Genomic DNA, 144,179 nt, shown 5'->3' with positions numbered 1-144,179 from the left:
GGGAGCAGTGTCTCAGAAAGGCAGTGTCCATTATTAAGGACCTCCAGCACCCAGGGCATGCCCTTTTTTCACTGTTACCATCAGGTAGGAGGTACAGAAGCCTGAAGGCACACACTCAGCAATTCAAGAACAGCTTTTTCTCCTCTGCCATCCGATTCCTAAATGGACATTGAATCTTTGGACACTACCTCACTTTTTCTTAACATACAATATTTCTATTTTTGCATGTTTTTAATCTATTCAATATACGTACAGAGTGCTTGATTTACTTGTTTTTTTATTATTTTTATTTCATTTTTTTCTCTCTGCTAGATTATGTATTGCATTGAACTGCTGCTGCTAAGTTAACGAATTTCACGTCAGATGCCAGAGATAATAAACCTGATTCTGATCCTTCTTGGAGCTTCACTTTAGATGTAACTATCAGCACCGTCTCGTCTGCATATCATAGGCTGATCAAATTATACCCACCATTCATCATGCCTGGAATACTGCTTATTTCTCTTAGAATCTTCTCACTATAAACATTGAATAGGCCAAATGCCTGACTAAAATCACGGCATCCACAACCCTATCTTCAGCAATCACCCTTGTCACCTCATCAAAAAATGCAAACAACTCGCCCCAGACAAAGTCATACTAGTTCATAAATCCTTTCTCTAAGAATTCTCTCCAGTAACTTTCCTACCATTGATGTGAGACTCAGTGGTCTATAGTTTCCAACATTATCCTAGATTCCTTCTTGAATAATTGAACAGCATTAGCTACTCACCAGTCCTATGGAACTTCACCCATTTCTAGAGAGGACATAAAGATATTGGTCAAGGCCCCAACAATCTCCTCCCTTGCTTTTCTCAACAGCCAGGGTTACATATATTCCATCAACCCCTGGAGACTTATCCACCTTAATGCTCTTTAAGAGATCAGATACTACCTCCTCCTTTACCTCAAAATGCCCTAGCGTATTAATACTCTTGGCACTGATCTCCCTACCCTCCTCACCTTTCTCCTTGGTTAGTACCAATGTAAAGTACTCATTAAGGACTTCACCCATATCCTCCGCATCTAAGCCAATGTTCCCCCCTTTGTCCTTGAGTGGTCCTACCCTCTCTCTAATTATGCTCTTGTTTTTAACGTATGTATAGAATGCCTTGGGATCCGCTTTAATCCTACCTGCCAAGGCCTTTTCATGTCTCCTCCTAGCTTCCCTAATTCTCTTCTTGGGTTCTTTTCTGGCTTCTTTATAATCCTCCAGGGCTCTACTTGATTCTAGCTTTACATACTTTTCTATTTTGTTCTTGACTAAGCTTGTCACCTCAGTCTTATTTCACAAATTTGATTCTGTTTTTTGAAGAGGTGACCAATAGGACCAATGGACGCAAGGCAGTAGCTGTTTAGAAAGTTTAGACTTGTTGTAAAAAAATTTTTAGCCTTCAGAAAGCCTTTGCCAAGGTCCCAATTGGTTACTGGTCCAGAAGTTTGGATCACATGGGTTCTAGGGATTCAGATTCTGAGCTAAACAGGGATACAGAATTGGCTTGGTGGTAGGAGTCAGAGGACGGTAGTGACAAGTGTTTGTCAGATGAAGCGGTGCGATTGTTTGTCATTTAGATTAATGACTTGGATGAAAATGCAGGTGGCATGATGACAGCAAATTTGGTGATTTGATAGACAATGAAGAGGGTTCTTTAAGTCAAAGTCAAAGTAAATTTATTGTCAAAGCGTGTATATGTTATCATATGCTACATTGAGATTCATTGTCTTGTAGGCATTTACAAGAAAATTAAGAAATTAATAGAATTTATGAAAAAACTATACATAAAGACTGACAAAAGTGTGCAAAAGAAGGCAAATAGTGTAAATAAAAATAATACTGAGAATATGAGTTGTAGACTCATGAGTTGCAACGTGAGGCTGTAGGTTGTAGGATCAGTTCAGCACTGAGGTTACTGAAGTTATCCATGATGGTTCAAGAGCCTGATCTTGTTGCGTAATAACTGTTCCTGAACCTGGTGGTGTGGGATCTAAGGCTCCTGTACCTCCTACCTGATGATTGTATCAAGAAGAGATTATGGCCTGGATGGTGGGGGTCCTTGATAATGGATGCTGCTTTCTTGAAACAATGTAAATGAAAATGTAAATGTAAATGTGCTCAATGGTGGGCGACGGTTTTTCTTATGATGGACTCGGCTGTATCTATCACTTTTCCACCCCTGGGCACTGGTGCTTCCATGCCAAGCTGTGATGCACCCAGTTAGGATACTTTCCATTGTGCATCTCTGGATGTTTGTCGAAGTTTTAGATTACATGCTGGATTTACACAAACTTCTAAGAGATTAGTCATAGTCATGGTCATACTTTATTGATCCCAAGGGAAATTGGTTTTCGTTACAGTTGCACCACAAATAATTAAATAGTAATAAAACCATAAATAATTAAATAGTAATATGTAAATTATGCCAGGAAATAGGTCCAGGACCAGCCTATTAACTCAGGGTGTCTGACCCTCCAAGAGAGGAGTTGTAAAGTTTGATGGCCACAGGCAGGAATGACTTCCTATGACGCTCAGTGTTGCATCTCGGTGCAATGAGTCTCTGGCTGAATGTACTCCTGTGCCCAACCAGTACATTATGTAGTGGATGGGAGACATTGTCCAAGATGGCATGCAACTTGGACAGCATCCTCTTTTCAGACACCACCATCAGAGAGTCTAGTTCCATCCCCACAACATCACTGGCCTTACGAATGAATTTGTTGATTCTGTTGGTATCTACTACCCTCAGCCTGCTGCCCCAGCACACAACAGCAAACATGATAGCACTGTTATGTGCTATCACATAGAGGTATCACATAATAGAGGTGCTGTTATGTCTTCTTTGTGATGGTCCCAGGACCAATTCTCTGATATGATAACGCCAAGTAATTTAAAGTTACCGATCTTCTTCACCTCCAAACCCTTAATGAGAACTGGCTCAAGGACCTCCGGCTCAAAGCACATCATCACAGTGGATATAAGTGCTACTGGATGGTACAGTTACAACTGGATCTAGAACAACTGGGAAAGTGGGCAAGAGAGTTTCAGATGGAACTTAAAATTGACAAATACAAAATGATGCATTTTAGGAAGTTAAACCAGGACAGAACATACACAGTGAGTGGGACAGCCCTGCGGGATGTTGTAGAACAGTAAAACATGAGGTATAACTTATTAGTTCCCTGAAAATGTACAGTTAAGGCAGGGCGGTAAGGAAGGCATACAGTATGAGGTGAGGTGAGGGCCTCCATTGCTCAGCGTTAACCATGGATATTGTGTCCTAGCTGTTAGATACGTAAGCCAGAGCAGTACGATATGGAGAGCAAGCTGTTACTCCATAGAGTAAGCTCCTCCTCTCCACACATCTGACAAACCCAAAAGAACAGCAGAGACCAACACAGTCTGGTACCAGAGCATTGCAGGAGTTGCCAGTCAGCATTGAACTCAACATAGGGCTACCTTAGGGACTCAGGCTCCAGGTTTTTCCCTTGGGGTTTATTCCCAAAGCCTTCCCCTTGAGTGCTTATAGCAGCAAGACAGCGGAGGTTGGAGATCAGAGTTCTCCTTCTCCTAGATGAGCTGCCAACCATGGCTGACGAGCCCCATCTGGCTGAAGTGACTGGTTTTAAGGCGCCAGTAACCTGCCTCTGCCCCTGCTGTCAGTAGAAATGGTGCTGCCGGGCATAGTAGCTAAGCCAAATGTGAAAGCCAGAAGCTGGATTTAGGTACAGTATGTGAGAAGTTGGTGAAACTGCACTTGGCGTATTGTGTGCCATTCTAGCTGTTGTGCCACAGGAAGAATTATTTAGATTAGTGACAGTACAAACAACGATTTACATGGATATTGCCTGGATTGGAAGTTTGGTCAATGAGGAGAGTTTGGATAGGTTGGAACTGTTTTCCCTGGAGTGAAAGAGGTTGAAGGGAGACCTAATAGAGCATTCTAAAACAATGGTGGGGTGGGGGGGAAGGAGGTTACAGAGGGTGGATAATCACAGTCTTTCCCAGGGTAGGATAATCTAAACCTGGAGGTCCTGGGTTTACGGTATCTGGGAAAAGATTAAAAGGGAGTGCGAAGGACATGTTTTTCACTCAGACACTGATGTGCATATGGTATAAGCTGCTAGAGGAAATTGGAAAGTGGGGTATCTTGAGAAAAATTTGGACAGATAGAAGGAAAGGCTAGCAGACGTGGTGAAAAACAGACAAATGGGACTAGCTCAGGTAGATCCTGTGGTCAGCACAAGTGAGTTGGACCAAAGGAACTGATTCCAGGCTGTGTAACCTGATGACTGTGTGAGACTAATCTCTGTAAAACACAGGTGGGATACACTCTGAGTTGCTCATTAAAAATGTATTTACTGTTTTGGGACACAAGCATCACTTCTCTTGTCAGCAGTCCCCCCTTTCCTTTGACTGATGCTGAGAGCTCTCCCTGAAACACCACAGCTCCTCCAGTGAGTGTAGTCTCACAGTGCAGCTGGGGAGGAAGTGTCAGGATTTAGGCTCAACATTAAGATACTTCCAAGCAAGTGATTTGGAGAGGAACCTGTAAGTAGTGACTTAATGTGAGTGGAGGAAGGTTTAGAGAAGACTTTAGAAGTCGGTATTTTTGTAAGTGTCTGGAATGCACTGCAGGGGCATGGTTGAGGCTAATACATTAGGGACAGTTAATGGATAGGCACATGGATGAAGGAAAACTGGAGAGTAGTGGGGTATGTAGGAGATTGTTATATTAGATTGATTGTGGAGTAGAGTATATGATCAGCACAACATCATGGGCCAAAATGCCTGAACTGTGCTGTACTGTGCTTTCTTCTATGTATTTCTATGCATCTGCTGCACATTTCCCTCATTATCATGGTGGCCGTGGGCTTGGGAGAATCTGTCAGAGCAGTTTAGGTAGTTATTTTGTATATTTTATTGATGGTACATATCTCATCCAGAGGCCACCTATGATCAAGGGAATACATGCTTAGCACGATGGATGGGGTGCTGGTAAAGGAGGTTGAGAATTTATTAATAGTGAGAAGCAATAAACAGTGGACAATGGACATTTAGACATTTTAGTCTGAAAGATTAGAAATAATTCTGTACATTTACACGATCACAGTTTAATATCTCATCTGGGAGGCACACCTTCCATAAAGCAACACACTCCCAGTACTACATCGAAGCATCAGCCTAGTCTCTCCAGAATGGAATTTGAATCTTGACTTACTGACAGGATTGAAAGTTCAACGACTGAGCTCTAGTAATTCCAGGATTCTACTTGATGTGTATTGGAAAAGTGTGCAAAATAGTACTGGAGATTTTTAACTTCAACATGCTACCCATAAGCTCTAAACCTCATGTAGACCTTGACACTAAAACTTGAGAAACTACCTCTCCATTGTCGCACTTGGATTTAAATCATACAATTTGCACAATGACATAAGACTGCAGCCTGAATATGAATGAAGAGTGCAAAAAGAAATTGTGCAACAAAAAACAACAGCTCTCTTGTTTCAGAGATTGGCACGGAGGTTTCTTCCTCGGGCGATCGACAGTCGGATCACTCATACCTCATTTAGAAGAGGGATGTGAGCCTGAATTGAATGGGTGGAAGGGATATCACAAAGTGGAAGGGACACCGAAATGAACTTTTCAAGAGGGAGGCAGATGCCAGATAGTGGGGAGGATTAGAAAGAAAGGAGGAGGAGGATCCTCTGCAAAATGTCCCCGACTCTGGATTATTTGCTTCACAGCAGTGGACATTTTACCTGCTTTCCCCTTCAAAGTGATGAGCAATTCCTTGCATTGACCTGATAGTTCAAGGTTAACATCTCGAATTGCTTCCCCAGGGTCTGAGCGGCGTTTGACATAACCCAGTGGACCACATCTGGGTGGCAAGTGCATCTTTTGCATGGACACTGGGTGAAACCTTCACTGTCACTGCGTAAGTTAAAATGCAAATGAACAAAAGCTTGTGGCTGGGGTTGGTGTAGCAGCCAGCTGCACCACTCAAGATGCCATGAGTCAGACTTTCCATTGTGCACGTCTGCCGTGATATTGCAGGATAATGAATAAGGAATGTCTTAGGGAGAGTGCTGTATGGAGAGACTAGCAGAGCCTCATAAACAAAAACAAGAACATATGGACTTGGCAGTGTCGGTTGGAAACAATGAGTAATGTAATGTTTGGATTGTGCTAAATCAGCTCTGTAATAACTTGCAGCCCCCAAAGTAAACCGGTGCAGAGTCCTACCTTTATTTAGTGAGGCAAGTACATTATACTGCGTAACAGTGACCATTAGATTAGATTAGATTAGATCGTCATATACACAAGGGTGCTAAGAAATTCCTTGTTTGCATGAAATGGTAATAATTCGTACAACAATAAATATAACATCAAGTGCAAAACCGCAGAATGGTGCGAAGATTGTAGTGAAAACTGCAGTATTGCAATTTGAAATGCTAAAGAGACAGTAATGAGCTCAGCAAGAGAGGTAAAGTTAACAGTACGAGAACGTGGCTGCAACACTGGGAAGTGCGGTGTGAAGAGGGTGATGTTCAGAATGCCGAAGGCAGTGGGGAAGACATTGTTCAGATGCCTGTATGCCTGGGCTTTCAGGGTCTTTGTCTTCTCCAAGAAGGTAGAAGAGAGGAAAAAAAGTGGTCAGTGACTGGAATCCATGCTGATGGTCATCCTCTCTTACCCCTCTCCCATGAGGCAAAAGTCAAAAGGCTCAAGGACAGCTTCTGACATGCTGTTATCATACTTTTGAACTGACCTCTTATACCACAAGATGGACTTTTGACCTCACAATCTACCTCATTATGATCTTGCACTTTATTGTTCATCCACACTGGACTTTCTCTGTAGCCATTACTCTGTCTTCCGTACTGATAATATTTTACATGGTTCTACCTGTGTAATGATTTATAAGTTCAAAGTTCAAATTAAATTTATTGTCAAAGTACATATTATGTCACAATATACAATCCTAAGATTCATTTTCTTATGGGTCCTCATGGTAAATAGAAAGAAAAAAACAAGCAGAATAATAATAATAAATAAATGAGCAATAAATATCGAGACATGAGAGGAAAAGACCTTGAAAGTAATTCTAGAGGTTATGTGAACTGTTCAGTGTTGGGGTGAGCGAAGTGGATTGAACCTCTCTGGTTCAAGAGCCTGATAGTTGAGTGTAATAACTGTCCCTGAACCTGGAGGTATGGGTTTTCAGGTTTCTGTACCTCTTTCCTGATGGCAGCGAAGAAAAGAGAGCATAGCCTAAATAGTGGAGGTCTCTGATGATGGATACTGCTTCCCTGCAATAGCACTCTATGTAAATATGCTCAATGGAGAGGAAGGCTTTACCCGTGATAGATGGGCTATATCCATTTCTTTTTGTAGGCTCTTCCATTCAAGGGTATTTGCATTTCCATATCACGCCATGAAGTAATCAGCTGATGTTCTCTCCAATGCTCATCTATAGAAGTTTGTCAAAGTTTCAAATGACATGCTGAATCTTTTCAAACTTCCAAGAAAGTTGAGGCACAACCATGCTTTCTTTGGAATGGCATTTATGTGCTGGACCAGGAGAGATCCTCTGAAATGTTAACACCGAGGAATTTAAAGTTGCTAACCCTCTCCACCTCTGAATCCCCAATGAGAATTGGCTCATGGACCTCCAGATTCCTCCTTCTGTAGTCTATAATTGGATCCTTGATCTTGCTGACATTGAGAGAGAGGTTACTGTGGCACCACTCAGCCTGATTTTCAATTTTCCTCCTTTATGCCAATTAGACACCACCTTTGATTCGACCAATGACAGTGGAGTCTTCGGCAAATTTAAATATATCATTAGAGTTGTGCTTAGCCTCACAGTCATAAATATAAAGCAAAGTAGACCGGGGACAAAGCACACAGCTTTGTGGTTCAACTGTGTTGATGGAGATTGTGGAGTAAATGTTATTGCCAATCCAGACTGGTATCTGCAAGTGAGGAATTCAAAGATCCAGTTGCACAAGGAGGTATTGAGGCCAAGGTCTTGGAGCTCATTAATTAGTTTTGAGGGGATGATAGCATTGAATGCCAAGCTATATTCAAGGAAGAATATCCTGATGTGTGCATTTTACAAAGCTGAGTGAATGGCGTCTGCTCTTGGCCTGTTGTGATGGGAGGCAAATTGGAGTGGATCCAAGCCGCTCCTCAGGCAGGAGTTGATATGTTTCATCACTAACTCCTCAAAGCACTTCATCACAGTGGATGTAAGTACTGTTGGACGATAGTCACTGAGACAGGTCACCACAGTCTTCTTAGGCACTGGTATAATTGAAGCCTGTTTGAAGCAGGAGGGTACCTCAGACTGCTGAAGCGAGAGGTTAAAGATATCAGTGAACACGCCAGCCAATTGATCAGTACAGGGCTTTAGAACTGAGCTAGGTACCTCATCTGGGTCAGATGCTTCCAGTGGGTTCACCTTCCTGAAGGATGCTCTCACACCAGCCTCGGAGACTGAAATTGCAGGGTCTTTGGGGCTGTAGGAGCTTGTGAAGATACCTCCATGTTTTGACAGTCAAAGCCTCTGCCTCCTGTGGCACCTCCTTGTTGTCTGTATGAACAGCATGCAAGTCAAACTTTTTGCTGTATCTTGATACAAGCGATAATAATAAACAAATACCAAATAATAATAAGGCAATACCAAATACTAGCCTTCCAGAAGCAACGCACGCTGAAGATGACCGAGTGAGAGGAAGTGATGAGCTTGTGAAGGACTGGGCAGTGTTTACTTCTCACTGCAGCTTATGTCCGTCAACAGCAAAGCAGTTGCCATAGCAGGCTGGTATGCAACCTATCAGAATACACTTTATATCACAACTGTCAAAGTTTGAAATAATCTTTGAAGAAATGCCAAGAAAGTACATACAGTAATGTTCTTTCTTGATCTTCAAATCAGTGTGTAGAGACAGAGTGTACTGGATTTATGGACTAATTCACACATTCATAGGGTAGATGTGTGTGCCTAATTGTGTATGTGCTAAAAGACATGCAGTATACTTGTATGAACATGGCAGACATTTTTGTGCATCCATATCATGCTTTTAGCAATTTAGTATGTTAGTGTATTTATGCATCAGCATTCCTGCTTGAGTGGCTACATATCTGTATGGAAACATGTATATATGTAGCTTAAATGTTTGTATAAGTTATGTATGAGTTAGTGTGAATCAATTTGCAATGAGATATATCTTTGAATCAAAAATAAAAAACTGCTAAAAATAGAAACTTGAAATAAAAACAGAAAATGTAGGAAATTGTCAGCTAGTCAGGCAACACCCGTGGACAAAGAAACAGAGTTAACGTTTGATGTCAATTGTCTTCCATCAGAATGAATGAAAGATTTAATCACAATTTGATTTCTGTTCAATACCTTCCCAACCTACTCCTAATTCAACTTTCTCAGCAGAAGATATGCAGGAGTTTCTAACTTCTTCTAGCTTACCATTTTGGTTGTCATATGATACAACTGCAACAGTGCAAGGAAAACCTCAGTACTCCAAAGATTTGTAAACATAGAAACATAGAAAACCTACATTACAATACTGATCCTTCGGCCCACAATGCTATGCTGAACGTGTACTTAATTTAGAAATTACCTAGGGTTGCCCATAGCTCTCTATTTTTCTAAGCTCCATGTACCTATCCAGGAGTCTCTTAAAAGACCCTATCGTACCTGCCTCCACCACCGTCGCCAGCAGCCCATTCCACGCACTCACCACTCTCTGCGTAAAAAACTTATCCCTAAAATTGTAACTGCAGGTTAAAAGTCACTCGTTCCTCCAAACACACGACAGCTACCATCTAGCTTCCTTCTTTTGGACATAATGACTTCTAGGTAACTGGATTGGTGAAAGGAATTTGAAAAAAATGAGTTATCCCATAGATTACGTACATATCAAGGATTAAAAGGGCAGGATCAATAAAAATGGGTGCATTATTGCTGAGAATGAAAGGATCAGAGAGTGTGTGTAAGAGAGAGAGAGAGAGAGAGAGAGAGCATGTGTGCAAGTCATAGAATGATAGAGTTATTGAGAAGTACAGCACAGAAACAGACTCCTCGGCCCATCTAGTACATACCAAAACCAGTTAAACTACCTACTCCCATCGACCTGCACCAGGACACTAGCTCTCCATATCCCTACTACCTATGTACCCATCCAAACTTCTCTTAAACATTGAAATCGAGCTCACATGCTCCATGTGCTGGCAGTTCATTCCACACTTTCCCGACCCTTTGAGTGAAGAATTTTTTCCTCATGTTCCCTTTAAATCTCTCACCTTTCACATTTAACCCATGACCTCTGGTTGTAGTCCCATCCCACCTCCGGAGAAAAAGGCTGCTTGTATTTACCCTATCTATACCTCTCACGCTTTTGTATACCTCCATCAAATCTCCTCTCATCTTCTGCATTCTGAAGAATACTGTCCATCCCACTCAATCTTTTCTTATAACTTAGGTCTTTCAGACCCAGCAATATCCTTGTAAGTTTTCTCTGAAATCCTTCAACCGTGTTTACATCTTTCCTGTATATCGGTAACTAAAACTGCATGCAACATTCCAGATTAGGTCTCATCATCGTCTTATGCAATTTCAAAATAACATCTCAGTTTGTAGTGTTTTCTATGTTGGGTCTCAGGAAAGGAGGCCTCAAACTAAAATTGTTGAGAAGTTGGCACTGCTGTTCCTAACCAACTTATTTAGAGCCATAAATGGGAGGAGGAACATTCTTTCAGTTTTAGGAAATTGAAAATGAAATAGGAAATCAAAAGCTTATTGGTATTTATGCAAAATATCCCCAAGGTATAGAAGCAAACAGCAGAAGGGAAATATCAGGAATTTGTAAATTTGATACAATTCCTTGCCTGTCCTGAGCACTTATAGACTCTGGGGTGTGTCTGTCTTGCCAGCAATTCATAAAAGTTGGAGTAGGTCAGGTGGACTCTTCAGCCTGTCTATCGTCCACTGAGATAGTGCTTGTTTGTGAACCAACTTCCTGTGCCTGACGTTTTTCCAGATTCTTGATAGTGTTGTTTTTTCAAAAGTTTGTCAATTTTAACCGTTCACCTGGCATCAATTGCTCTTTGCAGAAGATGGTTCCAAATGGGGCAGCACAGGAGCTTAGCGATTAACGTAAGGCTGTTACAACACTAGTGACCCAGATTCAATCCTGCTGCTATCTGTAAGGAGTTTATAGCTTCTCCTTGTGACCGTATTGGCTTCCTCCCACATTCCAAAGACGTACAAGCTGTGGATTAATTGGTCACATGGTTGCAATTGGACAGTAAGTACACATTGGGCCAGAAAGGCCTCATCCCATGCTGGATCTCTGTATAAGTAGATACAACTTTCACCCAATCCTGTGCAGAATCATAGAACAACACACCATGGAAACAGGCCCTTCGGCCCAGCAAGTCTGTGCCAAGTATCAAGCACTTATTTTTACACTGATCCTACATAGACCCATTGTTTGTATCTATTTTCCCATCAGCTCCCCAGACTCTACCACTCACCCACGTGTTATGGACAACCCAAACAAAACACACACATTGGCAATGTGTAACCTCGACACAGGCAATGCTGGAAGGCAGGATTCAACCTGAGTCACCTGAGTTGTAATTTGATGTAAAGGCAGCAGCTGCACTACCAACTGTGCATGGAGAAATGTTTCCTGAATTCACAACTACAAGGCCTGGCTCTATGTTTTTGACTAGACAAACAGCTCATGGGAGGAGAAGGCTCCAGTGGACGTATCCAGAATATGAGCACTACATAAAGGGCTGAAGAGCTCACAGTCATTTTTGGCCGAATTAATGACTGACACCAGTTTCCTCTGGGATGCACAGTTTCATGGAAGCCTGTCTCCTGCCAGTTTCATTGGTCTCTATTTTAATAAATATGAAGTAAGAAAGTGGGAAAGTTTTGGTGTACATTTTTAGGATATTGGTGAGACAGCTTCTAGAACAATGTATGTTATTTTGGTCTCATATTTAATGAAGGGTGCACTTGCATTGGAAGCAGGGCAGAGGAATTTCACTAGGTTTATGATTCACTACTTTATAGATTGATACGTCAAGAGAGATTGAATAGGTTGACCTCTACCTATTGGTGTTGAGGTGACCTCATTGCTATATGTAATATTCTAAAAGCCGGAAGCCTAAAAGATACTTCCCCTTGTAATGGTTTCTAGAAGGAGGCAAAATAGTTTCAGAATAAAGTATTGACTATTTCAGACAAAGATGAAGAGAAATTTCTTTTCTTGAAGAGTTGTCATTCTTTAGAATTTTCCACCTTAGAAAGTAGGAGACAGAAACATTGTCAGTGTGAGATTTTAATTACAGGAGAGTCAAGGAATATGGAAAAGAGAAAAAACGTCTTGAGGACAAAATTGAATCAGACATTATTTCATTATATTGTTGCAACAGTGAAGACACATGAGACAGAAAATGCTGGAATCTGAAGCAACACACAAGATGCTGGAGGAACTCAGTCAGCGAGGCAACATCTATGAAAGGAAATGGACAGACAACATTTTGGGTCGTGACCTTTCATCTCTATTGAAAGATAGAGGAGAGATAACCAGTGTAAACATAGAAACATAGAAAATAGGTGCAGGAGTAGGCCATTCGGCCCTTCGAGCCTGCACCGCCATTTATTATGATCATGGCTGATCATCCAACTCAGAACCCAGCCTTCCCTCCATACCCCCTGACCCCTGTAGCCACAAGGGCCATATCTAACTTCCTTTTAAACATAGCTAATGAACTGGCCTCAACAGTTTGCTGTGGCAGAGAATTCCACAGATTCACCACTCTCTGTGTGAAGAAGTTTTTCCTAACCTCGGTCCTAAAAGGCTTCCCCTCTATCCTCAAACTGTGACCCCTCGTTCTAGACCTCCCCAACATCGGGAACAATCTTCCCGCATCTAGCCTGTCCAATCCCTTTAGGATCTTATACGTTTCAATCAGATCCCCCCTCAATCTTCTAAATTCCAACGAGTACAAGCCCAGTTCATCCAGTCTTTCTTCATATGAAAGACCTGCCATCCCAGGAATCAATCTGGTGAACCTTCTTTGTACTCCCTCTATGGCAAAGATGTCTTTCCTCAGATTAGGGGACCAAAACTGCACACAATACTCCAGGTGTGGTCTCACCAAGGCCTTGTACAACTGCAGTAGTACCTCCCTGCTCCTGTACTCGAATCCTCTCGCTATAAATGCCAGCATACCGTTCGCCCTTTTCACCGCCTGCTGTACCTGCATGCCCACTTTCAATGACTGGTGTATAATGACACCCAGGTCTCGTTGCACCTCCCCTTTTCCTAATCGGCCACCATTCAGATAATAATCTGTTTTCCTATTTTTGCCACCAAAGTGGATAACTTCACATTTATCCACATTAAATTGCATCTGCCATGAGTTTGCCCACTCACCCAACCTATCCAAGTCACCCTGCATCCTCTTAGCATCCTCCTCACTGCTAACACTGCCACCCAGCTTCGTGTCATCCGCAAACTTGGAGATGCTGCATTTAATTCCCTCATCCAAGTCATTAATATATATTGTAAACAACTGGGGTCCCAGCACTGAGCCTTGCGGTACCCCACTAGTCACCGCCTGCCATTCTGAAAAGGTCCCGTTTATTCCCACTCTTTGCTTCCTGTCTGCTAACCAATTCTCCACCCACACCAATACCTTACCCCCAATACCGTGTGCTTTAAGTTTGCACACTAATCTCCTATGTGGGACCTTGTCAAAAGCCTTTTGAAAATCCAAATATACCACATCCACTGGTTCTCCCCTATCCACTCTACTAGTTACATCCTCAAAAAATTCTATGAGATTCGTCAGACATGATTTTCCTTTCACAAATCCATGCTGACTTTGTCCGATCATTTCACCGCTTTCCAAATGTGCTGTTATCACATCCTTGATAACTGACTCCAGCAGTTTCCCCACCACCAACGTTAGGCTAACCGGCCTATAATTCCCCGGTTTCTCTCTCCCTCCTTTTTTAAAAAGTGGGGTTACATTAGCCACCCTCCAATCCTCAGGAACTAGTCCAGAATCTAACGAGTTTTGAAAAATTATCACTAATGCATCCATTATTTCTTGGGCCACTTCCTTAAGCACTCTGGGATGCAGACCATCTGGCCCTGGGGATTTATCTGCCTTCAATCCCTTCAATTTACCTAACACCACTTCCCTACTAACATATATTTCGCTCAGTTCCTCCATCTCACTGGACCCTCTGTCCCTTACTATTTCTGGAAGATTATTTATGTCCTCCTTAGTGAAGACAGAACCAAAGTAATAATTCAATTGGTCTGCCATGTCCTTGCTCCCCATAATCAATTCACCTGTTTCTGTTTGCAGGGGACCTACATTTGTCTTTATCAGTCTTTTCCTTTTTACATATCTATAAAAGCTTTTACAGTCCGTTTTTATGTTCTCTGCCAGTTTTCTCTCATAATCTTTTTTCCCCTTCCTAATTAAGCCCTTTGTCCTCCTCTGCTGAACTCTGAATTTCTCCCAGTCCTCAGGTGAGCCACTTTCTCTGGCTAATTTGTATGCTACTTCTTTGGAATTGATACTATCCCTAATTTCTCTTGTCAGCCACGGGTGCACTACCTTCCTTGATTTATTCTTTTGCCAAACTGGGATGAACAATTGTTGTAGTTCATCCATGCAACCTTTAAATGCCTGCCATTGCATATCCACCGTCAATCCTTGAAGTGTCATTTGCCAGTCTATCTTAGCTAATTCATGTCTCATACCTTCAAAGTTACCCCTCTTTAAGTTCAGAACCTTTGTTTCTGAATTAACTACGTCACTCTCCATGTTAATGAAGAATTCCACCATATTATGGTCACTCTTACCCAAGGGGCCTCTCACGACAAGATCGCTAATTAACCCTTCCTCATTGCTCAAAACCCAGTCCAGAATAGCCTGCTCTCTAGTCGGTTCCTCGACATGTTGGTTCAAAAAACCATCCCGCATACATTCCAAGAAATCCTCTTCCTCAGCACCTTTACCAATTTGGTTCACCCAGTCTACATGTAGATTGAAGTCACCCATTATAACTGCTGTTCCTTTATTGCACACATTTCTAATTTCCTGTTTAATACCATCTCCGACCTCACTACTACTGTTAGGTGGCCTGTACACAACTCCCACCAGCGTCTTCTGCCCCTTAGTGTTACGCAGCTCTACCCATATCGATTCCACATCTTCCCGGCTTATGTCCTTCCTTTCTATTGCGTTAATCTCTTTTTTAACCAGCAACGCCACCCCACCTCCCCTTCCTTCGTGTCTATCCCTCCTGAATATTGAATATCCCTGAACGTTGAGCTCCCATCCCTGGTCACCCTGGAGCCATGTCTCTGTGATCCCAACTATATCATAATCATTAATAACAATCTGCACTTTCAATTCATCCACCTTATTACGAATGCTCCTTGCATTGACACATAAAGCCTTCAGGCGCTCTTTTACAACTCTCTTAGCCCTTTTTAATGCTTGCCCTGGATTTGTTGGCCTGCCACTTTTACTTTTCCCCTTTGTACTTTTTGCTTCTACGCTCACTTTACACCCCTCTGTCTCTCTGCACTGGTTCCCATCCCTCTGTTGTGAACTAACCTCCTCACACCTAGCTGCTTTAATTTGATTCCCACAGTGTAGAGAAAGCAGTGTAGAGAAAGGGTGGAGCAATAGCTATGAAGCAATAGGTAGATCAAGGTGAGGAGTGCAATAGGCAGGAAGATGAGAGGAGTGTGGAAATAATGAAGATGGTGTGTGGAGGGATTAAAGGGCAGATGGAATCTAACAGGAGATGAAAATGGATCCTAGAATCTCGTGAGGAAGATGAACAGGGCAATGGAATCATGGAGAGGGCGTACAAACTCCTTAGAGATGACGTCAGAATTGAACTTCAAACTCCAATGCCATGAGCTGTAATAGCATCACTCTAACCACTACACTACCCTGGCAACATTTTGGGATGTTTCAAGAAACCAGAACATTCAGAGAACAGCCAGTGGTCTCCTGGAAAATATGCAAACTACACTCAGGCAGCATCAAAGATCAGGACTGGATCAAGGTCTCCAGAGCTACAAGGCAGCAGCTTTTCTAGATACACCACTATGCCACCTAAGGCTGCTTGGGGAAGAGCACAGATATCAGTAGGTTGAGGATTCTTCAAACATCTTCTGAAGGGAACTGCAACGGAAGCATTCTCAGTGCATGGTTCTATCCATAATGAAATGTTACTGTGAAGTTTTTCATTATTTCATCTAATCCATGCATTTATATGGCAAAAGAGGGAGAAAGCCCATTTTCTGGGTACCAGTCTCAAAAACCCACCAACCACAATTCTGATGGTGACAGCCGAAGGCTGTTCTATGGGTTGGTGAATCCAAATAATTTTCTTAAAAGATGAAGAAATGAGCATTATCAAATGAGAGGAGATACTGTCCACTTCGTGTTAGGGGTGTCCATGTCCTTCCTGACCACCATAACACGGGTGCAGAACACTTGAGACACTATTCCTGCATATCCATATTTCCAGGTCAAGAAACAATGTCATGTCTCTTGCTAACTCACAGTTCCTTCTTTTCTCAGCTCAGGTCCAGATCCTGCCCAATCTAACACAAGGGAATGTCTTGAATGTTTTCTGACAAGTTGAAGGACTCCCTGTAGTTCTGCTGACTGCTTTATGTTGCTGCTCGTAACAGATGATATGATTTCATAGCAGTGCATGAGCACATAGGCTTGAATTGTCAGTACCTCCAGTCGAACTCTGTCTTTTTGTGTGTTTCCCCCAGTCATAATTCTGTGGTTTTGTATTGCCATGTGCACTTGTTTGTTTTCATGCCCCATGTGCTCCTGTCCCCGCTCCTGCTCTACTCCAGCCCCTGTATTACTGAGTACTCTCCCTCTCACCTGTTTCTCATTATTACCTGTATTGCTGCCACTTCTGTCTCATTGTGCTCCACCTGTCATCTGCCTCCCTGTTTATTGCTCAGTGTATTTCAGTCCTGTGTTTTCACCTGTTTGTTGCTGGATTGTGCCAGTGAGTTTTCCTGAGCCTTTTCAACATTTATGTCTAAACTCTGTCTATCTGAATATTGACTCTGCCTGTTCCCTGATTCTGGTTTTTGGATTTCTCTGGAACTTTTGATCTCTGATCTTTAACACTGACTTTGTTGCCTCTCTGGATTTGCTACTCAAGAAATATCACAGTGCGCACAGTACTTGGGCTGCATTTGGGTCCCTGCTTCAGTGTTCTGACATGAATTCACATCGGCAACAGACTGTGACAGACTGCAATGGCATTCACCTGCTCACAAAAGAGCTAAGTGTGGGGTAATTTTATCTGATAGTTTTATAGAGAGATCAGGAGAAATTTGAACTTCTCTATCCTTCTATATCTCTTTATATACTCAAGGACATATTGAAAGTGACAGGGGGAAAGTTTGAAGGAGATTTGTGAGGTAAGTGCTTTTTTAACACTGAGAATGGTAGGTGCATGGAACTCTGTTCTACACCTATATTAAAGAGGCACTTCAAACAGAAGTATGAATAGGCAGAAATGGGACCATATGCAGGCAGGTGAGATTAGCTTGGATTGGTGTCACGGTGGGCCAGTGTGCCTCTTCCTGTGCTGTACTGCTCTGAGTTCTGTGTTTTAGCCTGCTGAGAATAAGGGTGACTGCTATCAAAGTAATAGTCAGGTTTTCTTACTGTTCTCATCCGATATAATTTTAAGAGCAGGGTTTTTTCTTTCACTTTGATCTATTTGCCACAGATGAAAGAATGCATTGTACAAATCACACGTTGGTAATAAAGTTATTTTTTGGACTCGGCAAGGTTATACAACATATGGACAAAAAGTGGTCTAGTCTCTTATGATTCAATTAGATCCCCACTCCTCTCTAGTTCAACCACATTTACCCATCTTTGCTCAATTCTATCTGACACCTTCACTGCAAGAACATGTTTTACATGAAAATCAGCTCCTTTGCTACAGGTCAGTACAAGAACATCTCTTGCATCATTTCTGTCTGCTGCATAGAGCTGTGTTAAACAGATTATTAGTACCTTGTTCAGCTACAAAATTCCCTAAAAGTGTCGTCACAGGTAGATACGGTCGTAAAGAGAGCTTTTGGTACATTGGCCTTTATTAATTGAATTATTGAGTATAAGAGCTGGATTGTTATGGTGAGGTTGTATAAGGCATTGGTGAGGCCGAATCTGGAGTATTGTGTTCAGTTTTGGTCACCAAATTACAGGAAGAATATAAATAAGGTTGAAAGGGTGCAGAGAAGGTTTACAAGGATGTTGCCGGGACTTGAGAAACTCAGTTACAGAGAAAGGTTGAATAGGTTAGGACTTTATTCCCTGGAGCGTAGAAGAATGAGGGGAGATTTGATAGAGGTATATAAAATTATGATGGGTATAGATAGAGTGAATGCAAGCAGGCTTTTTCCACTGAGGCAAGGGGAGGAAAAAAAAACAGAGGACATGGGTTAAGGGTGAGGGGGGAATAGTTTAAAGGGAACATTAGGGGGGGCTTCTTCACACAGAGTGGTGGGAGTATGGAATGAGCTGCCAGACGAGGTGGTAAATGCGGATTCTTTTTAAACATTTAAGAATAAATTGGACAGATACATGGATGGGAGGTGTATGGAGGGATATGATCCATGTGCAGGTCAGTGGGACTAGGCAGAAAATGGTTCGGCACAGCCAAGAAGGGCCAAAGGGCCTGTTTCTGTGCTGTAGTTTCTATGGTTCAGAGGGACATCACATTTCAAGCATATCAAAAGCAGACTGGAGTCACCAATAAGTCAGTCTGGGTAAATAAACAACTTTTCCCAAGTTGTATTTTATAATTGCCCTTTGGCTTTATGATCACTTTCATTGATAACCGTTCTTTCTTTTGAGTATTTTTAGTAATTGAATTAAAATCACAAAATGACTTATTTTCAATCACATTGCCTAGATTGTTAGTCATAACCTCTGCAGTACTGAAACAGTAAAGCACAACCACTACAAGGCCGTACAAAGGCTGTATGAATCATCTGGTTGGCCTTAGAAATTAATAGCTCTTCAATGGCCAATCTCGCAAACCTCAAGTGTGTGCGTGTATGTGTGTGTGTGTCTCTATTGTCTTTCAGTCTGTTAGTGTGGTATACAATAACACAACAGAGACCCTTGCTCCTTCCACATCCCTTAAATCAGAAACCCTTCCAAAAGAAGGAACTTGATTTAACCCTGGTCCTGTATGAGAAGTAATCACCAATGACATTTTGACACTCAGCTCTCTCAGTCTAATACAGCTGGACATTTTGTCAAGCATATTGTTGGAAACATTAATAAGTCTTGCTGTGGCTCTCCTGCCCTGGCCTCTCTAAAACTCAAAGCACCTCACAGCACACAGTAAAGCCATCCAGCACCTCATAACTCAGAGCTCTTTAGTGAAAAAAATAACCCCTTCACACATTGCTGCGTGTTTAGCACATCATTGGTGCAGCGAATGGACGCAGATTCTGGGCGTATGTGATACTTAACAAAGCGAATGACGTACTGCAGGGCCTAAGTGAGTAGAGGACAACTGCAGCATGTTAACCCATTCATCAACACTTACGCTAGCTCCAGACAGATAGTCCCCACCATTTACTATCTCATTTTATCTTTACCATGAGATTGAGCCACTAGTAAAATGAGGAAACAATGCAAAAAAGTAGAGCTTTACAATTAAAACTACTGTTCCCTGATCTGGGGACACACCCAGCCTGCCTTCTTGTACCCCAGGCATGAAAGAGCTCTGTATGATCAAAAGGAAAACCTGGATTTGAGCTCCATTCACTCTCAGTAGTGGATTATTTTGTCATAGTTCCCCCTCACTACCTGATCTGTTACCCCATTTTACCAAATGATGAAGCAGAATTATTAAATGTAGCATGTATGCTAAACAAACAAAAATTGAGGTAGTTGGTCATTTTATGCTGCTGCCCTATTTTTTTTTGTCCATCACTTCCTTTGTTCCTTTCTGGACTGAAGTAAAGGAAATCATTAGCTTCTCAATAATCCTCTGTAGCACGACTGAATATTCAGTTGACCACCATCATCAACAACTTTCAAGCCCAAACTCAACATCCATTTGCTAACTTTAATCACCTATCCTCTCCATGCTTCCTTGCATTTCATCACTTTTGTTCCTTCCACTTATAGTCTTATTCTGTATTGTTACATTTTGGACATCACAGAAACTTCCCCAAACCTTGCTTCTATTTAACTTTCTATTTCTTTCCCTCTCCTTTCTAGTGACTGAGTTGGAATGTTTCTAACTAAATAAGAAACTGGAAAAGCTGATCCAAGTCAGCTGCTCACTCTGGTGGAGGTTCTAAATACCTTAGTACATATGTGAAAAATTAAGAAGCAAAGAGGTTGTAGAAGGTCAATGAAAGGAAAAGTTTTATTGTTAGACACATGGAGAACAAGAGCCTAAAGGTAAACACCCTAAAGAGTGCTACCAAGCAATTAAAGAAAAAAATCTTGCATTTATACAATAACTTCTACAAACTTCAAAATATTGCAATGTGATTTTCACCCAATGAATTAATTTTGAAATGCGGACACTGTTGTAACGTTGCAGTCTAAATGAACACAGTAAGGTTCCACGTATGGTAATATGATTATGGACAGACTATTCATTTTGTTGATGTTAGTTGAGGACTCAACATTAGCCATTGGAAAACTCGCTAGCTCCTCTTCAAATTGGGATTTTATGATAAATTGTAAGTATTTATCTTTACAATTTCACCAATAATACAGAACTTCTGAAAGTATAGCACACCTTCAATGCCACATGAAAGTGCCAGGCTGGATGGTGAGCAGAATTTTGTGGAGTGGGTTTGAATTGGTGACTCATGAGTTCATTGTGAAATTGCCATGTCTTTTCCAAGGCTGACATCTAGGGTAACTCACCCATGTCTTCCAGTGAGTGGCAACAGGCTGTAAGAGCGTATGGGAATACTATAGCTGAGCCCATTCCTGTTCCACCCAACATCTGCACAGAGCAGTCAGGAGCACAGATAGCTGATGATTTTTCTTTTTCCCTTTCCTCTCTCAGCAACACTAAAAATAACTGTGAACCCAGAGCCATCACCTTCTCCACAAGCGAGTCAAATGAATTCAAATTCTAACCAATAGATCAGGTGGATAGCCTAGGACTTTTCTCCAGGGTGGAAATGGCTAATATAGGGGTGCATGATTTTATGGTGACTGGAGAAATATATAGGGGTGACGTCAGAGGCACATCGTTTATACAGAGTGTAGTGGGTATATGGAACACTCTGCTAGGGGTGGTGGTAGGGGCCAGTGCATTAGCGATATTTAAGAAACTCTTAGGTAAATACATGTGTGGTAGAAAAATTGAGGGCTGTGTTGCAGGGAAGGGTTAGATTGGTCTTAATCTATATTAAAATGTTGGCAGTGGGCTTGCACTGTGCTGAAGTGTTCTATGTTTTATGAAGGATGGTACAAAAGACCTTATTCTTCTTGTCAGGCAGTCACTTAGGTTAACCTCAAAGTTTAAGTCGAGTGTGTTGTCATGTTCACAAGTACAGGTATGCCCAGGTGCAATGAAACCTTACTTGCAGTAGCATCACAGGTACATAGAAGCATAGACACAACAATTACATCAAAAAAGCACAAATTATACAAATTTTTTTGTAGGTTATGAGGTGGTTGACGGATGTGAGATGGGCCAAGGGGTGACTGATGGCAAGTGTTTATAGATAGTTTGTTAGGCAGTATGCTCTTTTTGTTGCTTATGGATGGACTCGAGGTTATCAATGCCTTTCCAAATATTCCTTCTCCGCTTTGAGTGCTCATGAGAAGGGGATTCCCAATAATCATTTCGAATATTGGATTTTCTGATGTGGTTTTGGTCACAGCTTTGAATGTTTTCCAGTCTCTTCGGTCTTCCAGTAACAAAGTATGGAATAGAGTGTGTGTTTCAGAGTCTAGTATCAAGTATGTGACTGATGTGGCCTGCCCAGTGGAACTGTCTGAATGTATTTAGTGCTTCAATACTAAGGATTTTCTCCTGGGATTGGAGGCTAACATCGATTTGCTTATCCTTCCTGTCAATTTGGTGAATGTATAGAAATGCTGTTTGTGCAGATTTCCCAGAAGTGTCTACTGCAGGAGATACATGTCTCTGAAACACATGGGAGGAGCCATTGTTCCATAGCCTTATGCCAGGTACGAGGTCCTAATCTTCAGACATCTTTGTCCTCAATTGACAAGATGCTAGGCAGGGGCATAGAAGGTGGTGGTGAGATTCTTCTTCACCAGGAGTTGGCTACTGAGATAAAAGAAATGATTTACATTCTCTAGGACTTCACCATGAGCCGTGCCATATTACCCAGCAGGAGCACGTTGCAGATGTTGAGTGTAAAGTCCATCATCTCGCAAGTTTCAGTGAATAAGTCAACAAACTCTTGGAGCTCTGCCTCTTGCATCAACTGCTCATGGCATTTGGACTACTGAGGGTGAGGTGACCTTGGTTCTGCAGTGAAGTCGGCACAGGTTGAATAATTTTCCATTAGTGCTAAAGATTAATCCCACTTTCATGGCAATATTACAGCTGGAAGTATAGTACTCATGAACCTCACTGTGTGACAATTCAGGATCTGTCAACAATCATTATGCTATTTTGGTGACCCCGCTGAAGACTATTATTCCAATTACATTCCGCTTTGCTACAATGGTGCACCTCACTGCTAACAGAAGAGTCTCCTTCATTCAATGCAAACTTAGGTCCTGTTTGGGCTGTAAATTTTACAGCATTATTACTGTAACATTAAGATTACACCTCTTGGATTAAAGAGTGCTGATTGGCTATTTGGTGTAGCGCGTGGCGAAGTGGTTAGGGCTTTGGACTAGCGATCTGAAGGCCGTGGGTTCGAGCCTCGGCCGGGGCAGCATCTGTGTCCTTGAGCAAGGCATTTAACCACACAATGCTCCAGTCTATCCAGCTGAGAATGGGTACCGGCAAAAAATGCTGGGAGTTAACCTCATGATAAACTGGCGCCCTATCCGGGGGGATGTCTCGTACTCTCAGTCACTTCACGCCATGGAAACCGGCATAAGCACCGGCCTGATGGACCACAAGTCTCAGGATAGACTTTAGTTAATTGGCTATTTGGTCAAGAAGGAAATGTGAGTATGACTGAATGGAGCGGGCATGGAAATTCAGATGGTGGCACTGGAGGAGTTTTAGCCCTTACACTTAACCAAAAGGTATGAGGCTCTTGCAGCTTGTGAGAATGGGAGAAATTATTGCAAGGATGAGCAAAGAGACAATGTAACATGTTTCAGGGATCCTGTCAAGCTGGGGAAGCAAAAGGAACACAGCAATGACAGGAGACAATGTATCTGGGGAAAGATATTGTTCTCTGTAGACATGCCAAGTGCTTGAGTATCTCCTCAGAGAAATATAGAATGGAAAGGGAAAAAATCCTATTATTATGGACCATCTGGGAACAGAGAACTAAATAGGATAAACAAGGAGTTTCTACTGAAGAATGTGAATATCTAAGATTGAAATTAACAAAGAGAACCACAAGGTCATTACCTGTACCACTTGCAAGTTAGCATTGTCAATAACATCAGAGAGCTGGTGTGGGAAAATTGGGTTTCAATTCTTGGGGCACTGACACTATACATGGGAAAAAGGTATGAGCTTCACTTGAGTTGGGCTAGGAGTAGTGTCCTGGTCATTCAGATAACTTAAGCTACAGAGAAGGCTTAAAGGTAAGTAGTAGGGAAAAGACTAAGAAAGTGCTCATTGAAATATTTAATGCTTTCATAGTTTTGGGAATGGCGGTTCTCGTTGCTGGGATGTCTCAGGAAGGGGTTAGTGGGATTACAGTCTCAAAATAAGAAGTCAGACATTCATGACTGAGATGAAAGGGAATCTTTTTGCCTAGACAGTGGTGAATTCACTACTCAGTAGGGTATGGAGACTAAGTCATCAACTGTATAATTGCTTTGGGAATATCAAGGGAATCATCAATTTGGCATTAGATCAGAAAAGTAAAACTGAGGTAAAAGAACAAACATAATCTTATTGAATGACAGAGCAGGCACAAATGTTTGACTAGCTTTATCAATGCTCTGTTACTTATTCACAATTTAATATACAGTATACCAGTAGCACAAGGTTTCTGTACAAGAGCTGCATTGAGTGGAGGAGGTACTTGAGAAAGGATTCCCCTCTGGAAATCATCATCATCATCAGGTGCCGTGCCCAGTTTGAGCTTTGACTACCATGGCCCACACACTCCTGTTTCGGGTCAAGTGGATCAGTTCATTGGTATTCATTTCCAGTTCTCTGGCTGCTGTCTCCATCATCATTTGTCTTTGTCTTCCTCTTGCTTTCTTCCCTTCAATCTTTCCCAAAATTACCGTGCATTCAAACTCCTCTTTCCTAATTACATGTCCAATGATGTTACATTGCCTTTTCATGATCTCATACGTTATTTCTCTTTTTGTGTTTGCTCTGTTCATGACATCCTCATTAGATATTCGTTTCGTCCATGATATTCTTGGCATCCTCCTCAAAAACCACATCTCTGCTGCTTCAATTCATTTCCTCATGTTACTAGATATTGTCCAACATTCTGAGCCATATAACATAACTGGATAAACGTAACATTTCAGTACTGTGAGGCGGGTTGTCATGACTAGTTTCGTATTGGTCAGTATACTCTTCATTCTCGTAAAGGTGCCTTTTGCCATCCCTATTCTTCTTTTGATGTCCATGTCGCACCTGCCATCTGATGTCACCCAGCTCCCTAAGTAGCAAAAATTCTGTACTTGTTTTATATCTTCCCCATTTATTCTCAGCCTGCAGATAGGATTCTGCTTTTTTTGGATATCACCATACATTCTGTCATTTTGCAATTAATAGATGGACCTATTTTTGCACTTTCTGGAAATACCTGTCTTTTTTCTGCCACATTTGGAATTCTCCAGATCATCAGATTTTCCTTTCCCTTCATGTTATGCAGTTCCACTGTAAGCAGAAACTCTACACAGATACATTTAGTTTTCCTACTATATGTCACTATAATTAAATCTTCATTTAATTATCGCTTGGTCTCTCCTTTTTTTGTGTGCTTGCAGGCCTAGGCTCGGTTCCTGGCAGTAAGCTGAAGTAAAAACAAAAATGCTGCAATACCTCAGTGTGCCAGGTGGCTCCTGCAGAGATCAAACAGTTTTTTCACACAGTGACAGTGGTAGCAGAATGACACCAACAGCAGGGACCCATATTCAATCCTCACCACTGGGGCCGTGGTGCTCTCCCTGTGAATGCTTCAGCTTCCTCTCAGTGCGCCAATGTCTTCCCACATCCTAAAGACGTGCTGATTGGTAAACTAAATGGCTCAGGTAAATTACCCATAATGTGCTTGGCTGGTAGAAGAATTAGGGCACATGTGGTGGGCAAGTAAGAGAAAACAGGCCACAAGGAAATAAACATAATATATAGTGGAATGGGGATTGATGGGATTGCTCTGACAGCTGGCATTGTCTCAATGGGCTGAATAGTCTCCTATGTGGTAAAGAATTATGAGAGTTAATATATCATGCTTACTTTAAAAATGTGCATCTTATTACTGTTTTTATAATTTAATAAACAAAACCTGGGAGAACAAATTTTGCTGAGAACTGAAGAGCAGTTTCCAAATGAACACTCCAGAATCTGATTTCTAAAGCAGGTCAGCTTCCCTGTGCCTTTGAATGTTTGTGTTTCCCGGGGCTGGAGGGAAGATGATGTGGTTTTAATGCATTTTTCAAAATCTGTAAGTAACAGAATATGAGGCCTATACTGCCCTGACACATTCTTGCTTAAAAACGTTACATTTAGTCAATAACAACATTCTTCATAAGAATTAATGATAACTCAAATAAAGCCTGCAACTTTAGGCATTTATATTGACAGAAAAAATTTCCTTTTAAGTGCTTTAATCAAGACTGATTCAAAGTGAAATCTTCCATGTCGGACAATCATATTATCAGAGCATATATTCTCCTATGAATATTCATACTGCCAGAGAGAGCCATCCCCTTCAAATATTCATACAGTTGAAGTGAATTTTCCTCTTTAAATATTCATAACGTAATAGAAAACAGCATGAGTGTCTTATCATTTCCATCAGCACTTACCTGCTGTTTCCTTTTAAACTAGGCACTCAACATTTTAAGCCTTTAATCATTATAATTTTACTGATGGATCAGTTACTTCAGAGGATTAAGAAAATTGCCTGTAAGCAATTTAGATGCAGTGCATTGGAGAGAAGGGTGGGAATCCTGAAATTTTCAATGGCCTAGAACATGTTGGGAAAGGAAGTATTAGAATTCCACTCTTTTATGTGAAGTGTTGCTTCCTGATTTTTCTCTTGTATGCCCTAACACAGCAATATGAATAACTTCCATTGATATAGCATCTTTTACATAGTGAAAATAGCCTCGCTTGCCAAAAAAAAGATTTTGATCAAACCACATAATGCATTAGGATGGATGATCAAAAGCTTTGCCAAACAGATTTGTAAAGAGCCTCTTAAAGGGAAAATGAGAGGTAGAGAGACAGAGGGTGCGAATTCAAGAGATTCAGACCTGGTGAGCTGAAGAACCACTGGTGGATCAATTTAATTCAGGGATTACTCAAGGGGTCAGAAATGGAGGGCCAGGGTATCTTGGCAGGTTGTAAGGTTAAAAGAGGTTGTTAAAATAGAGAGCTACAAGCCTATCAGAGACACAAAGTAGGAGGCTGATAAATCTCAGATTACACTATTCCACTTAACCATCCTGAAACTACCCTATCATTTATGCACGGGCCAAGGGAACCTCATGTTAGATATTCTCCAGGAAACAATGCTGGGTCTGATATAAGATGACATATGTATAGATTGATAAAAAATAAGCTCTTGATCTTTATAAGTCTACAGAATTGGAAAACATTTAAATTTCTTATTAAACCGCAGGTAATTCTGTACACCGGTATTAACAAGTGAGGTCATTTATGTGGCTTTTGTTACACTGGTGTACCTACATTTTCATCTGTAGCAATGAAATCCACATTATAGCTCTTTCGATTCCTTAGTTTTACTACCCTGCAAGGTATATTGCTCCGGAGGCAAGTGAAAATTTATTGTAATATTGTACATTGACAGAAGAGTCTTGTTGCATGTAGCTAGTTCTGAAGAAAAGTCTTGACCTGAGACAATAGCTCTGACCCTCTCCCCACAGGTGCTGTCCAACCTACCAGGCTTTACCAATACTTTCTGTTTTTTTCTTCACCTTTATTTCTGTTGATTAAACTTCTACAGACCAAAGATGACACAGCAAGTAGCTTCTCCTCAGACAGAGCATTTTCATTTCTTATATATCATACCTTATATCTGAATATTTTTCAGGGTCCTGCCTGCATATGCTATTGCCCTAGAAACTGATATTCATACATTGTAGTTTGTCAATCCCTTTCAGAAGCTCTGTCATACCTTTGAGGGCCATAAATAGCTGCATTGCAATGCAACTTCAAAACCTTTGTGGTTTCACTAACTGGAGAATGTCTCTGATGGCTCCTATCTAGCCGACATAAACTATTTATGATTAAATTTACTAATTATTCCTTTTATTCTGGTATGTTATCTGCCATTAGTGACTGGCAATGCTGACAAGAGTAAGAAGGAACAGAATAACTCGGGGTTAGAGCATTTTGTAAATTTGGGGAGAAAAGAACACTGGCTGAGCTAAGGAGTTCCTCATGGTTGAGGTGCTAGTAAAGAGTGAGTCAAATAGAAGACACCGCAAGTTTTTTTAGGTAGAATATTGCAAATTGTAAATTGGAAGCCTGGGGAAATTAAATAAATGAAAAGTTAATTTCTCTCCCCTTTCGGATGAAGAAAGGAAAACAATAGCAGAGCCATGATATACCTTTATCCCAGCATTCAAAGAAATAGTGAATTGCTTCTAGTAATTTCCTGTGCCCTGAGGTTTCAATGCAGGGTGTTCACTGCTGCGGAGATTGCTGGCAGGGCTCTATTTTCCGTCTCTCTCCATAGCTCCCTCATTTCTCAGGAGAAAAATATTAAAAAGTTCACAGTTAAGAGTTGGGACATTGGGAAGGGTGTAATGGAAATGAAAAGTATATGAAGATACACATAGAGAGTAGAAAACAACTGTAGCACACAGCCATTTCTGATAATTCAATGTAACCTTAGTCTTCAGGTTGTTGGAAATTGTCATGTCCGTTGTTTTGAAGGGACCAGGGTTTTAACCAAATTCCATAAAAGAGATTGACAGGTAAGTGAGAATAATCAGAGTCTTAGATCAGACAGAGTAGATCAACTGTATTATTTTTCTAGCTGTCAGAATCCATTTGAGGAGGAGAACTAAAAGGAAACAGACTGGGCAGTGACAGGTGGAACCCTACCTACTTCACCTCTACCCAGAAACACCAAACTGTGGTTTTAATCAGAAACAAGAGATTGAACATAGAGCAAAGCTCAAACTGCTGGAGGAACTCCATGGGTCAGACAAAATTGAACAGTCAACATTTTGGGTTGAGACTTTGCATCTGGACTTCATTCAACAGTCCTAATGAAGACTCTTGACCAAAAACATTGATTGCTATCTCCCTCTTGGGATTTTAATTAGGCAGGGCTGGAATGGGAGATTTTTAGGAGAGTTTTTCAATGAAGAGAGGTGGTGGTCTTTGAAATTCCATGTTCACAGCTTCCTGCTGACAATTTATCAAAGTAACTTTTCCCTTGGTCCCCAGAAGCAGGCCTGGATTGACTGATTTGGACATCCAGGCTGTCAATTCTTACATCACTGCTTTGGCTTGGTTGTCATTCCATAATGAGTTATAAAGACCTAGCACTCAGAATTGGCAAAGCCGCCCCAGAGGCACAACTCCAGATGAGACAGCTGCTCACTTCACTTCATTATCTCTGCGGCTCAGTGATAATAAACTGTGTAAAGCCTCAAAAAGCTGTTCAGCTAAAAGAACCAGTCTGTTCAATCAGGTACATGTTAAATCTCCTAATCAAAGGGGTTCACCTTTGTACGCTGGACCCTATTATCACTCAAGTAAAGCCCAAAATATATGATATTGTTTTTATGTTGCAACAGTGGTTGTGCCTCATCAGCAATAAAGCACTCCAGGACATTTTGAGATGACAAAAGGCAGTGGAAGAAAGTCCCCATTTTTTTTAATTTCAGCAGCCAGCAGGTGAAAAACAAGATGAGCACTGCGGGGGTTAAATGATGCTGACTGTTAGTGATTACAGTCAGAGGAAGGGGGAGTAACTGGAGTAGAGAGTGGGTCTGAGGTCATTCTTGCAACATTTATACAGCTGTTCTTCCAGGAGGAAGTGAGGGAAAAGAGTCTTACCACATATTGTAAAATAAAATGTGGCCTTTTCTGTGGAATTGGCTGTTTTTCTTTTTCAGGAGAGAAAAAAAGCCCTGAATGTACAATTCCCTCGCAAACTGTGGTATGGATTACTACAGCTGAACGCATTCACCACCTAAACCCAGTCACATCTCAATAGTGTTCCTGTAAAGCTTGTTCAGCCACTGTCACGTCCAGTGTCCTTCCTCAAACACGTCAGTGCCCTCACTTCAGCTGGAAACACTCTCACAGCAAACGTCACTGCAGTCATTTCCCTATTACACTGCAGGGTTTGACTAACGGCCAGAGTGAAGAATGGCACAGCAGGGGTGTGCCTTTGTCTGCCTGCTGCTGGAACCTCACTCCGGTTGCAGTCCTTTCCAAGTAGGGCTGATAAGTTGCCAGGCTGTGGAGTGGTAGATGCTGGAGAACAGCTTGGTTATGATGTGGTCGGGGCCCATGGAGATCTGTGTTAGTCACCTGTCTCATAGCCTAACATTTTATCAGCCAACAGGCAGAAAGAGAGTTTCAGACGGGAGGAGGTAGACATCCAGGGAGCTAATGGAACAGTTCTCGGCATGAAGGTAAGTGGGTGGGAGGATGTGGAGGTGGTCAGCAGGAAAGGGAGAGGATAGCCAAGGGCAGGAGGGTCAATGTTTCCTTGTGTCGTTCACAGGATTATGCTTGCTTTTTCTACCCCATGAGGAAACCGAAAACCAAATTAAAATAAAGTTGCTTTTGTGGTCCTGTGTTTTCTTCCCAACAAGATGGGCAGGCAGGGAAGCCACAATAACCTTTCCACAGAGACCACAGGTTTTATAGTGAATTGGAGTCCAATCTACGCACTTAAACAACTTAGAGACTGCTTACCCTTAGAGTGTACATGCAGGCAGTGAGAACAGGGTGTGTATGTTGTACAAGACACTTTAACTGCCTGACTCAGACCAGGTGTCGATTAAACCCCCTACAGGGAAAACTACTGCTCTGAGGCTAACAACATTTAATTCTTTCTTTCAATTTTCTCGACTCCTTCACTACCTCGATGTGGTCAGATTATTTGAACAAAATCCAGTCTCGGGTGAACTGTAACTTCCTTCTGTTAGATATTTGGAACAACCAAGCTGTTAAGTTCAAACCCTTGTCACCAATTCCTTCTCTGGGGCAGCTACCAAAAAGCTACAGCCTCAGCATCTTATAAAAAATGCTGGTGAACGCAGCGGGCCAGGCAGCATCTCTCGGAAGAGGTATAGTTGACGTTTCGGGCCGAGACCCTTCGTCAGGACTAACTGAAAGAAGAGGTAGTCCTGACGAAGGGTCCCAGCCCGAAACGTCGACTGTACCTCTTCCTATAGATGCTGTCTGGCCTGCTGCGTTCACCAGCACTTCTTATGTGTGTTGCTTGAAATTCCACCATCTGCAGATTTCCTCGTGTTTGAGCCTCAGCATCTCATTTGACGCCAGGACAATCTTCTGATCTCATTGACTTTTCATTCATAAAGGTCATCATTTCCAAATCTATTACACCTCTAACTCTAATAACCTATCCACTGCTGAAATCTTCTTTCATGCTTCTGTTGCTCACAGACCTTTGAGCAACACCAATCAGTGACCAATCAGTAATAAGGGGTAGCTCATTCAGGTTCTTCCATTGAGTACATAAGACATCAATTCACAACAACACACACAAAATGCTGGAGGAACTCAGCAGGCCAGGCAGTATCTATAGCAAAGAGTACAGTTGACATTTTGGGCCAAGACCTTTCATCACGACTGGGAAAGAAATGAGAAGTCATAGTGAGAAGGTGGGGGCAGGAGAGGAAGAAGTACAAGGCAGTAGGTGATAGGTGAAACCAGCAGAGGGGGAGGGGTTAAGTAAAGAGCTGGGAAGTCGATTAGTGAAGGAGATAAAAGGGTGGAGAAAGGGGAATTTGATAGGAGAGGACAGAAGGCCATGGAAGAAGGAGACAGGGAAGGAGCACCAGAGGGTAGTAATGGGCAGGCAAGGAGATAAGATGAAAGAGGGAAACGGGAATGGGGAATGGTGAAGTGGGGTTAGGCAATTACCGGAAGTTTGAGAAATCATTGTTCATGCCATCAGGTTGGAATATAAAGTGCTGGTCCTCCAACCTGAGTGTGACCTCATCGCGGCAGCAGTGGAGGCCAAGGACTGACATGTTGGAATGGGAATGGGAAGTAGATTGAAACAGGTGGCCACCGGCTGATCCTGCTTTTTTCTGGCAGACAGAGCGTAGGTGCTCGGTGAAGCAGTCTCCCAGTCTACGTCAAGCCTCACCGATATACAGGAAGCCACTCCAGAGTAACCGAATACAGTAGGTGACCCCAACAGACTCACAAGTGACTCCCAATCCATGTTGGGTCTCACTAATTTGCGGCAGTCTGGTGCTTTGAGTAGCACCAGTCTGCAATCCAAAACATAACTCGGGGTCACCGACTGAGTACATAAAGCTTCAACCTGCAGCAGCTTGGTGTTTTGCCAATCAACAATCAGGATCGATTAGCAAGAACAAATTAAAATAAGGCAGGGCCATTGCTGGCGTGCTCAGTGTTAGCCTGGGGATTTTGAGGCTTTAGCTCTTTGAGGCTTCAGTGAAGGAAGGAGAAAAAGCTGCAGGTAGATACGTATTGTTCTCCTTCTTTATATTTGCACAGTTAGAGCAATAGGGATGCCAAGCAGGATAGTTAAATGCCCTCTTCTGAGATTTTGCAAGTCAGGGAGACCCTGACAATTTCACCTGGGAGAAGTTAATCTGGATACAGCTTCTAACACTCCATGTTAGGGAGGTGGAGCTGGAACTGGATGAACTCCAGATCGGGAGGCTGAAGGGACATATAGAGAGGTAGTTACACACGAGGTGCAGGATACTGGAAACTGGATGACAGTCAGGAAGGAGAAAGGGGGTTAAACAACTAGTGCAGAGTACTCTGATGGCCATCCCTCTCAACAACAGATGAACTATTTTGGGTACTGTTGTGGGGATGACCCAGCAGAGGACAGTCACAGCTGTCAGGACTCCTCATTGAGTCTGGCATAATGACTCAAGGGAATGAGGAGAAGAGGCAAGGTATGGTGGCAGGGGATTCGTTAGGGGGTTCTGTAGATGACAGCAAGATTCCCAGATGGTTTATAATAGACAATAGGTGCAGGAGTAGGCCATTCAGCCCTTCGAGCCAGTACCGCCATTCACTGTGATCATGGCTGATCATCCACAATCAGTATCCAGTTCCTGCCTTATCCCCATAACCTTCGATTCCACTATCTTTAAGAGCTCTATCCATCTCTTTCTTGAAAGCATCCAGAGACTTGGCCTCCACAGCCTTCTGGGGCAGAGCATTCCATGTATCCACCACTCTCTGGGTGAAAAAGCTTTTCCTCAACTCCGTTCTAAATGGCCTACCCCTTATTCTTAAACTGTGGCCTCTGGTTCTGGACTCACCCTTCAGCGGGAACATGCTTCCTGCCTCCAGCGTGTCCAATCCCTTAATAATCTTATATGTTTCAATAAGATCCCCTCTCAGCCTTCTAAATTCCAGAGTATACAAGCCCAGTCACTCCAATCTTTCAACATATGACAGTCCCGCCATCCTGGGAATTAACCTTGTGAACCTACGCTGCATTCCCTCAATAGCAAGAATGTCCTTCCTTAAATTTGGAGACCAAAACTGCACACAGTACTCCAGGTGTGGTCTCACCAGGACCCTGTACAGCTGCAGAAGGACCTCTTTGCTTTTATACTCAATTCCCCTTGTTATAAAGGCCAGCATGCCATTAGCCTTCTTCACTGCCTGATCTCGTTGTACTTCCCCTTTTCCTAACTTGACTCCATTTAGATAATAATCTGCCTTCCTGTTCTTACCACCAAAGTGGATAACCTTACATTTATCCACATTAAACTGCATCAGCCATGCATTTTCCCACTCACCCAGCCTGTCCAAGTCACCCTGCATTCTCATAATATCCTCCTCACATTTCACACTGCCACCCAGCTTTGTGTCCTCGGCAAATTTGATAATGTTACTTTTAATTCCCTCATCTAAATCATTAATATATATTGTAAATAGCTGCGGTCCCAGCACTGAACCCTATGGTACCACACTGGTCACCGCCTGCCATTCCGAAAGGCAACCATTAATCGCTACTCTTTGTTTTCTGTCAGCCAGCCAATTTTCAATCCATGTCAGTACTCTGCCCCCAATTCCATGTGCCCTAATTTTGCCCACTAATCTCCTATGTGGGACTTTATCAAAGGCTTTCTGAAAGTCCAGGTACGCTACATCCACTGGCTCTCCCTTGCCCATTTTCATAGTTACATCCTCAAAAATTTCCAGAAGATTAGTCAAGCACGATTTCCCCTTCGTAAAGCCATGCTGACTCGGACCGATCCTGTTACTGCTATCCATATGTGCCGTAATTTCATCTTTTATAATTGACTCCAGCATCTTTCCCACCACCGATGTCAGGCTAACCGGTCTATAATTCCCTGTTTTCTCTCTTCCTCCCTTCTTGAAGAGAGGGACAACATTAGCCACCCTCCAATCCACAGAAACTGACCCTGAATCTATAGAACATTGGAAAATGATTACCAATGCGTCCACAATTTCTAAAGCCACCTCCTTAAGTACCCTGGGATGCAGACCATCAGGTCCTGGGGACTTACCAGCCTTCAGACCCAACAGTTGCCTTCCAGGTGCCAGGGTCCAGGACATCTTGGATTGAGTCCTCAACATTCTTAAATGGGAGGGTGAGCAGCCAGAGGTCATGGTTCATGTAGGTACCAATGACATAGGTAGGAAGAGTAACGAGGTTCTGTAAAGTGATTGCAGGGAGTTAGGTGTTAAGATAAAAGGCAGGACCTCTAGGGTTGTGATCTGAGGATTGATTCTTGTGTCATAATATGACAAAATAAGACAAAGTCAGGAATCAAAAGGTTGAGCAAAATGCAACTAATGTTCTGAGCTGCATATATTTAAATGCAAGAAGTGTTGTTGGAGAGGCAGATGAGCATGGATCAAAGCCTGGAATTATGATATTGTAGTCGTTAGTGAGACTTGACTGCAGGAAAGGCAGGACTGGCAGCTCAATATTCTGAGGTTCTGTTGTTTTAGATGCAACAGAAAGGGAGGGATGAAAGCAAGTGGGGGTGGTGTTATTAGTCAGGGGAAATGTCACAGCAGTGCTCAGATTGGAGGACTTGTTTAGTAAGGCTTTATAGGTGGAACTGAGGAATAAAAAAAGTATGACCACGTTAGTGGTGCAATATTATAGACCACAGGATTTAGAGGAACAAATTTGTAGAGAAATTGCAGATTGTTGTAAGAAACATAAGGTTGTGATAGTAGGTGATTTTAACTTTTTACATATTGGCTGGGACTCCCATACTGTAAAATGACCAGGTGGGATAGTTTATCACATGTGTTCAGGGATGTTTCCTTAATCAGTAGGTAGAAGTCCCAATGAGAGAGTCTGTGATACTCGATCTAGTATGAGGGAATGAGACAGGGCAGGTGATAGAAGTTTGTGTAGGGGAACACTTTGCATCTAATGATCGTAATACCATTACTTTCAGGGTAAATGTGGGTTGAGATTCTAAATTGGAGAAGAGCCAATTTTGATTGTATCTGAAGATCTGGCAAGTGTACATTGAGACAGGCTGTTTTCTAGCGAAGGTATAGTTGGTAAATGGGAGGCCTTCAAAAGTTAAGTTTTGAGAGTACAATGCTTGTATGTGCCTGTTAGAATAAAAGGTAAAGATAATAGGTTTATGGAACCTGTTACAAGGGGAATTTGGGAGCAGACCCAAGTGCAGGACACAGGCACGGAGAGCAGGTTAGGATTCTTACACGGACTTGTACGTTGACTTGGACTCAGAGCCTGGGCTTGGACTTGACTGAGACTTGGAGCCTGGGCTTGGACTTGACTTGGACACCGAGCCTAGACTTGGATTTAACTTAGACACCGAGTGACAAAACCAAACAACAACAGACAATTTGTATCGTGGCTTGGAGCAGCGGCAAACGGCCTGCAATACTCAACCAGACACAAGATGACAAAACCAAACAACGACAGACAATTTGTATCGTGGCTCGGAGCAGCGGCAAATGGCCTGCAATGCTCAGCTGGACACAAGACGACAAAAACAAACAATGACAGTTCATTCGTATCTCGACTCTGAGTAGCACACGAAGCGGCAAACAGCCAGCAAAACTCAGCTGGATGACAGGCTCTCGACCCGACCCAGGAAGAGCGAACGACAGGCTCTCGACTCAACTCATTCTTGATGGTCTGGAACGAGTATAGCCGCACTGCTGAGGTGACAAACCAGCAGCGAGTAGATGTAAGCTGGAGTTTTTATGCTGCCGGTTCGAATGAGGATCAGGTGCCCTCATCAAGGAGCCCGGTGGAACACGGGGAAAAGGAAATTAACTAAAATGAGGAGTCAATGGACCGGATTGTGACAGAACCTTTATTTTCAAGATCTTTCAAAATAGGAGATGTTTAGCAGGTATATGCAGGTAGGAACAAATGAGTTACTTATGGAGTATAAGAAATGCAAGAGAACACTTAAGAAGGAAAACAAGAGAGCTAAAAGAAGGCAAGAGGTTGCTCTAGCGTACAGAGTAAAGGGATTCTACAGTATGTTAAGAGCAAAATGTTTGTAAGGGACAAAATTGGTCCTCTGGAGATCAAAATGGTAATCTATTCATAGAGCCAATTGAATTAAGGGAGATCTTAAATTGATTATTTATTTCTGCATTTACTTGGGAGACAGACACAGAGACTATAGAAGTGAGGCAAAGCAGGAGCAAGGTTATGGACCCTATACAGATTACAGCAGAGGAGGTGTTTGCTATCTTGAGGCAAATTAGGGTGGATTAATCTCCAGGGCCTGACAGGGTGTTCCCTCAGACCATGTGGGAGGTAAGTGCAGAAATTGCCAAGGCCCTGGCAGAGATATTTAAATCACCCTTAATTTCAGATGAGGTATCGGAGGATTAGAGGATAGCTAATGTTGTTCTGATGTTTAAGAAAAGGTCTAAAAATAAACCAGGAAATTATAGCCAGTGAGCCTGACATCAGAGGTGGGAAAGTTATTGGTAAGTATTCTAAGGGACTGGATATATGAGTATTTGGATAGATATGGACTGATTAGAGATAGTCAGAATGGCTTTGTGGGTGGTGAATCATGTCTAACCAATCTTATAGTCTTTCGAAGAAGTTACCAGGAAAGTTGATGAAGGCAAGGCAATAGTGGATGTTGTCCACATTGACTTCAGCAAGGCATTTGATAAGGTCCCACAAGGGAGGATGGGTCAAGAAAGTTCAATCGCTCGGCATTCAGGATGAGGTAGTAAATTGTATTAGACATTGGCTTTGTGGGAGAATCCAGAGAGTGGCAGTGCACGGTTGCCTCTCCGACTGGAGACCTGTGACTTGCAGAGTACCACAGGGATCAGTGCTGAGCCCATTGTTGTTTGTCATCAATATCAATGATCTGGATGATAATGTGGTTAACTGGATCAGCATATTTGCAGATGACCCCAAGACTGGCGGTGTAGTGAGCAGTCAAAGCTTGCAGTGGGATCTGGACCAGCTGGAAATATAGGCTGAAAAATGGCAGATGGATTTTAATGAAGACAAGTACAAGGTTTTGCATTTTGGTAGGACCAACCAGGATAGGTCTTACAAAGTGAACAGCAGGGCACAGAGGAGTACAGTAGAACAAAGAGATCTAGGAATATAGATCCATAATTCATTGAAAGTGGCGGCACAGGTAGATAGGGTTGTAAGGAAAGCTTTTGGTACATTGGCCTTCATAAATTAAAGTATTGAGTACAGGAGATGAGATTTTTATGTTGAGGTTGTATAAGACATTGATGAAGCCTAATTTGGAGCATTGTGTGCACTTTTGGTCACCTGCCTACAGGAAAGATGTAACTAAGGTTAAAAGAGTACAGAGAAAATTTACCAGCATGTTGCTGGGACCGGGGGACCTCAGTTATTAAAAGGATTGAATAGGTTGTACCTTATCCCTCGGAACCTGGAAGACTAGAGAGATGTGATAAGAGGTATACAAAATTATGAGGGGTATAGATAGGGTAAATGCAAGCAGGCTTTTTCCACCGAGGTCAGGCAGGACTGCAACTAGAGGTCGTGATTAAGGGTGAAAGGTAAAATGTTTAAAGAGAACACGAGAGGAAACATCTTCGCTCAGGGGGTCATGAGAACCTGGAATGAGCTACAGTGCAAGTGGTGCATGCGAGCTCAATTTCAATGTTTTAGAGAAGTCTGGATAGGTACATGGATGTTAGGTGTATAGAGGGCTATGGTCCTGGTATACAGGTTGATGGGAATAATCACAGACTAGGTAAACCATAGGTCCTGTTACTGTGCTAATTTTCTATGACTATGACACAATGACTACAATGCTCTCCAACCTACATCCCATTCAACATCCCAGTTTTATCTCATAAACTAGGTGCAGTTGCCCATATATTCTTCCACATCATAAACACAAGAGATTCTGCAGGTACTGGAAATTCAGAGCAACACACAAAATGCTGGAGGAACTTAGCAGGTCAGGCAGCATCTATGGAGGGAAATAAACAGTTGACATTATGGGTTGGGACCTTTCATCAGGACTAGAAAATGAGTCCTAATGATAGGTCTCAGCTCATTTTATTCCCCTCCATACATGTTGCCTGAGCTGCTGAGTTCCTCCAGCATTTTGTGTGTTATTCTTCCACACCAACCCCCTATAAGCCTGTCTTCAGTGTCTTTCCTGATGTACATTGCTTTCAGTTCAAAAATCAAGTTCCAATCCCTGCATTTGTTTCTTTCTGATCGAGCCCACCTTACCTCTTCAAACCATGCCCACGGTAAACTACAAATTTCCTAATGATTTACACTGTCCTTTCTAATCGCCCTGATCTGTGCTCTCCAATCTCAGAATCCTTTCATCTATTCTTCAAAATTTCTTCTCTTGCTCTTGAGATCTTCTCCTCCATAATGGCCGTGTGAAATCCACCTCTCTTTCTATCCTGCCTGACTCCAAGATTGAGTGAACTTCCAATCCTTTTGCCTACTGTCTCCTTCTTTAATTTGGTTTCCATTATTTTGATTGTACAGTACATTTCTGAGATGCCATGAAATACTTATTAATGATATAAATTGGTGTTAAAATGCAGCATTTTGTTGCATAGGAAGTAAAATATCAATCTTGCTCCTGTAAAAATTAACATTGACTTTTTCAAGTTTATCAGAGGTTTGCTGTACTCCTTTGATCATAATGGACTCAAAATGATAACTTGTTTAAAGTGGATCAACATTAAAAGAAGAATAAGATTATTCCTTTGATTTCCAATTTTCTATACATTTTCTCTTCTTGGTCACCTCGTTGTCTGCAACTTTAAGTACCAAAATTCTAATTCCTCTAACCACCTCTCCTTTCTCTCCTACCTCCATGGTGTGAGTAAAAAGTACTTTTAACTTCTTCAGTGAACAAAGCATCCCTGAGGTACGGTATCTATTTCCTGCAAAGTTCAAGCAATTTAACACTTGCCTCTCTGATTTTCCTTCTGAAACAAAACCTAGTTCCACTTTTTTTGAAATGCCCCATTTTGAAAATTATTTGATATAAAAAATATTGAGAATAAGTATTAAAGGCTAAGGAAAACTATTTCAACAATCTGAATTTTACTCTTTCTTCTTGCAAATAGAACATACTGTACCCATTCAAGTTACATTATCCAATCTTAGATGCTAGCATTCGAGTTGTAGGCAAGCTATTCAAATCAAGTGACTTTGGCTGTGTAAAATTTTTAATGAAGTAATTTAAAAACAAAAAGGATAATTCAGTGGATAAATACAATTGAGTCTGTGCTTATTTATAAAAGTCAAATCCTCATTTTGGACATCAAAAATTTCAATTATTGAGGATAAGTGATGAATATGGAACAATATTGAAGATATTCTGAGTCATTTGTCAGAGCTCATTGACTGGTCTTTGCAGTTATATCGTGAAGTCTAATTACAATAAAAATAATGTAATTGGTGTGTTTTACTCAATGTTACAAGGTGTGTGTGACACTTTCAACACTGAAACCACATATCGTAGCACCACCTGCAGGAATAACAGGTAATGCATGAAAGGCATGTCCCAACCCAAGGGTTAAACATATATGATACGAGTGCTTGGGATGGACCAGAACTTCTAGATTTACTAATGGCTAAGTCATACAGGATCTATCTACTCTGTCTTAGCTGACCTCCCCATGGAAAATGTTGGAGTGTTAGGGAAGAAATCATACACCTAATGTTTGCATTTAAAATGAGATATATGGACTTCATTGTGGAGCATATGGTGGACAACAAAGCCGATTATGATCAAGCCCATATCCAGTAGAAATTAATGAACAAAAATTGGACCTATATCTGATAAACCCCTGTGGAGATTTGTTAAAGTGATGAATCTGACATTGTTTTCTGGAAAGAATCAAAGTTCCACATTCAAAGTAAATTTATTATCAAAGTACATATACCGTATGTCACAATATACAACCCCGAGATTCATTTTCTTGTGGGCATACTCAATAAATCCATAACAGAGAAATAGTCATAATAGAATCAATATAAGACCACACCAACTTGGGCATTCAACCAATGTATAAAAGGCAACAAATTGTATAAATACAAAAAGAAAGAAATGATAATAATAAGTGAACAAGCAATAAATATTGAGAACATGAGATGAAGAGTCCTTGACAGAGTGGCCATAGGTTGTGGGATCATGGGACTGTGAAGTTGAGTGACATTATCCCCTTTGGGGTACTAACTGTTCCTGAATCTGGTGATGCGAGATGAGGCTCCTCTACCTTCTTCCTGATGGAAGCAGTGATAATAGAGCATGTTCTGGGTGATAGAAGTCCCTGATAATGGATGCTGCTTTCCCGCACCACGTTTCATGTATATGCGCTCAATAGTGGAGAGGGCTTTACTCCTGATGGACTCCTATATCCACTACTTTTTATAGGATTTTCTGTTCAAGACCATTGGTGTTTCCATACGAGCCTGTGATGCAGCCAGTCAATATACTCTTCGCCACACATTTTTGTCAGCTATAGATGTCATGCTGAATCTTCCTTCACAAACTCCAAAGGAAGTAGAGGCATTGTCACGCTTTCTTTTTAATTGCACTTATGTGCACTGATGAATTTGAAGCTGCTGGCCCTCTCCACCTCTGATCCTCCAATGAGGACTGGTTCATGGACCTCTGACTTCCTCCTCCTGAAGTCAATAATCAGCTCCTCGATCTTGCTGATATTGAGTAAGAGGTTGCTCAGCCAGATTTTCAATCTCCCTCCTATATGCTGATTCATCATCACTTTTGATTTGGCTTACGACAGTGGTGTCATCAACAAACTTAAACATAAGCATTGGAGCTGTACTTAGCCACACAGACTTAAGTGGAGAGCGAGCAGGGCAGGGGGCTAAGCACACAGCTTTGTGGTACACCTGTGCTGATGGAGATTGGGGAGGAGGTATTGTTGTCAATCCAAAGTGACTGTGGTCTACGTGTGAGGAAATCCAAGATCCAATTGTAGAGGAGGTATTGAGGCCAAGGTCTTGGAGCTCACTGATTAGCTTTGAGTAGACAATGGTATTGAATGCTGAGCTGTAGTCAATAAGGAGCATCCTGATATATGCACATTTGCTGTCCAAATGTTCCAGGGTCGAGAGAGAAGCCAATGAGATGGCATCTGCTGTGGATCTGTCGCTCCCGTAGGCAAATTGGAACAGATCCAAGTCACCTCTCAGTCAGGAGTTGATTTTATTCATCACGAACTTCTCAGAACACTTCAGCACTGTGGATGTTAAGTACTAGTGGAAAAAGATTACAGATTCTTTTCATTTTAAATCAAGGAAGTCTAGAGGAAGATTGAAAACATGGATTATTATCTAGAATTTTCTGCCAAAAATATGGTTGGAATAGATTGGCAAGTTTCAAAAATGATCTCAATATAAATATGTGGAAAGAGGAGGCTGGATGAATACTTTGATTATGGTGTTGCACAAGAACAATAGGCTGAATGCTCCATTTTAGCTTGAGTGTTTCATTTTTGAGAAGAAAGATAACTTCATAAAATAAACACAAGAGACTCTGCAGGTGCCGGATATCCAGAGCAATACAAACAAAATGCTGGAGGATCTCAGCATATCAGGCAGCATCTATGAAAATGAATAAACAGTCGACCTTGTGGGTTGAGGCTCTTCATCAGAATTGGAAAGGAAGGGAAAAGATGCCAGAATAAAATGGTGGGGCGAGGGAAGGAGGACAAGTAACATGGTGATAGGTGAAGCCAGGTGGGTGGGAATGTTAAAGGGATAGAAAAGAAGGAATCCGATAGGACAGGAGAGTGAACAAAAGGAGAAAGGGAAGGAGGGGCATCAGAGGCAAGTAATAGGAAGGTGAGGAGATGAGCTAAGAGGCCAGAGTGGGAAATAGAAGAAGAGGGAAGAGGAAGAGAAAAGTAAAAGCGAGGAAAACATACTGGAAGTTGGAGAAATTGATCTTTATGTCATCAAGTTGGAGGCTACCTCGACAGAATATGAGATATTGCTCCTCCACCCTGAGAGTGGCCTCATCATGGCAGAAGAGGAGGTCATGGACCAGCATGTCAGAACAGGAATGGGTATAAGAATTAAAATTGTTGTCCACCAGGAAATTCCACTTTAACAGATGGAACGGAAATGCTGGACAACGCGGTCTCCCAGTTTATGTCAGGTTTCACTGATATAAAGGAGCCATATTGGGAGCATCAGATACAACAGACAACCCCAACAGATTTGCAGGTGAATTGTTACCTCAGTTGAAAGGAATTTTAGGGATCCTGAATGGAAGTGAGGGAGTGAATGGGCAGACGTAGCATTTCTCTCGTTTGCCGAGATATGTACCAGGAGGAAGGTTAGTGGGGAGGAGCGAATGGACAAGGGGATCACAGAGGGAGTGATCTCTGCAGAAAGCAGGGGATTGGAGGGGATGTAAAGGTATGGTTGGTAGTAGAATCTCATCGAAGATGGTGAAAATTGCAGTGAATGGTATATTGTTTGTGAAGGTTCATGGGATGATAGTTGAAGACTAGAGGAACTCTATCCCAGTTAAGGCGAAGGGAAGGCAGGGTGAGCGCAGATGTCCAGAAAATGGAGGAGATGCGGGTGAGGGCAGTATCAATGGTGGAGGAAGGGAAATCCTGTTCTTTAAAGAAGGACATCTCTGATGTCCTGGAAAGGAAAAGCTCATTCTAGGAACTGATGCAGTGGAGATGAAGGAACTGAGAAAAGGGAATAGCATTTTTCCAGGAGACAGTGTGGAAAGGTATATAGTCAGCATAGCCATGGGGATGGATAGGTTTTAACACATAAACTTCATAAAGTGGCTTTTGATAATGTCCTAAAACAGCTTTATGAACAATAGGCATGTCATTTAATTTGCCTTTATAGACATCTTGGTGGTCACATGATAAAATGATAATGGTTATTTATTAATCATTTTAATCAGCCTCTGTCAATTGGAAATCACAAATCTATAGTCATCTGCTTCATCTCATCATGTGTCTATTTATTTGTCAAATTCTCTTATGAATTATAGGAGACCATTTGGCTTTTTATTGGAGCAATTCAATCAATCCCATTTCCCCTATAATATACTTGTAGCTTATTTTCTTTTCCATGGCTGCCAATTCCCTCTGTTTCTGGTGCGAGGAGGAATAATAGATTCATAGTATCAGAGTGATAAACAGTATGGAAAAAAATGTCCTTTAATACAACTTATAACGATGACTGAGTTGTCTTCTTGTGCTAGTCTCACTTACCTGCATTTGGTCCATATCCCTCTAGTTCTTGCATCCCTTCTCAACTGAAGGCACATCAGCCACCCTCTAGTACCTCACCTATGACCAAGGATGATACCTGATATCGATGCCACGACCCGAGCAAGTGATTCCCTTACTTTCCATCATGTCCTAGTTTACACTTGGGTCCCAGGGATTTATATAATTTTATGCACCTTAAGACTGTAACTCTCTTTTCATAATATTGATTTGTTCCAAGACATTGCTGTTCTATTCCCTGAATTCCCTAGCTTCTATGATCTTGTCTATAGGGAGTACAGATGAGAAGTATTCAACTTACTGACAGTTCGGCCACATGTCTGACATCATCGCCAAAGAGGAAGTTGAATGTTGCCCTTCTCCGATAGGACTACCCACATATTGCCTGAGAAAACCTTCCTCAACAATCTTAACAAATTCTGCCCCATTTAATGCTGTAAGATAAAATCACCTACTATTACAAACCTATTATTCCTACAATCGCCATACATGTTTGCATTTCTAATTCCCATCTACTTATTGGAAGCTCCTCAGTACAATCCCATCAAAATGACTACCTCTGTACTTAGAGCATAAGACAGAAGCAGAATTAGGCCATTCAGCCCATCAAGTCTGCTCCACCATTCAATCATAGCCAATTTATTTTTCTCCTCAACACCATTCTCCTCCCTTCTTCCCTTAACCTTTGACATACTTACTAATCAAGACCTATCAAAATTCATTTTGAACTTTGAACTTTGATACCATGATCTCTCATCTTGTTCAGCAGCCTCATGTGCGGCACCTTCTCAAAGGCTGTCTGAATGTCCAAGAAGACTTCTGGATGGAACTCTCAATGTACCTGATCTGATGTTCCTTCCTTTATTTCTACAGATTAGTCTTGAAGTCACCCCTTTGAGTAGTTATTATTTTGTCCCCTTGGGGTACTAAACTTACCAAATCCAAACAGATATTTGGAAAAGAGAATAAACGAAAAAGACCAGTTAATACACATAAAATGCTGGAGGAACTCAGCAGGTTAGGCTGTATCTTTGGCTTGGAATAAACAGTCAATGTTGTGGGCCGAGATGCTTCATCAGGACTCAGCCAGTAACGCTGAATGTTTATTCCTCTCCATAGACCTGCCTGACTTATTGAATTCCTCCTGCGTTTTGTGTGTGTTACTCTGAATTTCCAGCATCTGCCGAATCTCCTGGGTTTATGAAAATCCAGTTAATCTCAGTTTTCTGATGTGGTAAATTGGTTTCAATTCATAAAATAACTCTGTACAGGATAATGGCATTACTTTTTTGTTCTTCATCATACTTTATTTACTTTCCAAGTGGATTGTTCAGTCAGACAAATGATATGTTTGGTCTTCATTTTGATCAAAGAAAGTGACTCCAGACTTCCACAGCCATGGTAACAGGTGCTGTAGAACTGTGGGAATATCATGGGTTTTGGATAACAGGCTTCAGAGTTTGAGTCAATGCTTCAGAGTGTTCATAACACCAGCTTTCTGGAGGCCGGAAAGGTTGGTGGTCGAATAGCCTTCTCTAAATTGCAGTTTGAATCCATATTGTTGAACTCACTGTGCCGGATCCCTGGATTTTTGACAATTTTTTCTCAGAATTCGTAAATTGGCTACACTCAGTGGTAGATCAGCCCATAAAATATAATGGGTTTGACAAGTCAAATACTCTTTGTTCTATGTGTAATGTTCAGTAAACCCTTTCCTGTCTCCTCTATCTCTATCCTTTCCCCATACGGTCTCTTTTAAGATACATAATCCTACACATCACAGAGGTTTTAAAGGTCATAGATCAGAGATCAACCCTTTGATTTTACTGATTTGTGTGACCCAATGCCATGTGGAACAATGTCCCACGTAGCCACAATGGGAGTGTTCTATTTAGAAAGCTGCACACTCAGACTATTTTTTTTCATGTTTTATAGGTCTTCAGAATGAAATCTGAAAGATCTCAATAAATTTTCAGACAGCTTATTATAAATCTCGCCAACTAATCTCTGTCTGCCCCAGAACCTATCCTCTGTACAGTGGAAGACTTTCTCTTATTTCCTTTCTTCATGCCAGCTAATTCATAAGTAATGTTAATGGGATGTTTTCAACCTCAGCTAGAGAGGCTGCACTTGATTATTGATGCATTCTTTGGACTGCTGTTGGTCTGTTTCAGAAATGAAGCTAGTCTGTTTGACAGCAGAAAATAAATTTCACAGACCATTCTTAACATTTTCTTTCTGATCTATCTCATGTACCCTTTTGGTTCTCTGTCGCAATTAAAACACTCACTGTTGCCGGAGCATGGTTTCATCAGAGTTAACCACCTTTTGACACTTCGCCAAAGTGGTCACACTCCACGGGAATGTTGTCAAGCTATTCTACCACAGAGGGACCCACAACCACACCCTTTACCCCATACTCCCCCAACAACCACAGAGGCATACACAGCAGCAGAGGGTCATTTAATTCCAGTAAGAAGCCTTGGCAGTTTCCCCATTCTTTTCATCTCAAGATTGCTGAAACCATCTGCTACATCATGCCTTTCACTCTGCTTCATACTGGTTGCACAAGGGTTGTATGTTTATCCTTTGTCCTCTCTCGGCCAAAAGACTCAGGACAGGACCACTGATTATCTTACTATCGGTGATGACGTGGCCACAAACATCATGAGGAAATGCTGGAGATGGATTGGGCATGTGAGGAGAAGAGAGACCAACTCTGTCATCAGGACAGTACTTCATCAGACCCCTGAAGGGCAGAGGAAGCGCGGGAGACCAAAAACCAAAAACAACTTGGTGCCGTACCGTAGAGGGAGAGATGAGGACTCTGAATCACACCTGGGGCACAGTAGAGAAGGTGGCCAAGGACAGGAAGAGATGGAGGACCTTCATTGCTGCCTTAAGTGCCGATGGTGTTACGGGCAGAAAGTAAGAAAGCAACTTGTTTTAATCTCATTTCTTTTTTAGAGTGCTCCTTGGTTGTGCACACATTGCAGCTATTGTCCAAGCTATTTTACCTGAGAGGGTTAAAGGGTAATGGCATGGAACCTGAGTCATATAATTTTTTTAAAATGCAGATGTTAGAAATCCAAAACAAAAACCAAAAATGTTGGAATCACACAGTGTGTCAGGGAATATCGGCAGAAATACATACAAAATTAATGTTTTCTTTCTTTATGATTGGAGTCACTTTTGGTCAAGCAACATTAGGCTAAATTCTATAATTCCAACACAGTCTTTTTCTGCCTCACATAGTTCCCTGGTATAGGCTTTAAATCTGTTTGGTGTCAGCAGTAAACAAATCCATAGGCATCCAAAACTATTTATATGTGGTTCTGTATCCAAGACCTGGGATTGCAGTTTGGCTACAGCATTGAAATGCATTTCAAAATTCCTTCTTCTGAATAACAGAAAATGAAAAAAAAAGAATATTAAAGTTAAAGATTGGGTTAAATAAAGAATGATTAGAAATGAAAATCACTAATCTTCTTAATCTCACTGAAGGGAACTGGTACAACCTAACCTTCACTGAAAACACATGTTCTAAAGAATGTTGTTCAGTCTAACAATATCACTCTGACCCACTAGAATTTTCCTGATCTATTCTTTACTTACTTTTATCTTTTGTTCAGCCTTACTTTGGAAAGGGGAAATATCAAAACACAAGAATGAGGAGGTTGCCATTCTGCCATTTAATGAGTCTATGGTTGATCTGTCGATGGTAATATTATTAATATACCTTTAATCCAAATGGAAAGGAAATAATGGGAATCTTGAAGCATGGTCAGAAAACAGGAATCTCAAAAAGTTATGCCAAGTAGAGAAGGAAGGAGTTCCAGAGATCAAGAAGAAATGGAGAGTGCAACCAGGAAGGAGACATTGGTATTAAAGGAAAGCGAGCATATGAGAACAGTATCACAGTAACAGCATCAGTGAAAGAAAAAAATGAGGGTCAAATTCAATTCATCAGTTCACTTACGTGGTTGTTGCTGGTTTTAAATAGCTAGTAAGTAGATCATCCATAAAACAAACAGAGCATAACCAAATGTGTATATGTGTTGGAGCAATGTACTTATATTTGCATTATGAGTACAATTCTAAAATGATCATAGGCTAAAACGCCAATGGAGTTAATGTTGTAGTGTGGCACACTGACCTCTAACGTGCTGAGGCCAGCTGGCAATGCTCAGACACCTCCTCATACCTACCCTTTCAAGAAGACCCCACTCCAGACCATCAGAAAACTGTCTCCCACACCATCATCAACTCTGGAGAGCTCCTATCCACTGCCACCAAACTTATAGTTCCCTTACTCTACACTGCCCACTTCTACCTCCTACCTAAGATCCTCAAAATGGACTCTTTGGGTAGGCTGGTTGTCTTTGCCTTCTCCTGCCCCACTGAACTTGTGTCCTCATACCTCAATTCCATTCTGTCCATTTGGTTCAATCCCTTCCCACCTACATCTGTGTCATTTCTCATTCTCTCGATCGCCTCAGGAACATTCAATTCCTTGTCACTGACCATGGATGATCAGCCCGTGTACACTTCTAGGCCTCATCACAAAGGCATCAAAGCTCTCTACTTCTTTCTTCACAAAAGAACCAAACATTTCCCCTCGACCACCACCATCCTTTATCTAGCAGAACTGGACCTCACCCTCAACTATTTTTTTTTTGGCTCCTCCCACTTTCTCCAGATTCGAGGGGTAGCCAAGTGCACCAGAATGGGTCCTAGCTATCCAGCTATTCCTGACTTTTTGTTGGCTATGTAGAACAGTCAATGTTCAAAGCCTTCCCTGGTAATACTCCCCAAATCTTCCTCCGCTACATTGACAACTGCATTGGTGTTGTTTCATGCATGAATGCTGAGATCATCAATTTTATCAACTTTGCCTCTAACCTCCACACTGTCCTTAAATTCACTTGGTCCATTTCTGACACCTCCTTCCACTTTCTTGATCTCTGTCTTCATCTCTGGAGGCAAACTGTCAATCAACATCTTTTATAACCCTACCGATTCCCACAGTTATCTCGACTTTACCTCTGCCCACCCTATCTTCTGTAAAAATGCTACTCTTTTTTCTCAGTCCCTTCGCCTCTGCCACATCTGTTCCCAGAAAGCGGCCTTCCTTTCCTGGACATCAGAGATGTTTTCCTTCTTCAAAGAATAGGGTTTCCCTTCCTCCACTATTGATGCTACCCTCACCCTCAACTCCTCTTATTTCCTAAACACCTGCACTCTCTCCATCTTCCCACTTCCTAACAGTGATAGCGCTCCTCTTGTTTTTACCTACCACCCATGAGCCTCTGCATCCAACACCCCATTCTCCACAACTTCCTCCATCTCCAAAGGGATGCTACAACTAACCATATCTGGAGAAACTTCTGAAATGCTTGCTTCGCTGCCACTGCTACTGTGCGATCGAGAATCTTCGGAGGGGAAGGCTCCAAATCCTCGGCTTTGCCTATTGCCTGTTGCCGGAGCCGGGGTCGAAGCACTGGGCAGAGATGGTGCTCGGTGCTCAGTGTCGGAGGGCTGGTCGGAGGCTCGAAGTTTTCAGATGGACTCAAGAGTCGGGTGTGGTTGGGTGCTTCCAGCGTGCTGCATTGGCAAGTTTGTGGTGCTGGAGGTTCATGGCAGGGAGAGTTTTTTTCTTCCTTCTACCATCTGCGTCTACCGTCAAGGACACGACCCACCTAGCCAATACACTTTTCGTCCCTCTTCCCTCTGGGAGAAGGTTCAGGAGCTTGAAGACTCGTACGGCCAGACTTGGGAACAGCTTCTTTCCAACTGTGATAAGACTGCTGAACAGATCCTGACCCAGATCTGGGCCGTACCCTCCAAATATCCAGACATGCCTCTCAGTTTTTTTGAACTACCTTACTTCCCATTTTTCTATTTTCTATCTATGATTTATAATTTAAATTTTTAATATTTACTAATTTTAACCATTTTTAATATCTTTATTATTTAATATTTGTAATCCAGGGAGTGTAAAGCGCAGAATCAAATATCGCTGTGATGATTGTACGTTCTAGTACCAATTGTTTGGCGACAATAAAGTTTAAAGTATAAAGTGAGATGATGGGACTTTTGAGAGACTTTGAGACTTTTTTTTTTACCATGCCCATGGTCTGTTCTTTATCAAATTATGGTATTGGTTTGTACTGTTGTAACTATATGTTATAATTATGTGGTTTTTCTCAGTTTTTTCAGTCTTGGTTTGTCTTGTGTTTCTATGATATCTTACTGGAGAATCATTGTATCATTTCTAAATGCATGCATTAGTAAATGACAATAAAAGAGGACTGCGTGTCCTCATAATCTAAATCTAGTCTATATCTTTACCCACTCCCTTCCCTTTCTGCAGTGATCACACCCTCCCCGATTCCCTTGTCCATTCATCCGTCTCCTCTTATCTCCCTCCTTGCACATATCCCTGCAAGCAGCCCAAGTGCTACACCTGCCCATTCACCTCCCCCCTCACCTCCATTCAGGACCCCAAACAGTCCTTCCAGGTGAGGCAACACTTTACCTGCCAATCTGCCGGGGTCATTGATTGTGCTTGGTGCTCCCAATGTAGCCTCCTCTACACTGGTGAGACCCAGCATAAATTGGGGGACCACTTGGTTGAACACCTCTGTTCCGTCTGTTTCACCTCTGCTCCCAGTAGCCAAACATTTTAATTTTGATTCTTATTCCTGTTCTGGAGGAGCAACACCTTATATTCCATCTGAGTAGCCTCTAACTTGATGGCATTAATGTCAATTTCTCCTTCCTTCCCCTCACCCTTCCCTATTCCCCATTCTGTCCTTTTACCTCTCCTCACCTGCTTAACGCATCCCTCCAGGGTCCCTTTCTCCTGTGGTCCAGCCTCCTTTCCTGTCATATTCCTTCTTCTCTGGCCCTTTACCTTTCCCACTCACTTGGCTTCACCTATCACCTTCTCACTAGTCCTCCTTCTGCTCCTCCCACCTTTTTATTCTGGCATCTTTCCCCTTCCATTTCAGTCCTGAAGAATGGTCTTGGCCTGAAACATTGACTGGTTATTCACTGCCATAGATACTGCCTGACTTGCCGAGACACTCCAGCATTTTGTGTGTGTTGCAATGGAGTTAGTGGCTGGGCAACACAAAACAATTAGAAATCACTTCCATTCAAGGCATGATTAAGCTAGAGAGGGCAGGAGATATTATGAAAGACTGATAGGCTGGATTTCATTTTCCTGAAGCAAAGGAGACTAACAACTGGCATAACAAGAGCATTGAAATTATGAGCGCTGTAAATAGGAAAGCTAGCTAATGTCAATTTCCCAAGATGGTAGTGTCCAGAACTAAAAGGACCTTTATTTCAAAGTTCAAAGTTCAAACTAAATTTATTATCAAAGTACAGATATATCACCATTTGCAACCCTGTGAATCATTGTCATGTGGGCATAATCAATAAATATATAGAATAGTAAATAACCATAACAGAATCAATGAAAGACCACCCAACCTGGGTATTCAACCAGAATGCAGAGAACAACAAACTGCAAATACAAAAAGAAAGCAATAGTAATAATGATAAATAAGTAAGCAATAAATATTGAGAGCATGAGATGAAGAGTCCTTGACAGGTTGTGGGAACATTTCAATGATGGAGCAGTGAAGTTGAGTGACATTATCTCATTTGGTTCAAGAACCTGACGGTTGAGGGGTAGTGACTGTTTCTGAATCTGTTGGTGTGAGTCCTGAGGCTCTCATACCTTCTTTCTTATAGCAGCATCGAGAAGAGAATATTTCCTGAGTGATGGGTGCCCCTGCTGATGGATGCTGCTTTCCTGTGACAGTGTTTCATGTAGATGTGCTCATTGGTGGCGAGGGCTTTACCCGTGATGGAATGTTTTTGTAGGATTGTCTGTTCAAGGGCATTGGTGTTTTCATACTAGGCTGTGATGCAACCAGTCAATATACTCTGCACTGCACATCTATAGAAGATTGTCAAAGTTTTCGATGTCATGCCAAATCTCTTCAATCTCCTGAGGAAGTAGATGCGCTGTTATGCTTTCTTCATAATTGCACTTACACGCCGGGCCCAGGACAGGTCCTCTGAAATAATAACACAGAGGAATTTAAAGTTGAACCACTGATGAGGACTGGCTCATGGACCTCTGGTTTCTTTCTCTTGAGGTTGTGATGGGGTCCTGAATTACCCCTATGAACTGTGCTTTTGAAAAGAGAGCGAGAGAAAGAGAGAGGGAGAGAGAGAGAGAGAGAGAGAGAGAGAGAGAGAGAGAGAGAGAGAAAGGCTGCTCACAGGTTGTTTATACTTTCTTCAAGGACGCCGCCTGTTTGTATTCTTACACAGACGTAGAAGGGCAGAGTTATTTGAGAGACAGCTGGTGCTCAGATCGGGAAGATAAAATAGGTCAGATGATAGACTGGAGGCACATGTTTTGGACACCGAATGAGCTTTGTTGCACCCACAGAAAAACTGGGTTTTTTGGAGGATCGATCAGGCGGATCGATCAGTCACTCTTGCAGTGAGAAAAGGGGTTGACCGGTGGGGAGTTGTCCATGTGTCCACCCTTGCCTGGGGTATAGCTCCACCACAGAAAACTGGTCCCCTTTGTTGTGGTCACAGTCGGTGACTTTTAAAGGATTTCGGAGGACAACGAGAAGAACGATGGGGTCAGCTCAACTGAAGACTCAAATCTCTCCCTCTTTCTCCCTCCATCACTACTCAACTCAATACCACGAACTGAACTGAACTGAACTTTACTCATCATCTTAAGACTGTATCTTTTTACCCCTAGACTTAAAGAAGCTTATTTTTTAATATATATATTTCCACACTTACTGATTTACTTACTTATATATGTAATCATTGCTAACCTCTTTGATTTATCTACATTTATATTACTGTATTGCATAGTTACTAATAAATATTATTAATTAATAGCAACACTGGACTCCAAAGTATTTTCCATCTCTGCTGGTTCTTTATTCCCGTCACGTGGTACGTGATAAAGTCAATAATCAGCTTCTTGATCTTGCTGACATTGAGTGAGAGGTTGTTGCTGTGACACCACTCAGCCAGATTTTCAAGCTACCTCCTATACGCTGATTCGTCACCACCTTTGGTCAGCCTACAACAGTGGTTTAGTCAGAGAAGTTGAATATGCATTGTATCTGTGCTTAGCCACACAGTCATAAGCTTAAAGCAAGTAGAGCAGGGGGCTAAGCACACAGCCTCGTGGTTCACCTGGTATGATGGTAATCATGGAGGGGATGTTGTTACCAATCGGACCTGACTGCAGTCCGCAAATGTGAAAAATAAAATTTAAGGCAAGGGTGAGGAGGTTTAGCGGGAATCTGGTGGGGTAGTTTTTTCACACAAACAGTAGTTGGAATCTGGAAGGAATTGCCAGAAGAGGTGGTGGAGGCAGGGCTTGAATGAGCTGGGTACAAGGGAATTAATGCAAATGAACATTAGTATGGATAGACATGAGGGTTGGCATTGATGTAGTGGGCTAAGGGGCCTGTTTCTATGCTTTACAACGGTATGACTTTATGATAAATCAACAAGGGCAAGCAGAACCAAAGCATCCAGTCCGATGTTCACCAAGGTGGCTTAGTTGTGCAATTGCATCAAAGTGAATCAGTTGAGCCATTTAATCAATTTTGTCACAGCTGCCATTTTACTTGATCCAAGGCAAAATTAATGATAAACAAAAAAGAAAAGCAGGATTCTACAAAAACTAACCACCCATTTACCAATAAAAGTGGTTAAGGGATAGTTTTCTGATGCCGATATACTGTGCTTCCAATGCAAATTGAAAAATTCTGGGAAAAGTTGCAATAAACGTTCCCTGTGTAAGGCGTGCCCATCTGTCTACAGCCTGAGGCTTGAGATTTTTTTTCAGTCTCAAGAGGTGGAAATTTCACACACGGCCTGCAGGCGAATTCTGGGTGTGTGCAGCAGAGAAAATCATGCGAGTAATAATCTTTTACTTTTGTTCTTGTGAACTGCAATACCCAGAAATGTTCTTTGACAGCCAAGCAGAAAATTTACAAATGGCAACTGGCAGTTCTTTTCCAGTGCGCCAATTTAAACTGGGTCATAACTTTTACTTATTGAGTTGGGGGTACAGCAGTTTAACAGGCCCCTCAAACACAATGAGTCCGCTCTGCCCATTTACACACATGTGACTAATTAGCCCTCTAAACTCTACGTCTTTGGAATATGGGAGAAAATCAGACCACCCATAGGAAACCCATATATTTTGGGGAGAACATACAGACTCCTTATAGAGCGCAGTAGAAATAAATCCACGGCACTGGCATTGTAAGAGCATTATACTAACTGCCATGCTGCGTTGCAAAGATATATTCATGCAATATAGTTCAAAACAAATAAGCAAAAAAATCAGCATGGTACACATAGAGGTCGGATACAGTGTGGTACGGTAGTGTAGCAGTTACTGTGGTGCTTCACAGCACCAGCAATCAGCGATTGGTGTTCAGTTTCCATTGTCTGTAAGGAGTTTGTACACTCTTCCTGGGATCACGTGGGTTTCCTCCGGGTGTCCTGGTTTCATCCCACTTTCAGAAGACGTGTGAGTTAGGATTAGTAAGTTGTGGGCATGCTGTGTTGGTGCCATAAACATGGTAACATTTGTGGCTGCTCCCAGCACATATTCCAACTGAGCTGCTGATATAAAATGACATATTTCACTGCATGTTTTGGTGTTTCAATGTACATGTGACAAATAAAGCTAATCCTTAAAAAAATACACACAGTAGACCAGGCAGGATTGAAGGAGAATGAAGCAAAGTTTACAAAGCTCACTAATTAGAATAAGAAATATAGCAATAATATGATTTACGTAATGAAGAGAAAAGGATGAGAAGAAAGAGTAAAGAGGACTGGTATAGCTCGGGGAGATTAAATAGCAAAGATCACAGTAGAGGAAGGTGAGGGGCAATGAGATACACATGGAAACAAACAGTTGGTGCAGGGTTAATATAACTGGCAATTGTTGAACTCAGTATTGAATACAGAAGGTTGTAATTTGAAGAAGTAAGAGATGAGTTGCTACTCCTCGAATTTATGTTATGATTTTTTTGTAATAGAGGATGAAGCCAAGATCAAAGAGTGCAAGTGAGAAATAAAGAGAGCAGGGATCAGAATCCCAGAGTCATGCCAATGCAGTGAAAATAGAAAATGCAAAATCATTCAGTATTTTGGCAGCATCTGGCAGAAAGAGGAACAGAGTTAAGTTTTCAAAATATGAAACCCTTTATCAGAACTGGTTCTGCATATGCCCTACCTAGTATAGGAGGGATTAAACTAAAATAATCAAATACACTATTATAAATCGAAGGAAGTACCAACAAAGTAGTGCAGAGTAAGAAGTTGTTGAAGGAAGGGGTGAGTGAAGAGCAGGTGATGCATCTGCTGCATTTGATGAGAAGATCCTTTGGAAGGGGGTAATCTGCTTGGGGTGGCAGAGGATAGGACTAAAGCATTGTGGAGGGAGTGAATTGTTTGAAATGCTGAAAGGCGAGTGGGGATGAAGATGCACAGAGTATAAATGCTAGAGTTGCCAGATCAATCTCCCTTCAGTGAGAGTACTCGTGGCTTTCTATATCTAATATCAAGGTCTTCATTTGAACTTAGAACTTGGCAGTCAGCAAACCCAATACCATCATAGTTGGTGCCCAAAGTGACCCCATTATACCTGCAGTATTACTTTAAAATGTATTATTATTTAGTAACTCAGAGTGCACTCGACAACTGCTACGACACCTCTCCAAGTACAATAAAATGGCTGTCATCCTAGTTCCGGTCATTGTATGAGCAAATGCTAGCTAATATTATGAATGTGTTAATAATATATCCGCAGCTCCCCCATGAGCTAAACTATTCACCCATCTAGTTCCAATTTCCAGCTTTTTCCCCATATCCCTTGATACCCTGACTAATTAGATACCTGTCAATCTCCTCCTTAAACACCCTCAATGATCGGGCCTCCACAGCCATATGTGGCAACGAATTCCACAAATCCACAACCCTCTGGCTAAAAAAATTTCTCCTCATCTCTGTTTTAACTGGGTACCCTCTAATTCTAAGACTATGGCCTCTTGTCCTGGACTTACCCACCAAGGGAAACAACCTTTCCACATCTGTTCTGTCCAACCCTTTCAACATTCGAAACGTTTCTATGAGATCCCCTCTCATTCTTCTATACTCTAATGAATACAATCCAAGAGCCGACAGACGCTCCTCATATGATAACCCCTGCATTCCAGGAATCATCCTCGTAAATCTTCTCTGAACTCTCTCCAACGTCAGTATCTCCTTTCTAAGATAGGAGGCCCAAAACTGCACACAGTATTCCAAATGAGGTCTCACTAATGCCCCATAGAGCCTCATTAACACCTCCTTACTCTTATACACTATTCCTCTTGAAATGAATGCCAACATAGCATTCGCTTTCCTTACCGCCAATCCAACTTGGTGGTTAACCTTTAGGGTATCCTGCATGAGGACCCCCAAGTCCCTTTGCACTTCCGATTTTTGAATTTTCTCCCCATCTAAATAATAATCTACCAGATTATTTCTTCTTCCGAAATGTACAACTGTACATTTGTCAACGTTGTATCTCATCTGCCATTTCTTTGCCCACTCTCCTACACTGACTAAGTCTCTCTGCAACCTTTTCGTTTCCTCAACATTTCCTGTTCCTCCACCTATCTTGGTGTCATCCGCAAACTTGGCCACAAAACCATTTAATCCATAATCCAAATCATCAATGTTCATCGTAAAAAGAAGCGGCCCCAACACCGACCCCTGCAGAACACCACTAGTAACCGGCAACCAATCAGAATAAGATCCCTTTATTCCCACCCTTTGCTTTTTGCCTATCAGCCAATGCTCCACCCATTTCAATAACTTTCCTATAATTCCATGGGCTCTCATCTTATTAACCAACCTCATATGCGGCACCTTATTGAAGGCCTTTTGAAAATCCAAATACACAACATCCACAGCCTCTCCCTTGTCAATCTTATTCAGATTACCTCAAAAAATTCCAATAAGTTGGTAAGGCAGGATCTTCCCTTCATGAAACCATGCTGGCTTCGGCCTATCTTGTCATGCACCTCGAGGTATTTCATAACCTCGTCCTTGAGGATTGACTCCAATATCTTTCCAACCACCGATGTCAGACTAATAGGTCTGTAATTTTCTTTTTGCTGCCTCCTTCCTTTCTTAAATAGCGGAACTACATTTGCGACCTTCCAGTCCTCCGGAACCATGCCAGAGTCTATTGATTCCTGAAAGATCATTTCCAATGCTTCCACAATCTCCAAAGCCACCTCCTTCAGAACCCGTGGGTGCACCTCATCCGGGCTGGGAGACTTATCTATTCTTAGTCCACTTAGCTTCTCAAGCACTTTCTCTCTAGTTACCTTGACTGTACCTAATTCTATTCCCTGATCCTCTGGCTATCAGGTATATTGCTCATGTCTTCCACTGTGAAGACTGATGCAAAATACTCATTCAGTTCCTCCGCCATCTCTTTGTTATCCATTATAGTTACTCCAGCATCATTTTCAATCGGTCCCATATCTACTCTTGTCACTCTTTTACTCTTCATATATTTAAAAAAAGCTCTTAGTATCCTTTTTTATGTTAATCACCAACTTCCTTTCATAATTCATCTTTTCTTTCCTAATGACTTCCTTAGTTTCTTTCTGTAAGTTTTTAAAGGTCTTCCAGTCCTCATTTTTCCCACTAATTTTTGCTTCCTTGTACGCCGTTTCTTTTGTTTTTATTTTTGCCTTAACCTCTCTCGTTAGCCATATTTGTGGCATTTTTCCATTCATGATTTTCTTTTTTCTTGGAATATATTTTTCCTGCATTTTCCTTATTTCTTGTAGGAATTTCATCCAACTCTGCTCTGCCGTCCCTCCATTTAGTTTACTTTTCCAATTGACTCGGGCCAGTTCCTCTCTCATACCACTGTAATTTCCCCTGTTCCACTGAAATATCGATACACCTGATACCAGCTTCTCCTTTTCAAATTTGAAACTGAACTCAATCATATTATACTTACAAGAGGTTCCTTTACCTCCAGCTCCCTAATCGCCCCAGGTTCGTTACACAGCACCCAATCCAAAACAGCCGGTCCCCTGGTGGGCTTCTGGACAAGCTGCTCCAAAAAGCCATCCTGTAGGCATTCTACAAACTCCCTCTCCTGAGATCCATTACCTTCCCTGACTTTCCCAATCCACTTTCATATTAAAATCCCCCATAATTATCTTGATATTTTTCTTCTGACACGCTTTTTCTATTTCCAGCTGCAACTTGTAGTCCACATCCCGGCTGCTGTTTGGAGGCCTGTATATAACTGCTATTAGTGTCTTTTTACCCTTGCCATTTCTTAATTCTACCTATAAGGATTCTACCTCTTATGATCCTATGTCCCTTGTTTCTATTGATTTGATATCGTTACTTACCATCAGGGCCACGCCACCCCCTTTACCTACCTTCCTATTTTTCCTATACGCTGTGTATCCTTGGATATTCAGCTAATATTAGGTGGAGATGTATGTTGAGGAGTTAGTATTGTACTGAGTAAAATAATTGAAAGCCAGGGCTTAATAGCAGTTTATAAGATCGGAGAACAAATAGGAAGGGCAGACTGGGACCTACTGTAGTTCATTCTGTAATGTTACCCCTTTATCCCAGTGAAAGCCCCGCATCATGCGTGGAACAGCCCTTAATCAACACCTAACACATGAATGAGTTCAGGCTGTTGAAGTGATCTTGTGATCCCACTCGGTGGTAGTAGGATTACCACTCGTTCCCACACAAGGGTAATCAGGTGCTGGCACAGGGTTCTCATCTTTTCCATACAGGGAAGTAGGGACAGTAGCAAAGTCATCACAACATCTTCATTCCTTGGGTCGATCACATTCACAGCATCCTCCTACATTAGACCTTCAGCAGAGAAGACATAATGAACAAACCAAACAAGTTCCCTGAAGATCGCCTGCCTTCGGAAGAGATATTCCCCCATAAACTGGATGGGTAGTCGCTAGGTATAGGCTACAACCTATAGATCCATCCCCCTCTCTTTGTGGAAGGAAGTCTTAGAATGAGATACTCCTTCCGGGACAGAGGGAACATTCTGAGGCCCCACTGATATTATGGAGAAGAGTATGAAACACTCCTGATAGACACGTCATGGCCCACCTTATCCTTCACCCTCTAATATACCGTACAAGGGGACAGGGCCCATCCTAAATGTCCACTCCCTCCCCTGCAGCTCAGAGAAATCAAAATGTAAAGCAGGGGAAGGCCAACATTAATGTAATAAAAATGGCAGAGGAGAATTTCAACAACAACTCTACTCAAAATGCTCCATCTGACAAATAGGGCATAGGCACATCTAGTCTCGCCTTTTCATATGCCAAAGCTCATATATTTGGCAAAATTCGACCTTACCATTTTGATACAGGTGTAGATGTTTCAATGCTAAATTCCGATATTGGTCAAGGCGATAGACTAGGGGAGCCAACAGGGAAAATTTAAATTGTAGGCATACATGGAAACAAGGTAGAGTGCCCAAATGATAAAGTTCCCCTATAGATATACGGGATGAAATGAACAATAGAAGTAGCCGTAAAGTCTTTACATCAGTTCACCCAGATGGAAGTAAACTATCACATGAAATAGGAACATTGGATGTTTCTTTTTGGATTTGTACTACAATTAAACCAACAACTGATGCAACTGCACCAAATGAAAGAAACATACATATTCAGAGACAGCTCAACTGTCATCAGGTTAAAACGAACAGAGCAAAATGGAAACGTTGTATACAAATATTATGACCACCTACAACAACATCCTAACTACTGTGGGATGGTTGACATTGAGCCAACTGAAGTGGAATACCATCCTTTCCCATGCCAGAAACAGTGGCACGTTCCCAAACACAAAGGAAAGCAATTCCAACAGATTCCCCCTGTAAACAAAGTGTTTTGATAAAAGAACCTTTTTGATTTAACTCACCCATTTTTGCCAAGGCAAAGCCTGATGGATGATGGAGATTGGTCATTGACAACCTTGTTTTAAATAAACACTCAGTTCCTAATCTGGCCCAGCAACAGGCGTTACAACAATGCAACACTTAATGTTTTTACCCCAGAAGATTATGAAACACTAGAGAAATAGATGAATGCAGTTCAGCAAGCTATAGACCTCAGGACAAGAGACCTAACCAAATCTCCTGTTCTGCTAATTCATGTTTCTCCAAAACCCACTGTAGCTATCTGCTATAATGAGGAAGAAGAAACACAAACCCCAATACACAATGCTACATATACATTGCCTTGAAAAAGTATTTCACCCCCACAACTATTTTCACATTTTAATGTCTCATTTTCTAAACTTAAAGTATATTGAGGTGGATTTTTGAGCTAATCTAAACCTGTTACCATCATGTAGGAGGTACAGAAGCCTGAAGGCACACACTCAGTGATTCAGGAACAACTTCTTCCTCTCTGCCATCTAATACCTAAACGGACGTTGAATCTTTAGACACTACCTCACTTTTTTAAATATTGCTGTTTCTGCATATTTCTGTTTTTGCACATTTTTAAAATCTATTCAATATACGTAATTGATTTACTTGTTTATTTATTATTTTGTTTTATTTTATTTGTTATTTTTTCTCTCTCTCTGCTAGATTATGTATTGCATTGAACTGCTGCTGCTAAGTTAACAAATTTCACATCACATGGTGATAATAAACCTGATTCTGATTCTGAACATTGTGCATCATGTCAAATCAAAAGGCAAATTCCAAAATCAGTCAACAATTTATTAAAAATTAAAGAACAAAATTGTGAGGCTGAAAAAGTATTCACCCCCTTTGTAATTACTACTCTAGTTTTCCTCAGCTACAATACTGTATATTACCTTACCAACTCACCCAATTTGTTGAAGTAGAAAATTTGAAGATCGCCTGAATAAGTACCCCTCTCTCTGTAAGGCCCAACAATATGGTAGATTTTCAACAGACCAAACCAAAATGAATGCAAAAGAGCATTCAAGCCAAGTTAAGGAATTGATATTAGAGAAGGGCAAAGCTGGGGAAGGGTACAAGACCATCTCAAAGGCACTGAACACACCTTGGAGCTCAGAGCAGCTGATCATGAAGAAGTGGAAAAAATATGAAACCACAACCATACTGCTTAGGTCAGGCCGCCTCTCTAAACCTAGTCGCCAAAGAAGAATGGCACTTGTAAGAGAGGCTACTGTGATGCCAACAGTCACACCGAGTGAGCTGCAGAAGCCAGAGGCTGCAACAGGAGATGAAGTTCATGGCTCCACAATCTCCAAGGCCTTGAATAAAGTTGTGTTTATGGAAGAGTGGCAAGGGAGAAGAGCTGGCTAAAAAGAAAAGCAAAGGCTTTGCAAAGTGTCACTTAGACGATGCTGTAATGATGTGGAAGAAGGTCTTGTGTTCAGTTGAGACAAAAGGGGAAATTTTTGGCTTCAACACCAAGCGGTACGTGGGCATAAATCTAATACTGCTCATCTGCCGGTTAACACCATCACCACTGTAAAGTATGGTGGAGGCAACATCATGTTATGGGGATACTTTTCAGCAGCAGGAACTGGAAATCTGGTCAGGATTGAACGGAAGATAAATTCTGCTATATACAGAGAGATCCTGGATAAAAACCTGCTAGCCTCTGTCAGAAAGCTTAAGCTGGGGAGGAAGTTCATCTTTCAGCAGGACAATGACCCAAGGTACATCGCCAGAGCAAACATGGAGTGACTTCAAATAATGAAAATTGATGTCCTTCTATGGCCCGGTCAGAGTCCTGACTTTAACCCGATCAAAAATCTCTGGCGGGACCTCAGGATTGCTGTCCACTGCCATTCCCCTACAAATGTGGCACAGTTTTACAAGGAGGAATGTGGAAATCTTGCTCCACCATGTTGTGCAAAGCTAGAAGAGACTTATCCGAAAAGACTATTGTCTGTGATAGCTGTAGAAGATGGTTCAATTAAGTACTGAGCAAAGGGAGATGAATACTTTTGATCTGCTAGCATTTCAATTTTTATATTTTTAGTTTTTCATGCTTTACAATTTCCTCAGTTTTTAAGATTCTATTGTGAAAAAACAAGCGTGTGATTCACAAATAAAAATTGTCAGCTAAATTGATCAAAATCCCTGGTTGCAATACCCAGTCATGTGAACTAAGGGTTGGGGGCTGAGTACTTTTACAAGGCACTGCAATTTCTCATCAGTGGAACAGAAATACACTGCTCTAGAACAATGCCTGAACACAGTGCAGTGAGACACTGCAAGGGGCAAACCAATCATTATACAAACAGAGCTTGCAGCTTTGAAAAATGAAAGCAAATTATCAACAAATGAACAGTGAGCTACTATAACTAGACATGGTAAATGGCAAACACTTTTAGAAGACAACATCTTAATGTAAGAAAACATTCTTGGAAGCTCTAACTTAGAATCCTTACCTTTCATGGAAAATGCAAAGCCACTTTCTCTATGACCCAATGTAGCACAACATCCTTTAGAGCACTATTCTCAAATATATTACTGAAATGAATCAACAATGAAAATCCAGAAAGTTGGATCCACTCAATTATAATCACTGCTTCTGATTATAAAAGGAATTATCTTTATATCGGAAACTGACTTTGAACCACATAAGTTGTAAGCACATCCTTTAGGGAATCATACAACTCAAATTGCAGAGGCTAAATCCCTAAAATTATGTCCAAAACAAGTAAATACAACACAGCCGATCTTGATTGATATGTACTGACTCTAACTATGTTAGGAATATTTATGAATTATTATGTAAAGGATCTTGGTGATTGTAGTGATGACTTGCAGCAGACTGAAAAGCTTAAGCATGTAGATATTAAGAAAGAGGATGTGTTGGAGCTTTTGGAAAGCATCAATTTGGACAAGTCACTGGGACTGGATGAGATGTACCCCAGGCTACTGTGGGAGGTGAGGGAGGAGATTGCTGAGCATCTGGCAATGATCTTTGCATCATCAATGGGGACGGGAGAGGATCCGGAGGATTGGAGGGTTGTGGATGTTGTTCCTTTATTCAAGAAAGGGAGTAGAGCTAGCCCACTTACCTCAGTGGTTGGTAAGTTGATGGAGAAGATACTGAGAGGCAGGATTTATGAACATTTGGAGAGGTATGATTAGGATTAGTCAGCATGGCTTTGTCACGGGCAGGTCATGCCTTACAAGCCTGATTGAATTTTTTGAGGATGTGACAAAACACAGTGATGAAAGAAGAGCAGTAGATGTAGTGTATATGGATTTCAGCAAGACATTTGATAAGGTACCCCATGCAAGGCTTATTGAGAAAGTAAGGAGGCATGGGATCCAAGGGGACATTGCTTTGTGGATCAAGAATTGGCTTGCCAACAGAAGACAAAGAGTGGTTGTAGACGGGTCATATTCTGCATGGAGGTCAGTCACCAGTGGAGTGCCTCAGAGATCTGTTCCGGGACCTCTTCTCTTTGTGATTTTTATGTGACCTGGATGAGGAAGTGGAGAGATACGTTAGTAAGTTTGCTGATGACACAAAGGTTGGTGGTGTTGTAGATAGTGTGGAGGGCAGTCAGAGATTACAGCGGGACATTGATAGGATGCAAAACTGGGTTGAGAAGTGGCAGATGGAGTTCAACCTAGATAAGTGTGAAATGGTTCATTTTGGTAGGTCAATTATGGTAGCAGAATATAGTATTAATGGTAAGACTCTTGGAAGTGTGGAGGATCAGAGGGATCTTGGGGTCCGAGTCCATAGGATGCTCAAGGCAGCTGTGCAGGTTGACTCTGTGGTTAAGAAGGCATACGGTGTATTGGCCTTCATCAATCGTGGAATTGAATTTAGGAGCTGAGAGGTAATGTTGCAGCTATACAGAACCCTGGTCAGACCCCACCTGGAGTACTGTGCTTAGTCCTGGTCGCCTCACTACTGGAAGGATGTGGAAGCCATAGAAAGGGTGCAGAAGAGATTTACAAGGATGTTGTCTGGATTGGGGGGCATGCCTTATGAGAACAGGTTGAGCGAACTCGGCCTTTTCTCCTTTGAGCAATGGAGGATGAGAGGTGACCTGATAGAGGTGTATAAGATGATGAGAGACATTGATCGTGTGGATAGTCAGAGGCTTTTTCCCAGGGCTGAAATGGTTGCCGCAGAGGACACAGGTTTAAGGTGCTGGGGAGTAAGTACAGAGAAGATGTCAGGGGTAAGTATTTTACTCAGAGAGTGGTGAGAGCGTGGAATGGGTTGCCGGCAATGGTGGTGGAGGCGGATACGATAGGGTCTTTTAAGAGACTTTTGTATAGGTATATGGAGCTTAGAAAAATAGAGGGCTATAGGTAAGCCTAGTACTTTCTAAGGTAGGGACATGTTCGGCACAACCTTGTGAGCCAAAGGGCCTGTATCGTGCTGTAGGTTTTCTATGTTCTATGTTCTATGTTCTATTTTTGTTTAAACCATTAGTACAGGTGTTACACTTCCTGGGACATACTGTAGGCCTCTTTTGGGATGGATATTACTACGGTAAGGGAGACCGTTTTGGTAGTAACTAAGCAATAAGTAAAAAATAACCAGGTTGATGTTTTAAGAATTCTTCTCAATACTTTTGAACTCAATCCAAAAGAATTTCCAACATGGTACAAATATGAAGCTAAAGGTGAGGGCAACGTTTGGGTATGTTGGCCTAGATTATAAAAAAAGAAGCAAATACATCCTGCCCACAAGCGGGAAGCACCAATTCAAGAAGACCACCGAGGATTCAAACACAATTATAGTGGCGAACAAGCCACTCATGCAAAATTAGCTATGTTATACTGGTGGCCTTACACGTTGAGTGATTGTAAACAATGAATTGCAAATTGTGAAGAATGTCTGGCCTATGATAAAGGAGCAGTCACAAGATCACTTCCTACTAGACAAACAAAGCCAACTGCACCAATGCAGATGTAGCAAATTAATTCAATAGGCCTATATCCAGCATCTCCAACTAACCCACTTCATCAGAAAACTGATAGGTATATTTTTATGATAGTTGAACTTTGTATGGGATATATGCAGTTAGTCCTCACAGTTTCTTGTGATGAGGCCGCAACAACCACAGCACTCCAAAACTCCATATTCTCATATGCTGCCACTCCCACACCTTGCACCCCCCCCCCACCCACCACCTGAATACATGCTGATACAGGATCTCCATGTATGAATAAACAGTCATACAAGTGGAGTACAGCACTCCATTCCATCCACTATCGAGTGGTAGGGTGGAGCAAAGAAATCAGAAGATTAAGCAAAGTCTGGCAAAACTGGTCTAGAGTCCAAAAGTGGGCTTTACTTGTCCCTGGAGTTCATTGGCCATAAACATCTTGTCAATTATGAAAATAGGAGGACACAAGAATGTTACACTTTATTTCTTGATGTACAATGTTTACCTAAATACATCCTGATCACTAACTCACATCGATCATTGCCTATACCTGAAACAACTCTCTTCAAGTAATTGAGAGATTTTATGGAAATTCAAGAGAAAGCAAAAGAACCTGAAAAGAAAGTCTGGATACAACAAAAAGGAGACTGGCTCCAAGAAAAGAAATTCCATAAAAATAATTCTGACCCTAGTTTCCATCCTGGATGGAAACATCCTTGTCTCATTACCTAAGTTATCAACAATAGGACTGTGGTAATCAAGACCAGGAGAGGAAACAAGACTGTAAGTAAAACTGTCTCCACAAATAACATCAAACCTACCCTAGCAGGATTTATGCCCCTAGAATGAGTAGAACCCTTATGTTAGACCGTGGAACCTCTACACACCAATGGGAAGGACAGGGTGAGTTGTATTGAAAAGATAAAATACATGTTAAGATCCAAAAAGAAATGTAAAAATTCCTGTTTACTTCAGGATGATCTCATAGATCCATTGCCCGGGCATAATACATCCAGAAGGTGTTTTTGTCTTCAGAATAACACAGACACAAACTCCAGGAAGAAATGGTGCTTATGATAATATTTTTAGGAGGACTTGATATTCATCAACAATGGCTGGAAGAAACTCAGTCAAATTAAAATAATATTTCTCTATACATTCCAAGTCACTGAACTGACACAATCAGATGAGTGAGACACCCTCCTTTTACAACACCTTATATTCCATTTGGGTAGCCTCCAACCTGATGGCATGAAAATCAATTTCTCAAACTTCCAGTAATGCCTCCACTACGCCTCCCACCTTTCTTCTTTCTTCCATGGCCTTCTGTTTCTTTCACCAATCATCTTCCTAGCTCATTCCTTCATCCCTCATCTCCAAGTTTTACCTATCACCTCCCGTTTCTCTCTCCCTTCTCCCCACATTTCAAATCTACTCCTCAGCTTTTTTCCTCCAGTCCTGCTGAAGGGTTTCGGCCAGAAACGTCAACTGTACTTTTTTCCATAGATGCTGCTTGACCTGCTGAGTTCCTCCAGCATTTTGTGTGTGTGTGTTGTTCGGACTTCCAGCATCTGCAGATTTTCTCTTTTATAAGCTTCTTTTTCAGACTGATACTAAGCCCCTGACTGGCTGTATGTTCTAGTTGAAACAATACCTAAAACCTTTCCAGATGTTGCAAATTTCGGTTCTGCATCAGCAAGAACAGTTTCTGGGTGGATTGGCACTACTTTGAATTTGTTTGAAGATTTCCTCTTTGCATTTTTCCAATGGACAATTCCCCTAGTCATTGGATTAGCTGTTTTTGTAGTGCTCATTTTCTAAAATGTTCAAGCCTGCAAGAATGCAAGTTTGGTGACCTATCCTTTTTTTGTACAATGGCTCCACTCCTAAGACTCTTTAACTCCCATGCCTGACCTGCACTGTAATATAATATAATGTATCTCTAGTATGACTGCTTTGCTATCTGCTGTCCTGAATAATTGGTCTAATAACACAATCCCACAGAGAGATGAGTCAACAAAGATTATTTTTACTTACCTATTTGGATGTTGCATATTTACTTTCTAACATGGGTAACTTTTTATATATATGGTTCTTAAGATTTTAATAGATTAAACTTTGTAAATCTGTTGTTCACTGCTAGGGACAGTATTAAATTATCATAATTTATATCTTTACTTTTATATGCAAACCATCTATTTTACTATATTTTGTGTGTTATCTTATACAATGGTAAAAGACTTATGAGTAGGAGAAAAATAGCTGCCCCTGAGGAATGCTATACTCCTGCCAACCTTTTTACCTATTTGATTGTGATTTATTTGGAAACAGAGATGTAATCCTAGGGCCTCCAAGATCTACAAAGTTTTATATTGTCTTAAGGTAGAACTATATGAATGTGTTTTACTTACTATTTGGGTATAAGCATATATTGCATATCTGGTACTCCTACAATGCAACAAGTAGAACCACTAACCCTACCAAAATTGCTCTTTATGCTATAAGAATAGTTTGTATATTTGGTTGATAAAATCCCATGATCTGACAGAACTGCCTTGCTCAGTTAGAGTTTTCAGGGAAATCACAAAAGTTGGAAAGATGTATCAAATTCTTCTCAGTCAGGCCCAGTCCTTAACAAAGTAAAGGGGGGAGACCTGAACAATTATAGAGTCCAGAATCATGACGATGGGAAGAAACATGCGGATGGTCTGGTTGGTAGCAGAATGTTCAGTTATATCATACGAGTTGGTGTTCACTCCCACAAGAGGGACATAGCCAACTCTAATGTACGTTGTGACACTTTTTTTTCTGTGAGTTTAGGCAGAATCCTCAACAGAACTGTACTCTTCATAACTTTTGTAAATGTTTCCTTTTTTATGCATATTGTTATATTGTGAAATCATGTAACTGATGGATATAATTTTCTAAAATTAAAATGTGTGTTTATTAACCCTTGGGCATAAGAAGACAGTAATACACAATCAGTAAATTGTTTATGAGTCTTGCTTTCATGAAACCTCAGTAAAGTTGTGCACCACATCAAACACAATGCAAACACTCCTATGAGAAAAGATGACCTGATGAACTAATGGCCACAGAGACAGTGATTTGAACTTGCATCAAAGAAATGGCAAGAACTGTTTGTGGGGAAGAAGATCTTAAAGATGGGCTAATATGGATGTTGATGCATCATTGTTGCATGCTTGTGGACAATTATAATGTTGTAATTCCTTTGGGGTTTGGGAAATGTGTCCAGCTGAGATTGAGGAAGTCAATATTCTGAAGAGAAATCACACAGAAACCTCTAAATTTGGAAGTACTCAATAGTTCTTTGGTATCAGATCAAAGATAGCCTTTCTAGCATTGGTAACCTACTGGAATAGATGGAACAATGATAGTCTGTTCCAGAGAGGTGTCTTGATCTTGAAGCTGATGTGTGTTGGAAGAAGCTGGGCTAAAAATCTTGCTTAACAAAAGGGGGATGTGATGAATATTCACTCCTGGCCAGTAGGCCTTTTGGTCGTTTGTTAATCTTGCTTTCTAAACACAGTGGCAGCCACTTGTAAAATCACAAACAATTGTAATTAAACTTTCAACTAACAATTGACTTCTAGTCATAAATGGAAGTCAGTCTTCAGTCCTTAAAATGTAAATGGCAAGCAGTAATCAGCTTGATGTTAGAACAAGTACTGTGTATAGAACAGCTTTGCATACACACTGCATTGAGGATAGATACACTGTCTGTGAGAAATAAGATTTAGCTCACGACACCTGGTTTATTGCTGCTTGAGATGCAGAACAAGATATTGAGTTGTTTAATTTGGCTTGTTTCAAACAGACAAGCTGACTCTAAGTTGCTTGGTTCATGAAAAATTGCAGAACCAGGTGGATAATATTATTTAGCATATCAAATAACTGATGTATTTTTAGTTGGAAGATTTATATACTCATGGAAGTTAGCTTCATAGCATTAATTGTGAACTGTGAGCTTTAAGCTGAGATCTATGTCTCCAAAATGTATTTAGACAATTTGTGTTAAAGGGGTAACTGAGGAAATATCATATATGTGTGAAATCATGCAAGTGATAGAAAAAGGGTATGAATGTAGAGAGCAGTTCAAGCTTATCAGCTGTGGCTAAAGAACATCAAGAAGAACGATAGGAAGATGGGGTGACTAGAATTCCTTCCTCTGGCTTCAGTTTGTTCAGTGGACAATTCGTTTTGCATTATTAGTGTCTCTATTTAGATTAAAGGAATTATACCTGTGTTTTGGAAATCCTTTATGTTTTAGAACTGGTTTGTAATTTGGAAATATTTTATAAGCTAGAAATCCTCTATGAATTTTAAATGTTTTAAGAACATTGTTTGGATTTAAACACATATCACTGAAAATAATTGAACTGTGTTTAAAGTACTTTGTTTAGTTGGAAGTATCTTTTCCTTGGTAGTGAGGGGGACCCATTGCTCACTTAGTAGGTGTTGGCAACTAAAACTCGACATGCAGAATAAACAGCGAGGTAAACTAGTTTTTGAAGATTGGGTAATTACAGTATAATCTCGCTTTAGTGAGAGTACACGTGGCTATTTATATTTGATAGAGTTTAAGCCCTCCGTTTGAGTTTAGAACTCACCGTCAGTAAACCCAATACATCACAAGGGAAGTTTGCCACAAGTATTGTAGAGATGATGGCCTTCTCTAAAATTATAGATGACTTTTACAGTTGTTGTTCTTCCATAAATCCAACAAATCTTGGACATCATTTTATTAAAACGCAGACTAAGGAAATTTTGAGATCTGTGGCTGTGGCATTAAATCATCTGCACAAATTGAGAGGTAAGTACATCAACAAGTATTGGGAATATTGTTGCCCACACTTTCCACTGTTATCTGAATATATAATATTTGACTGCAAAATTCAAATTGAGTGTGCTGACCTTGAACCCAATTCTTTAATTAGATATTCCCCTAAATGAGATCACACCTCAACTGGCAGTGAAGAAGATCATGTCTGATCACATGAAGTCACCACTTCTGATCCCTCTAATATGAATTCTCTGGATAAGAACTAATCAACACCAAACATGAGACTGGGTCAAAGTAATTTCTTATTACTCTGGATTGGACTGTAGTCAGCATATTTAGTTGTTAATCATTTTATCAATTATCTGGAAGATTTAATTGATACATTGATTAGATGTAAATTGCATTTGAATTTTTGTTCCTAGAAACTGCTTGACTGGTGACTGCTCAGGGAGTTATCCCAAAGTTAGAAAATCCATTAAAAATATTGTTTTACTCTCCCTCTTAGTCTATTTTGAAGAATATTTTGTTACAATTTTTGGTTGCAAAGTGGAGTGTGGCTGCTATGTGGTGTGAGTATGATGTGTGGTACATTTGACATGATGTGGTGTGCTACCTGATGTGTGGTGTGCCATTTGGCACACGATAGGAATGCAATGGGTCATGTGTAATATACAAAATCTAATATGCAGCTTGGGGCCGGTGAGATGTTGACAGTTCACAATCATGTAAAATTGAGATGGTACAGTAGAATACGTGCAAAGGTGTTGGGCTACATTATTATCATGAAACCTCAAACTCTAAAGCAAGCCAAAGAGTCACTTGCAAACTTTTGGAACCAAACTGATTTAAATGTTGCAGCACAATGTGAAATGCTCAGAGCTGTATAGACCTATGCCTCAGTTAGAGGAAAACAATTTTACTACTTCCCTGGATTGCTGTGCACTCCCAGTCCCTCCCTCCTAAAAACTGCTGCGGCATCATTAGATCTCTCACACGTGTGTTGCAATATCCTTTATCCCCAACTGTAGAACTATTTCACCAAAATGAAAGTTCAAAGCCTCAGACTCAATATCATTGAAGAGAAAAGTGACTGTAGATACTGGAATCTGGAATGAAAAGAAAATGCTAGAAGAACTCAATGAGTCAATTAGGCAAAAGCTATATTTCAAGGTTAAAACTCTCTATAAGGACTGAGAGAGGACAGGATGGATGCCACAATATTGCAGGTTAAGGGAAATGCTCATAATGTCACCACCCTCCCCTCATTTGCTTCTATCTATCACCCTCAAGTCTCTTGGCCCATTCCTCTTCAATTATGTTTTCTTTTGTAGGCTATCCTTAAAATCTTTCTTGGTGAACTTGGTTTTGCTGAGCCCTCTGTCATGAGTATGATTTTAGCTCTGATGAAGATTATTGACGACCATAAAAAGAGCTAGAAGATGAAGATCCATCTCATGTACTCTCTGAAAAGTTGAAACTGTGGAGTCCCCCAAAGACCCCTATTCAGCTTCAGATCATTCAAAATTCAGCCATCTCTCTCCCACCCAAACTATCTATGAAGCCTTCTCCTGATCTTTAACTGCCATGAGTTTCCTTGCCATGTTGAATGCAAAACTTTCTCCCATTTTTACACCTTACAGATTTGAAATGAGAAGGATGAAGACAAAACACATTTGAAAAATAATTCACACTTCATTTATTTCCAAAATTCTCTTATTTTTGTTATACCAAGGTGTTAAATAATTTAAATACATCCTCCACAGTCACTCTGAAGAATCAGTACATTACCTACAAGCTATGCACATGAGGTAGAAACAAATAATTTAGGCTCCATTAGACTCTGTGAGAGAAAATAAAACACACACACACATAACCTGGGCATGTTAGTATCAGGAATGCAATGGCTACATTTTAATTTTCTTTTTCCACTTTTCAGTTAGATTAATTTGGGAAAGGGCTCCTACTCTCCTACTCAGATGTTATAAGCACTCCATCTTGTCTGATTAAGTTATATATCACAACTAACGCTGTAGTACCAAAGAAGTACTGCATTGTCAGGGATCATCATCTGGATATCAGAAAGATTTCATTGCACTATTTTAAGCAGACTACAGAGCTCTCCAAAAAGCAGTAGATTTGTTCAAAATGGCTGCTGTGCCTGACTCATAGTAACAGTAACTAATTCAAAGCAATTCATTACAACTATAACTAATTCATCAAAGCTTCAACTGCATCACTCTAAACCAATGAGCTCCACAGTCCAGAACTGGGTCAGTAGTTGCATTGGCACATCATTAACCATTCGATCACCTGCTGAAAACATAAAGGGAGTCCTTTCACTTCATGAGTTGGAGTGCTTCAAGCCAACTCATCATCAGCTTCTCCAAGCTGGCCAGGGACTACTATTTATGCTCACATCTCAGGAACTTTTAAGTATTGTAATCCTTTTGCAATTAGAGATGTTCTGTTGGAGACATTAATTTATCACTAGTCAGTAGCATTTAACACTAGTCATTGCAAAATATTGCCTTCTGCCTCCAAAACCCCAAATTGAATTTTGAAAGCAGAGTACAATGCACTCTTACTTACTCATGGTATGCTTAGTGCTATCAAATGAAGATGATTTTCTCGGCAACAGTGATTTCAAGAAGTCTTCTACTTGTCAGTGTAGTGAGATGAGGAACACTCCATACTAGAATGGTATCCAGATGAAATTGGCTTTCTGATGCACATTGGCATGACCCGTTAGAACGAAGTGTTCCCAAAGTAACTTGCTCACTTCACAAACATTGGGGTGGGGATTTGCAATTTCACAGGCCTAAGATACCCCATTTTATGTGTTCTTCATACTTCATTGGATTGGGTGATTTCATTAAACTGCATTGAATAGTTCTCCTTCACTAACAATTTTACAATGATTGCAACATCAGCACTCAAAATAATGATAATATTTTATTTCACTTTGTCAAATATTATGGAATAAACTCCTGAGAAGTATGGTGGCCTTCCTGTTTGTCGTTTCTATCAAATCATATAGTTTGAGTTAGAAGAAACATGGGACTATTGAGTGTAATGGAATTAAAAGTCTGCTCATTCCCACGGCCTTCCTCTATCAACAGAAATCTAAATATTCTGGTTACACAGGAGACTCCAGGTGCTGGAATCATTAGCAATAATATCAGGAGCTCTTTGACTCAGTTAAAGCATTGATGGCAATCTAATCCAAAACGAGTTGAGCCACTATCTGAATGTTAAGCTCTTTCACTTTTACTGAACTAGTCCCTAATAACTAACATTTTCTTCAGCCACTGGTCTTTTTGTTTTGCCTCAAATTCTTGACCAAAGCAATTTAGGGGTGTCATCTAATGGCCTCCCCAAGTTAAGGTGCTTGAGGTGGTGGAGGTTCAGTGGGTGGGTGGTGGGATACTTGGATCAAGCAATTAGTGGCTTGTTGGCAAAGGAACATGAAACTGGCCTGGAAAGAGAAAGACTGCCACCATTGCATTCCTAATTAGTGTCAATATAAAGTATATGTGCCGCACTAACTGAGACGTATTAATACCACAGGAGAACAGAGGAAAAATCAGTATTTACAATTTACAAGAGCAAAATATATCCACATTAAATAGTATATACTTAAATAATTACAGAAAGCATCCAGGTTCAGTGCGAGAAACTGCTTTTAAGTCAGGCAGCAACACTCATTCTTCCTCACGGGCATCACAGTCATATCTCCATTCAGACACACACAGCTTCACTCATACATGTACATCCTCATCAATACATCACACAGAGACAATAAAACTGGGTTTCCGTCTGCTCCCTCCTGAAACCACATAATGTCATGTAAGCATATCAATGCCTTATCCTTAAGAAATTCCTTTTACAGTGAAGGAATTGAGCTGAGCTGTTTTGCAGGTAAGTGGCACAATAATTAATCTAGCAGCCCACAAATACATCCTTGCAGCGTAGAAATATCTCAACACACTCAACATTCGGAAGTCAAAAAGCAATGGGCATTGAAGATGAGGGGGAAAGTGAAAAGACCTTGGAGAGTTGTGGTATAATCAGAAAATCATAGGGAGTTTTATTATAAAACAGTGATTTGAGTGGCAGGGCTAATGGAGTTTGGCTGATGGAGGAGAATGTATACGTAGAGAAGGAGATAAAGCCCAATTGAATGCAGAAGAATATCACTAGGATAAGTGGGAGCGAGACTCAGGACAGTTTTGAAAGCAAGTCAAATATTTATATGCTGCTTACTTAGGCATGAGAGTCTGTTAAGCATGGGGAGAATAAGTGTGTTGGAAATGCAGAACAAAGCCATTTTATACAAACACTTTAACCCTCACACGTTGAGGTTTCCCTTCAGCAATACTAAAGGAAAGGATCTGAACTGTAATGCATATTTGAGAATTAATATTTACATGAACATTCTATCCAACTGTGATTCAAATCTGATTAAAATAATCTTGTGTAAAAAGTTTTATGCTATACACTTTAACTATTTTATCCTTTTCTTATAACATCTTTTAAAAACACTTTTTGCCTGTCGTTCTTCATAATTTTCCCTAATATACAAACAAAATCATAACTGGCTCAGTGGGTAAATGCATTGCCCTGCTTCTATGCTATTGTTAACTCCAGTTTTGATTGTTCCAAACCTTTCCTGGCTTGCCTTCCAACTTCCATAAATTTAAGCTTAACCTAACCTCGATTCCAATTACAACACATCCTGTTCAACCTCCAATAGCCTCAACCGTCCTAGCTGTAACCATCTCCAGCTCGCTTAAAAATTCTGGGCCCTAAATGCTGAATCTCCTTTCAAGACCCCTTTTGCTCCACAAGTTCCCATTGCTAAAACTGTTCATATAACAAAGTTTTGATCATCTTCTCTAATACCTTTTAACCTAATTTTATTTTAGTACACTCCAGTGAAGTGATTCAGGGCATTTTCTGACAAAATACGGAGCAATATGTGCACTTTGTATTTACTATGCCATACAGATCAGGAAAATCCTAGGTTCAATTGCATAATGCTACATTCGAGTGACAGAAGAGGCAACATCAATCTCTGACTTTGTATATTGATATTCTCATTTGGTAAAGAGATAGTGTTCAGTTGTTTGGCATGATTGGCAAAAGTGATACCAAAAGGACAGAAGGATAGGGCCATGCCAGGATAAGATGGACTGCAGGAAAATCTACTCCACTGAGCTGGGTTTAACTGCAGACTACTCCAATGAAAACAAAATAGAAAGAAGAGTTCCATAAGGAGCTTGCCAAAACTTTAAACAACACTCTTCAATGATAACTGACTGAATGGTCCCACCATCACAGGTGATATGGTTCTGGCAATCTGATAACCTCCACAAAGTGAACACTGTGTCTCATTTAAAATATGCAAAACCACTCCAGAGGATTTTAAATGCAGCAATGTACTGTTAGATATAGAAACTGAACAGTACTGCAGGCTCTTTCTCCCTTTATGGACTGAATGAACTGATCCAGATTGAAAGTAACTCTTCCAAAACTGGATCGATAATGACATCAACACAATTGTCTCCTGTCTCTTAGATGTTCTACCATGAACAACAGCCAGGTAGTTATTTGATCTTTAAATAATAAGATACGACTTGTTCCTTAAATTTTAAATGTAAATGATCCCACTGTACTAATCTGTATTCTAGTTCATACGTCAACTAGTTAGTCATAAACTCATTTTATAATGATACTTCTTTTGGTGCACACAAGTATATAATGTCTGCCAGAAGTGGCAGTCTCATCACATCAGGAAAGCATAAAAAAAGCTGTTTCAAAGCTTTTAACAAAATAGATCTATGGATCTTTAAAATCCTTGCTTTTGCGTCTGTTTAATCTTTATCGTTATTTGTTCAGTTGAGTTGGAAAGAGATTTCCTTCGTTCTTTGAGAGTTAGAGATATTTTAAAGCTACTGGGGAGATTTTCTGTGATATCAATGTCTGTGGCTTTGCCAGAAATGGCAGGTGTCTGCAAATCTTCCTACCAGATTTACAATTTTATTAACATACAGTAAGTGACCTGAAATAACCATTGCCTTGTGTTTTTATGAGGATTCTCAAACCCAATTTTACACTCATGCAATTGAGCACATTTACACATATAGTCATTGCACCCCATCCCACCCACTAACAATAATATATATATATAAATATAATATATATATTTATATATATTTATGATTAGAACTGACTCGTTCTGTGACCGTTATAATATAGGTTACAGCAATGGCCACTATTTTACCAGCCAGTGGTGCACTGTGGTAGAAAGTTAAACTAAAACTCTTCAGATACTGCTACCAGGGTCAATATACTCTGTACTGCACTAATCATTTATAACACACCCTGTAATCGTAGAGGTTTGTTTTCACCTTTATTTTTGTTTCATCTCAGAATATTGCGCTGGATTGTATAATCCACACCAACATACGTTGCAATACTTATTGATAGAATTTGGTATCTTACTGGCTAATTTTTCCCAGATCCAAATCTCTACCCCTCTCTCATAAGGGTGGATGCACATACGCACACCCATACAGGCACATGCATCTGCCAGTTGGATTCACTAGAGAGCAATCAGGAGCAGACATAACTTCTGATCTCCCCCACCCTTGTACCACTCCATCCTTGAGCTAAAGTGTAGTTAGACGATACCAGCTTCCTCTTGGTGGTGATCAGTTTACTCAGCCTGAGAACTCTCTGGTATGGATTTCGCAGTGCATGTATTGTGAAACCCACTGAAGGAAGCTTTAGTTCTCTGTCATACTGTGATCAACAGTGAATAATACGAGGGTGTGTTATAAGTGGGGCATATAGCACATTAATACATCATGTAACCAAGACAAAAAAGACATTTTTGATAATTCTATACAATATGAGGTTATTCACCACAGTTGCATGCATATTAAACACTCCACCCTCATTTCCACCCTCAATATAAGTAGCCCTTTGACTGGTTCTTGCATTACATTCTTAGTTACACCAGTCTTGGAGTTTTCCAGCCTTATCTCGCTGAATGAATGTGACCCAAGTGCTTTCTATGAAGTCATTTAAAGTATATCTTGACATAAGGACCCAAATGGTGCAATAAATCTTATTGCAGTCCACAAGTAATAATCCATGTTCTTGTCAACATGAGTTGAGTTGATGTTCCTTGCGATTCTGCGGGATAGTGTCTCAATGACACCACTCTGATTGCGGTATACTGTATACTATAAGTATATAATGGAGCTTTCTGCTGATTGGGTCAATCTTCTAGCCAAGTCATCTTCAATATTTCATCATTGTACAGTATTTCTTATAGGTTTGTTGAATAAAAGCTGGCCACTCTTAATTGGAAACAGCACACATCATCATTCACCATTGAAGCTACATTCCAAGCTGCCTAAAATGGATCACATAACCATTTAATTCTACCACTAGGTGTAACCAGCATATTTAATCAATACTATTTACAAGGCATACCAGTGACACCTAGGAGCAGGAAGCAAATTGCTGCGTCTATTTTGCAGTAAAACGATCTTAGTTTCAGAAGCTGAAGAGTGGTGGTCTCTGAACATCCTGCTGGTCTTCAGCATACTCCCGTTTTGGCAGTCTTCTTACTTCTTTTAAGAGTATTACCCGAAAGAGGGTAGAATTGTTTCAATTCAGCCTGTAGAAATGAGGGGTGTCAGGATTAAGTAGTAGTTTGTGAGCATGCTCGGTGATTCGTCAAATTGTTATAACAGAGTGAGGGATATGCAACTACTGCTAATCCTTACTGATCTCCAGGCAGTTAAATCCACTTAAGTACAATATGTTCACGTCAGACTCCAGTCTTTACATCAACAGGTTCTGCCATGTTTCTTTAAGTATCTGCTAGACTTTGGCCTAAAAAACCAGAGTCTTGGAAACAAATTTGCATCCTTACTGCATTCAGTGAAAGTAGGCAGTGCTCCACAGTTGGCCCTGCACAGATTCTCATAAGAGCTCCACAGACTTATTGTCCATTGCTTTCATCATCACATATAATTAGCCTGCAACTGCCATATTGAGGATTGCAGATACTGATCTGCAATTGGTATTTGAAGCATTCTGAGACTTCAGTTGCAAGTACATCTTCACTGTGCTGTTGCTGAAGGTCTCAATGGGATGAATTAGTCTCTTTTCTGGCAGACTGCAAGTAAATGATTGAAGGAAGACAATGTGCCACATCTCTTGTCTACAAGATATTTCTCTGTATGATTACTGCTTGTCAAAATTTTCAATTTGCAGAGAACCACAATCTAGTGGTGAACATTCAAATGGCCTATAGGCCTTGTTTTGTCAGGAATACCACAAGGTAATGAAATCATTAAATGCTTAAATATAGGAACTCAAAAACATGCTCTGGGGACACATAACGATCCAAGGTTCACATTTTGTAACCACTTAAATGAGCTGTTCCATAACATTTGGGGCTAAGTTGACAACAGTTCCAGCCCCATAATAAGTAGAATGTTAACATCAATTGGCCTGGACCCTGCTGCTCATCTTCCAGGAACCCAGCACTTCCTGGAAGCTATCAAACTGAAGAATCTATCTGATACCACTTCTAAATTCAAATGTAGATCCCAGGAATGAAATTACCGCAAGAAATTATCACGCTTCCTGGAACGTTTTACTTGTACAAACATTTTTTTTGGTTCCTCACTCCAAATGGGCTGTGGGGAGCCAACCCGAGCCCTAAAGAATACGAAAACCAAGTAACCCCACAGAAAAGGCACATTGGGGTTAAGGAACCCTGTTCCAAGATCTTGGCAAGATCTGTAAATAAACCATGAAATTTCTCGTGGATCTTGATTCTCATCAACTTCTACTCCTCCTCTGCCCCTACCCCCTCACCACGGCCAACACTATCACCCCCACCCCCATTCACTCCTTGAAAGGCACATTCCTCACTGGAGGGCAATATCCTGGGAACCAGTCATCCACTGCCAGATTACTAAACAGGACTCATGAGAACAGCTGGGTGTGAGGGTATTTAATCATTGTGACCAGATTAGGATAGGGTTAGGGTGACGAAGGTTGGCTTTGGAAATATAAACAGCATTGCAACTTAAATCCAACTTGACTTTTTTACACTCATGCACTTCTAAAAAGTGTAATAACTAGAAGAGAAAGGTACTGCTAGATTCCTCTCTGTCATCCCAAACCCTGCTATCAATTGTTCTGCTCAGATGGGTTAACACTAGCAATCAAGCCTGTGGCCTACCTGGACAGTCTGTCTGAAGTACACAAATAATAAATCTATTCAGCCACTCAATTTAATCAGTGATCCCACAAAGCTTTTTGCCTCGGATCACCTACGGGAGAATCAGGCTTAAGGAGTCAGGCCACTACAGACATAAGGGTCCCATTCCATAACCAACCGAAGCATCCCTAGCACCATGTCAAGGGAGATCAATGAGGGAACCAAATCCTGTCCATGAGGCTCACTTCTAAAGTACACAGTACATTTTCTATGAAAAAAATTAAGGAACATCTTTAATATAATTTCCTGCTCTTAATGAAGCCTATTCGTTTGAGCCCTCACTGAATGTTAAATATTAGGGTTGTGGGCACTTTGGCAGTCTAATTTCAACGAGCTTTGGTTATTAATTGTAAAATAGTTTTTCTTCATTCTTCTTCTCTTGAGCCCAAATGGAACTGCCATGCCTTGCTGCCTCTTCTCATCCTGTTTCTATATTTGGAAGACATCTTTAAAACTCATTTATTAACTAAATGAGCAGCAAATAGTATGTTTTAGACCTTATAACTGTTGGCCTGAACAAACCCAGTGTTAATTAATTAAAACTGAAGTTCTCAAATTCTTAACCATCTCAACTGTGAAGCTGTCGTTGTAATGTTCAATTCTGTTCGAGATGCATTAACTTTAAAGTAATTCATTATATGACACAAATAAAGTAGTTTACTTAGAACCCAACCTTTCATCATTCAATATCTGTTTAGCTCTGTGTTATCTGACTTCAGACTTTAGCTGGTTGAATGCAAAAGATCTGCAGGTTATACATCAGTTCTACTTAGAAACCAATAGTTTCTCTGTACTACTTTTAGGAACATTTGGATTTGTTGCATTATTTCTTTGGGTAGATCCATCATGCTCTTCACCCTGGTTTTCCATAGTTTTGTTTTCCTCTAGAAACTGTTAGTCTTTGCAGGTGTATATCTCTTCTCTTTGAGTACATTGTTTACACTCCACATAACAGCACCAGCGCACTTGGCACTGGCATGGTCGTGTCACTACTCGACTCTGGGTATTGTGTCCCCGGCCACAGCAGATGCTTTCACAATTCTTGTCCTTATAGCATTTCCGTGTTGCAGTACCTGGTGAGTACTTGCTTGGCCGGCAGAAGCTTGGTGAGTCATCGATATAGACTAAGTCAGTAGTCCTTGGGATCTGATTTTGCTGGTGGTAGGTAGCTGGAATGGCTTTCTTCGGTGGCGTAATTTCCCCTTCGCCAGTCGCTTCATTAGTTGTGCTGCCCACCTTGAGCGAAGTCTCATACTTCAGCTTGAGTAACTTGCCAATCTCATGGAAAGGTGCCAGTTGCCTCCAGCAAGTCCGAACTGTGCAGGAACCAGAAACCCCATGACATTTGCAGGTGGTCTCCACCCCAGATTTGATAACCTGCAGATAAAACAGGAAGACAGGTCTAGGTCAACATAAAGAGTTATTTAGGGTAAATCAATAGTGAAGTCCAGATATGAAAGAGGTGAGTAACCATACATTTTCTTGTCCTATTGTATCAAAGTTGACTATTTACTATTCTTATTCTTTTGATTCCAGCACCTCTTCAACATAAGTTCCTTGCAGATGTTTATCTACAAGGACCTTTTCATGTATTCCTGGGCTTCTGGAAGTTTGTTGAGATTCTGTCTTCTCATTTTGAACTTCAAGGTGAAAGACTTTGGCACCAGTAATGAAATTGTCAGCTTCAAAATGTAGAACAACTAAACAAAGACAAAACTTTCTCTACTGGAGGTACTCAGAAGATCAGGCAGCATCTATGGAGGGGAATGCATTGTAGATGTTTTGTTCCAAAACATTTCATCAGAACTGGAAAAGAAGGTGAAGGAAGCCAGAACAAAAGGATATAGGGAGAAGGGGAAAGAGTAAAGCTCTGCCCCTATGATATGTCCATCACCTTCATCCTCCTTCTTCCCTCTGGTTCCCCACCTACTTCCCTACTGTCTTCTCTTTTCAGATTCCTTCTTCTTCAACCCTTTTCCTCATCCACCTAACACCTCCCAGCTGCTCATATCTTTCCCTTTTCTTTACACCCTCCCTACCCTCTTCTTACCGCAATTCACCTATCAACTGGTAGCTGGTGCTCCTTCCCCTCCCCTTTTATCCTTGCTTCTGTCCAGTTCCTTTCCAGTGCTGATGAAGGGTCTTAGCCTGAAATGTCATCTATTCATCTCCCTCCATAGGTGCCACCTGATCTGCCAAGTTCCTCCAGCATTTTGAGTATGTTGCTCCAGATTTCCAGCATCTGCAGTCTCTCTTGTGTTTATTTGTTGATATAGCGTCAGAGGGTCATTGAGCTCTACAGCACAGAAACAGGCCCTTTGGCTTCCAGTCCATGCGAACTGTTATTCTGCCTAGTCCCATCGACCTGCACCTGGACCTTAGCCCTGCATCCATGTACTTATCTAAACTTCTCTTCAATCAAATCCACAATCTCCACCTCTGCCGGCTTCTCATTCCATGCTTAAACCTGTGAATTAAAACATTTCCTCCTTGGGTCTCGCTTAAATAGTTCACCTTTCACCCTTAACCTTACAGCTCTAGTTCTAGTCGCACCCAACGTCAAGGGAAAAAGCCTGCTTGCATTTACCCTATCCCAACCTCTCATAACTTGTATACCTCTACTAAATCTTCCTATTGTTCAGAGAATAAAGTCCTAGCCTTTTCAACCTTTCCATATAACTCAAGTCCTCAAATTCTGGCAACATGCTTGTAAATATTCTCTGCATTCTTTCAATCTGATTGATACCTTCCCTGTAGGTAGGTGACCAAAACTGCATACAGTATTCCATATTAGGCCTCTCCAATGTCTTAAACATTGGCATGTACATTGATTTCTCCAATTTCCGGTAATTGTTCCCCTCTCTCCTTTCCCTCTTCTTCCATTCCCCACTCTGACTCCCTTATTACCTTTTCTCTTCTCCCTATATGCCTATCACTTCCCTTTGTGCCCCTCCTCTTTCCCTTTCTCCCAATGCCCACTCTCCTCTCCTATCCTTCTTCTTCAGTGCTTTATTTTTTCCACCTATCACATCCCAGCTTCCCACTTTATTCCCCCTCCCCTCCCCTCCCCCGCAACCATCTGGCTTCATCTATCATCTTCTAGCTTATACTCCTTCCCCTCCTGACAGCCTCTTATACTGACTTCTTCTCTTTTCCTTTCCAGTCCTGGTGCAGGGTCTCGCCCCAAAACAATGATTGTTTCTTTTCCTTTCCATATATATTGCCTGTCCTGCTGAGTTCCTCCAGCATCGTGTGTGTTGTTCTTCCTGCAATTATTGGGAGAAGTTCTGCCAGGTTTATAACACTGCTTGAAAAGTCTGTTACTTATTTGTGTCCCTCAATATTTAAACCTAATAGAGTAATACAGCATGGATACAGGCCTTTTGGCCCATCTGATACATGCTGAATAAGATACCCATCCAAGCTGGTCTCATTTGCCTGCACTTGGCCCATAGCCTTCAAAACCTTTCCAATCTATGTACATGTCCAACTGTCTTTTAAATGTTATTATTGCATCTGCTTCAACCACTTCCTCTGGTAGCTGATTCCATCACCTTCCGAGTAGAACAACTGACCCTCAAGTTCATATTAAACCTTACCATGAATATTTCAGTGTAGAAATAAAATGAAAAGAGTTACTCTACATTCCATATCACCCTACTGATCAGTCGAGATAATGGTGAGCTTTCACTTTGAACCGCTGTACTTCATGTATCCAGAGAGCAGTCGGAGTAACATTGAAGAGATGGTGATACACAGTATATTCAGATCCCTTCCCTTGTTGCACCAACTCAGATAATGGATTGCTCATGTTCAAGATGATAGCTCTTAGAGGTCTGGAATGTATTACTCAAGAAGCCTTGGCCATATATTTGATTGTTGATACTGCAGCTATTAGATACTTAAGCCTGAAATGCATCTCTCATCCCTCAGTTGCAATGAGTCAGCCCCTTAGCACCTTGCTCAGGAAAAGTGGAGAGACAGAGACAACATAAGTGATAAAAATGTAGCTTTGCAATATTGCTCAGGTTGCAAAGGCAAAGCAAAAATGTACAACTGGTTGATGTGGGATCCATGGATCTGGTAGGCATGTCACTAGCAAGCAAAGAGTTCAATGGAGAGATTTCTTTATGATAATTATGATCTTTTCACAGCCAATGGGAGATATGAAATATAAACTATAAAACTATAAAAGTCAGCTACAAACGTTTGTATGTGCGTCAAAGTGAAAGCTGGTATTTCTGGCATAAACCCAGTATTAATTCTACCTGTAATTCCTTTATAATTTGTATTAGTTTGTGACCTTGAAAGAGTTAATACTATGTTTGAACAGTCACAGTTTATTTGCTGTAAAATTTACATTATTTCCCCCCTACCCCTTTGCTACCAATGGACTGCTCCACTGGTGATGTCATGAGTTGAATCTCTGCCATGCTCTGTGCATTATCTGTTAACCCCATGACATCATCTATGGAAAAGTCTGCCTGAAAAACAGGGGACTAGCATTTGGCATCACTATTTAAGGTGTGATATTTAGAATGCTTAATTAACTGAGGAATATTCTCTTTCTAATGTTGTCTATCGTGTTTTCCTCAGGCGATCAGAAACATGGGTGTAGGATACTCAGCTCTAAAGCTGCATGATCCTGTCCTGGATTCCTCAATGGAAGAGTTTTCCGGTATTGATATTGTGGAATCCCATTACCATTCAACTTCACTGATTGGGTATCCCTTCAGTAATGAGCTGAGATTAAAATGACTGGGTTTGCTTCCCCCTGAGAAATGGAGGCTGAGCAGGACCTTGATAGAGATATGTGGAATTATAGGTAGCATAAATATGGTAGATGGTCAGAATCCTTTTCACATAGTAAAGGAATATTTAAAAAAAACAAGAGGGCACAGGTTTAAGGTTAAAGGAAAGTGTTTTCTCTTCCTGCTGAGTGTTCCAGGCATTTACTCTTTTAATTTTAAATTTCCAGCATCTGCAGTCTTCTTGCTTTTTAATTCGAGATTTGAGAGATGTTCTTAATAGCATAGAAAGTGATTGAAATGTGAGACTCACTGCCAGAGGAAGTGGTGGAGTCACATACAATCACTATAAGTGGCATTTGGAGAGGCATTTAATAGGCAAAGTATTGAAGGATACAGACCTGATGTGGGCAAATAAAGTTGGTGTAGATGAGCAGAAAAGTCTACTAGAAGAGAAGGTCAGAAAAGCCCATTTCTGTGCTTTACAATTTTATGGCTCTATTACACAACTTCTAGTCTACCACAGTTAGGAAAATATTTTGATTTATTTTGCTCGCATCCAAAGTTCATGACCTCATACTTCCCATGTTGAACTCCATCGGCCTGAGTGTTGCTTGCACATGCCCCATTATACCTCCCTGCTTCCAAATACAGAAAGCGTTAGGACTCACAATCACAATCTCTACTCCAAGACCACGACCACAAAAGATTTCTTGCACTGTGCAATCAAGAGCTCTCTGATCAAGGAGGTAGGATTGTCTTCGCTGTTAAAGTCAGGACATAAGAGGTCAAAAATAACTTCCTGCTCCTGTCTGCGTAATTACCCCTACCATCAATAAGTTCTTACCAGATCTCTGTACACATCAGCTATTAAATAGGCCAAGCAAAAGCTTTCAGCAAAACACTACAAGTAAAAAGTGATGAATAGGCAGTTACGCTGCTTTTGCTAGTCTAGGAAAGATGGAAGGCCAAGTTACTCCAAGATCAACTGTAGAAAAGTCAATCACAAGAGATTATGCAGATGCTGGAAATCCAGAATAACAAAATGCTGGGGGAGCTCAGCAGGTCAGACTGCACCTATGGAGAGGGAAAAACAGTCCATGCTCCAGGCCCAGGGCCTTCATAAGGACTCAAATTGAAACTGTCTGACTTGCTGAGTTCCTCCAGCATTTTGTGTGTATCAGTAGCATTCACTACATCCACTGGAATAGGCCATAGTTTAATTTCTCAAATGAAAGGCTAAGTTTCCGATTATTGTATTCTTTTAATATTGCACTGTTAGCTATTAGCACTGGGAAGATATCCATAGTAGTCAACTGAGAGGAACAGAAATCTCTTTTTGTGGAACATACCCCTCTTTCTCTCAGTCTCTGGAAACACCGGTACTTCGTTTGGCATTGCATCACCGAGAAGTCAGATGGGAATCTGTTTGTGTGGGTGTCTGCCTGCTGCCAGCATACCATGCACTGCTGCTCCAATAAGTAGTACTGTGTTACCGAGACACTGAGCATTTTGCAGAGGAAATGATCACTCATCAGCCAGGGGCTGACTTTGACAAGAGCATAAAAGGAAATTAGCAGGAAGGAATCCATTTTTAAAAAAATTATTCTGGGTATGTGGGCATGGCTGGCAAGGTCAGCATTTTTTGATCATTCCCAATTCTTTGACAGACTGGCTTGCTCCGATATTTCAAAGGAAAGATTAGAGTCAATCACACTAATTTTAAAAACCTAGGGCTATTCATGGCCTGATGGCATAAAAACAGCAGACTTCCCTCCCAAATTAATATTGGCACAATTTCACAAGTGAATTTCAAAAGTCATTTTTATTTATTTATGCTTACTCCCAGACTTTTTCCCAAATTCTCCAACAATTCATAAACTGCCTTGGTGTTACCATAATAAATATCATTTTGTGTTCTTACTCCAGGACTCTAGGTCATTATTTCTACTAAATTACCATTCATATTTCTATTTTATCTGGAAGGGAAAAGTACTTTTTTCTTCCTTTATTGGACAACCTATGCTCTCCTGAAGCGGTATTGAGTTGACAATTGAACAATTATACCCAACAGGTAACAATCTATAGTACATCATTCTAAAAACATGTGTGTTTATCTACACTGGAAACTTTTTTCCAAATCCCTTCTGTTTTTTTTCTATTCTATGCTTTTAATCCACAGCGTTCAACATTAATCAAAGGAAATTGAAGGTGAGGGTGCAGTAGTCTACAATCACAGTCTAAAGCCTGATTTATACTTCTATGTACGGGCTACACCGTATGCCTGATTTATATCTCTGTGTAGCCCTACGCCGTAGCGAGCATGCATTGTTGTGTCTGCGTCGCTCTGCAATTCACCGCCAAAACGCTAGTTGGCCGTGGGGTTTCTATGCCACTGTGTTGAGTTTCTTCGTGAGAGACATGGACAAGGAAATGCATTTCAAATATTTTTGGATGTCGGCAGATAGATTTGACGATTTGGTTCATCGTCTCCAACCATTTATTTCACATCTGTGTACAGACATGGCAGAGAAAAGCAACCGGAAATGCGTAGGAGGAAATGTGATGCTACCAAGCGGACCAATCGCAGTTGTTGCGGTCTGTGTCGCCGCAACGTGTGAGTTACCTATTTTTGGGGAGGTTCACGTCACCCTATGGTGTAGGGTACGGCGTAGGTATGGCATAGATTTGACGCAGAAGTATAAATCAGGCTTTAGTTCAACCCAGCCTGTTGAGATAAAAGAGTGATTCCATTATTCACTGTGAGGTGAGCTGAGCAATATTAATCAACTGCCCTGAAGGCATATATCCACAACACAAAACCAATTTGGGAGTGCTCCACCAGACAGGCCATATTGTCTAAGTGTGCCACAGCAAATCCCATAGAAGATCCATTGAAGATAGAAGTCCTCCACAGGTTACAGGAAGTATAAGACCATAAAACCATAAGATGGCGAAGCAGAATTAGGACATCTGGTCCATCAACCCTGCTCTGCTATTTCATCATGGTTGATCGATTCCTGTGAACTGTTTGTAACCCACACCATTCACATGTCGAAAATGTGGCCATGAACTGAGTTCCTACATGGCAGAAGATACTGCAGCCCCACAACAAGCAGCAGACCAACCATCCTGCAGGTTTCCCAAATGCTCATTCATATCCACAGGTTGGACATAGTCAAGCATTTATAAGATGGAGAGGACCAGCACAGTGTTCCAAGCTCTAGTGCAGGAAGATATTGCCAGACAAAGAGGTAAAGAATCAATAATGTACTCAAAGCCCCCTTGAGAAACTGAAGAAGTTCCAGTTACTCCTAAGAATGAAACCCTGGCCCTTGACCACTCTGGGTGCAGGAGAACATTTGGATCAACACTGAAAATCTTAAGTCCGTGCATTCAAAGCATACGGGAGAAGACGTGCACCATTTCACAAACCATCCATCCACATTGCGGTTCCATATTCAGAGCAACCAAATTAGTGGGAGTTTTGTCTTCTAGATGTGTAGCATCAGAAAACTGGATTCACTCTGCTGAATGCTGTAGCCACAAAACCAGAGTGGAAGTAAACGATACCCAGTCCTGAAGGACTGGTAAGGAAAGTTTCCACTATTTGCATCTTGGAACTGTTCTGATCTGACGATTGTAGTAGTAAGGCCAGCTCTACAATGTTAGCCATGTGGCCACGAGAAGTTCCTACGACTATCAGACTAAAACATGGGGTAGCTGAGGATTCAGTGTAATCCAGCCCTACAGTTCAGATCCTGATGGGCTCAGCAAGTAATCGTAAACAAAGAAGCCAAGTGTGGATATAGATTTCGGCTGATTTTGGGAACAACTATCAGAGACATATAGACCAACAGTCCCAGATTGGTTCAGAGTCTGTCCAGAGCTTGGATTCTCCACTGAGTGGTGTACATACTGCAATTAACCCCAGTGACCCTCCGTTAAATAGGTACAGGTATGTCCTTAATCCATCTCCAGAAGCCTCTGCACAGAAATATGGATGTGTGTTTGGTTCATAGTGAAACAGCCATGAATAAACAGACTGCTCTCTGGGATCATGTCTGAAGCAGCAGCAAATTAACACAGCTTGGGGGCAATAGTCTAAAAACAAAATATATTTAAATAGGAACAAAATCATGGATTACTGGGTAAGTTATTACTGGGCATCCCACTTAGGAGAACTTACAGCCTAAACTTGAGGAAGCAATTGCAATGCAGACTGCCAAAAACTTCAATCCCAAATTAAGACTGACTTTCATTTGTATTGAGATAAATATTTTTCAGCAGTTGTCTTTTATTTCCTTGGGACAGTGTACTCAGGAAGAGAAAATAAATCTGTTTTATGAACAACTCATTGAGGGGAAGACTTCAACCTCAATGCACAACAAGAAAAAAGACTGAAGAGGTTATCCTTAATTACCTCATCGTCTCTCCAGACAAGCCCTGTGTCACAGTGAGCTGGAAAATACTTCTGGGCCTTCAAGCCAGAGCATCTGTGCTACACACTACTGGTTTTTGCCAGTCTTTGTACACGTAAAGATTTAATGAGTGTGAGGAGAGAAAACAGAAATGACAGACAAAATAAATTCAGATTGATGAGAAGCAGACTGGAAAAAAAAGGCTGAGATGAAGAAGAATAAAGAAAGCAAAAATGAAAAGCATGCACTCGGATGGACAGATGGAGGGAAGCAGGTGAAGAAATGTGGTAGTGAAGAGAAACAGATGAAGAACTGACAGAAGAGGGAAAGCTGAAGCTTTTGTGAGGTGAAGTGGATACAAGTGGGCTTACATGTGGAACAAGTGAGAAATAAAACAACTTAAGTTGGAATGAGGAAGAGAAAAGCAAAACAAGGGAATGAATAAAATAAAAATTAAAGTGAAAGAACAGATAGAGAAGAGAGATGGAAAAAAAGGAAATTGAACAAGGGACAGAAGAGAAAAGGAAGCAGAAAAATCCAGCTGGCAGTTCCAACATTAAAGTTCACTTCCTGATTATATACAGTACACCTGCCCAGCTTCTTTGAAAAATGATCATTTAAGCAGTGAGCATTGGAGACTGGAGGAAGACAGCTCTGCCATTCTGCAAGGATAGATTACCCTGGAGACTGGCTGATCATTTTCTGAGATGATGGAAAATTGAAATACTTGAGGTGGGATTCAAAAAATAATGAAATTGCTCTACATTTTCATCACTTCTGACTGGTTCAGACACCTGCCTTTAAATCAGACGGTCATGGGTTCAAGCCCTACTCCAGAGATTTAAACAAATAATCCAGGCTGACTCCTTCGTACTGTACTTGTGCAATAAAACAGAAAATGCTGGAAATACTCAACAAGGCAGACAACATTGGCAGAGAAAGAAAGAAAGTTAATGTTTCGTGTCCGTGGCCTTTCTTCAGTGCTAATGAGTGATTATCAACCTGAAATGTTGGTATAAAAATAGCTTTACTACATTGTAATGCCATTAAAATAGTGCTGACTTTCCCCCAAAGCCACTACAAAAGGTCATATAAACAGTACGATCTTTAATTGTGACATAGCACGGCAAGGCTGTTTAATGCTATGTTGTGTTAGCTTCAGCCCTTACTGGTGTTTTGATCAACAGTAAGTTGATTGATCAACAGTTATTGCAGATGCTAGCATTTAATCTAGCAGCTCTGACACAAATAGACAGCCCTTAGATGGGACATAAACAAGTAGCATTCTTCCAGCTGATTGCAAAGTGAGGGGAATAGAGGGGAAGAGAGAGCGAGAGAGGGGAAGGATTTTTCTGCAGAGAGCTTAGACACCATGGTTAGTGACATTTGTGCCAATAGGAAGTGTTGTCCACCAGTAGGAATGGGACCTGGAAGTAGAAAGCCTATGTTTTTTTTCCTCTCAGAAGCTATCATTGCAAGAAATGTTGTGATCTGACAAGAAAAGGCAAGTTTAGCTGCAGAACAATGAAGAGACTAGTTTTGACCAATTCCATCTTCATGTCACTGATGATGTTATTTATACACTTTCCATCTCTCATACAGAGGTCAGGCTTTTAAATGTGGGATATTAAAAAGGACATCCAATGTCCTACATTTTCTCCATTTAGATCAAGTCAGTGAAGTCCACACAGGAAGGGAGGGTTGTGCAAGTACGGAGCCTGAGTACGCTGCAGAACACAATCATTCTCAATATGGGCGGAGGGGCCACAGAGGACCAAATTACCTTGGGAGGCAAGGTTATACAAAATCTGTAAAGTATGCTAACAATATTCAATTGTGACCACTGCATCCACTTTGATTTGGCCTCTATTGCTGCTTTTGTCCTTGTATGGCATTAGGGGAGGGCCCCTATTCCCCTCCCAGAATTATAAGGGGCATAGGTAAGGTAGACAGCAGGATACTTTTCCCCATTTCAGAGGTGTCTAAAACCTCTGTAAAACCTCCGTAAAGCAGCCAGAGTAATCAAAAATCCCACCCAACCCAGACATCCTTTGGTCTCCCATCAGGTGCAAGATTTAAATGTCCAAAAGCAAGTGCCATCAGGCTTAAGGACAGTTTCTATCCTGCTGATATCAGATTCTCTGATCCAGTAAGATGGACTCCTGACCTCATTATCATCTTGCACTTTATTGTTTAACTGCACTGTACATTCTCTGCAGCTTTTACACGTTATTCTGCATTGTTATTGCTTTACCTTGGACTGTGTAATGATTTGATCCGTAGGAACAGTATACAGGTCAGGCTTTTCACTGTACTTGGTACATGTGAAGATACTAAACTAATGTCAAGACCAGTTGACAGAGCCTTAATGCGAGGAGTAAGGGACTTAAAAAAATAACTTTTTTCCCCACTTAAAGGATGGCTCTGATCTGGAAAAGATGGTAAAATCACAATGTTTAAGAAGCATCTGGATGAGCATTTGAATCATCAAGGCATATTGACAATGGACGTAGTGCTGGTAAATGGGATTAATATAGATAAGTGCATGATGATTGGCATAGACATTGTGGATTGTTGGACTGTATGAGAGGGGTGCAGGAGTCATTAAAGAGAAAGAAGGATGAAGGAGGTTATGACAATGATAGCCATTAAAACCAACACCAGTTTACATAGAATGTTAGATGCAAGGGACGTACACTGCTGGGAAATACACTGGACACTAAAAAGGGTGCATTTTGGCTCTAGACGTAGAGCGCTTCTATGGGGAAAATGCTGGGGAAGGGTCAATGTATCTGTACTGCACCAGAGAACTAGATTGAAAAGCACATTTGGGATGCTTTTATGCAGACCAGTACAAATGGACAACAAGATGGTTTGTGAGTCTGCCTGGGTGAAGGCAGAAAAGAATCTTGGAGAGTGGAGGAGTTCACCTTTAACCTCTCATAGTCGTGAGCTGGTTGACTGTGGAGTTGGCAGTACGCATGGAGGCTACACAGAGTTTCTGCTTCTATCTCATCGTTTCCTGATCCAGTTGGAGATCTCCCTCTGCCACAGAAGAAGACTGAAGCCATTCAGGAGCCTCCAGGCAGCAATTTAATTTAAACACAGTGAAGAGAGACACCACCCGTGAGTACATTCCTGCTCACGTTGAACAGCAAGATGCTATTTGTGAGCAGGTGTTTCTCCAGCAGCAAAGGGATGCTGTATATGAGTAACTGGCTTCTCAGCACATCAGCAGATAATATCCTTGATCAGAGGAATACCATGAACAAGCAAATGACAGCAGCCGCCAGACAGTATGTGGGTGCACACACCACGTCCGTTACAGCAGGTCATCTATCTCGTCCTTATGTGCAGAATTCTAACAGACTCCAAAGAGATGAATGAAAGAAGATCTCATAGCCAGAAATCTGACAGATAGTTCAGCTTCACTCAGAAGGCAGAATCTGAGTGTCAGCGGATAATTATGCTGTCTTCTATTGACTTCCCTGAGGGATCAGCTGATGCATAGGCTCACTACCGTCAATTGGATTACTCTGGTGCTAAGTAATCCAATTACTTGGCCATTTCATGTCATTTCAAGTTCCCCCTGTCTGCAGTATCTTGCTTTAGAAAGGCTCTCCAAAATACTTTCACTTAGATGGAAAAAACAAATTCCCGGTCTCAGATGTATATATGATATTTTTCTAAAAGAAGCAGGTGAGCTTTCCCTGTTGTTCTAGCCAGTGTATTTTTTCCCAGACAAACGTCATAAAAAAGAAATCTATGTGATGTGAGCTGTACCTTGCTATACTCAGTGGAAGCTTCTTCATGTCCTAATTACTCTGATGTCAGCATGACTTCATTGGCTGTAATATCATATGAGGCAATAGAGTGGAGGGGTTAGGTGTGTGGTGATAAAATGTACAATTTAAATAGCCATTTCTTCTCAGGGATATACATATATCATTTGTGAATACAAATCTATTTACAGTATATAGTACTATGCATGCCTTGTACATTTGTAGTATAGTATTGTACTGCAGAAAGTAAGCCAACACACAAAAGGACCTTCAAAATGGCAATGAGATAATGGTCAAATATTTGTCTTAGTGATGATAACTTAAGAGTGAATACTGGTTAGAACTCTGGAACAATTGTCTTCTCCTTTTGAAATGGTTCTATGTGGACTTGTTAAGTCCATTGTAAAGCCCTTTAGCTATCAAATGGTGAAAATCAGAAGACATCTAACAGGTGATTGAATTGATTTGGTCCACATAGTATTCATCATTTCTCAGCAGTAGGAGAAACAAATTACAAATCAAAATCTTAAAAATAAATAATTAAACATATATTAAATTCCACTATTCTAGCATACTTTTACTGCACTTTGAAAAAAGTTACTTGTTATTATGAGACACCAAGTGTCCTTTATATAATAACCTCTTGTGTTTCCTTCCTATAAGAACATCAGTGAACCATCTTCATGAACATGCTATAGGTATGGAGGTCCATGGTCCAGGTGCAGGTCAAAGGGACTAGGCAGAATAATCATTTGGTGTGGATTGGACGTGCCAAAGCGGCTGTGTCTTGCTGTACTGCTCTATGTCCACATTTCTCAATTTATGATCTTTCAAAATTAATTTTGTTGTAATTCAAAATCCTAAATTTTCATGGTAAGATTCAAATTTTATTTTCTGAATTTTTATTCTTGATCATTGGTTTACGAGCCGGGTAACAAAACCTCTACACTGCAGCAATCTTTGGGCATTTCTCCAAAACAAGAATATCAACTCTCCTGTTTTCCAACACATTCACATTTCTATATGCAACCAACAATAAAGCATTTATTTACAGATATTCTGTAGAATTGTTACCAACACAACAGCAAGAATAAAATAAGTGAACATAAGCAAGCTGTGACTTAATGTTTTCTTCTAATACTAAGCTGTGTATTTCATTTGCTTCTATTTACCCCAGCATCAAATCACGTACCTGTCATGCAATTCTACCTCATTAGGAATACAAATGTGAGGTTACTAAGACTAAGAATTTTCCATCAATGACTTCTAATGGAAAAGCTTTACATTGTGTAAAGTTGTGTAACAGTTTTATTGTTTACAGTTCTGGTCACCGAATTATAGGAAGGATGTCAATAAAATTGAGAGAGTACAGAGGAGGTTTACTAAAATGCTGCCTGGGTTTCATCTCCTAAGTTACAGAGAAAGGTTGAACAAGTTAGGTCTTTATTCTTTGCAGCACAGAAGGTTGAGGGGAGACTTGATAGAGGTGTTTAAAATTATGAGGGGGATTGATAGAGTTGACGTGGTTAGACTTTTTCCATTGAGAGTGGGGAAGATTCAAACAAGAGGGCAAGGGTTGAGAATTAGAGGACAAAAGTTTAGGGGTAACATGAGGGGGAACTTCTTTACTCAGAGAGTGGTAGCTGTGTGGAACGAGCTTCCAGCAGAAGTGGTTGAGGCAGGTTTGATGTTGTTGTTTAAAGTTAAATTGGATAGATATATGGACAGGAAAGGAATGGAGGGTTATGGACTGAGTGCAGGTCAGTGGGAATAGGATAGGGTAAGAGTTCGACACGGACTAGAAGGGCCGAGATGGCCTGTTTCCATGCAGTAATTGTTATATGGTTATATTGAAAAAATGACTACGTGACAATAAAGACCATGAGTTCAGGGAAAATTTATATTATGAATTTAAGCATTTGTAATAATAGAGTTCAAACATTAATGATATCCCAACAGCTACATAACAGAGTTGGAGAGAATGACTTTCATTCCCTTCCTCCTGGACTGGGCTTCAGCCCAGCCTGGGCCGGTGATAGGCCACTATTCTAAACTGCTTCTCTGCTAACAACAGCAGAATAAGTAGCATGTAAGGACTGCCAGCTATATGAAGGTAATAGCAATTACAGTCTGAGGTTCAAGAATGGTGAGTAGTACCTTCAGTACTAGAAAAGCTAGTCCATTTCCTGAGGTTGCACTAGGTTTAAATGGGCACATTGCAAAGCAAAAATGATTATTTAAATAAATGAATACTTCCCGCCCCCGCCCCCCCCCCCATTTATCGTGAACACCTGAAGATCCCAAGTCACACTGGAGGCTTTTTCATCATTTTTCCTGTAAGTATGGATAGCAATATATAACAAATTCTTCCAATGTGGAGGTGATTATAGGTAAGCTAAATCATGTCTTCACCTGCATTCAACTTCCAAGATCAAGATCATCAGCCCAAAGATTTTTCCAAGTAGCATTGATCAGCTAACTTGCCAGAGGCTGACATCCAACCTGGGATCTTCATAGAATGGTTGTACCATTGACGAAGATCATTTGTCCCATACAGTCCATACTAGCTCTGGATAAGACCAATCCAGCTGGTCCCATTTCCCCCACCCTTTCTCTGTTGCCCTACAAATTCCTTCCTTTCAGATACTTATCCAACAACACAAATGAATCTGCTTCATCATTACCCCTGGCAATGACTCCATATCAAAATCTATCTTTTTCTTTTGGCTCTTTTGCCAATTATCTTCGTCACTTAGTTCCTGACCAATGGGAGCTCTGTTTACCATTCATGATTTTAAACATTTCTATCTAACAATGCCTCATAATTATCTGTATCTTGGATAACAGATTCACCATTCTATCCACATAAGTACTTCTTCACTAGAATCCGTTTGGTAATTTTCTTCTGTACCTGGAGCCTTTACTTTTTCCTGAAGTGTGACACACAGATCTGAACATAATATTCCAGTTGTAGCTAACCAATGTCTTATAAAAGCTCTAAAGAATTTTGGTTAATATGACTCAATACCAAATGAGCTAGAGGAACTATGAAATAATGAGGATCAAATCGGATATGGGGACGGAAATAAAACCAGAAAATGTAGTTATGTAACTTCCATCTCAATTAGCTAACTGTTCCATTAATCCAGGCAGCACAGAGTCAATAATAGAGATACACTTGCCTACTTTCCCCCTTTTACTTGAATTCACCTGTCACCTACCAGCGCTTGCTCCACCCCCTCCCCACACCCTTTTATATTGGCTATCTCCCCCATTTCTTTCCAGTCCTGAAGAAGGTCTTGACACACACACACAAAAAGCAACTGTCTATCTCCCTCCATAGAAGCTGCTGGACCTGCTGAGTTTCCAGCATTTTGTGGGTTGCTACAGTCAATAATGTTAGTACAATACACAAAATCTATGTCGACCTCTCAACGAACATTGCTAAACAGATAAACAGATATATTTTATCTCAGTTTGCTCTGAATCCTGGCACCTACTTTCCCTACATTAGGAGAGCAAAGACATTACAGAAAATGACTTTTCTGGCTATGAAGTTATACTTTGGGTGGCCTATATAAATTAAAGGTTTTTTTAATGTGTAATAAAGGAAATAAAGTGAGCACATAAAGGGCTATTTGCATTGGGTGGAGTATAGGGTCTAGGCAGCTAACAGATGACTCCACAGTTTATTAATCTGTGAATGAGGAGTAATGTCTTGAGCAAGATTGCATTGGTCTGGATGAAGGGTGTATACAATGGACAATTTGCATGTTGGCATGTTTAGATCGTGACTTTACTACAAGTAACATAGGTCTGGAATGTTTTCCCCTTAACAGATGGTGAGTGTCTGAATAATTAATTGTCTCAAACAAAAATTCAACATGTGGAATTCTCTTTTAAACCGCTTGGTGTGGGCTTTCTTTCCCTGCCTTCTATGATGAAATTAACTCCCTGAGTGAATTCTATACTGCAGTTGGTTAAGTCTAGCATTAAATAAAACAAATGGTTTCCACTTCATCTTTTTTCTTAATAAATAAAAATGCATTTCTAAGGCAACTCTTAGAAGCTTGGGTTGTGGCAAAATGCTTCAAGGCCACTAAAACATCTCGGAAGAGTGTGCACTTTGTAAAGCAAAGAGTTAGCAAAGCAGTAAAATCCCACGGATGCCAATGAGATAAATAAATAAAGTGAAAGAAAAAGAGCTTGCTTTCCCAACTTAAGAACATTACAGAACACTTTGACATAAGGACCTTATACAACAGAACTGGTAACATTGAAACAAGTCGCTGTGTTTCAAAGAATTGAACAAGCAGGCAAACCAACTGTTTATTCCTATCCATAGATGCTGCCTGATCTGTTGAGTTTCCTCCAGTGTTATGGGTACTAACCTTTTCATTTTAACATCTGAACTCTGAAGCACTTCTGGCAGTGCAGCACTCCCACCGTCGCCAGTTGAAGTCTCAGCTAAGATTGTAGTTTCAAGGAATTGCAGTAGGACTGGAACCTCTGACCTTCTGACTGCAACTTCTAACCTTCCGATTATCACACTAACACGAACAGGAAAGGCATTGACTGAAGCCAGGGAATGGGTTGAATGAAGTGAATTTAATCTCCCAGTGAGATTAGACAGAATAATTAGATTCAAGAGAAGATATTCAAGTGTCCAGAATTAATAATAGGGATAACCTTGTATATTCACTACCCATCATTCTTGAAGAGATTATTTAAAATAGAGAGTCTGATGAATTCATTTACGTAGTGGACAAAGGAAGCTAATGGAGAATCAAGCAAAGTGTTTATGAATAATATCATCACTCACTGTTCTGACCATAGGATTCACCAATGCACTAATTATATATGTAATGATGAAGTAAAAGGACGATATGGTCTGAGTTCTTCTTTTATTGAATGATACAATGAACATTGAACAGCTGTTGGCATTTATAAGGTGCTTTTAAAAGCACAGAAAAAAATTCTGAAGGATTCACACCAGGATAAGAGACAACACACAAGCCAAGGAAGGAAGTGCTTAGTCAAGGAGATGACTTTTACAAAGCTGGAGAGGTTTGAGAAAGAACTTAGGAGTTTGTGGTTTAGATACTGAAGGCATGGCCACCAATAAAAGTACAAAAGGGGAGAATAGAAGCATCTCTGATTGTTGAGAGGAATCAGAGGTGGCACAGTAAATGGTAGAAAGGATGTCAATGTGATTTGAATGGGTTCTTAGTGTTTTAGAATTGAAGCGTTGATTGGCCAGGAGGTAATTAGGCTCATCAAGATAGGTGGATGAACAGGATTTGATAACGGGTTAGGAATTCATAGAATGTGGATTTGGGTTACAGAGTTCTGCACCATTTCAAGTTTATTAGCAACAAGAGATGATATGCCTGCCATGAGAACATCAGAACAGTTGCATTTGAAGGTAACCAAAGCAAGAGAGAAGGGTATGAACCAAGAGGATGACAGGTTCAATTTTCAGCTTGTGCTAAATTGGCTGAGAAGCAGCAGACAGAATTTTATAAATGGCTCCAGTCTTCCAGTCTGTAGAGGGAAAAAAAAACAGCATGCTTCCTTTCTCTGATTAATATCCAGTATCCCCTGCTAGTAGGTGTGGACATGTAATGGGAAGGGTTGGGTTGGCTCTGATGTCTTCCATTAGAAAATAGCCTGTTGACCCTCACTGTCTGGGTTCCCATGTGAAGGAAGCATACTGATTGAGCTAATGGTGTTAGAATGAGCTAGTGCCTTGGAAGAGGAAGGAAGTCAACTGGCTTGGCGGACATATAGAAAGGTGGGACATGGGCTGATCTCCAAAATTGCCAGAACCCAGGTCCATGAAATGCCCCACTCCAAGTTGCTGAATGTAAGCACGTAACTGATGGAAAGGGGAGGGGTGTAGAATACTATTTTAATGAAAAACAGGAAAACGCCTGATTGTTAACAATCTCCTTTAAAAGGACTGCAACCAGTTAGTAGGTCCTCATTGAAGAAAAATGAACATTCTTGCATTGAAAGATGAATTTTATACACTGGCTGTTTTCCTCTTGGCATGCATCTGCATCCAGGTTTACTTATTACAACTCTTTTCATGCTAGCCCTGCATCTAAACCTCTAGCTTCCATAAACGTCCAGGTTATCAGGATCTTCCAGGACCCCTTTAGGACTCAGGGTTGATTTGCCTGACAGTCAGTCAGTTGAAATCCATGAAAAGTCTGATCCTGCACTCTAGCTGAAGCCCCGACTTTCCCGTCAAGACCTGTTCGAAGCTCTGGGTCGTGGAATCGATATCCTGCCCCTAAGTAGCACCAAACAATCCAGTACTCACTCTTTGCTCTTTGACATTCACATATTGCCTGCCATTTTCCCATGCAGTAGAACAAACATCATTGCTTGTGGAATGCACAGTGACATTCTGAGGACCTGGAAGATACTACGTAAACATGAGTACTTTCTTTCTACCAAGAGTGCTAAAGCAAATTTTTAATGTGGCAGAGAAGAATTTGCTCATTAAACTGGGAATTGCTAGTCTGAGGAAACATGAAATTCATATCTGGTTCCAAATCTAGTACTGGTTACGTATACTCCAAAATTAGTTAAACAGGCAGATGTAAGTTTATTGACCTGTATATTTCAACTCTGCCCTGCCAGCCCACACTAACCTCTTGTCCTAGATTGGCCAATCCCAGTCAGATTGCTCATTTGTTTTCATTCTACCAGTTTTGACCTAAGGGCATCTTTGGTTGGAAAATAAATCATAATATGGTCTGAATTAAATTGGCTGAAGCAAGATCCTGGACCCAGAAAAGGAACTTTGTAGCCGTTGTATGATAGAATGGTGGACTACATGTTCTTTTACTGGGAGGATTTATACACTGGAAATGCATATTAGAATTTGTTTTTTTTGTTGTTTTTGAATTCGCAGTGTACACAAAACCCTATACCAACACAGCAGAAACAAAAATTTACTCCATTTTCCTTTCAGGTCCAAGTCCTGGGTTCAGTTCCAAGCCAAACAGTAAAAGCAAACAAAGGAACATAACGACTGGAAGAAACCAGTGCTGGCTCATCCCAAAGTTAAAACTCTGTCTTCAAAACCACTTCATCATTCAATTCAAATAAGTGTACTGATAGAATTACTTAATGTTTTGTTTCATGGAAAGCAGGGAGAGAAGTTCAGTTTTCCATTAACGCAGGGAATATTTGCGAGGGAAGGCAATGATAGAAGAGTCATACGAGGATTCAGTCTCAATGGCGGGAACAACTTTCAGCGGTAGATTTTTATTTTGTGTAAAGCTGACATCATAGATGAAGCACCAGTTAAAAGGAAAAATCAAAATTTATTGGCTACTAATTTTATACCACTTCTACACCAATAACTATTTTAAAAATCTCCTTCTGGGTTCTTATGCTGAATATCAAGTAGTTCCTTCTTGAATTTTGCAACTCATTATCTCCTGATGCTAAGCTAGTTAGTAATGAGGTGCTTGAAGGCATAGGTTTAAAATAAAGGAGTGAAAAATTTAGAGTGAAATTGAGGGGGAAATTTTTATCCGGGGGTGGCTGGGATCTGAAACACTTGCCTGAGTACCTGCTGGAGGTAGGCACTCTCAAAGCATTTACAAGCAATTAAGGTATAGATGACTGTGGACCAAGCATTATTAAATTGAACTAGTAAAGATGGGTAATTGATGATCAGCATAGTACATGTGGGTTGGACGGCCAGTTTCCTACTCTCTGACTAATGACATTAGAAAAACTTTATATGCCATGAAAGAATCTGAAGTTGTGTAACGGCATTAAACCTCAAAGTACTTCACAATTAAGAATGGGCAGTTACCGGGCCTGGAATTTCCCAAGCTGAGAGCACTCCAAACATTTACAACTCCATCACACTTCTAGTGTAGGAAGAGCCACAAAATGAAGACAGCGCCAAGAAAAATCTCAGCTTTCTTAGGCACAAAGAGCTAATAATTCTCTAAATTCCACAAAGGGTAAAGCAATGACTCGTTAGTCTGCTTTGGCAGATAATTTGAGGAAATTTTCTGCTCCACTCTCAGTTTATCAATAGATCTTTAACATCCACCTAAGCAGAGAGGGAAGTTAAGTGAGTATATTTTTGACATGGGGATGGGGGGGGGGTTGAAAGTGGAAAGGGGGCGTTCTAACAGTAAATTTATACAGAACTCACAAGGGCTTTCGGGTTAAAATCCATAAAGATAGGGGGAAAATGGCATCCAAATGGCTAGGGACCAAAATTAACAGGAGCCCAGAATTGCTTTTCTGACTTCTGCTGAACGCCACTATAATGGTTCGTGATAGAGGTCGGAGAGGGAAGAAGGGTTTAGTGTTTGCATCAGAGTCCTGGAGTAGCACATCCATATGCCTTCAAAATCAGGGGCTGGAAATCTACCAACTGGGAATCGTTAGCAAGAGGATGTTCCTGGCTCAAAAGCTGTGTACATACATCTATTGATGCTTCTGGACACATCTTCAGTGATGTTCCTGGAATCGTCAGGTGTTTTGGGTCTTTCAACATCATACAATCTCCTCCAGGTGACCCAGCCGGGGCTGATCAGACCCCAGCTTGTGTCCAGATAGCTAGCTACTTATGACTCCATGGCTCCCCTCTTTTGAGCCACAGCCATCTTCAGGTCCTCTCTGCCGCATCAGTGGTGCTGCGGATGGCTCTCCTCTTCCTCTCTCCCTCGATGCCCAAAATGCTGAAGGCTCTAACTAAAGAACGGGCTACGAATCCCCTACAACCAACCTCCACTGGGAGACACCTCGCTCTCCATCCAGCCTGCTGACAGTTGCTGACCAGTCCTGCGTACTTGGAGAGCTTCCTTTCAAAGGCCTCTTCCAAGCTATCTTCCCATGGGACTGTCAGCTCCAGCAGCACCACTTGCTTAGTCGACTCAGACACTAGGACAATGTCTGGTCGCAGGGTGGTGGCTGCAATATGGTTGGGGAACTTCAGCTGCCCTTCGAGGTCCACCACAATTTTATTATCAAAGTACATGTATGTCACCATATACAACCTGACGGGCACGCTCAGCGAATCTGTAGTATAGTAACTATAACAGGATCAATGAAAGATCAAGCACAATACAGAAGACAACAAACTGGGCAAATGTAAATATAAATAAATAGCAATAAATGATGAGAATATGAGATAATAAGAAAAAGAATCCTTAAAGGCGAGATTATTATTTGTGGTTGAGAGTGAAGTTACCCCTTTTTATTTAAGAGCCTGATGGTTGAGGGGCAGTAACTGCTCTTGAACCTGGTGGAGGGGGTCCCGAGGTTCTTGTACCTTCCACTTGATAGCAACAGTGAGAAAAGAGCATGGCCTGGGTGATGGGGATCTCTGATGATGGATGCTGCTTTCCTACGACAATGTTTCACGTAGATGTGCTCAGTGGTTGGGAAGGATGTACTGGGCCGAATCGACTACCATTTGTAGGATTTTCCATTCAAAGGCATTGATATTTCCGTACCAGGTTGTGATGTAGCCAGTCATTGTAGCCATGGGTAACTTCATGATGCAGAATACTTTATAGACTTACTCAATTTTATGACCAAATCACTCCACCCTCTTTCGCTGTGGTTGTGATTTAAGAACTCTGGAAGACATTACCATTTATCGGTACATAATAAAACAAACAATTACATGACTCAACTTTTATTGGAGTCATATGTGCTCATTTTTTTAAAAATGTAAACATCACAAGATATGTTTCTGGAATAACTAAAAAGCTCATCAGAACCAGCCTTCCTGAAAAATAGGCAGAATAAAGCTTCAGAACTTTTGCCAGTGAGAAAAGTATCTGTCAGCAATTTAAAAATATTCCAGCACATAGAATGGCCACTCATCCCATGAAATGGGGCACTAGTTGAAGCAGGTATCCTTTGTGCTGTGTTCTCCACCTGTTCTAAACTGCACTATATCCCTTTATTATGTCTCCTGTGTTGTTACTTTAGGTAATCTTTGAAGATTCCCTGTTTTACATGGGCAAGAATATTGCAGCATGTAAGATTCCCTGATGCCAAAATGGAACCAGGCTTGTCCTCGTTCCCACTGCAAAGTCTAATTGCTTTCACAGGTGCATCCTGAGTTCAGTTGTCAATTTGAAATTTAGCAGTAAATTCCCAACTAATCACAGCAGGTTATTAGCCTACAACAGACCCCCAAATTGTCCAGTGATTTTGTACATGTACTTGTAATTGATTCACTAGAAAAATTTGCCAAGAGCAATCATGGTCAAGAGACTGTGATTGCTTACGTCATACGACACGGCACATGATGATGATGATGAGTCTTGTGAGCAATCGAGGATCCAGGGCCTGGAAACTGGGCCCAACCCCACCCAATAGAGGTAGAATGCATGATTAGTCAACATTTCCATCACTGTACATAAAGCCTCAAGCAAATGGATGAACAATTAGTTTAAATTTGTCTTCCCAGTCATATAAATTTCAGCAGAGACAGAAGGGCCCATTTCATGCATCTGCTATAGAACTGCTACCCTACAATTAGTTCTTCATCGCCAGAGAGCACCAGTCCAGGGTGAGATGGGAAGATGACAACAGTGGAAGGAATTTCATCGTAATTGCAATTTCAGGACCAGAACTTCTGCTCCTCTTGATTCTACATTTCTTTTTGTTTATTTTTAACTCTCAGTGCTGCTAAGCCCTGCTTTGAACTGTTCTAGTCCCTACAGTGAAGATCAATTCAAGGTGATATTTGGGTAAAGATTTTTAAGACTTTAACCCAGTGACAGTAAATAAGAGGTATGTCAAAGTCAGGTAATTAAATGTTTTAAAAAGTTTACTTTTAATGACAACTTATTACATTGAATGTGCATTGGGTAATTCTGGATACCACAAAACAAAAAGACATAGAAGCAGAATTTGGTCCATCAAGCCAGCTCTGCTATTCAGTCATGGATTATTAATCTTCCTTCTCAACTCCATTCTCCCACCTTCTCCCTGTGATCTTTGATGCCCTTACTAATCAAGAACATATCGACCTCCTCTTTAAATATACCTAAAGAGTTGTCCTCCACAACCGTCTGTGACAATGAACTCCGCAGATTTACCATCCCACAGCTAAATAACTTCCTCCTCATCTCTAAATCCAGGACCTCTAGTGCTTAGATTAAGCCAATATCTAGTCTGCATGCCAAGCAGCCATTGATCCCATGATTACTATATTCAAGGAAACAAGAAGCAAGTTTTAAATGGTTGACCGAAGGCCTCTACAACATGAGAAGCAAAGTGAAGGTAAATGTATTTCCACAATACTTAATTATAAAAGCGTAGCCCCTTAAATTACAATATACACTCATTTTTAACCTGCAAAAGGAGCTCACTTATCCACACTTAGGTTAGAATATTTTTCGTATGTACTTCCAGTGGCAGCAGATTATAGATGCCCCCAGGAAAGTCTGTTCAGTGCTAGGTTTTCAGCCAAGTCTCAAAAGACGAATGGCTGTCCTATCTTCCTGCGTGTGAAATAGAGATCCGTGGTTGACTCTATTTTGCCACTGAAATCTCAGCACTAAGACTTGGGTTATTTATTCCAATAATGCCTTCATCCCAGCTCTTAGTTTTGTATATCACAACTTTAAAATGTTCCCTCCACCCATGTTGCTGTTTGCCATGGCTGTCAATATATGAGTGCACCTGGTCTCTGATTTGCTGTCTGTGTGGGTGGCCTGGCATTTGGTAAAAGAGGGAGAGGGAGGAGGAGGTGATATTGAGCTGAAAGAATTTTTGCACAAGGGGAGGCAGAAAATTCGACAGGTGACCTACATATTGCACAGGGACTGAGTGGAAAGTGTATGTCTGAGGCTGTGGCTGTAATGGAAGAACCTACAACATTGGGAACAAACAGCTCAAAAGAATTCAGACCAAAGTGAAAGCTGGAACCATTCCCTTTGCTTTTTTCCCCTGCCTAGCTTAATGCATTTCTACTTCAGAGTGGGCTCTTTACAAGTCCCACATTAACATTTAAAAAAATCTTAAAAGCTGTATTAGATTCTCTTCTGCTACAAAGGCACATGGCTTGGCAGCTCATGGGCTTTATTGAAATCAGCTGCATACTGCAAGGTCCCGTGGTGATGTGGAAATCCAGGAGTGGCCATGCATCCTCCTGCTTAAAGATGGGCTTGTGCAGTCCAGAAAATCTTCCTAGAAAGCGCCTGGCAGCCTGTTTTCAGATTGATGTGATGGTGCAGCCATACTCCAGGACACAGGGCCCCCATTTCCTGTACATGGTGCCAATGCCCTTTTGTGTGCTAGTTTAAAAGAACCATTTCATTCTTCTGGAATATAATAAAAGCAAGAATATCTCCTTAAAGAAATCCTCTAATGGTGTTTGTGCCTTTTAGCCAATCTTAATGCAGACTCCTGATATTAAAAACAGGAAGGTTCAGTTGGTAACAATCTTGCCTTAGAGTCAATAGTTTCTGAATTGCAGCCACAATCAAGAGGACAAACTGAGCCAGCATTTCAGTGTAGTAGTGAAGATGTTCAATGTTGTCAGCGCCGTGGGATGAGGAATTTCAAAAAAATCTCAGTGCCACTTAAGGAAGAGCAGAAAGTACTTCCATCATCTTGGTTAATGAATCTCTCCAAAGCAAAGCCCCTTCACATGTCTGAACCTGATTTTAAATGTATTTCTGCCATTGTATATCTCACCTATTTGCTCCATGGTAACCCACTCCCTTTCCAAAATGTGATTCTTTAAAACTATTTTTGATGTTTGGGATGTGGGCATTGCTCACAAGGCTGACATTTATTACCCATCCATTGCTGCTCAAGTAGCTAGATGTAGGTTTTTATTTATTGAACCACAGCAATCTCAATGTTTTTGATAGACCTGAATGCCCTGTTTGAAATATTCCCCACTGGCCTGAATTAGTTTGTTTATCTGTTCATGATTTATTTAGCCAAGGCATTTTTGTGTTTGTTTTCATTTTCATGTCATCTCTAGGAGCACATCATTCATTTTAGACACCTTGAAATGTTGGTTTCAGCAATGCTCTGGGAATTATTTGTGGATTCAAGTTTGAAAGAATCTGATGAAACACAATTAAAAGCTGTACAAGCCAGCCGATCACAAGTATGTGGTTCTTGACTTGATTCCTACGGAAAGAACTGCATGTTTTTATTATCTGAAATGAGATAAATGACACTGGGGGAGAGGGCTGGAAATTCAGGGGAAGTGATCTTCAAGAGAGAAAAAGAAACGGAAAAGATGGACTGGGCGAGGTGTGTGGAGTGCAGGAGGTGGGTCTTGGTTGTGTGTAATATGGTCAGGAGTAAGACCGGAGAGGTGGAGGGACTCAACCATAAACACAAGAGATTCTGCAGATGCTGGAAATCCAAAGCAATGCACACAAAATGCTGGAGGAACTCAGCAGGTCAGGCAGCTTCTATGGAAATGAATCGATTTGGGCTGAGACCCTTTTTCGAGGCTGCAAAGGAAGGTGGGGGGTGGGGCGGAGATGCCAGAATAAAAAAGGTGGGGGGGAGGGGAAGGAGGCTAGCTGGAAGGTAATAGCTGAAGCCAGGTGGGTGGGAGAAGTCAAGAGCTGGAGAAGAAGGAACCTGATAGAAATTGAGAGTCGACCATAGGAGAAACCGAAGGAGGATGGGACCCAGGGGAAAGTAATAGGCAGGTGAGAAGAGGTAAAAGGTCATAGTGGGGAACAGAGAAAGGGGGGGAAATTTATTTATCAGAAGGAGAAATCAATATTCATGCCATCAGGTTGAAGACTACCCAAACAGAATATAAGGAGGGAGTCAATGCCGAATTAGACCAATAGGCAAAAAGTGGTGTGGGAGTTTCAATCCAGCACTATTATTGAAACCACATTGGCCTTGTGGTGCACAGATTATATCAGGGAAGGCAGCATCACTCCAGAGAGTACACTGTCAAATTTCTGGAATGATCCCAAGCAAAATAGATGGGTATTCTGCTAGTTTCACACCTGGTAAACTTATTTTTCAATTACATAACGTGAAAAACACAGCCTTGGGTGATCAAATTTCCAGGCCCACAAGCTTTCACATCTGGATCAGTCCTTCCTAGTTTGGGAATTACTTTATGCACAATATTAAACGTATTCTTGGAAAGATGTTTAGTAAGCAGTACGTATTACTCATTCAGCCACTTGACCCTGAAGTGTCAGTCTAGCTGATGTAGTCATTCGGGCTTGGATGCAACTTGGAATTGATAGTTACTAACTGATCAGGATTAACAGTCATAGAGTTGTTTCCAAGACTATGTTGACCAAAGTTCCCTTCAAAATTAACCATTCATTTACTTCTACCACTCACCTTAACACCAACATTGGTATTGTGCAGATCTACACGTGCTCGTAAATCTTTGTTGGATTTCTTCTGTCCCATGAATTCTTTGACAAATTTATTGCTGTACTTGAGGTTGTCCCCGCAGCCTCCCCACTGCCAAGCTTCCCGGTTTTCCAAGTCGGGAGCTTCGTCACAGGTGCACCGCTCCATCCGACCAGCACTGCAGGCCTTGGCCAGAGCGTGGGTCAGCCCAGCCGAGGAGATAGCGTACAAGAACGCAGTCTCTTTAAAACCTATAGGCGGAGAAAATTAAAGACATGTTTTCTCCAAGAAAGCACACAGTGGTGTAAAATGTGAAACATTAGGGTAAAGAATAAAATCAAGAATTATTAGAGTTACGCTGCATGGAAATAAGTCTTCTAGCCCACCAAACCCGCAACAACCTTCAAACACGTATTTACACGAAACTTCATTATAGTCTCCCCACATTGGTAGAAACCCCCTCCCCACACACCACATCCACACCCAGATTCTAGCACTACACTCACTGGGGACAATTTACAGCTAATTAATCCACCAGCTAGCATATCTTTGGAAGGTGAAAGGAAACCGGAGCATGGGGAGGAAACAGGAAGAATGTGCAAACCTCACAGAGACAGCACTGCAGATCAGGAATGAACTCAGGTCACTGGGCTGTGAGGCAGCAGCCCTGCTAACTGGGCCACTTTCTGGTTTTATAGTTTAAAAGCCTAATGAAATGCTGAGGGAGGTGAATAGTTACAGCAAAGAATTGTTTGATTTGAAATTGAGCCCATGGGCCTGTCATTCAAAAAAAATTATGTAATGGAGTACTGGAGCATAGGAGAAATTAGGCTGACACCTCTTACTACTCGATTTTCTTTTCACATACTTAATTGATGCCCCAGCTGCCCTCTCAGTTGTATGTATAGGATCCCATGACAGCAATTTGATGAAAAGCAGGGAAGTTCGCCTGATGTCACTGAAATAAACTACCTGATAAATGTATGAGAAATCTTGCCACGTACAAATTGTCTGCCATCTATCCTACACTACAGCAGCAACTGCAATTTGGAAATACTTCATCGGCTGCTAATGAAGTACTTTTTATTATAGGATGAGATTTAATTAAAGCTTACTTGCTTTATTTTTAAATGATGCAGTTCAAAGGAAGAAAAAAAGTTGAGACACACATTGAGAAATTTCTCAACAAAGGAGGCAAGAGCAAGTTCATAGTGGATAAGTATGGAAAATAATCATGGGATGATTTCTGATGCAATTAGTGGAGTCACCAAATGATGTATATTCCTCCACACACAAGGTGGGAACTTTTATAGGTAGGTGTGCTTCCAGGGAAAGTTCCAGGAAGAGCTCAGAGCTCAGACCTTCTCTCTTCCCAGATAGTGAAGAGTGCCACATTCACTACAATATGCGACTGATCTTTGTTGTTCAGTCATTATATCGAGTCTAACTCTTAGTGACCTCATGACCATAAGGTCCATAGGGTTTCCATGGCAAGATACAGAAGTAGATTGCCAGGCCTTTCTTCCACGCAGATACTGCTGCTGCCCAGGTTGGGACCTGGCTGGGTTTGAACTCAGGACCATCTGCCTTGAAGTCCAGTGCTGATGCCCCTACAATTGATCTACACACATCTATTTCACCAACAACATATCATTCCTATTCAAATTAAGCATTGCTTAAAAGGGAACGACTCACCCTCACTTATTACTGACCCAGCTTTGTGTGTGTCACTTAGTATCAGCTCTTGGACAAAGGTGAGCAGACGGCGGACAATGCTCCTGGAGAAGAGGTGGCAACAGATAGTGCTATTTATAATGGATATGCTTTAGAAAACCTTTTAGGATAAGGTTTATGGGTAAAGTGGAAGTTAAAATATACAGCATGATTGTAAGGCACAGGTGAATTTGAAATTCAAATTCAGAAGGTCCATCAATGAGATTTTTCTTGTGCCAAATCCGGATTGTTGTAAAGTAATGGATTGATTTTGGTTGCTATGATTATGTATAAACTATTTTTTATTATTTTCTCTAACTACCTAAGGTAGCAGGGGCAAATTAGATCCTGATCTATATTGATCTAATACTTCTCTATTCCCACTGTACTTACCAGAAGAAGTCTCTGTACAGGTGTGCACATTGAGTAGAGGAGGAATAATCCATTCCCTTTATCTCTGTCTTCATCTCAGTGCCAAGTTCTGAACACTAACAGCAGGCAAAACTTAACTGTCACTTGCAGAAGACACAGTACAGCCTGCAAAACTCATACGAGACCTTGCAACATTCTACGGAAAGAAAGAACTTGCACTCACAGCCCCATAGCCCTAAAGTGATTTTGAAACATAATCTATTGAGTTAAGCATCTTGGAAAAGTTGTTTGATTTTATACCCTGGTGTTGTTTGTTCTGTCGCTTGAGTGCTTTATGTTTCATTTTTTAGTATATTGCCCTATACAATTAATATTGAAAAACATTGAGTCCACGTCTCATTTACTCATAGAGCACTACAGCCCAAAAACAGGCTATCTAGTCCATGATGGACTATATTTTGCCTGGTCCCATAGACCTACACCTGCATCATAGCCCTCAATTGTCCTTCCATTAATGTCTGCAGTTCTCTTAACTTCTCTTGAATGTTGAAATCAAACCAGCACAAAGGTTTCCAAGGTAGTGGCCAAGCAAGCCAATAAGGAATGAGATATTGCTGGCCAGGATTTGAATTCAGAATGGAGAACAATCGTGGTCATTTGGACAATACGAAATCTAATTCATAGGCACGTGATAGCAAAACAGCTGAAAGAGGCAGATTAAAGATCACAAAGAAGGAATTTCTATATGACTCAATTAGTATTGCTAATTGTGCTTTGTTTTTCAAATTTTTCCCAGTATTTCCTGGCCCTCGGGACAAATGGATCCTCAAAGCTGCCATTTCCAAATCAGGGCAAAAACATGCATGGGAAATTTGTGCATCTTTGAAGGGGATATTTTAATATGGATTAAACAATTAAAATATCTGCATAAGTGGGGAGAGCAAGCAGCTATCCTTCAACATTGTGAAGAGGCAGATGTTACAATTAGATATAACACTTTTTTCACCACTAGGAATCAAGTTTGAATCCAGCCCAAACTGATGGGTTGAAAGTCTTGTCTCTCTCTTTCTTCCTTTTTGCTGCCTCGTAGGTGATGTGGGTATTCCCCATTCCAGTTACCAATGGGCACGAGTCCACAACATAACATTATTCATCGATCAGTACAGAAATGTTACTAAGTTGGCAGCCTCACTTACTTGGGCCCCAAGAGATGTCTGGTGCAGGAAACTGAAAAGTCACAAGAGTATAGCAAGCACTGCTCTCAAGATTTGTGAAGAGGCACAGTGACGGGGGCGGTGATGGCCAGATTGGCTCTGTCTTTATATAACCCAGTCCTAGAAAACTGGGAATCAGTGGAGTGCCATGACCCTCATTTGTATATACCAATTACAGCAGGTTCCCAAAAAATGCTTTAATGGCAGAACATAAAGCAAACAGAAAATTGGGAGCCAAATAAAGCAAATTAAAGGACATAGGTGGTAGCAGAAATGGCTGAGAGAAACAAAATCAATAAACTCTCAGGGGATATCCATTGAAGTCAGTTCAAATGACTGAATTTGAGAGTCTGATTAAGTTCACTGTTTCTATTCTATTTTCTAGACTCCAAGGACACTACTCGTTTTTTTATATGACAAAATCAACTGCCTTGTCAAGAGCACTATCTTTGTAAAGAACCTCGAAAATTGTTTGGCTAAGAGTGTAGAGATATTGGAAGTTTGAAATAAAAAGCTGAATATATTGGGGGAAAATATTCAGACAGCATCATGTAAGAATGAACCAAAACATAAATGCTGTTTCCTTCTCCACAGATGTTGCCTGACCTGTAGCATCTTTCTATCCACTTTTTTTTAGTATAAAGGAAGCTTTATTCTGTATCGAGTCCATGCAATAGTTGCCCAAGGCTTCAGTTTAACTATACTGGAGCAGAATACTGAACCATTCCCTGATTACCAGAACTTCTCACCACTTTACTGCCAAACGAAAGATGAGATCCTAATTATTGAGGAACACACACAAAATGCGGGAGGAGCTTGGGAAAGTCAGGTAGCATCAATGAAGAGAAATGAACAGCTGACATTTCAACCTGAGGCTCTTCATTGCGACTGAAAAGGAAGGGGAAGAAACCAGAATAGTGGGGGCAGGGGTGGGGTGGGGGAAGGACGGAGGCAGAAGCACAAGATGGCAGGTGATAGCTGTGATCAGGTGAGGGAAGGATGTGTGGATGGAAGAGGAGAGAAGCTGGGAGGTGATAGATGGAAGAGGTAAAGATCGCAATTATTATCCGCTATTTTATTGTTTGAGTAATTAAAGTAATCTTTGTTTTGTTTTTTAACTGGACGTAATTATCTACTTAAAACAGATAAGTTAGTGCTAGAGTTAGATATTATAAGCACGTTCGGTGGAGTAGACAACATTGTGACAGTTGCCTTGTTTTATCTTCAGATATTGAAAAAGTCACAACCCTGGTGAGAGATTCTGCATGTTTTGTGAAAGAGAATGCAAAAAGTGTGCAATTTACTGTTTAATTAGGTGATATTGCATATGTGGAGTTTATCTGAAGTGTGCAGCTTGTAGAAGTCATACCAAGGCCCATAAATCAGTGTGCTGCACACCAGATGTCCTGTAATAAACTCATAACCTTTGTGCTGGCAAGGCAAATGAAAATGGAAAAAATAATTACAGTCAAATGTACTTGTCCTCTTGGACTAAAAATGCTATTTTAATTTCTTATTTGAAAAAATAAGTCAAATTTAATTGCCGTCCTATTAGAACAAACAGTTGAGTTCTACGCCTTAGCTTCTTGGTTCAGAGTTCATGCACAAATGTTGTTGCACTAATCCATCTAAACATCTCATTACTTTCTCTGAATGGCATTCTATATGTCCTGATGAAGGATCTCAGCATGAAACATTAACTGTTTATTAATTTCCATAGATGCTGGCTGACCGTCTGAGTTCCTCCAGCATTTTGTGTTTCTGCCTTGGATTTCCAGCACCTGCAAATTTTCTCATGTTTGTGGTCATTTATATGTTTCATTTTTCCTTCTGCATGTACTAGCCACAAGGTCTGAATGGCCTACTCCTTTTTTACATTTTTACAGTTTTATAGCTGTATCACATGTCCCTGGTGTTGCTTAAAGTCAGCTCAAGTATTAAGCAGGTCAGAATGACCTATACACTACGATTGTAAACATGAGGAATTTCACTCTTGACTTTCACAGTTCTTTTTATCCTCTATTATTCCCAAGATACAAGTGTCGCTGGTGATTTGCCCTGAGAAAAATGTTATCCAGCCCCCAAAAGGACAGTCTGAGCCAGTAGGATTTCCATAACATCTCACAGCTAATACAATCATTACTCAAATAAATGTTAAGCTCTCATATACCCACGGCCTCTGGATATCAAGTCCAGTATCAAAACATGGATTGACAGAGGGTGGTTCAACACCATGTATTCTTCTGCATTTTTTATCAACTGTAATGATTTCCTTCAATCATTTCTTCTCCCTCTCCCTCCTTTGAGGTGTCACTTTTCATTCTTGTTTTAGGTCTATCACAGAAAGAAAAGTAATAATTTTTAACTCAGATCAGTGTCAAGATTTTCTTGCTGGCATGATTTTTAATTTTATCTAGTGTTTTATCCCTTTGACAACCTCTTCCATTCTTTCTGTCTCATCCTTCATTAATCTGGTCTTTTTTTTACTTAATCTTGTCTCGTTCTCCCCACCTAAATGTTCTTTTCTCTCCAGACCCTTTTGCCTCATTTTCCTGCTCACTTCCTGTTATTCCCCTTTCCCTCCTCTCCATGACACTTCTGTTGCTCTTGCTGACAAGATTCCCCTTTTCCACACAGGGTTTTGTCCCGTTTCTCTAAACCCTGAGGTGAGAGTCTGGCTGATAACTTGTCCACCTTCATTCAGTTATTAGCACAGCACATTAGACAGTTCCCTCCCCCTCTACAGCACAACTTCAAATGCCACTAAATCCTTTGCTAGTTCTAGAAATGTGACTCAGCAGCAACGCCAAGAAAAATATCCATTACTCCACCAGTGTGATATTTAATTTCCGACATCATCTACCCCGGAGTTTTTTTCCTGAGCGAGACTGCCCAATGTTGAGTTGCATTAGAATGCAGCTTCGGGGCCAGAGGCTCATGTCTACTGTATAATGGACTGAGGTCATTGCACTTGGAACCACTTTCCCAAAGCTCTGAAAAGGCCATCAGTCTCCTGAGAGGTGCTGTTTCCAATATCAAGACACATAGTTCAGGTGTTGCCCTTGATGGAAACCTTGAAGCAAGTGGCAGCTTGCATTAGTCATATGGACTGAAGGGGTGACTGAGGAGCAAGGACAGTGGAATACCTGACGATAAAGCCTGTGGACCTTTGGATACACTAGATTAATGAGTGGGTGCATGAGCACATTATGAAAAGTGAGGTAGTGAAATCAGTTAATACTGATTAAGTGGAAATTGGGGAGGTTATTTTAGTATTCTGCAATATAGTACAAGCCTTTTCAGACATGCCATGTGGCAAGTTTATTCTGCTTGGGCAGAACAGTTCTTTACACCTATGATTCTTAAAGCTGAAGTTTTGCCTGCCTCACGTCTGGGTTTGTTGAAAACAAATTGACTAAAATGATTTGTCAACGATACCATTACTGTCGTATCATGCAGCCACTGCAAAATTAAGAGGGGAACAACATGGATCGCATTTTTCTCATCTAACAATTTCTTTGTTACCACATTCACCGAAACGGTGACCATCTGCTGAAAGCACTCTTCCACAATTATTTTTGTCCATTTTAGCCTGCTTACTCAGAGGTGAAATGCAAATCCAAGACTAACTCTTGAATACCAGTGATGTTTCCCTTTTTCTACACAGGACTTTGTCCCTTTTCTCTAAACTCTGAGGTGAGAGTCTGGCTAATAACTTGTCGTCCTTCATTCAGTTATTAGCACAGCACATTAAGCAGACAGTTCCCTCTCCCTCTACAGCACATATAGGGGGAGATGTACAAATAATGAAAGGTGTTCAATAAGGTCTCACTCACTGCACAAACACCCTCCTTCCAAAAAAGGAAAATTCACCTGAGAATTTTCACCCACTTTGGCAGGCAAAGCTTGGATAGGGAAAAAGAACTCCTGACTATATACCTTAAAACCTGTAAAAAGACAAAAAAGTGTGTGAGGTGGTTGGGGCGGGTGTTGGATTAATGGAATGGGAGGGGTGACTGGGAAGGAAATTGAAAGACTTATTTACTTTTATTCTTATTCAGAGATACAGCACGAACAGGCTCTTCTGGCCCAGCGAGCAGCACCATCCAGAAATCCATCTATTTGACCCAAGCCTGATCACGGGACAATTTACTAATTAATGTCCTAACTGGTACACCTTTGGGCTGTGGGAGGAAACCCAAGCATTGCACGGGGAGAGCATACAAACTCCTTACAGGCGGCGTCAGAATTGAATTCTGAACTCAGATATGCCCCAAGCTGTAATAATGCCACGCTAACCATTACAGTACTGTGGCATCCATTACACTACCGTAGTGCAAAAGGAAAGAGGTCAGGGTAAAATTGAACATAAGAACCAAATAAACAGCATAAAATGCTTGCAATTGCACTGCCTTACAATATGGTAACATTGGACCTACCATTCCATTTGAGATTTTGTTTCCAAAACACAAATCTATGTTTTTCCCCTATTCTATTCCACTGCTGTCAATTTAGTTCTGTGGTGTTCAACTAGAAAACCAAGGACTATCAGAGAGCAAGTTGTACCTCAACGAACAATGAGGTAACCTTTTTTACCATTGTTTTCCCTCTTTCCCCTCAAACACATAGGTCGCCAAAGATGCACAATGTAAAAGCAGGAGTGACTGACCTCTTCTCAAAAGGCTCGTCCTGTAACGTCCTTCCAGAGTGCAATTCCACCTCTCAAATCTGAATTGGTACTGACACTCAAGGGCACTCATACTGATCGCTTCCATTAGGGTCTCGGCCACTCCCGGATCCCGCCGACACATTCGACGCTGCTTCCGCTCCAGCTTCAGACGATCACAGACCTTGAAGTGGGTCTTCCCGTGTGCCTGCTCTGTCTCTTGTGTCAGAGGCAAGATGGTGAGTGGTTCATTACCAGTTAAACTGTGAAGGAGAGGAGGGAAAATGAAACATGAGGACTGAAACTTCAGCAAAGCAAGGACCCCCATTAAGAGCACTTACAAATGGTTACATTTCCTTTTATATTGTACCAAACATTTTCAGACACTTTGAAGCATAACGATGTTACTAATGAAATGTTCACCAGTTTAAACTTATCAGCAAGAAATACTGTCAAAAGTCTCAAAGAGGAAATCCCTTGCCAGAAACTTGAACACATAGCAATGTCTGTCGTCTATAGTGAGGAATACAAGGCTGTTGACAGAAACATTATTTCACTGAGCCTTTAAATTAAGCCCTGCCAGCTCTTAGAGGCATGGTACTCCTTCGAAGTCAATAATTAGATTTTATCTTTTGTTTCTCACTTAACAACTTCAGTTACATCAATGACCTGGTCATTATGTCATTTATGGGATCTTGTGTAAACTGGGCCTTGAATTCATTCATTACAATATTGGTACATTTCAAGAGTATTTTATCATAATGCTCTTCACTCTGAATTTCAATCTGCCTTCTCTTTCCGATAGATTTAAGGCAATATCTTTTGTAACATGTCTTAAAATGAGAATGAACTAAACAGGACAAGATTGACATGCTAATAAGTAAATATCAATAACACAAATCAGGAACAAATAAATATCAATATAACAACACAAATCAGGAAGGTAGGCTCATGAACATGTGGAAGAGAAATACTACAAATGGGTTATATTCCATTTTGGATATTAACTTTTGGAACCAATAAGGTATTGCTTAGTTAAATAGTCATAAAAGCGTTATCAGTTCTTCCCAGCAGTATGCTCATGTCCAATCTCAGGCACTCCCAATATACCAACATAATTTTCTTCACACCATGTCTCAGCCATCCTGCAACTTCTTACATAAAATGCTAGCAGGAACAGTAGACCAGTTGTCCTAACAGTCATTCAACTGGCGTTTAAAGTAAAAGAGATACATCCAGTTATTGTGGGGTGAGCTGGAATCTAAGAATCAAAAAGAAAAACATCAGAACAATTTCAACACCCTGGTCCTCGTCTTAGATAGGCTAATACAAGACTTCCATGTGCCGTTAGTCTTGGAATACAGATGTCAAAGCAAAGTTTTAAATACAAACTTTAATTAAAAATTCCAAAAACCTTGTAGAGGATACATTTGAGTGTTTCTTAATCCAAATTACAGGGCATAGCTCTATGCCTTTGCTTCCCAACATACTGATTTGAAAAATGCTACGATGAGACTCTTGAAGTGGGATTTGAAATAGATAAGTAATCTGAGAATTTTAAAATATCATTTGAATGTTCCATAAAATTCACCTTATTGCCAATCTTCTGGGGAATCCAAGGGCAGGGATGTGTGAAGGGACATTTTGGTCTCAGTCACTATAGATTCCACTACAGCAATTGAAAACTCAGTCTCCTGATCCAGAGTATGCAGATACAATAGCAATGTTTAAGAAGCATTTAGATATGCACTTGACCAAGGAAAGAAATGGAGGGATATGGACAGTGCAGACCGATGGGATTAATTTGTACTGGCACAGCCTTCATAGTTTCTGCACTGTGCTGTTCTAGGTTCTGTGAGTATGGCAATTCTCCTCTGCTTTTGGCCTCAAACTTATGCACAGAATTGTGCTCATAGACAGCTAACATCAGGTAGTCACAGAACAGAGGAAGCCCATCCCTCTTGCAGGTAGGCTCACATTTTACTGCTTCAAATTGCGTAGATCACTGCAGACAGCTCCCGTGCTAAAGGCTCAGGTAAGCACAAAGTAATACATCTGGGATTTAAGCAGGGTAATTACCTCTTCCCACATTATTAGTGCTATTTTGCAGTCACATATCCATAAAACCAGACTTTGCATCAGCGGAATTGCAGCCTATTTCTCTTGTTAGTTTCAGCAGCTGCAAAAATCTTTTGTTCAAAATTGACATGTTTGATAAAAAGATCTAATTTTGTTACACTTGAGCCTCCCATAAAACTGCAAACTGAACATTTCTGGTGAAACACACATTTTTTCATTCTTTTTTCCCCCAAACTATGCACTTGATTTAATGCTGCATGACCTTTGAGTGCTATTTATTATTTCAAGAATACTCCTTGAAACATTAATGATGAGCTCTGGGGAAAATGATATATCATAAACACATCAAATTAGTTTAGTTTTGTCTACTCTGTCCCACCAGTGCACCTTAACCCCGCCAAATTCAGAATACGTTCTGCCAAATATTTGCACAAGTATCTCCACTTCCTTCAGTGATATTTATATCAGAGCAGGATTGCAAAAGATATAGAGAAAGACGAAGAAAAAAGAAAATAAGAGTAGACAAAAAAAAAGATATGAAGTAGAGCAAAGTCTAATACAAAAGGATTGGTTCAAAGGGGATAAATAGGTCAAGAGAAGCAGAAATATAGTAGGGCCCCAGAGGGACAGAGAAAAAAATGGAAAAGAATGTGGAAAAAGAAACAGCAAGGAAGATAAAGTTCATGAAACACTGATAGAGTGATATGCAGAAATAGAGTGGAGAGAGAGAAAGAAAGCAAGTGAGACAGAGTGAAGAGAAAGGGTTGCTTCATCCCTGTCACCCAAATCTGAACCCAGATCAAGGACAGGAATGAACACTGTTCTAACCCTCATTACATTTCCATCCCACCAGCCTGGGCTGGACTTGGATAGAGATCAAGGAGGTGAAAGTGCAACATTCTAACCCACAGTCTCCATCAGAGAGAGGAGTCCCAAAGATACTCTAACCTAGCGCATTTCCCTTCAGAATGAGCCTTGATGACATCATTACCTTATGACATTATTGGCTTAGTCAAAGGCAATAGACCATTTTTGACAGCTCCACTCATTGCAAGTTGGCACTGGCCCATCTCATTTTATTTTTATAAGGAAGCATTATAGCTACAGCTGCTTCACTGAAGCATTTTTCCAGTCCCTGGTTTCATTTAACTATTGATGCTCTCTTGATGGAGAAATTATCCCGCACAAGGTATGATCTAGTGTGCTCCATAGCATCATACACCTAATAAAGGCACATTCAGGCATTTGACCTAGACAAGGCCCAAGAACCTACAGAATCTGGATTTTTTTAAAAGTGAAAGGGGGCTACATGATCACAGTTTAAAACAATAGACAGACACCATCTGGAGTGCTTGGGCAGTCACGGCTACCTGATGTAGCGCAGGATTCAAGTGTCATTGAAAGAGGCAGACATTGTGGAAAAAGTTTTAAGTAATCTAATTTCTGTTTTCAGTTATAATGAAGTAAACTGCCAAAATTGATCAGAGTAAGTTGTTCATGTAGCACTGTTTTCAAACCCCATGGGAACATGAACTAAATATGAGGAAGTGAGAAGTAAGAAATCATGTGGGGCAAGGAAAGGTAAATTGAGCTAAGAATTATTTTACTGAAACCAAGAGCAGGTTAGGGTGCAGGGGTTATTAGCAGAGATTCTGGAGAAAGAAAGGGTTGTGGGCTATAAGGGATACAGTGAAAAGATGGGGAGAAGGAGATGACCCAGAATGTGGAATTCAAATTGCATCTAGTAGCAAAGTACAGAGAGAGACTGAAGTTAACAAAGGTGGACAGAGGGGGAGTTTAGGGTTCAAGGTTCAGGGTTCAGTGTACAGAGTTCAGAGTTCAAGGCTCAGGCAAAGAGAGAAAGGAAACATGCTCCAAGAGATGAAGAGGAAGGGTAGATCAAGGAGTTGGTTGCTGTATGACCTGCAAAAGACAAAGCTCACGTACAAATTCTGCTTCAGGCACAATACACCTTAAAGTCACTTCTACAGGGACAGGACCAAACCAGTAATACAAAAATATTTACAATGCAAATTGTATCGTCAGCTTCACTGTATTCTATCTTCTTTCTCTAAAACAGCTGGAGTAGGGATCCGATGGCAATTAATCTGCTGTCTCACTAGTTAATCTTGATCTCTGGCTGTGATTGTATGGAATATGTGCATTCTGTCTGTGACTTCCCTGCCCCTGCGAGTCCCACCCCTCAAGCCAGTAGAACCGCTTCTCAGTGTTAAGAGCCCAAGTATAATCCTGAACTGCTGAGCTGTATACGTGGAGTCTGTGCACTTGCTTGGTGACCGCATGAGTTTTCTCTAGCTCCTTTGGTTTGCCCCCAAAATCCCAAACACATGCAGGCTGGTAAATTAACTTCCCATTGTATATTATGCCCAGTGTGTAAGTGACTGGCGGAACCTTGCAAGTTGATGGAAGTGAAAGAGAATAAGGAGAATAGGATTAGTGTAGATGGGTAGGTTATGGTGGGCACACACAATGGTCCAAGATGCCCATTTTCATACTGAAAGAGAATCACACAGACAGAACGAATGAGACAAGAAGCACGTAATTAGTAAGCAGAGTATAACAAACAGAACACTATTCCTTTTCATCTGAAGGAATATAAAAAAGTCTCTGGGACTGTATTTCAAATTACTATAATTATGTTAAAAAACCCTACATCTTATATAAGTGGAGAAGCTAAAACAGATTGGACAGTCAGGGATCATGAACAGTGCCCTTTCACATCCTGGCAAAGCATATGCAGTTTGAAGGATGAGCAGAGCAGCACCCTCTTGTGATCACCCTAGGCACTGCAGCACAGTTTATAAAGTCAGAAGTAGATAAAAATAGACTTGCCCATGTGATCAGTAACTATCTTGGCTGTTAATATTCCAGATGCTTTGTACGCTTAAATGCAATTTTTACCAATAAAAACAATAATAAAAGTAGAATTATGACTAAAATATCTTTACTGCCCAATAAAGACAGCTTCCCAAGCTTCCCTTTGGTAAATCATGTAGAATCAGAATTCAGATTTATGAAATTTTAATTAATTTCAAAGGCCGCAGCCCCTGCCCATCCCCTCATGTCTTGAGGCATGAGGTTGGCAGCTTTCCTTTACCACATGGAGAGTCCAGATTAACAAGGGCTAGTGAGTTCAGTTTTATTTCCCTTCATCAGATTCAATTTTTTTTAAATTTTAGTCAGAATAGAAATTCATTTCTCTGTATTAGTTCAGCCCATTGTATTACTAATCTAATTACAAAACGACACTAGACTATCCCCTTACCTTTCCCCCACATAAAACCAGAAATATTCTATGGAGGAGAGAACTCTCCATGGGTGTGGGCAAACATACCTTGGAAAATGCTTGTATAGATCTCAAATAAGTGGGAGTACCACAAGTATCTGTGCACTTCGAATATGCAGTACGAATGGGGCTAAGCACAGAGTGTAAGGTAAAGCCAACACCTCTGCTAGACTTAGAAACAGAAAGAATACAATTTTTTCACTGCTTTTAATGAACTCAAGACATTCCAAAGAGCTTTATAACCTGACTACTGCAAAAAAAAACAATACAGTAATAAGATTGCACTGACAAAGCTTCCACATGTTTCTACTTGCTAATTTGTTTTAGTGGTGTTAGCTGAGGGTTTGGCATTGACCAACACACCAGGGCCAGCCTCTCTGCTCCTTTCAAAACTTTCTGTCCATTTGAGAGACCGAATTCAACGTTTCAGCTGGACATAGGCAGCCCGGCAGTGCAGCACTCCCCAACTGCACGAGCCTACACGACTCATGAAAATGGAATGTCACTTTAAGCCCCATGCTCCTGATGCAGAAGTGAGAATACCAATGCCAAATGAACCATTCATAAGTTTCCAGCTTACTGAGTAGCCCAAATTTTAGAGATGCAGCACAGGAACAGGTTCTTCTGGCCCAATGAGCCACACTATCCAGCAACCCACCTAGTTAACCCTCGCCTAATCACAGGGCAATCTCCAATGACCAATTAACCTACTAATCAGCACTTCTTTGGACTATGGGAAGAAATCAGAGCAATCAGAGGAAGCCAGCCGAGTTCATGGAGAGAACATAGAAGTACTGCTGGAATTGAACTCCAAAACGTCCTGAGCTGTAATAGTGTTGCACTAACCACTACACTTCCTTGGCGTCCAAAATATTATTAGTAGAAAGAAAAAGAACACTAAGAAGCAAGGTAGGTCTTTCTGCTCATAATTCTACTCATTAAGATGGCATTAACCTGGAGGCTTATGGTTTGGAGGAGATGGTGCTGGCGCATGGCCAAGTGGTTAAGGCATTCGTCTAGTGATTTGAGGGTTCAAGTTCAAGCCTTGGCTGAGGTAACGTGTGTGTCCTTGAGCAAAGCACTTAACCACACACTGCTCTGTGACGACACCAGTGCCAAGCTGTATGGGTCCTAGTGCCCTTCCCTTGGTCAACATCGGTGGCGTGGAGAGGGGAGACTTGTAGCATAGGCATCTGCTTGTTTTCCATACAACCTTGCCCAGGCCTGTGCCCTGGAAACCTTCCAAGGTGCAAATCCATGGTCTCATGAGACTAACGGATGCCTATTACTATTATTAACCTGGAGATGACAAATCCTCCAATTAAAGCAAAAACTTCTGGTCCTATCAAGCCCTCTCTTTCGATAAAGACCTTCCGAGCCTTCAGTTCCATTTCTCCCAAATAGGAAAGCTAACCGGTCATAACTGAGTCCTCCTGATAGCTTAAGGAGTGTTTTACACCACCTAACAATGAACAACATAACTAATTTGCCACTGTCATGCATCAACAGCTGGGCACATTGTGGGATTGGCTGAGCTATTTGGTGAGATTGCAGCCCAAGCTAGTGCAAGGGACATATTTGAAATTGCCCAATCCTGCAGATCAGGGAAAGCCCCTGCCAGATGTTGACTGAGCTGGTTTTGATGAGGGCAGAGGTAAGATGTTGCTGTGGGTTTATGCCACTTTCCAACACAGCCAATTAAATCTTCATGGAATTGAACGAGACCTGAATGTGGTCTCTCTGCTCCAGAGGTTTCAGAGTATCCAACTAAAAAGCTTATAGAAGGAAAATTGAAGGTTTTTTTGCATGCTTATTGCTGTTATAAAAGTTCTATTGTTTCCCCTACTGGTTCTGGAAACAACAAACTGAAGCAAAGGTTACATCTGATATATAGAAATGCTCCTTTGAACATTAGTCTTTAAAAATGTAAGGTGACGAGTTGTTTTTTTAGCAAACGATCTAGATTTTCAGTGCAAAGACACAGAAGACTGAAAAGGTAGCAGCTAGCTGCCAGCAATCAGGAGCTCACACCATGTGGTGTGAGGGCTGATCTCAGACTGGCACCCCAGCTGAGATGCAATAGTTACCCTCAGTGTCAGACTGTTTTATGAGTGCCAAGTGACTCTAGTGACACATCCCTTGGGCAAGACTGACAATGCCGTGGATTCTGCAACCTACCAATGCTGAAAGGCACCTTTGCAATGTTGAAAGGTAATTACTTAGAGCACTGAGGAAAAAAAAAGAAATAAGATTAAATTTTTGACTACCAGAATTTACCAAGGCTGATGTGGCTAAAACATAGCATTTTCTGAAACAACCCTTGAACTAAAAATAACTCTTCATTCTCTTGTTAGGTACCTCTGAGGCTTTGAGTAAGGTTCGCCACAAACTTACGTTGCTACATCTCTGTGTTGCCTGGTCATGACAGCTGGCGATCATAGAACAAAGACCACTGTGGCTTGGAGGAAGATGGGGTATTGGCAAGAGACATTGAATCTTGAGCAAAACACAAACCGCTGGGCTGGAGAAACACAGCAGGTCAGGCAACAGCTATAGAGGTGAATAAACAGTCGATGTTTCGGGCCAAGACCCTTTATCAGGACTGGGAAGAAAAGAGGAAGAAGACAGAATAAGAAGCTAGTGGGAGGGGAAAGAGTACAAACTGGCAGGTGTTAGGATTATTTTGTGTATTGCTGTGGATTTCCAGCATCTGCAGAACCTCTTGTGTTTATGACATTGGATTTTGGCTGTCGGCCTCTGTTGTGTGTGTGGATCATCTGGGGTGGGGTGGGGTGGTCATGCGATCCCAAAGGTTCAAAGCTAAGAGACTGTCTCAATCCAGCACTGTATTGTGAAAACGTTGTCCCAGGAATGTTTCACAATATTAATCTTGGGACAACCTGGCCTAATTTCCCCACAATGCTCCAAAGGAAGCAAAGCGTTGGAAATTAAGTCATCCTATGTGTCAGACATGCAATGATGAATCACCACAGGAAGTCCAATATTGAATTTCCTCAGTGGTGCAATTTGGCCTGGTAGTGGTTGCAATCATGTTCAACTCAGGGGGAAAAGAAAATCAACAATTTTCAGACACATATCACTGAAAAATAAAAGTTTTATGCATCCTGGACCAGCAGAGTTTACACTTATTTATTCCTTTCCAGAGTCTCGGCATCACTGGCAAGATCAGTGTTTATAGCCAATTCCCAAATTGCCTTGAAAGAAGTGACATGCCAGGCCATTTCTGTGCATTTTGTAGTCAATCACACTGTAGGTTTGGACTCACATTTAACCTGGTAGATTTCCTCCTCTGATGGGTTTTTAGAACAGTAGTGCAGCTTTATGATCGTCGTTATTAGCCTATTAAAATAGTGTGATTTTAAAATCCATTTCATTAATCTGAATTTAAATTTCAGAGCTCCAAATGGTGGGGGCTTGAATTGGGTTCTTGACTGGTAATCCAGGACTCTGGATCATTAGGCTAGTAACTTAACCACCACCGTACCCTACATACACAAAGCAGATCGCTCCACTCTGTGGCATTGAAGACTAGATTGATCACCACATGGAGTAGGTACATAGGTTCCAATCATTATTTCTCCAACAATTTCCAGGCAGGCACACCATGAAACAGCAAAGAACTAGCGTTTGCCCTTTCCTACAAAAGCTCCCCAATTAGGGATGGTTAGTATGAACTATTACATTCTTGCAGATCATACGATTAACAGCGACTGCCCTTTCCCAACTGCAACCCTCTCCTTGCACATATAAACTCTTACAATCCCTTATTTGTAATACCAGAATTATTGTTATGACAGCCTCATCCTGAAGTGAACATGTGATTTTCTGATACAAACGTATCTAAATGCTTGTAATTTATAATATGTCTCTAATTTATGACATGAAAAGCAAGTTCTGAGAACTGTAATTTGAATTGATTATAAGCTGTGATTATGGTCAGGAACAAATGTCAGTTTCCATAATGAGCAATAAAGAAAACAAGCTCTTTGAGAAGTCATCTTCAAGCAATAACATCAGCCAGGAGAATAAATTGTAGTTCTCAGAAGACTGCACTAAAATTATTTATAATCTACCTACATCTGATTCAATAATTCACCTCTGGACTAATTCTTGTCTCATTGGGTACCCCTGTTTGGTTCTATGACTGTAGAAAATCATGCTGGCAGGTGCACTACTCCACTTAGCAATATCTGAACCACACAGGTTGAAGTGAGGCATTTAAAGGCAAACATTCAATTCTCCTGGTAGGGACTTGCCAAGCAAGCTAACAGCTCACTGTGAGATAACTTTATATATATATATATATATATACACACACACAGAAACAAGAGTCAGAATAAGTTTAAAGACACTGACAAATATAAACACCAGCTGTAAAGAAAGCTTCAATAAGTTTGACCAGATGCAAGCTAACATTCCATTATCTTGCTTTTGACGTAGAAGAAATGAATTGGCTCAGGTGCCACGAGGTACAGGAACAACTGGATAATTATCTACTCATTCAGCACGTCGGAGTTTAAAACCCCAAACCTTTTACCATTCAGCTTCACATACTTGGCACCGAATCTGTGCAGCCAGAGTTCTCATATTAAATAACAAATCAGCAGCAAGAGAAGTCTGTAATAAGCTAGCAAAGCCTCTCATATACTAACTCCAATGACAGTGCACCCAGCCTCCCTAATGCTATCATCTCCATGGACTCTATCGCGCGGTTTCTTCCCAATTTCAAATCTGGTTTTGATCAAAGCAGTTTTTTATAGCTATCAAGGATGGCTCTGGAACCAAATACAATAAGCCTGGTATTTATGACAAGATATTAACTTCTACTGTGTCTTAAAGAGCCAAATAATTCATTATTGTCTTTCAGAAAAGGGAGAGAAGCTGCCTTTTCTACCTGTTGTAGGCTAAATGTGAATTTGGTTGTAGTTTATGGCTTCCACTGCCCTCAGAGCTGACCCAGTCATTTGCAAAATTACTGATCGCTTCTAGAATTCCCCTAGTGATAAGCCATAACTGTTACATCAAATCAATCCAACTCATATTGTTGTTTTCCTTGTCACTTTAGTTTGGGTTTTGTCCAACTTGATATTACGCATCTATATGTTACCTCACTCCAAGGTAACTTTGGGGTTTTCCGTACATTGGAGGGATTTTTTTAACATTATTTGTTGAAGTCTGCAGAACTCTTAGTTACTTCATAGTCTATGATCTCCACAATGAGATCAGTTGGGTTACTTTTTCCGGGACATACTCCTATAGCAATAATTCTTATTTCGAAACAAGTACATGGCATTCCTGTGGGAGACGGGGAGACAGACTCCAAACTTGGTGCTCCCAGAATGGAGCCTCATTTATTGGGAGTAAAGATTGTAAAACCATGTGTGGATGATATTAGAAATCCCATGCACACATGAATTTCTGATTTGAGCTCCAAATGAATGGAACTCATTAACAAGAGCGTAGTCAGGAAAATTGCTCTTCAGGTTTGAAAGCTGGTGGTCAGAGAGCTAGACTCATTCTTCAGATGTTGAGGGTTAAAGCTGCTGCCAAAGACATTGAGAAATTGAATTCAAGAAATGTACTGATTTTTATTATCAGTTTATGGAAACTGAGGCAGATTTCCTTTAATAATTGTTTTGATCAACACCAGTCAATGTTTGCTTTTTCACTGAATATCCAGATTTGTAAAATTAAAGGCTGAGTTCTTTCTACTTGTGATGTATACTTGTATGTACTTACTCTGGTGCTGTTTGGTTTTGGTGCATGTCTTGCTTTTGAATATTGTTCCTCTATCCTTAATTGAACGTCAATTAGTCAACTTTGCTGCTGTGCGATAACAATGATTTCAAATAGAACAGATAAATGAAAGCTGACTTATAAATAAAATAATAATGAATAGGGGCCATTCACAATTGGCCAAGTAATCTACCAATCTGCATTAAGGGAAACTGGGGAACCCAGATGAAAAGCATGCAGTCACAGGGAGAAGGTGCAAACCCAACACAGACAGCACAGGTCAGAACTGCAAATGAGTCATTAGAATGTTTGTCAATGGCTCTATCAGGTACACTATTGGATCACCCCTGGTAACTGAAAAACAATTATTCTTTACGTGACACCTACACTGATGGTGAAGTTGGAGGTGACAGAAATAAAGACATCTTCACTAGAAAGGCAATTGGTCTTGCAATCAAAAGGTTTCAAGTCTCACTCCGGGGGCCTGAACGCAAAATTGAGTTTTTATTTGTGGAGAGCTGTTCTACAACAGCTTATACTGTAACATAAATGGCAGATAGAAATTTCCACAACACTATTCAAAGCATATCAAGGAGCTGAACGCACTTCTGGGTGCTGCATACATAGGAATGAATGGTGAAGGCCAACAATTTGACATTATTTCACCCATCACTACTCCTGTGTGCCTACATTTTAATAGTGACTCGACTTCAATATCACCTCACTGAGAAACACATTGAAATACTGGGGTCAACAAAGATGCCGCATCAGGCACGTTGAGATATTGGGGTTATCAAAGATGCCACATCAGTACATATCTTTCCAATTAGAAAGAGAGACATCTTATTCCAGACGATCTGACACTCTAAGAGAATGGTTGAGGTACATTTCATTGGGTCACATGCTATGCTTACTACCTCTGCTGATAGCGAAACGACACAGAATACTACAGAAAAGCAAACCAAGGTCTTGGTATTCTGATTAGCATTCTTTCATTCTGTACCATGTAATGAAATAATATTAACCTGGAAGAATGAGAGATTAAATCACTACACATTCAAAATTCATAAGGAGGCTGGTCAGAATTCTGGAACCAGGGGTCATACTTTCAGATGATGAGATAAGTCAAGTGTGACAGAAATTTCTTCACTAAAATTCTGTAAATATTTGTAATTTTCTGCACCAAAGGCGACAAAAACTCAATGAGCATATTTAAAACTGAGATCATAAGTTTCACTGACAATAGGATAAACATAGAAACATAGAAAATAGGTGCAGGAGTAGGCCATTCGGCCCTTCGAGCCTGCACCGCCAGTTATTATGATCATGGCTGATCATCCAACTCAGAACCCTGCCCCAGCCTTCCCTCCATACCCCCTGATCCCCATAGCCACAAGGGCCATATCTAACTCCCTCTTAAATATAGCCAATGAACTGGCCTCAACTGTTTCCTGTGGCAGAGAATTCCACAGATTCACCACTCTCTGTGTGAAGAAGTTTTTCCTAATCTCGGTCCTAAAAGGCTTCCCCTTTATCCTCAAACTGTGACCCCTCGTTCTGGACTTCCCCAACATCGGGAACAATCTTCCTGCATCTAGCCTGTCCAATCCCTTTAGGATTTTATACGTTTCAATCAGATCCCCCCTCAATCTTCTAAATTCCAACGAGTACAAGCCCAGTTCATCCAGTCTTTCTTCATATGAAAGTCCTGCCATCCCAGGAATCAATCTGGTGAACCTTCTTTGTACTCCCTCTATGGCAAAGATGTCTTTCCTCAGATTAGGGGACCAAAACTGCACACAATACTCCAGGTGTGGTCTCACCAAGGCCTTGTACAACTGCAGTAGTACCTCCCTGCTCCTGTACTCGAATCCTCTCACTATAAATGCCAGCATACCATTCGCCTTTTTCACCGCCTGCTGTACCTGCATGCCCACTTTCAATGACTGGTGTACAATGACACCCAGGTCTCGTTGCACCTCCCCTTTTCCTAATCGGCCACCATTCAGATAATAATCTGTTTTCCTGTATTTGCCACCAAAGTGGATAACTTCACACTTACCCACATTAAATTGCATCTGCCATGAATTTGCCCACTCACCTAAACTATTCAAGTCACCCTGCATCCTCTTAGCATCCTCCTCACAGCTAACACTGCCACCCAGCTTCGTGTCATCCGCAAACATGGAGATGCTGCATTTAATTCCCTCATCCAAGTCATTAATATATAAGGTAATCAAGGGATCATAAGGATAGTGTAGCAAGAGAAAAAAATACATAATGACCTCAGGGTTTCCCAAACCTCCTTCTAGCCGTTGAAGTACTGTAAGGTGTGGCTCCAGTTGCAAACTAAGAAACATAACTACCAGGTTTTACACAAGAGACCAGAATTCCTACTTCATTGATAATGGTTAAGAGCCAACTGCCCTCTTCTATTAAGATTTGTTAAGGCAAATACATAAACATCCTTAGTTTGCAGATAAATTCTGTGCTTAATGTCCCACCCAATAAAGAAGCACATCAGATCTCCATCAGTACTGCATATGAATGTTGGCCAAGGATTTTTTTTTTGTTTTTGAGATTTCTCTGGTGGATTTTTTCTCTAATAAAGGTGTGAGCGCTGCAAAGTGAGCCCTGCATAAGCCAACAGATAGATGTAGGTGGTTAGCAATGATGAAGGCCCAAAGGGCTGAGCATCATTATTGCTTTGGGGAGGTAGGGATGGATGGTACACAGTTTGCTAACCGGTTGCTATATTTGACTGCTACAATAATTGCAGTATCTCAGAGTAACTCGTCATTATGAATTGTTTTGTGATATACTAAATGAGGCTGCACTGGCACAATACAGATGCAGCTGTCTTTTCCTTTGTGTTCCTTCCCACCAAGCCACAGGAAGGACCGCCAACAAACGGGTTCTTTAAGTCACGGAAAAAAAATATTAAGACATTATGCTCTCTCCCCCACTTCAGCCTTCTTCCACATGCATCTAATTTGCTGTTACTGACGCCACCAGCCAAAAGCAGCAAGACCTGGGTTTGAAAGTCAAGTCAGAAACACATTGGAATGATCTGCAGTGTGCTGATAGAACTAACATCAATCCCAGGCAGACTAGGCTCCCAGCCAGAAACTCATTGGCTCAGGCTCCCAGTAGAGCACGGGGTTGAGCCAGTGGCACGCTAACAGGTGACTGCTAAGCCCGAGCACTGCCTACTATCTAAGCAGATACTTCAGGGTCACTGAATACAAGTGTTAAAGGCATCATTTCTTTCCCACCCACTCTCTAATGTGCAGTTCCTACTGGGTCAATAGTATTAGGATAGTCCTTACACTCTGCATGAATAATCACTCCCAATTTATAGAATAATCATTAGATATTATGCTGGAGGAGAGAAGAGCTCTGCTACACACAGATCAATTACACTGTTGAATAGCGAGCATTTGGTATCATTAGTCAAAGCAGGCATGTAAGATCGAGACACTGGGAAAACACTCTGGTCTCTTTCCGATGTTTACTGGACTGACAAGCTGTATCTTGATTAAATGTTTTCCTTGACAACAAAAGTGATCCTCCAACATTGCAGCAGTCCCTCAGTAACATACTAAAGGGTTGGGTTGCCTTGTGTGTTCAGACTCCAGAACTGGGTTCTATTCCTTCGGAACCGGCCTCAGTACACCTCAGCAGAAAAAAAGGAATCAACCTGGTTTCCCTGTTCCTGATCATGATCTGAGAAATAATCATAAATTAATCACTCATGGATTTGGGTGGGGATGGTCTGGTATTTGAAAGCTTGGCATCGTTGATGGTGCTCGCTCTGCTGGATAAAGAAAATGAGTTCAAGCCCAAATCCTGCACCAAATAAATAATCTATTCAAAGTACCTATTGGACTGCCAACCACCACAGAAAGAAGGCAGAAGAAACCCAACGACATGAACCACCACATTGCTTTACACAAAGATGACCAAAGATCACTAAATATCTTGGAACCAGCAATAAAAGGAGACAGAACAGGTCTGCTGAAGGGTCTCAGATTCAAAGCATTGACTATTTCTCCTTCTACAGACACTGCCGTAATTGCTAGGTTTTCCACATATTCTGTTTTTACTTCAGAGGTCTAACATATGGATCTTTTATTTGACTTTCATCAACAGAAGACACTTGCTTGAATGATCCCAGAAGCTTAGTACTGGTGGACGCTGACTTAGAAACAGTTGACAAAGGAGAAGAGGATGAGATATGAGAAATAAATCTATCCAGCACTCCATGGCACTGTGTAAGGGTCTAAGTTAAATGTACCCTGAGTACTCTTTGGCTCCAGTCTTGGTCAGCATGGACAAAATGGGCTGAAGGGCCTGTTGCTATTCTGTATAACTCTATAACTGTATAACTTTGATGATTCTTCTTCCTCCTTGTCACAGGCTTTTCTCAGTGAATGCAGTTGATTTCAGTAACATCTTAACCAGATTAGGAATGGTCATTATTAATAACCACAGATAAGAATTGACAGTTCTATAAAGTTAGTATCCCAGGAACTGCAAGGCTGAGCAATGGCAAGTTCGGGTAAAAGGGGACTTGATATGGGTACAAACCTGTGGTTGTTTTCACTATTATAACTGTACTCTGCATTTCCCTATATTCTGTGGCGTACCCACCTGTAGAAGTTTTGGATGTAGCTCATGTCCTGAGCAATTTCTCTCTACAACCCAGAGGCTTCAGGATATTCAGTTTGCAGAAGTGTGAAGGGCCATGGAAAAAGGAAATGAGTAGAGGAGGAAGCGGAAAAGGAGGAGGCATTAAAGGAGAGGGAAAATTGATGAAACTGGTTAGAGGAAGGGAGAGAGAATTTGAGAGAGGGGAGTGGAGAGAAACTGAAAGAAGGAGAAGATCGGGATGTGTGTGTGTGTGTGTGAGAGAGAGAGAGAGAGAGAGAGAGAGAGAGAGAACATGTGTGCTCCATCTGTTCAGCAGAGTCTGGTATCCAGTTGTGCGGCACTTTCTTGTGATTGGACAACGACTGTGTGCTGGTGGTGTGCCACATCCACCACGTCTTTAGAAAAATCATACATAATCATCTTCTGTGCCTCAAGCAAGTTGTCCTCAATTTCTAATGAAATGTGTGTATGTGTTTTGCTCTGCAAGCTCAAATGTACATTTCTGAATCTGCATAACTGGCTCTATATGAAGTAGCATACCCGTATCTCACTATGAATACACTTAGTCTGGGTTGCACAAGCATGTGGAACTCCATCTGCATTTTTTGCATTTTGCATGTCTGACTGTCCATATTTGTCTCTATACACATCACCGTATTTTTGAACATGTCCATAACTGTGTCTACGCTCCTGTTCCTACGTTTGAGTTAAAACGTTTTATTGTGGAGGTAGCAGAAATCCTCCTATAGGACACACAAGGAATCCTTGTAGCTTCAATGCCAATGACTACCCATGATTTTATATCATTTGTTCATCCCCCCCTTCCATCTTCTCTCCATCTATGAACCTTAACAGCACCCACAAAATTAACAATTCTACCATAGTCCTCCACTGCAATTGCTGAACCTGCTTCTAGTTTAAGTTAACAATGGGAATAATTTATTGAAAAAGATAATGGGAAAATCACAAATCCAGGAGAGCATGACTCGGAAACTCAAACTACAAGAGGGTGACAAACTTATTCACCTTTTAAAATAGAAGGGGAATTGAAATTGTGTAAGAGATCCCAGGGAAAGAGGCTTAGAGAAAAACAAAGGCAGACACTGTCCCTACCCTAGTGAACATAGAACACAGATCAGTACAGCACTGTATAGGGCCTTCAGCCCACAAGGTTGTGCTGATCTCTTAGCCTACTCCATGATCAACCTAACACTTCCTTCTCACATGGCCCTCCATTTTCTTTCATACTTGTGTCTATCTAAGAGTCTCTTAAATGCCCCTAATGTACCTGCCTCTACCACCATCCCTGGCAGGGCATTCCACACATCCACCACTCTATGTAAAAAAAACAAATATCTCTAACATCTCCCCTACACTTTCCTCCAATCACCTTAAATTATGCCCACCCATATTAGCCATTTCCACCTTTTGAAAGAGCTGCTGACTGCCCACTCTATCTGTGCCCCTTATCATCTTACATATCACTATTGAGTCATCTCTCAATTTTCCTTTCCTCCAAAGGTAAAAATCTAGCTTACTCAAAACTTCCCGTATAAAATAGGTTCTCTAGTACAGACTGCACCCTGGTAAATCTCCACTGGCCCTCTCTTTAAAGCTTCCACATCTGTCTCATTACGAGGCAACCAGAACTGAATATAGGAGCCCAATGGTCTCAAAAACCCAGCTGAATTATGAATACTGAGCAAAGGCAAGAGTTGTACATGAGTAAACCCAGTGTGAAAGGTCCCACATGAACAATGCTCAGTTAGCTGAGGCATATTTGGACAGTGCACTGATTTTAACGATAACTTGCTGGCACCAGTCACTATCTCAGATGAATATTGAGAAGCTAATGAGGAACGATTGCAATGCTTCCTCCAAAAAGAATACAACTGACGCAGATACATAAGATGAGGCCCCCAACTGTTAAACGCACTGTCTGTGTAGAACTGAGCAGTTAACTAGGAAGCCTATGCTGCCATAACTTATCCCACGAAGGTAGGCTTGCAATTTGCTTTAGTTAAAGAAATTAAGCACTTGCATTTATAGCGTGCCTTCGCTGACCGCAGGACATTCCAATGCACATTGTAAACTATGACACACTTCTTGAGGTGTAGTCTTGTTATAATGTGGGAAATGTGGCAGCCAATTTATACATTGTGAAGTCCCACAAAAATAAGGGAGCTCAAAACTCGATAATCTGTTTAAGATAATGACTGGGAGACATCCTTTTATGTTCTTCTTCAGAGTATTACACATTCACCTTTGAGCACAGACAGTGTTTTGGTTTAAAGTTTCACTTGAAAGACAGTGCCCCACCAGTGCAGCGCTATCTCAGTGCCGACACTGGAGAGTTACCAGAACGCTGAGCTGTGAAGGAGCAACCTTCTCACCCAAAGATGAGAGGGACATTGAAAACATCCTAACATACAATCCCAAGAGAAGCAAAGGAATTTTCCCCAGTTAACTAGCCAAGATTCATCTTTCAACCATCATCATAAAACAGATTTTATTCATTATCACTTTCCTGTTTATGGGGCATTATGTCTAAATTGGCTGCATGTTTTCAACTATAAAACACTGCCTCGGCTTCAAAAGTATTTCATTGGCTGTAAAGTGTTTTGAATGCCCCGAAGTTCTGCAGATACTAATTTCTTTTATGAGAAATATAAATCTCCAATAAAATACCTTCAGGCTTGAGACTCAGAACTTGTGTGCTACAAAAACAAATGTAACTAATATCCTATTGCCTCAACAGAAAACAAATAGTCAGCAAAAGATTGCGAACCGGTGGCTTCTGTCTGCGTAGAACTGGGCACTGGGGTAACCAAGAAATTGGCATTATACAGAGCGGAAGGCAGAGGATGAAGATTGAATTGAAATCATCAGCTGCAACACACACATGCATACACACACATAAAAAAGGTTTACTTGCCACATGTGTAATAGAGTCGAGAGAGTTCCTGGCAGAGCCGGTGTTAGAACCCACTGAGAAGAGGCAAGTTCAAGGGTGGGGTTTGTTGAGCACATTCATCCTTAGAAGTGGGTTTCAGAATTTGGCTCACCAAGGGGCCAAGCAAACAGTCAGCTATGGAGGAAGCAATGAGTCCATCCTATGTCAAAGCAAGATACTGTACCCGGGATCATTCTGAGACCAATGGACAAGTCATCAACAGCACACGATTTCTTTGCTTAATCATGAATGGGGCAAGTTTTGAAGATCTATAGGGAAACCCTAATTTCAGAGAAACTTGTGAATAGTTACAACTGCAAAAAAATTATCTTATTCCCACTACCATTAAAAATTGTTGGAGCCTTTGTGGTTTTACCTGGAGTAACCTAGAAACTCCAAGTAACAACCTTCCACTAATTTTGTGTTACTAACCATACCAGTTGATTGAAGACGAATAATAACGTTGATGCTTAAGCACACATATCCTTCCTGTTTCTGACCCTTCAACTACAGTGTTCTGGGGAACTATGCATCTGTCAATCAGACAGTTTTCTTTAATTGGAAGATTACAATGGGAAGATTACAATGGGAGATGTCTCCAAACAACGCCTGTTCCCCTAAATTCCGTCCACAGAAATAACAGTGATTTTATCACGATAAAACAAGCGAACCAATAACCCTTCTTTTTCATTGAAAGGAACGAGCAATGGGTGGGGGTAGCACAATTCTGGAATTACCCATTTAAGGCAGGTGCGCCTTACAGGAACATTTGCCTGCACTATTTCCGAAGCATAGTTTTCTCTGATAAGAACATTAGATTTTGTTTTTCCAATTTGCTAAAGACTATACTTTGTGCTATTTCTCACTGCACTTTAGGCGCACTTCCCAGTTTTAGAATCGTTTAATTTTGCACTTGAGTTCAGACGGTCAACACGGCTGGATTAAATTTGTTATGGGAGGAGGAAGAAATCAAACCTGCCCTAATTATCGCGGAGATAACTGTACCAAAACTAATAAAATCACGACAGAACTCCTTGGGTCATTACAAGGGCAATCATTAACTTAAAACAAACTTGCACCGTTTATTTCCATTTAACGTGTGCTCTAAAAGTTTTCAGTCAACGCGCTAATTAGTTTGATTTGATTATACTAATCATTTCCTATCTGTCCGAAATATTGAGGATATAATAGACTTCGGTCTTAAAACAGTTTGCTTCACGTCACACAGATTGATCAAGTCTCATTCCAAACCTTGATAAAACAGAAAACTAGTGGAATAGGCAGAGTAGAGAACTCCAGATCTTTCTCTTTAAGAAATAAGATTCCAAAGTTTTCTTTTGTAAAACAGCATGTGCTGGCGTGTGTTATTATAGCTGGTAACTGTAAAGCTGCTTCCAAAATACAAAAAAAAATCTGGTGGTCCCACTAAAAGGGGAGGAAGGTTTCAAGGGAGAAAGAAAAACTGCATAACTTGAAACTGCAAAAAGATGAGTTCCAGACCGGAGTCTAACCCGGGGTTTGATGTAAACCGCGATCTAGTATTTCATTTACACACACAATTCCACCCTCCCAATACTTAGTTTACTATTCTCATGTCAGTAGGTTGAGCAGATGTTTAAATATTAGTGGGCGGGGGCAAAATAGAAGTGTGTATGCGTGCAAGTATATTTTATAAATAATGCACCTACAACGCATGCATCACACTGTCTCCTAACTCAGCACTGGAGAATCGAACCAAAGATCACTGCCGTGACACGCGACATAACCCAGCGATTCTCCAGACATACACTGAAAAAGACTGAGAGCGTTTAGATGAAATACAGTAGACAGTCTCACCTATCGGAAGAAAAGAAATGTTATCAGGTCCAAAAGTTCAAGTGACTGCGCCGGAGTGATCACAGAACATTCGACTTTAAAGAAATATCAAAAGTCTGAACACACACAGCAACCTGTAGCTGGAAGCTCAGTGCAGATCGTTTTAATTTCCCAAACTACGAACACAGAGGCGCACCCAATCACTTCTAAAACTCGTTTTGTACATTTCTGTTTGCGTTACAAGAAATCCAAAACAAAAATCTGTGAGAAGAGACCTTCCTGAGGAAATAAATAGATTAAAATGTTTGAAAACAGTTCTGAGAGTTCAGAAAAGTTTTGAAAGTTTGTAAAATGTTTTTTTTTAATTTTCAGGACGTACCCAAAATAGGCAGTGGTGTTGCCGATGGTCAGAAGGACTATAACAGCGACGAGTTGCCATCCCAGAGAGCAGTGTCCATCCAGCATTTTGCTGTACCGGCTCGAAAGCTGACCATCTCGTTTCGTATTGAGGTTAGTTTCTGGTGAGTTTCGCGATCGCGCCGCCTTCTTATAGAGCAGACGGACTGAGCCCCAGATACAAGCGCAGGCGCGCTGGCCGGTCCGCCTCTTCCCCGCTCAGCCAGCAAGCACCACAACAAGCAGGGTGGAGCTGGAAGCAGAAAAAGGGAGAGCGGGCGGTGGAAGAGGGAGGAGGGGGTCGGGTGGGGTGTTTGCTGGTGTTGTATCGCGTCTGACAGCCAGGGAACGAGAAGGGGAGGGAGGAGCAGTGGGAGCCACAATCAGCCTGGGACCCGGCACATTGAGGAAACGCCAGTTGTCAGATGTAATGAGCTGGAGCCTGGATCAGGCAGAGAGGATAGAGACAGCGGGAAAGAGCCGGGATTAGAGTCAGAACTGCAAATGCTTGGAGAGAGAAAGGAATTTGCAGAAATAGGGGTGAGCACGAATTAGCCAGAAGAAACTGAGTCAGGCGAAGTTAGAGTGTTTGAATTGGGGACAGAAAGCGAGACTGAATTGGACCCAGGAAGGAGGAACTTGAAGTTGAACAGTTTGAATTAATCGATGCCAGCCGTAACGAAAAATGGGCTGCGATTAAATAGCGGGAGGTGAGAACTGGACAGGGGCGAGGGTTGGATTTAGAGAGAGAGATCCTATCAGGAGGAACTGAAAGCGAGCGGAGAGGGAGAGGACTGGAATCAGAGTGCGGAGGGGTCCTTGGATCAGATGGAAGAGCTGGAATCAGCGAGCAAGATGGAATGAGAGATACAGCGCACGGTGGAATCCAATGGAGAGCTGGAGACAGGGAGGATGCAAGGGGAAAGGAGAGCAGAAGATGGAATCAAAAGGGAGTAAAGGGAGATGCAGATAGAATCGGGCAGAAGCTGGCGAACGGCTACTGTTGGAATGAGGAGGAAGTTGACCCCTGGAATCAGCCAGGGCGCGCAATGGAAGTGACAAGAGTGAATGGGGGATAATGGTTTAGAGTGAAGAAAGTACAAGGCGGAAAGAATGGGAAGCAACAATCAACAGACTCAGGGAGTCGAGCAGCATTTGTCCGCGGAAACGAGCTGACGGTGCTTTGGCTCGAATCCCAGCAACGGGAAGGAACGAGCGCTCAGAGACACAGCGAATGGGGAAAAAAATGAACAATGAAAACGGGAGCTTGGAATATTGCATCTGAAGGAATCATAGAAAGCAATAGAGAGTAACGGGTTTGTCCACGGTGGACAACATCACTGAAACAATGTAAACTAATACAAAAAAGACAATGGAATATATAGCGAACAAACATGAAATGAGCGTACTGGCTATAATAAGTCAAACGGAACAGAGAGCACCATGTAATTCAAAGAATGCGTAATTAAATGTAAATATGGGAAATAGAAAAGTGACCAAGGAAACTTGGAGTGAGATGGAGTTCTGAGCTCATCGTAGCGAGTCTTAATGGTGAGAAAGACTTCCACAATGTTGTGGATCCAGAATGGAGCTTGTAATTTCATATCCTCCTTATGGCTATGTGATTTCTGCCCGTCTCCATCTCTCTCTCATGCAAGCTTACTGCAGGTGACATCCACACCTTTGTTATTGCCTGACTCAACAACTCTATTGCTATCCTGGCTGGCCTTCCATTTTCCAACTTCGGCCAACCTGTGCTAATCCAAAAGTCTCCCGTCCATATCTTCACTTACACCAACCTTCGTTCAACCCATTGGCTCCCAGTGTACCACATTGTAATCTTACTGTTTCAAATCTATCCGAAGCTTTGACGGGCACCATCACTGTTATCCTTGTCTGTCTTTCAGACAGACCGGAGAAGTTAGTTGTGTTCAGCCGATTCTGGCTCCCTCTGCTCTCTGATTGCCACTATTCTTTCAGCAATCTAAGCCCCCAATCTCTATCCACAGTGCTTTTTTCAGTTAGAGGTAGCTACCGTTCATCATCTGTCCTCTAATATAACTTTGCATCATATTATGCCTAATTATTTTTCTTATTCTTCAAACTGCGTCTATTAATTCTTTATTGAATTGAAGTTCTACAATTTACTTAAATTCCATTGCTGCTGCAATGTTGGGATTTGAGGCGGTGTTTCTGAATCAATGATCCAAAACTCTTGCTGTCAGTCCATTAACTTCCCCACATAGGCATCCTTTATCTGCACCAGCCCCCAACACACAGAAGAACGAGGGGAGATCTTAGGAAGCTATGAGAGGGATAGATGGGGAACTTCTTCACTCTGAGGACATTATGCGTGTGGAGTAGAGCTGCCAGCAGGAGAGCTAGATGCAGATTCAATTGTAACATGTAAGAGAAGTTGCAAAGAGTGAAGAGGAGTGTGAGGACCGTGACCCAAGTGCAGGGAAATGGGATTAAGCAGGAGACCAGGTTGGCACAAACTAGATGAGCTGAATGACAGCTTCTGTGCTGAAGAACTCAACACTCTATAAATGTAATTTGTTGACGATTGAGTAAAATAGAATGGAAGTGCATGAATCAAAAACTAAAATAATATCTAGCTTTACTATCTCAGGACTGAACTGAAGTGTTGTCAGTGGAATAATGCAGGATAACTAATTTACAAGCAGCAGCTCGTGCTAACAGTAGGAAAATACATGGTCAGATATTTTCTTTTGTAATATAGGTTGAAAATGAATTACAACCAGGGTTGAAGAATCTCTTAGATCTTTCTGAAAGGACATACATGGCTCATCTGTAATTAACCATCAATTCAAACATTAGCATTTTGGTTTTTCCTCCTCAAGACATCCCTTTCTCAAAGTAAATCCAGGTGAAAATATTCTAAATTTATAGATCCATTTATATGTTATTATCTTGATCTCTACTAATAAATACTATTATTAGCCAAACCACAGAAAATAATATCAGGGTTTTGGAACAACCTTATAAAATATGACTAAGTCACAGCTGAAGCTGGAAAGATCTGATTGCACTTGGCTTGGGAGCATGGACAGGACATAATAGTAGTAGTAGAGGAGATAGTCCAGGATGCTGACTGGGTGGACCGTTTCGCTCATGAAGAAGGACCAGACAGGCTGGATTTACTTTCTCTGAAACAGAGAAGGCTGAGGGGATAGCTGTCTCAGGTACACTGAATCAGGAAGTCATAGATACGGTGAATTGTAAGAAGCTTTTCCCCATAACAGAGGCACCTATAGCCAGAGGGTATAGGTTAAAGGTGCAATGTAGAATAATTAGAGGCAATCTGAGGAAGATTGACACTGCCTGAAGAATATTGGAGATAGTTGCACTCACAACATTTAAGGAATATTTAGATCGGCGCTTGAAATACTAAGCCAGCTGGTGGTATACTGGCATCAGCGCCGGACTTTGGCGCGAAGGCTCCTGAGTTCGAATCCGGCCGGTTCCCTTGCACACTTTCCATCCATGCCGGGTTGAGCGTTGAGCTAGCAACTTGACCTCGTAAAAAAGAAATTGCCTGCTACAGAAACATCAACAGCAAAAAGTTGATGGCCTATGCTCTCTCATGAGTTTAAAAGGCAATTTCCTTCCCTGAAATTATAGCCTAGTGCTGGAAGATAAGATGAGAATGGATCAGTACCCAATAGCTGGCATGGATGAGATTTGCCAAATTATCTGCACGAGCTGTAAACACATAACTCTCTAACCCACATGTTCCTGTAGTTGCAACCTGAATATTCTGTGTACTTCATAAAATGTTCACAGTTGCCACTCACTCTTGCAGGCAGAGGAGAGACTGCAGATGCCGGAACCTGGAAACAAACTTGTAGAGGATCTCAGTAGGACAGCAGCATCTGTGGAGGCAAATGGACAGCTGGCTTTTCAGGATGAGACCCTGCACTAGGACTTGGCAGGCAAGTTTATGATCCTTCATGGAGTCTATGGACATGGAAGAGAAAGAGTGGATCTGGTGGACGACAAAGAGAAGTTGCGGGCCAACCAGAACAGCGGAGAGAGAGAGGGAGAGAGGGGAAGGGACAAGAGGTACCAATGCATAATGGGAATGGTGGAGGGAAAAATGGAGGAGAAACTGTGTAGAGAAACCGTGAATAGAATGTATACACCTGAGATCCTGCTGGGACCAAACTGAGAGACCTGAAAATGGAGCTGGAAACCATATGGAACAAAATGGCTGCAAAGCCAAGTTGTGAGGAAAACACATAGCTGTAGCCGTGAGTCTTGGTAAAAATATAGTCAAAGAGTAGAAGAGTAGGAAAAATGAGAGAGGGTGGAGAGAGAGACCCACAGAACACCAGTTGAAGAGATGAAAAGAAAACTTCCTCAAAGTGGATGTGTCATGAAGAGACTTCAAGTAGAAGCAGTCGTTCAATGGTGACACACAAGAGAGACGACAGATGCTGGAATTTGGAGCAGGAAAAAAAAGGTTTCTGGAGAAACTGTGAAGACAAAGGGAGAGCCAACATTTTGTATCAAGGCCCTGCCCCCAAAACATCGATTACCCCTTTGCATCCACAGTTGCTGTTTGACCTGATGAGTTTCTCTAGCAGTTTGTTGTTTGCCTGTTACACTTCCCAGATACAATTCCAAATACCACCAGTAGATGGGGCACTTATAGGATGTTAAATATTAATCTTACAATTCATTTAAGACTACCACTAACCACAAATATAAGTATTGATATGATGTAAGTTTTAAATCTATAAATTAGGACCTTTTGTACCTCATCTAGATTTGGTTCCAGATTGTTGTGTCCCATCTCCCACAGTGAGACTGCCTTGGGATATTAGGTGCTCTGTTGTGCTTCTATAAGTTGGAAGAGAATCACTGGCATCCAATATTTCCCCCAAATGATTTTTTTACTTGTAAAATTTGTCTTTAGATAATAACAGAATATGCATTTGTTGACAACAGCTATTCCAATATTATGTTACATCAACACAGGATCAAATTTTCAACATAAAACATTCTAATGGTGATAAGCTTGAGATATTATTACACAGGGCTCTGCATTTCAACATCTAGCAAAAGGAACATCGTAAATCATATATCCATTCCCATCTGCCCAATTGCCCCATTTAAAATGGTGTCCCCATTTTTCAATGTCTGTTCTCCTGCCCCACTTGAAAGTTATGCAGGTCCAAAGCTTGCATCTCTTATAGAAAATAATCCCCATTCTCTTGCCTGCCTCAGACATAGAACATAGAACAGCAGTATGGCACAGGAGCAGGATTTTCAGCCCCAGTCTGTGTTGATTGCAATACCAAGTCAAGCTACCCCATCGGTGTGCGCAATGTCTATAAGTCTCCATTCTCTGCCTAATTATGCACCTATCTAAATGCCTCATAAATATTGTATTTGTTTCCACCACTTCTCATGGCAGTGCAGACTAACTCTCTGCACAAAAAAATGTAAATCTGCTGAAAACTTTCCCCCTCTCACCTTAAGGCTACAGTATGTCCTCTGGCAGCTGACATTTCTACTTAGGGAAAAAACTTCTAACTCTCTAAAACTTCTCATAATTTTATATACTTCCATCAGGTCGCTACTGCCCTCTCCCATCTCTCAGCCTCCAATTGAGAGTAAACCATCCAAGTTTGGCAACCATTCCTTATTACTGATACTCTCCAATCTAGGCAACATCCTCGTGATCCTCCTCTGCACCCTCTCCATAGCTCCTATAATGTGATGACAAGAGATCTGCTCAGTTCTCCAGATGGGAGCAGCCAAAGATTTGTACAATTACAATATAACTTCCTAGCATTTATGCTCAATGCACCATTCAATAGAGGCAAGTAGTGTATGTTGTATCCCTTCTTTACACCCTTGTCTATTTGTATTAACACTTTCAGAGAGCTGTAGATCCCAAGATCTGTCCATGCATCGACTTCTTATCAGCAATCGCACATCACCCATCAGAATCAGGTTTAATATCACTGGCATATGTTGGTAAATGTTGTTTGTCACAGTCGGTCAGAGAATGGAGGGCAGGATAATTGTATCCAGTGAGAACAGTGTTTGTTCTATCCATCTGAACTCGAAACACTAAAATATAGAGAACAGCAATGTCTGTTCGTCATCAGACCACCATTCATATAAATGGGTGCAATCCATTCAGCCCCTCTGGAGATCAGCTCAAAGTGGCTGTGACGGACTTGGATTGAAACATTACCAAAATGATTGTAAGCACGGCTGTAAACCATTGGACACCAGCATTAAATCAGAAGGCTCATAATTAGAATCAAGTTTATTATCACTGATATACACACGGTAGCCACTTTATTAGGTACCTCCTGTACCTAATAAAGTGGCCACTGAGTGTATGTTGTATTCTGCTGCTGTAGCACATCCACTTCATGGTTCAACGTGTTGTGCATTCAGAGATGCTCTTCTGCACACCACTGTTGTAATACATGGTTACTTGAGTTACTGTTGCCTTCCTGTCAGCTTGAACCAGTCTAGTCGTTCTCCTCTGACTATTCTCATTAATAAAGTGTTTTTGCCCACAGAACTGCCACTCACGTGGTTTTTTTTAAATTTTAGTTTTTTGCTTCATTCTCTGAAAGCTCTTGTCGTGAATATCCTAGAAGATCAGCAGTTTCTGAGATACTCAAACCATGCCCTCTGGCACCACCAATCATTCCACAGTCACAGTCACTTAGATCACATTGCTTCCCCATTGCGGTGCTTGGTCTGACCAACAACTGAACCTTTTGACAATGTCTGCATGCTTTTATGCACTGAGTGTCTGCCAGATGATTGGCTGATTATATATTTGTATTATCAGGCAAGTGTACAGATGCACCTAATAAAGTGACCACTATGTGTAAATTTTGTTCTTTTGAGGCAGTAGTGAAGTGCAAGACATAAAAGTTATTATAAGTTACAAAAAAAAACAAAATATGCAAAAGACAAATAATGAGATAGGGTTCATGGGTTCATCGGCAATCGGAAAATGGATGGGCAGAAGCCATTCTTGAAAGGCTGAGTGTGGGTCCTTGCACTCTTGGACCCTCTCCCCAATATTTGTAGCATGAAGAGGGCATGTCCTGGGTGATAAGGGTCTTAATTATTGATCTGCCCCTTGAGGATTCCTCATTGGTGGGTTGAGTTTCTCTGACAATGAAACTGGCTGAGTCTACAGCCTTTTGTGATTCTGTGCATTGGAGGCTCCGTACCAGGTGGTGGTACGACTATTCAGAGTGCTGTCCACCATACGTCTGCCAAATCTCCTCAGACTCTTAATGAAGTGGAGCCGCTGGCGTGCCTTCTTCATGATTGCATCAATGTGAAAAGTTCAGGCCGATTTGCCTGAAACAGGAATTGTAAAACTCCAACTGTGAGGAGTATGTTGGATTTTGCAAGTAAAGGGTGAATTCCATGAGGTGCCACTCGGATTAACACCTGCTTTTACTTTTAGCTGATTGTTTGAAGTTTGTGTTTGAAATGAAAATGAGATTGCAGGAGGCTGAGAGAGAAATTTCCAGAATGAAAGCATGACGTGACTTAATTCAGGACTTTTCACAATGATCCTTTCATCACTCTAACTGTTGTTCAATCATAAATTTCCATCATCCACCAACTTCTAATTCTTCCATCTTTTTTGAAGGTGCTCTAGAGGCAAAAGCCATTCTCTAATACTTCAGTGTAGTGTTTATGTGTGAGCCTGGTTGTGATATGGTACCAGTGCATGGCCAGGGGAACTGGGAGTTTGGAAGCTGTCAGCAGCAGATCTAATCTTATCACTATCAATTCACTGATTTTCTCGATTTGTGAAATGGAGAAGATCAGGAACATGCAATTAAACTAGACAAACTAAGGTTGTCCATGTATTATGCAAAGACGAGGAAATCTGCAGATGCTGGAATTTCAAGCAACACACACAAAAGTTGCTGGTGAACACAGCAGGCCAGGCAGCATCTCTAGGAAGAGGTACAGTCAACGTCCACCGGCAACTCCTGTGTGTGTTGTCCATGTATTAGGTCTTATCCTTCCCAGAATTTGAAGCCTCTGGAACGCACTGCCATCTAGTGCATTATTAGTTGATTCTTCTTACACTCTCAAAAGGAAGCGATATGTTGCCTGCAGTGGGGATGTTATCATAATAAGGGACATTATCATTAACTATATGTATGATCAGTTAATTTCATGAATTATCCAGAGAGGAAGGAGAGGAATATATAGATTGTAGGGTTTATTTTCTCTTTTTTCATCAATGAATTTGGATTGGGAAATCTAGAGATGGAGGACATGGGTTTCAGCTGAAGGGAGAAAGTTTATTGGGAACCTGTGGACACGAGGAAATCTGCAGATGCTGGAAATTCAAGCAACACACGAAAAATGCTGGTGAACGCAGCAGACCAGGCAGCATCTATAGGAAGAGGTACAGTTGACGTTTCGGGCCTAGACCCTTCGTCAGGACTAATTGAAAGAAGAGCTAGTAAGAGATTTGAAAGTGGGAGGGGGAGGGGGAGGAGGAGATCCGAAATGATAGGAGAAGACAGGAGGGGGAGGGATGGATCTAAGAGCTGGAAAGTTGATTGGCAAAAGGGAAATGAGGCTGGAGAAGGAAGAGGATCATGGGATGGGAAGCCTGGGGAGAGAGAGAAGGGGGGAGGGGAGCCCGGATGGTGGAGAGCAGGCAAGGAGTTATAGTGAGAGGAACAGAGGGAGATAAAAGAGAGAGAGAGATACAAAAGGGGGAAAAATAAAAAAATATATTAAATAAATAAATAAGGGCTGGGGTGTGAAGGGGAGGAGGGGCATTAACGGAAGTTAGAGAAGTCAATGTTCATGCCATCAGGTTGGAGGCTACCCAGATGGAATATAAGGTGTTGTTCCTCCAATCTGAGTGTGGCTTCATCTTGACAGTAGAGGAGGCCGCGGATAGACATGTCAGAATGGGAATGGGACGCGGAATTAAAATGTGTGGCCACTGGGAGATCTTGCTTTCTCTGGTGGACATCTTTTTCACCCAGAAACATAGAAACATAGAAAATAGGTGCAGGAGTAGGCCATTTGGCCCTTCGAGCCTGCACCGCCATTCAGTATGATCATGGCTGATCATCCAACTCAGAACCCTGTACCTGCCTTCTCTCCATGCCCCCTGATCCCTTTAGCCACAAGGGCCATATCTAACTCCCTCTTAAATATAGCCAATGAACTGGCCTCAACTGTTTCCTGTGGCAGAGAATTCCACAGATTCACCACTCTCTGTGTGAAGAAGTTTTTCCTCATCTCGGTCTTAAAAGGCTTCCCCTTTATCCTGAAACTGTGAC

At 41.1% G+C, this 144,179-nt stretch overlaps 1 protein-coding gene across 1 annotated transcript; it reads right to left on the bottom strand.

The window, feature by feature from the left end:
• Positions 1-70,982: 70,982 nt before the first annotated feature.
• Positions 70,983-134,958, bottom strand: wnt9a (wingless-type MMTV integration site family, member 9A). The gene is made up of 4 exons (XM_063057359.1): positions 134,825-134,958; positions 113,885-114,144; positions 105,902-106,167; positions 70,983-79,978 (listed from the first exon to the last, which is right to left on the bottom strand). The coding sequence occupies exons 1-4, from the start codon at positions 134,908-134,910 to the stop codon at positions 79,496-79,498; spliced, it is 1,095 nt and encodes a 364-aa protein (XP_062913429.1). The 5' UTR covers positions 134,911-134,958; the 3' UTR covers positions 70,983-79,495.
• Positions 134,959-144,179: the final 9,221 nt, after the last annotated feature.

Source organism: Mobula hypostoma, chromosome 1 (assembly GCF_963921235.1).
Source record: "Mobula hypostoma chromosome 1, sMobHyp1.1, whole genome shotgun sequence".
Taxonomy (NCBI): domain Eukaryota; kingdom Metazoa; phylum Chordata; class Chondrichthyes; order Myliobatiformes; family Myliobatidae; genus Mobula; species Mobula hypostoma.
The sequence above is the reverse complement of the archived record's forward strand: the minus strand, read 5'-3'. Positions and strand labels throughout refer to the sequence as shown.

Bases quoted from the DNA above. Each gene is read 5' to 3' on its own strand.
- wnt9a (XM_063057359.1), bottom strand. From the start codon at position 134,910: ATGCTGGATGGACACTGCTCTCTGGGATGGCAACTCGTCGCTGTTATA. The intron at 106,168-113,884 runs GTCAGTCACTCC...CTCCGCCTATAG, and splicing joins GACGAGCCTTTTGAGAAGAG to GTTTTAAAGAGACTGCGTTC. The intron at 79,979-105,901 runs GTGAGTGGTAGA...TTTTATCTGCAG, and splicing joins ATACCAATGTTGGTGTTAAG to GTTATCAAATCTGGGGTGGA.